General features: G+C 39.2%; 2 protein-coding genes across 18 annotated transcripts; one reads left to right on the top strand and one right to left on the bottom strand.

Moving 5' to 3' along the window:
* Nucleotides 1-6064: 6064 nt before the first annotated feature.
* TMEM71 (transmembrane protein 71) lies at nt 6065-36036 on the bottom strand. Of its 7 annotated transcripts, none has more exons than XM_061438562.1 (11): nt 35621-35965; nt 34121-34202; nt 32630-32690; nt 29944-30156; nt 27877-28049; nt 19227-19412; nt 15022-15097; nt 10786-10847; nt 10601-10661; nt 8336-8397; nt 6065-7119 (listed from the first exon to the last, which is right to left on the bottom strand). In XM_061438562.1, exons 2-11 carry the CDS (start codon nt 34164-34166, stop codon nt 7091-7093), a joined length of 969 nt encoding a protein of 322 aa, XP_061294546.1. In that variant the 5' UTR covers nt 34167-34202; nt 35621-35965; the 3' UTR covers nt 6065-7090. The 7 variants fall into 7 exon arrangements, 6 of the variants coding, with proteins under 6 accessions (XP_061294546.1, XP_061294544.1, XP_061294550.1 ...); XM_061438560.1 differs by having other exon boundaries at nt 8340-8397; XM_061438566.1 differs by lacking the exon at nt 10786-10847 and having other exon boundaries at nt 35621-36036.
* Nucleotides 36037-51352: 15316 nt separating this feature from the next.
* Nucleotides 51353-131300, top strand: PHF20L1 (PHD finger protein 20 like 1). 11 transcript variants are annotated; one of them, XM_061438550.1, is made up of 21 exons: nt 51353-51440; nt 53586-53701; nt 68844-69015; nt 69167-69251; nt 73468-73556; nt 73800-73877; nt 78249-78462; nt 79040-79168; nt 84693-84775; nt 88279-88531; nt 90626-90814; nt 91095-91292; nt 97991-98047; nt 99261-99368; nt 110757-110921; nt 114531-114712; nt 115685-115784; nt 117084-117279; nt 119026-119392; nt 120633-120798; nt 123169-131300. In XM_061438550.1, exons 2-21 carry the CDS (start codon nt 53619-53621, stop codon nt 123309-123311), a joined length of 3057 nt encoding a protein of 1018 aa, XP_061294534.1. In that variant the 5' UTR covers nt 51353-51440; nt 53586-53618; the 3' UTR covers nt 123312-131300. The 11 variants fall into 11 exon arrangements, with proteins under 11 accessions (XP_061294534.1, XP_061294540.1, XP_061294537.1 ...); XM_061438553.1 differs by having other exon boundaries at nt 51354-51440; nt 53582-53701; nt 79043-79168; nt 120636-120798; XM_061438552.1 differs by having other exon boundaries at nt 51354-51440; nt 53582-53701; nt 79043-79168.
* The last annotated feature ends 1191 nt before the right edge of the window (nt 131301-132491 follow it).

Genomic DNA, 132491 nt, shown 5'->3' with positions numbered 1-132491 from the left:
GGGGGTGGGTTTCAGTGCATGAGCAGTGAGTTGGTCTTAGATAGCAGCAAGGACTTTCCATCCAGAGAACAGGAAGGAAGAGAGCAGGAACAGATGCTGGTAGGTGGATAGATATGGTTAGTTGTGTCTTCATAATTGTTTCTATTTTCTCAGCAAAATAGGAAGCAAGGACATCAGCTAAGAATGAGACTCAGAAAGATATCCTAAAGATTTGAGGGAAAGGACAAGGTATGAAATAGTCACCTATAGAGTAGGAGAGTCCGTACATAGGATGGGGTATGGTGCTTGCCAGGCAACACCAAGCACACTTTGAGGGTTGTGGTCATGAATTTAAAGAAAGGCCTGGTTGCATGGTCTTTCTCAAGTCATGTTCAGTGTGTGGGCAAAGATGCATAACAGATGTCGCCTTGGATATAACCAAAGATGCAGTTTTACCAGGAAAGCACAATGAACATAAATAACTGCAAATGAATGACTGTAATGACAACTCAAGGAATCTTGGCCTTACCAGGTGGTTCAGTGGTAAAGAATCTGCCTGCCAATGCAGAACACACAGGACACGTGGGTTTGATCCCTGGTTTGGAAAGATCGGCTGGAGGAGGAATCGAAAACCTACTCCAGTATTCTTGCCTGGGAAATCCCATGGACAGAGGAACCTGGTGGGCTACAGTCCATGGGATCACAAAGAGCCAGACATGACTGAGTATGTACACATGGAACCCCAGGTGGAGAAGAACAAAAATGACATGATAGAAGATGGGAGACAGACAGACTGTCAGGACTGATATAATTTGACTCTGATAGCAATGAAGGAGGTAGAAAGATAGTGAGCCGGAAAGATGACTAATGTGATTTATTTTACATTTGTGAATTTCATCTCAATTGAAATTTTTAAAGAAAAAAAGACTATACTAGGTTTTTTTTTCTACCAAGCAAGATAAATGTACTTGGACTAACTTCAGCTAAAAGGAAGTCTCTACTGGAAAAACACTGAGGTTTCTCAGAGACTCTAGGAAAGAACTGGGCAACCGGAGTGGGGAGACCCAGCCACAGGATGAGTGCAGCCTTCCTTCCGGGCTCTCTCACAGCCTGCTTCTAATCACCTCTGTCCCTGGGAGAAAAAGAATCTGATTGGCCAAGCTGTGTCCTGTACCTCCACCTCCTCCAGGGCTTGGGATTACAGCCCCAGTGAAACCCATGGGTTGGGGTAGGGGTGACTAAGAAAGGTGCTATAGGAACCAGACAGGGGGAAGAAGGGATACTGGACAGAACAAGACAGCTGGTGCCCACTATAGACACCTAGGACACGTGTTCTTTCAACAGCATCTGTCTTTCCAGTATTCACTGAGCACCTCCCTAGTCGCCCTGGCTGGGCACTGGGGAAAGAAGTGGTCCCTGCACTACTGGAGCTTATACTCATGAGGAACGACAGATGCTGGACTTACGCCAGTGAGACTGAGTGCTATGCAGGGGGTGTAGAGGACACCTGGGAGACTATGATACAGGCGGAGGTGGGAGCACCCCACCCTCTTCAGGTCCCCATGGCTACCTGGAGTCCCCTCTGTCTTATTGCCCATCAGGTTGATGATGTCACTGGCTCTGTGTCTGCCTCACCCATTAAACTGTGAGCCCTGAGCTGTGTGGAGCTCAGAGCTGCCACTGGGGTTAAGATTTGAAAACAGGGAGGGAGAAAGGGAGTGAGGGCACAGTGGCGTCCCAAATGCACTAGATTTTCATTTATTCCTGCTTCCCTTTTGATAAAGGCTCTTCAAAACTCACTTCCATTATGTGGCCATCTTGGCCCCCCATGTTGGGGGAGGGGAGAGATAACTTTCCTGCGGGGTGACAGCTGATGGCATGGCCCTTACACTAAAGCACAGCAGGGGGCTGGGCCTGTCACTGCTGGAGCTCCCTGCTTCCATCAGGGCAATGGCCGCACGACTGACCCCAGATGGTAGCTGCTTCCATGTCCAAAGTCCTCCTCTCTGGGGGGCCTGATTCCATGTCTCATCAACCTTGCCATCAAGACAGTTTTCTTGGCTGAACACCAAGATGTTGGCGGTGGCTGTCTTTGGGTTGAGGAATCCCGGGTTGCCTTTTCTCTTTTGCATATTTGAATTTTCTCTTTTTTTATTTAAATGAAATGAGGGTGAAGCGCTTACAAAATGAAGAAAATTTAGCCGGTTATTTTTAAAGTGAATCCCTTCTCATGCCAAGATATAAGCTCATTTTCTCTTCTGTCTCCTCTTTGTCATTAAAGTGATACCACCACCACCACCCACCCCTATACTGTACAACCATGAGACGTGAACGTATCTGTTTTACGGCTGGAGTTCAGAGAAGCTGAAGTACAGGCCCAACGTCACAAGGTCATAAATGACAGTAGCCAAGTCCAACCTATCTCTGTCTAACTGCAAAACCCAATTGTTGGGGCTTCCCTGGCGGTCCAGAGGCTAAGAGTCTTGCTTCCAAAGCAAGTGGGGCCAGGTTCGATCCCTGGTCAGGGTACTAGATCCTGAATGCTGCAACTAAGACCCAGCACAGTCAAATAAAGAAAAATAAATATTAAAAAAAAATTTAAGGCTTATTGGCTTTATAATCACTCCACCTTGTGTTAAATATTGGAAGAAGTATTTATTCAGCCAGATTGACATGTCCTTGGCCAAGCTTCAGCCCACATCTCACCCGATTCTTATACCATCTCATCTACTAACTGAAAAACTCACATGGTCCCAGAAATCAGAAAAACTGTTACCCACCCCCCCAACTACTAATGTTACTACTTCTGTTGCTAACAATGGCAGATCCCACTTTGGAAGAGCTTGGCATGTACCTAAGCTCTGTGTCAAATTTTAAGTGCCTTGCTGGCATGCAATCATTTACTTCTCATACAAATACTAGGAATTAAATAATACTTTATCCTGTTTTATGGATGAGGAAATTCAGCCTTAGAAAGATTAAACACCTTGTCCAAAGTGACATAACAGGTAAGCAGCCCGGTCAGAACTCAGCCCCAGGTCCAGCCTGACTCCAGAGCAGGAATATCATGCTATTAACTATTTTGCTGATTTTCAAAGGATGTGACTCAGCAGAGGAAGAAACAATGAAATGGGGAAGGTGGAAAGATCTAGAATGTGGTCCTTGATTTTTCCTTTCCCTGAAAAAAAAGTGGGGGGGAGAAAAAGGGAGTCCCTGGCATAGAGCTTCCGCCACCTCCCTCACAGCAGATCATTTACAGCCTGAATGTCAGTTTCACCCACACAGAAATATGCTAGTGCAATTCAGGTTAGGGTGGTGGGCGGGTCACTCTCTCTTCACCACACCAATTGCATTGAAAATCAAAATCCTGGGGTACCAGCCTTTATCTCTCATCCTGCCTTGCATTTTCTTTGTTTTTCTTTCTTTTAAGGCTACAAAAGGATGGTAGAAAATTTTGGTAGAGTGTTTGCCAGCTCTTAGCATCCACCTGCTAAATTGCACCCCCAACCCCCGAGGTACCCCGTCTGGTTCTCTAGCAGGTGTCGCTTACAGCTGTAGCAGATTTTACCCAGCATGGGACAGATGGAGGGGATACAACCATCACTGCGGGATAGATATTTTTTAATACATGATCAGACCTTCATCAAAGCTTGGTAGGGAAATGTGGCATTGAGGCAAAGAATGCCAACTTAGCAGGTGTCCGCTCTGCTGTATTGTATGAGCAATAGTGGGATTCCTTTTGGCGAGGAGGGGGAGATGGTTGGCATCCACTATAGCATATGCAGATCGTTTTGAGTTGCTCTGAAGTAACTACAGTAGATTTTACTTGGCAGGAGAGTTTATACAGGAGCCTTAAAGACCTGGGGTGCACAAGTCATGCATTCTCTGTGAAATTTACCTGCCTCTTCTTTAAAATGAAGATCTCACAGGGTCTGCTTGAGCTCACCAAAGATCCAAATGCTTCCCTGCATTTCCCAGCCACCCCCACTAGTGGGATCATATGACTGTCCCTCACTCCTGGCACGTGTCCCTCGTCAGCCCGAGGCAGGTAAGCAGAAAAGCTTGGAGGTCAGAGATAGCCAATGGCATGGTTACAAGCAGAAAGAGAGCTGCCTGGACCACATTAGGAATTACATGGATTTGCCTATTGTAACAATTGAAACCCAACTATGGACTATGGTAAGGATTACAGGTAACCTAGATAGCATGTTGAAAAGCAGAGACATTACTTTGCCAACAAGTCCGTCTAGTCAAGGCTATGGTTTTTCCAGTGGTCATGTATGGATGTGAGAGTTGGACTGTAAAGAAAGCTGAGCACCGAAGAATTGATGCTTTTGAACTGTGGTGTTGGAGAAGACTCCTGAGAGTCCCTTGGACTGCAAGGAGATCCAACCAGTCCATTCTGAAGGAGATCAGCCCTGGCATTTCTTTGGAAGGAATGATGATAAAGCTGAAACTCCAGTACTTTGGCCACCTCATGAGAAGAGTTGACTCACTGGAAAAGACTCTGATGCTGGGAGGGATTGGGGGCAGGAGGAGAAGGGGACGACAGAGGATGAGATGGCTGGATGGCATCACTGACTCGATGGACGTGAGTCTGAGTGAACTCCGGGAGGTGGTGATGGACAGGGAGGCCTGGCGTGCTGCGATTCATGGGGTCGCAAAGAGTCAGACACGACTGAGCAACTAAACTGAACTGAAGATAAGACATCTAGCACAAAGTAAAGGCTCCAATGTGAGCTGACTGCAGCTAAAGAAACCTCTACAAGCAGAGGTCCTAAAGCAAACCAGACAGCATTAGATGATTTCTCTGTCATCTCGTTCACACCAAATCTTTGCAGGACTAGATTTGAGATATAAGATCCAAACAGAAACAAACACACACACACACAAACACAAAGAGAGAGCAGATATACATATGGCTGATTAACTTTGTTATACTGCAGAAACTAACACAGCATTGTAAAGCAACTATACCCTCAATTTTTAAAAAAATAAATCAAGAGGTTGAATAATTCTGAAAAATTGTAAATAAAATACTATACAAACCATATCATGTGGGGGAAAAAAGGTAAAGGTCACGGGTGTCCCTGAAAGATAACTCTTTCCACTTAATCTTTTGACTCATGGAAAACATTTTCCTGGGTTGGAATTTCCAGAGAGAGTGATTCAGGCAATATTTGATCTTCAAGGTGCATGTCTCTCCCCTATAACCCTTCTCAGCAGCAATCAGCGGCAGGAAGAGTAAGGGTTGTGAAATCACGCAGACCCGAGTTTGCCCTACCCTTTGGGTGCTTGGGGAAAGTTACCAAACTTTACTAAGGTTATCGATCAAATGCTGGTTATAACACCTGCTGTATTAGTCAAGATTCTCCAGAGAAACAGAACCAGTATGGCATATTAATACATATGGTATGATATCTATAGATATATTTAGACATATCTATCTATCTAGAGAGCTTTTAAGGAATTATCTTATGCAGTTTTGGGGGCTGACAAGTCCAGAATTTATAAGCAAGCCAGCAAACTTGAAATTCAAGTAAAAGTTGATATTGTGGTCCTGAGTCTATAGGCTGGAAATGCAGGCAGCATTTGTTTGTTGCAATCTGTAGGCGGAATTCCTTTTTCCTCAGGAAACTCCAGTCTTTTCTCTTAAAGCCTTCAATTGATTGCACAAGGCCCACCTACATGATGAAGGGTAATTTACTTTGCTGTTGCTGCTGCTAAGTCGCTTCAGCCGTGTCCGACTCTGTGCGACCCCATAGACGGCAGCCCACCAGGCTCCCCGTCCCTGGGATTCTCCAGGCAAGAACACTGGATCTGGTTGCCATTTCCTTCTCCAATGCATGAAAGTGAAAAGTGAAAGTGAAGTTGCTTGGTCGTGTCCGACTCTTAGCGACCCCACAGACTGCAGCCTACCAGGCTCCTCTGTCCATGGGATTTTCCAGGCAAGAGTACTGGAGTGGGGTGCCATTGCCTTCTCCGAATTTACTTTACCTAAAATTAATTGATTGTAAATGTTAATTACATCCAAAAAACACCTTCAGAGCAATATATCAACCAGTATTTGATCAAAACAAGTCAGTGATGATTGCTTTTATTTATTAGTATAATACTTTTCCACAAAAGAATACACTAAGTACAATCAATAGAAAAAGTGATACTTTGACCTTACCATTTTAAACACAGGCAATTTTCTCCATACAAATTTCTAGTTAAAGGATACCATACAAAGTAAGTCTGAATTGCAGGCCACGTTTGCTTTGGGAATATATATGAAGCAAGAGGAATGGAGAGGGAACATCTCCTATAATGCATGTGTAACCATACCATTTTTTACATATTTTAAAGCACTATGGTGTTTTGCCTTTATTTTGCCCCTAAAGGATTTTGTTGTTGTTGTATCTTTGCTTGAATTTCAATTTGAGTGAAAAGTAGTCATGAGTCCCAAGATGATTGAAAACTTGGTAAAGAAATTGGTTCAAAAGAAGAACTGTCTAAAAAATGGCTCTCTCCTGCCCGTTTTCCATCAACCATTATCTACTGTCACCACCTTCAATTACAAGGTTTCCTTGGGGAGAACCAAGGATAAAAAAGAAAAAGCAAACTTTTTCTACGTTGTGTTTTATGTATAGACCACATTTATTTACTTTCGAGTCAGTGTTGATTATGTAAATTCCCTTTCTTTGTTCAACTGCAGCAGTTCATCAAAGGATAGGTATAGACAGGCAGGCCCAGGAACCTGCATTGTTATAAGCTCCTCATAGACTTCTCTAACAAAAACTAATGTTTGAGAACCATTGCCTTAAGGTATAAGGTATAATAGGAGACCATTCATCCAGGTGGTTTGTTCTCTGTCACATTTCCCAGTCCTTTCCCTTCCAACTGCTAGTGTTTGCAAAGGAAAGACAAATTAATGTTATTTTCATGAGCATACTATCATTGTGAGGGCAAAACAGATTTTTTGAAAAAACCGACATAACCAAATAAAAATCCTTTTTTTCCCTCAATTATCCAATTGTTCACTCTCTCCAATAAACAGTTGATTCCAAGGAGACCACAAATCAGACAATTTCTGGATATTCAGATTGAAGACATTCATCAGAGGCCCTCATGAATGGTTGTCAGATTTTGGCAAACCTGATCAGAGAAAGGAGAAAACAAATTCATCATTTATCCACATACACAAGAAATGCAGTATCTACTTGAATTACTGCATGAGTGAGTGTGTGTATGTGTAGGCACACACAGACACACACACACACACACACACACACACAAACACAGCTACCTTAAATAATCAGAACTAGGACAGGGGAGCCCCAGGTCTTTCCTTCCTACTCCCAGTTCTCAGTTCTCTCTCTTTCCTGGGACAGGCTACAGGGCTTTTTGTCCCTAAACCCAGCTTGGTACTTAGTTAACTTCTATTTTATATTGTCCTTCTTTTCTCCCCATCCCTTCTAGGATAGAAATCCCTACAGAGTAACAAGTGAGTTTTCCCTGTATTTCTACTCCCTAAAGTTGATTGGAGGCTTCCCAGGTAGCTCAGTGGTAGAGTCCCCCTGCCAATTCAGGGGATGTAGGTTCTATCCCTGGGTAGGGAAGATCCCCTGGAGTAGGAAATGGCAACCCACTCCAGTAGTCTTGCCTGGAGAATCCCATGGACAGACAAGCCTGGAGAGCTGCAATCCATGGGGTCGCAAAGAACTTAGCAACTAAACAATAACAAAATTGATTCACTCATTCACCAACTATATAAACATCCATTCCTGCATGGGAAAGTAGGAAAAGAGATGTTACCCATTTTGCTACTATGATGTCATAAATGCAAAATGGACCCTTCTGATGCTAACTTGTTTTTGGTGACATGGGTACCTCTGATGACCTTCATTGGAAAGGAGGCCTTTGAGCCAATGGTGAGCAGTACAGACAGTCCCCAAACTCAAAGACTTTAAACAAGAAGGCAGTTGAGTAAGAACTGCATAATGTTATGAAGAGAGATGTGACTTGAGAAGTATAAAATGTTAAAAAAAAACAACGGCATGCTATCTATCTAACTATGTGCAGTGCAGGACAGGTATGGAAGGGCTGCTCCAGGATGTTGGACCAAGTACAGCACTTGTCCTCACCTCCCTCAGATTCTTATCCTTGGTTCTTAGAGGAAACTTATGAGTCACTCTTGACTCTTGATGCTAATAATCATGTCTTTGGCTGATTGGTTTCTGGATATGTTTATATGTAAGGAAGAGAGTTGCAAAATCTTTAATGTACAGGCTCAGGGCTCTTGGCTCTAAAGGAAGTACTTTAAGAAATGATGCAGCAAATACATTCAATGAATATTTATGGAGTACAGTACCTACTCTTTTCAAGGCATCAGATACGGAAATGAAGTCAATAGTCCTTGTTTTCAGATCTTGACTGCAAGAGTGTGTGGATATGAGGTCGGAAGGGTGGGAAACAGGGTAAAAAAAAAAAAAAAAAAACAGAGAGGGAAGGAGAGAAAAACAAGTTGAAGTGTGTATACAAGTAATCAAAGAAGTGATCTTGTTCCATAAATGAAACTATGGATGAGAATGTTTAAAATGGAAGTATCATCCTGGTCTTGATATAATTTCTTTTAGGAGGAGCACAGAACAGTGGGCGATGTCCTTAAAGCAACAGATGACAACCCCTGCAGCTCAGACACTGGCTGATCCATCCATCCTTCCCTGCCCACCCTCCTCATCTCTCCTGGTCTGGCCAAACATCGCCCCAGGTAGTCCCACAGCCTCTGTGCTAACTCTACACTTGCACTTATTGACTTAAAAACACAACTTCACCTTGCCCTTCACAAGTCCTTCTAACTAGACTCAAATCTTGAGGCCTTGGCATCGTAACCCTGGCACTCAGCAACGGTGTCTGACCCTTGGCAGAGGCTCCGTAACATCTGCTGAGCACCTAGCTCAGCGCAGAACACATTGTGAGTTCTAAATGAAGATAATGTTAGGTTAAGCAATGCCACTTTAGAAATCAAGGGATAAAGGTTTTTACAGACCATCTTTCCAAAACTTTCTTAGTTAATGTGCAAAGAAGTATCTGAAGAGGTGATTAAAAATAAAGAGCCCCTCCCCCACAAATTTGGATTCAGAAGTCTGGAATTGGAATCCATACAACTGGTTTCAAATAAACTACCCAGCTGATTCTAGAGCAGATGTCCCCAGTGCTGTGCTTTGAGAAACTCTGCCCTCATTACAGAGCTTTCTAATAAGATGACACTTGTTCTGATTAATTGTACATATTCATCTTGAAACCCAAAGAAAATGGATTTATACAATGTACACCATCTGACATTTCTGTGAGCTGGGTTACAAAACAACTCTGCGGTTGAGTCTTTTGTTCAGACATTATAAGTTAGTCCAGTCCAGCCTGCACCAAAAGCTGAGCACCCATGCACATTGACAGTTAACCTCGTGTGAGTTGGGCCTGTGTGCAGCCCCATAGCTAGGAGGAGAAAACTGGGTATCTCAGGAAGGTTTTATTTTATTTTACTTCTTTTAAATTTTTGCCCATGCCATGTGGCATGTGGGATCTTAATTCCCCAACTGGACCGCCAGGTAAGTCCCTCTTAGGAAGATTTCAAACAAATGTCACTAATTTAATGAATTTGAGCCAATTCTGGGAGATAGTGGAGGACAGAGGAGCCCTGTGTGCTTCAGTCCATGGGATTGCAGAGAGTCAGACACAACTTAGTGACTGAACAGCAACAACATGAATTTTCAAGGGCTAAAGAATAAGGATTTCTCTGGTGACCTCAGGACCCAATTTTCTACCTATCAGGTTAGACAAAACTTAGCTCTACCAACGCCTGTCCCTAGAAACCTGGAATGCCAGGAAATGAAGGAAAACATTGCTCAGGGTGTCAGTAAATCAATATTGGCTGGAGTCCAAAACAAAATAAATCTTTGCTAAGCCCCGCTGTGATTTCAGAGTTAAATACAAGGATTTCATAAATAGGGCAACAGAGTGTCAAGAGCGAAGGCCAGTAAACTAATTTGAATTACAGACCTCAGCCTCCAAGCTCTGGGACTTTGCCTCTGAGAGCCATATTGAAGTGAAGGTAATTAAGACAATCCGTCTTGCAAGGGGAGGGCGCTTTGGAGACTGTTTGAGATTCTGTGAGCGTCTCACCCAGACCCCAGTAACCTTTTGAAATATGCTGAACCATGCAGTCAGTATACAGGGGGATCATTAAGTGGGTGAGAGATGGTGGAGAAATCAGTTTGTAACTGAGATCATTTCATGGGCAGTTTGCCAGCTCTTTAGGAAACTTTAAGATAAAGGCCTTTTAATATGAGGTATTTGTGAAGTACAGAGCTATATAATCTATAAAATCCCTTCAAAGACTATTTTAAAAAATTCAAAACTCATATTATTTCCTAAGTTTTGTTGCCTTAAAAATTAATTCTATCTATTTTGGTATAAGTATTTAGGAGACAAGTTGGTAATAGAAATTATTCTTCAGGACAGAGTCAGGACTTTTCCTGCATGTAGTCATTGCCATCCGTTGCTCAGCAGAAAGCTTTCTCAGATGTCAGATTATGGTTATCTTTGTACAAACAAGGATAACACAAGAAATACTTACCAAGTGCCCGTGGTGGCTTTGAAATAGTTGGCAAGGCTGAAAAAGGATGACTTGACAACATCTTGGAGGAGAAAGAGAAAATATTTTTATTATTATTTTTTCAATTTTGAGAAAATATTTTTAAATGCCTCAAACTGCAATAAAATACGGGAATCAGAGCAGTGATGTGGGAAATGGTTACTTACAAGCAATGATTATCACCAAGGAACACGAGAAGACACTGGCTATGATTCCTCCCAGAAACCACCTGAAACAGCAGGATTGCTCAGGCTTAACAAACTGATTATATATTTCCAACACATGAGATGTTCTTTTAGACTCGCTATAGACGAATGAATTTAGGATATACTATAGAACGACAGTAATTGAAACAGTGCAGCATTGGCAAAAGGATAGAAATATAGCTGAATGGACAAGAGTAGAAAAGCCCAGAAATAGATACAAGTTAAGTGATTTTTTTTTAATGTTTAAAAATTGTATTTATCTATTTTTGGCTGTGTTGGGTCTTCATGGCCCTGTGGGTTTTTCTGTAGCTGTGACGAGTGGGGTCTGCTCTTCATCGTGGTTTGTGGGTTTCTCGGTGCTGTAGGTTTCTTGCTGTGGAGCGTGGGCTCTAGTGTGCAGGGGGGCTTCGGGAGTTGTGGCACATGGGCTCAAGAGTTGCGGTTCCTCGGCTCTAGAACACAGACTCGGTAGCTGTGGCTCAGGGGCTTAGTTGCTCCGAGGCATGTGGGACCGTCTTGGACCAGGGATGAAACTTGTGTTTCCTGCATTGGCAGGTGGCTCCTTTACCACCAAACCACCAGAAAAGCCCAAGTTAAGTGATTTTTAACACAAGTGCAAAAGCAATGCAATGGAGAAAGGAGACTCTTTTCAACAAATGCTGCCGAGTTGTTTGGACATGCAGAAGCATGAAACTCCACATAGACATCACACCTTAACATAAAACTCCACTCAAAATGAGTCATAGACCGAAATGTAAGCCACAAAAGTGTGAAACTTCTAGAAAAAAAACAAAGGAGAAAATTTGTATGCTTAAGCTTTCATAACCTTGACAAATGAGGGTGTTACACTTTCAGGTTTTTGTCAATCTAATGGATGATGGTATCACGGAGTGGATTCTTTTTCTTTTTAAAGAATAATATCTTCATAGTTTTGTGCTCAAAATATGAATATTGAAAGATATTACAAATAAGTACAAAGGCAAAAGGAAAATATCATGAAAAAAATCCCACCACCCTGAAGCATTATTAAAATCTGACAAATATCCTTTCGGACATCTCTTTATAGGCATTTTAAAAACTTCAAAAATTGAGCTTTCTACATATAAACTGCCAAAATCTCCAAACTCCAACACTGCTGACCTGCTACCAAAACATATATGGGGAAACTTCAGGCACTCAAATTAAGGCTAAAATAATTCATCAAAGATTTTTAATTGCTGCCTGCCTATGCAAGAGAAATAGTTTAGAGTTTGAATTCAGGCAAATTAACTGCCTGCTTAAAAAAAAAAATCAGTACAGGTGTACCTTGAAGATATTGCAGTTTCAAAGACCACTGAAATAAAGTGAATATCATAATAAAGCAAATCATGTGTATATTTTGGTTTCCCAGTGCATATAAAAATTATGTTTACACTATAATGTAAACTGTTAAGTATTCAATAACATTGTATCTTTAAAAAATGTATATACCTTAATCTTTTTTTATGGAGAGACACTGCCTTTTATTTATTTTTTTTCTAGATGAGTTTGTGTTTATTTATTTATTTTACTTTATAATATTGTATTGGTTTTGCCATACATCAACATGAATCTGCCATGGGTGTACACGTGTTCCCAATCCTGAACCCCCTCTCCCTCTTCCCTCCCCATACCATCCCTCTGGGTCATCCCAGTGCACCAGTCCCAAGCTTCCTTATACCTTAATTTAAAAAGACTTTATTGCTGAAAAAAAAATGAGCTTTAACAAATGTACATTAAAGCATATAAAGGTTTTTTAGTGTTATTTTTAAAACAAAAACCCTGTAATCACTCAAATCAAGAAATAAAATATTTCTAACACCTCATAATTTTTCCTGTATTGATCCTTCCTACTTTACCCTCCCAAATTAACTACTATGCCTACATCTATAGGAACTGATTGGTTTTGCCTTTTCTTGAATTTTTTGTGTATACACTTGTGTCTGTCATCTTTCACTTACATCATATTTCTGAGGTTCATCCACGCTATTGCCCATAGGAAGAGTGCTTTTTTGAAAAAAAAAAACAAAATCACTTAAGTAAACTTTTTACTTTAGAATAACTAGATACGCAGAGAAGTTGCAAAAAAATAACATAGGGGGTCCTCAAATATCCCTTATCCATCTTCCCCTGTCATTAGCATCTTGCAATACATGGTACCTTTGTCATAATTAAAAGGAACCAACACTGGTACCTCCCTAATAACTCAACTCCACACTTCATTTGAACTTTACGGCTTTTCCCTAATTGATCCATTTTCCAGCATCTTACATAGGATATCACATGAGATTTAGTCATATGTCTCCTTAGTTTGGGCTGTGACAATTTCTCAGACTCTCCACAGTTTTGATGACTTTGACAGTTTTGAGGAGTACTGGTCAGATAATGTGGAGTGTCCCTCAAGGTGGGTTTTTCCTGTGATTGGGATTCCCTGGTGGCTCAATGGGAAAGCATCCACCTGCAATGCAGGAGACACAGGTTAGATATCTGGGTTGGGAAGATCCCCCGGAGAAGGGAATGGCAACTCACTCCAGAATTCTTGCCTGGAACATTACATGCATAGTGGAGCCTGGCAGGCTACAGTCCCTGGGGTCGAAAGAGTCAGACGTGACTTAGCTTCTAGACTACCATAACCACCATGTTCAGACTGGGGTTTAGAAGACCCTAGAGGTGAAATGCCATTCTTACCATATCAAGGTAGTGTTTGTCAGGCTTCTCAACTGTCAAGTTTCCTTTTCCTCCTCTATCCAAACACTATTCTTTGGAATCGAGTTTCCAAAGGCAGTCAAGTTCTCCTCTTAAGGGGGAAGTTTCTACATAAATTAACCTAAGAGGAACATTCCATTAATAGTCCTGTGAAATAAAGAAAAGTCTCCATGATCAGCTAAGTTTGGGAAAAGCTAAGTTAAGCAAAGCTGAACAGGTTTCTTCACGATGTTATTTCACTGAGCCTTTATCATGCTAATGTACACCGTGATTTCCCCCAACTTGGGATATATAATACAGAATTCTGCAACATTATTTTTAACTACAGGACTGCCCCCCACCCCTTTTTGTTCATTTGGTCCCATTATAATCTAAAAATACTTTCCAAACCTCATAATTATCTGGGAAGCTGTTTTAAAGTATGGATTCTCACTAGATCTAAATTGGTATCTCCAGGGATGGGATCCAGGACTTCGTATTTAAAAATATAACTCTCCCAAGTGATGTGAGGCACTTGACCATCAAGAGGAAGGACTTGAGGAGAAGCAGCACGCACTAACCGGAGCGCAAGGACCACAAGACCCCAGGGTGTATCATTCATTCCTGTTTCATTGGTTCAACAAGTATCGATGAGGCCCTAGCACAATCTCTCTGTTCTCAAGGGAACTTACAATCTTGTAGGGAGAGATAGAGCATTAACTTTTAAATCCGCGAACATAGACTAGGTCAGGTCATGATAAATGCTCTGGAGAAAAGCCAAGCAAGACGTGCGTGATAGAGAATGGTATTCTGTCTATATACGGTTGTCAGGGAAGGGCTCTCTGCCGATGTGACATTTGAACAGATAACCAGAAAGAAGTAAGGGCACAAGTTATTGTTTCTCCAGGGAAAAAAGACTGTAGTAGGCAGAATATATAGCAAGTGCAAAGGCCTTGAGGCCCAAGTGGGCTTAGCACAGAAGGGACTTGATGACTGCCCTGGAGACTTGGGTAAGAAAAGAATAGGAAGGACACGCTGGACAGAGGGTAGAACAGAAACATGCCTATAATCAGCCAAGAGCATTATGTCTTCTGAGATGCTGAGAAGACATTTTATGTGAGGTTATGAAAATATAATGGGAAAGATGGAGTCCCAGTGGGAACTCCAAGTGCCCTAGTGGGGATGTCATATGCCCTTGAACTCCACGTAGGGTGACTTAGATTATATCTGTAACAAGGGGTCACTGAGGATTTAAGCAAAGGATAATGCATGGTACAAATCCAATTTCTAGCAAGATCCACTGCCTTTGGTGTGTTTTGTGAGATAATGGGAGGAGGGAGGTAGTAGATAAAAAGCCAATGGACAGAAAAATGGACGAATCTTAACCGCAGAGCTACCTAAAATGCTTTGTGGAATAAGACAAGGAAATCATCAATCAATTACAGCTTCATTAATTATGAAACACCACTGCATGAACATAAAAAGCTAAATTACCTTGCACAGGCAGAAATGATTAAGCATGCAGCAAGCAGAATTGCTTGAAAGGAGACCTCTCGTAACAAACTGGTTTCTAACAGGAAAAATAAAAAATAAATGAATTAGAAATCATCGTTGATTAAGTAGTCTTGGAACAACAAAATCACACTAAAACTTTTTTTTGATACACCAAAAAAAAAAAAAAATGTTTTTAAATGTGTGTCAGTTCAAGTAATTTGTCCTAAGTAATATGATTAAGAGCTTCCCTGGTGGCTCAGCAGAAAAGAATCTGCGTACAATATGGGAGCTGTAGGAGATGTGGGTTTGAACCCTGGTTCAGGAAGATCCCCTGGAGAAGGTCATGGCAACCCACTCCAATATTCTTGCCTGGAAAATCCCATGGACAGAGGAGCCTGGCGGGCTGCAGTCCACAGGGTCACAAAGAGTTGGACACCATTGAAGTGACATGGCATGGCATGGCAATAAGATCAAATTATCAAATGCTGTCTAGGGCCTTTCATTAGAAATTTTCTGAAAATTATCAGTTTTTTCCTAACACTTAAAACATAAGCGATTGTACTACATAGACAGTTTGGAGCTTGCCTTTTACCTCAGTGTTGACAAAAGGCTTTGTAGACTTGATGCTAATGTCAGAAATCTAACTGGGATGATGATTATAATATTAAAGTCTAAATTTTGTAGAGTGCCTTATAACTCACAAAGAGGTTTCATACATCAGTTCATTTCATCACCATGACCAGACTGGGAGGCAGGAACCATGATCACAGTTCTGCAAATGAGAAGACCAAATTTCAAGTGATGAAATTCAACCAAGGTCACGGAGCTATGTGCTGCCAGAGCCAAGATTGAAAAACCACGTCCAGCCAGAACATCATGTTTTGTCCGAAACAGGGTGGGTAAAAGAATGGCAACTTGGCATACTGGGAGTCTCTAAAGGGCTAAACAAGAGAATAAATAGTCTGAACTATTTGTCCTTGCAAAACTCTTTGCTGTCTTAAAATACTTCAGCGCTACTGAGCCATGGTGGAAATGACTGCAAATCATCCAGCAGTTATAAAAAGGAAGAGTTAAACCAATTGTGACTCTGAGTCTTATTTTAACCGCCTAAAAGGAATCAGAGCTGCTTTAAGGATGACCACGTAAAGATCTAAAGGAAAATAGAACAGATCTCAGCTTCATTTTTGCCAAATGCTTCAAAAGCTCAATTTTGCAAGTTGTTTAAAACTTGTAAGGACTTTGAGCTCTGCATGTATTTATTTTTGCTATTTACGTTCTGAATTGAGATTGAGTCAGCTAACAAGAACCTGCTTAGTCCATAATATGGGTGAAACATTGAAGATGGGCAAATGCAAAATATAGCAGTTGTGAATGACATCACTGCACATATACAGTATTTCATATTAATATATACAGAGATTTAAATAAGTTATTGTGGGTTCAATCAAACACTTAACCATCTTTTAAAGTGTTTCTATTCTTAGCCTCCTCTGATTTCATGTGGAATTTGAAACATATTTTCTCCCAGAAATAAGTGTAGGTTGACAAACTGCAAAGATCCCTAGACTTGAATACTGAAGGAAGACTGGGTTTAAACTCAAGTTCTGTAAAGACATGTGTTGTGATTGTGGACAAGGTGGTCATTGCTTCATTCCATCAGTAGCCATTCACTTAGCATGAATTTTGGCTTGGCTCAAGTGTAAACTCCTTCAGGAAGTCTTGGATGTCTTCACCTCCCCCTTGGCCCTTAGCTGCTCTGTCTTTGAAATCCCATTATACCTCATGCATGTCTCCATCAACAAAGTTTCCACACTGAATTAAAATTATTGTTTTATTTCTCTATGTTTCCCCGTCAGACTATTGACAATAGCTGGCATCTATTTGCTGTTCTTCAGCAGCAGTGCCCATATTTTCCTTGAGAAGTCCCCTCTCCCTTCCTCCTAGTGTGTGGTTCCAGTGAACAGACTGATTTCCCTCCCAGCCTTTGATGCGCTCCAATCCACTTGGAGCTTCACATGCATGCATGTGTGCTATGTCACTCCAGTCATGTCCGACTCTTTGCAGCCCTATGGACCATAGATAGGCCTGCCAGGCTCCTCTGTCCACGGGATTCTCCAGGCAAGAATACTGGAGTGGGTTGCCATGCCCTCCTCCAGGGGATCTTCCCAACCCACGGATCTAATCCACATCTCTTACATCTCCTGCACTGGCAGGCAGGTTTTTTACCACTAGCATCACCTGGCAATCCCCTGGATCTTCATTAACTTAGTGACAAAGGGATAGGTTTTGTTGTGTAATTGGGACCCTTCCAGAACCAAGGTAGCCGGCCCTCTTGTCCTAAGTCTAGAGTTTGTTTCTGCTGACTTTGACTGGGGGAAGTTGCAGGCACAGAGCCAGCAGAACTACCATGGAGTAATAAAGAGCATTTCAAAAAATAAAGTGGACAGAGGAAAAGAGACTTGAAGAGACTGACAGAGACCTGGAATCTTTGCCTGGAATGTTTATTAATATGAACCAATACATTCAATGACTGATCAATCCATTTTGAGTTGGGTTCTCCTCCGCTGGAACTCAAAAAACCCTGACTGATAAAATGATGCCAGGCACACTTATACCTTTAGCATATGGATCAGTACCTCAAACAATCTGCACACTCAAAACCTACATGAAGGAGATAAAACAGCATCATCTCCATTAGATGGAGACCTCATCCACTCAGGGCTTTATAGCCAAGTGAAGCAAAGGAAGATGGCCCCAAGAGAGAGATACATGGTGCCGGGTGCTACAGCATCTTGGGGAAGCCAAGTGCTACCTCCACCCACCAGCATGGGGCAGAGAAGGCCCCACAGAGGCAGTCTCCTCTAACAGGACCTTAAAGGAAGAGTAGGGGTCTTCCAGGCATATAGCCCGTGGGAGACATTCCAGACACAACAAAGAACTTGTGCAAAGGCTGACTTGGCCTACCGGAACTTGAGTATTCTATTCTGTAAAATGGAGACAGCTCATTTAACTGGCCCACCACTGTCTTGGAGCCCCTGTTCTGTGCCAGGCACTACATGGGCAGTTGGGATTCTACAGATGCCTGAGGTATGGTCACCATCATCGTGAAAGAGCTGACGGCCTGATGGAGGAGATACAAAAGTAAACATTCAAGAACAGTACAAGAAATGGGCAAGAGAGAGGGGAGTCCTGAGAACTGGAGGAATACAAAAAGGGGTCACTGAAGACCTCTTCCCCAGAAAACAGGGTGGACTCCTTGGAGGAGGTGGGACATGAAACTGTCAGCTGGAAACTGTCTAAACAATAAACACTGCTGTCCCGGTCATCCTGACCCCTGGAAAGGGAATAAAAAAAATCCTCAAGACCTATCTAATAGCTGTACTGGGAACAAAATGAAGCAGGGCATGTTGGTCTTTGGGAGTAGAAGTGGTCAGTGAGATAAATATTCAGGATTTGAGGAAGTCGAAGAAAGAGAAGACATTATTTTTTCATTTCACCTTCCATCTTAGGTAATCGTAACATCACATTTTTGGAGCGCTTAGTACACATGGCACATGATGCTAAGTGCTTGATGAGGATTATTTCAATCATTTATCGATACAGGGTGGGAATTATGAGTATCTCCCTTTACAGATGAAAATGTGACGTTTTGGAGTGTTGGGTAAACTGAAGTGGGAACTGGGCTTTGAAACTTGGCAAGCTGGGGACAAGACAGCGCCTTGAGGCAACACTGTGCAAACCTGGTCCACCCGTATTAGCATAGAGATTAAGGGAGATGCTTGCTGAATTTATTTCAGATTTACTACTGACAGCAAGCATCAAGACTTTGGTATCTTTTGACTTTCCTTGCCAGGGGCATATCATGAAAGAATGTTCTTTCTCCTGTTTATTTTCTTCTTCTAGCATATATCAAACACACAGCTAGATATGAAGACGATGATCACGGACAGCTATGTATGAGCACGACTCAGCTTTAGTCACACTTAGCATTTTCCCAAATGTCTTCAGGGTTTTTAAAAAACAAAGAAAACACCACAAATCCAGTCCTTCTAGTACCTCTGAGATGACTCCTCCAGGTCAGTCACCTCCTCTGTGGATGCATCACCTGGCTGCAGGCTGATGCCAGCTCCTAAGGGGACATTAGTCACTTCCGGGCCCTGAAAGGAGGAATTATGTGGGTGCAGCAAAGGTTTAAAAAAACTCACTTGGATGATCCAACGCCTCTTCCTGGAAACGTTCAGAAGCCGTCCACTGGGACTGAGGAGACAAGTCGTAGGAGTTTTCTCTGGGTCTCTGAGAGGCAACAGGGCCAGAAAAGGAGGCTTTCACAGACTCTGCATTCAGCTTCTGTGACTCCCAGTCATCAGTCAGAGAACAGTCAAAATCACCTCCTGGAAGAGCAGAGGGGTTCAGTGTGTGTGTGTGTGATTTCCATGACTCTAATGATCACAGCAATAGTCTCAAGAAGCACAGAGAATTGGAACTGAATGAGCAGAAACATTTTTTTCTAACCTCTATTTCCATGGAGCATAAAGTGACGAAGGGGAAATGACAGCAGAGAGGAGAGCCGGAGGCAGCCCACGGGTGACTGAGCCCCCCAAGAAGGCGCCAAGCCTGAGACATTTGGGAAGGGGAGCCAGCATTGAGGGGAAGGCCAAAGCTTCACAGGCCTGGGGCAGGCGGATCTGTGGAGTCATTCAGTGCAGAATTATTGTATAACTGCATACGAGACACAGTTCGGGAGGCTGGGCGTCAGAAGTCAGAGTAGACAAGTGCTGTGTGCCATCCATGGCTGGGGAGGGACAGGCACACCGGATCACAGTTAGGAGGCAAAGAGGTCATCACTGCACGGAAACCTGGCAGAAGGTGTCCAGATGGAGCCTGGGAGGGAGTGTCTGAGTGCTTGAGCGGAAATCTGAAGGCCTAGGAGGAGGACTTGCAGAGAGACAGAAGGAAGAGCAAAGGCCAGGAAGAGACAGACAGAGGGCGAGGGGAGGGGGGAGGAGGAGAGGGAGGAGGGGGAGGAGGGGGAGGGGAAGAAAGAAGGGAAAGAAGAAAGAAAGACATCAGTCCCCGCACAGAATATGGTGGGCTCCCAGAAGAACAAGCCGTCCTTTGTGGCCAGACAGGAGCCCCTGAGCGTGGGCAGTCCTGGAAGATGGTTCTGGCTGGATTGCTAGTGCTGTGCTTAGTCGCTCAGTCATGTCCAATTCTTTGCAACCCCATGAACTGTAGCCTGCCAGGCTCTTCGGTCCATGGGATTCTCCAGGCAAGAATACTGGAGTGGGAAGCCTATCCCATCTCCAGAGGATCTTCCCAACTCAGGAATCAAACTGGAGTCTCCTGCATTGCAGGCAGATTCTTTATCAGCTGAGTTACTTGGGATTGCTCAATGGGGATCAAAATCATGAAGGGCCTCATGGGTCATGCTCACTCAGGAGCTCAGATTTATCCTGTGGGCAACTTGGAGGATGGGAGTACTGAGAGGTGCTTTGTGTGTTGAGGTGCTCACTCAGCGGTGTGAGTGGTGGAGAGAGTCCCAGCCCTGTTCTAGAAGCTGGGAGTGACTGAGGAGCTCCAAGAACTCTTGGGGTCTTCATATAGCAGTGCTTCTTAACCAGAAGTCATTTCTCTCCCCAGAGGACATCTGACAATGTCTGGAGTCATTTTGGATGGTCACAGCTTCAGCAGGGAAAAAGGGATAGGGTATCACTGGTATCTGAAGGAATAAAGCCCAGGGATGTTGTGATACCATATACACAGGACAGGCCTGGATACTGAAGCAATGAACTGATGCTTTTGGACATGGGAATTCCGCCAACCCTGCAGGCTCCTTCCTACCCTCCCGCCCACAACTTGCTGCCTCTTGATAAAGCAGTCTGCAGAAGCATCTTTGCTGGTTGTCACAGAAAAAGGAAATGGTAGGAAGTGAACCATGCCGAGCATCCAATAACACCCAGACTGCAGAGGAGGTCCTGGACCTTGTTTACTGCAGCACTAATCACAATGGCTAAGATACGGAAAGAACCCATGTTCATCAATAGGCAAATGAATAAAGAAAATCCTGCCATTTGCATCATCACGGATGAACTAGGAGGTTCATCTAAGTGAAATAAGCCAGTCGTAGAAAGACAAATACCACATGATTACACTTATACACGAGGTATCTAAAATAGTCAAAATCAGAGAAGCAGAGAATAAAAGGGTGGCTGCTGGGGGAGAGGGGGCAGGGGGCTAAGGGGAATTGTTCAACAGATATAAGGTTTCAGTGATGCTAGATGAATAAGTTCTAGAGCTCTGCCACACATGTGGCTATAGATATCAATGTGGTATTTTATGTACTTCAAAATGTGTTGAGAAGGTAGATTTTTTTCTCTTAGCGTGCACACACACACACACACACACACACACAAGACCAAAAAAAAAAACCACCCAAAACTCTACAAAACTTAGTCACTCAGTCATGTCTGACTCTTTGCAACCCCATGGACTGTACTTCTCTTACTCTGAATCTTGCAGTATTGGAGGGACGCTGGGCTCTGATATCTTGAGTAAAGATCATAGACAGCCAATATTGACCTTAAAAACCTCCTGTAAATGTCCAATTGGCACAATCGTATAGAATGTGTGTGGTGTGGCATGTTAGTCGCTCAGTCATGTCTGACTCTTTGTGACCCCGTGGACTATAGCCTTCTAGGCTCCTCAGTCCTTGGGATTCTCCAGGCAACAATACTGGAGTGGGTTGTCAATTCCTTCTCCAGGGGATCTTCCCCACCCAGAGATCAAATTCAGGTCTCCTGCTTTGCAAGCGGATTCTTTACCATCTGAGCCACCAGGGAAGTCTTTATATATATATATAAAGACTTTATATATATTTATATATATATATATATACACGTATCGACTATATCTCCATAAAGCTGTTTTTAAAAAAGAGAGGAAGCTATGTGGTCATATTCACATGGAAGTGAGAAGGAACTGGTACCTTTGTGGCTGATTATGTATTCAAGAGTGGCATTGAACTAAGATCTGGGGAGACGTGATGAGGATGTGACAACAGTAAAAATATTCCTGAGCTGTTGCCCAAAGCTACTCTGTTGAACTTACGCTTTGCTGCTGAGAGTTAGATGAGATAAAAATGTATCTCATGTAGAATTCTGGAAATATTGCACAGAAATTTCTAAAAGAAAATTCTAAAAGAAGAGATGGCATTAAAAAGAGAAAAAAAGATAAAAAAATTTTTACAGACAAAAGAGTCTTAACAAAAAATGATCAAGGAATTTTCATCTCTGAAGAGACATGGTTTTCCCCCAATTCACACTTCCCTTCACTGACATTTTTTCCCCCTCTAACCTTAATAATAAATGAAAGGGGCTTTCCTGGGGGGCTCAGTAGTGAAGAATCCACCTGTCAATGCAGGAGACGCAGGTTTGATCCCTGACCCGGGACGATCCCACGCTCTGCAGAGCAGCTAAGCCAGTGTGCCTCAACTATTGAGACTGTGCTCTGGAGCCCAGAAGCTGCAACTATGGAGCACACATGCCATAGCTGCTGAAGCCCTCATACTCTAGAGCCCGTGCTCCGAAACAAGACAAGTCACCACAGTGAGAAGCCCACGCACTGCCGCTAGGGTAGCCCCCAGCTTGCTGCAACTAGAGGAGAGCCCATGGGCAGCAACAAAGACACAGCACAGCCAAAATTAAATAGAAAACATGCTAAAAATAATAAATGAAAGAATCATCATGCAGTAAGTAAGTGAAAGTCGCTCAGCCACGTCTGATTCTGTGGGACCCTATGAATTGTAGCCCAGTAGGCTCCTCTGTCCATGGGATTCTCCAGGCAAGAATACTGGAGTGGGTTGCCATTTTTTCCCCAGAGGATCTTCCCAACCCAGGGATCAAACCTGAGTCTCCTGCACTGTAGGCAGATTCTTCACCATCTGAGTTATGAAGGAAGCCCTGCATAATCCAGAGAACATATCAATAAATAATTCTTTGGGATTATATTTGAAGATATTAATTTTATTCTGTTTCTCTTGGTTTATTTAAATTGTGTGGTTGGCTTCTGATTTTTTTTTTTTTTGGCTTCTGTTTTACAAGGATGAATCTAATTCTTCCAAGCAAGTTCCCTATCCTTACATACAAAATAGGCATTATCATTTGCTATAGAGGGAAACGCAAAGCCATGTACAGATGTTGCCATCAAAGACATTTATGGAGAAGGCACTAGATTAAGAGAAAACTGTAGACCTCAGACGGGGGTGCCTTGTCTGAGGTCATCGTATCTTTCTTTCTTGGGACTGGCAGAAACAGAGCTGGAAGCCCTGATGAGTCCTCCCTGTCTAGATCCTGGATCCTCTATCAGTATGACTCATGGACTCTGAGGATGCAGTCCAAATTGCAGCATTGGATCTGGGCAGCCACGAAACATCAGAGCTAGAAGATGAATTGCAGCTAATGAGGAAAGGTGTCTGGATGCAGCTGTGGAAGGGGTGAGCTGAGGATAAACAAAATAGGCAACAACACCAACACCACAAAAAAAGCCCATTTTAGCCTGAAAAATTAAGGAAAAGAAAATCAGAGGAAGTAAGTTTTGATTGCATCCATTTCCCAGAGAGAAAATGGCAGAACAATTTAATTTTGAATTCTTCTCTCGAGTCTTCTAACTCGGCGATGTTTCCAGAGAAAAAGGATTTGCTGATAAAAGTCAGGGGGCTTTGGGTAAATCCGGAAAACAAGAAGTCTGGGGAAGATTTGATTACAGTTGACAGCAGAGATGAGCGCTTTCAAAGCCCCATGTGTACCCGGGTTGACTAATTACTGATTGGGGGTGGGGGTACTTGATTTTGTTATATTTAGAAGACATTCTGAAACCATGAGAGTTTTAACAAGATACCTCATGCACGTGCAGCACTGCTGCGGTCCAATTGCTTTCAGATTGTTTGGACATATTTTGAAGAGGCAGCAATGGGAAAAACAACATGTGAATTTCCAAATATGTGAAACTCTGCCTTTAGAGTGGCGATTCCCAAACTTTAAACATCCACGGATAGTTCACCTGATTTTTGCCACCTCCCAGGGCCTTCTTACAGAGAAGGCGATGGCACCCCACTCCAGTACTCTTGCCTGGAAAATCCCATGGACGGAGGAGCCTGATAGGCTGTAGTCCATGGGGTCGCTAAGAGTCAGACACGACTGAGCGACTTCACTTTCACTTTTCACTTTCCTGCATTGGAGAAGGAATGGCAACCCACTCCAGTGTTCTTGCCTGGAGAATCCCAGGGATGGGGGAGCCTGGTGGGCTGCCATCTGTGGGGTCGCACAGAGTTGGACACGACTGAAGCGACTTAGCAACAGCAGCAGCAGCAGCAGCAGCAGCAGCAGAGCCTTCTTAACTCCTAGCCACTTCAAATTTTCTTAGACTGTTTCACCTTAGTCTTTTACTTTAAAGGAAACTTTATATCACTCATTTAAATGCCCTAAAGAAAAAGTAAATGTAAGAACAAGTACAATGAACATGAGACCTTATTTAATTTGCACTAAATACTTTTGTAGGGGGAAGCTCTGAGCCTGTTCTTTGTTAAAAGAGAGTAATGTAACTCCCAGTGGTTCGGGCTCTGTGCTCCCACTGCTGTGCAGCAGAGTTAATCAGCTATGTGTATACATATATTCCTTTTCTCTGAGCGATAAGAAAGCCTTCTTCAGTGATCAATGCAAAGAAATAGAGGAAAACAACAGAATGGGAAAGACTTGAGATCTCTTCAAGAAAATTAGAGATACCAAGGGAACATTTCATGCAAAGATGGGTTCAATAAAGGACAGAAATGGTATGGACCTAACAGAAGCAGAAGATATTAAGAAGAGGTGGCAAGAATACACAGAAGAACTATACAAAAAAGATCTTCACGACCCAGATAATCACAATGGTGTAATCACTCACCTAGAGCCAGACATCCTGGAATGTGAAGTCAAGTGGGCCTTAGAAAGCATCACTACGAACAAAGCTAGTGGAGGTGATGGAATTCCGGTTGAGCTATTTCAAATCCTGAAAGATGATGCTGTGAGAGTGCTGCACTCAATATGCCAGCAAATTTGGAAAACTCAGCAGTGGCTACAGGACTGCAAAGGTCAGTTTTCATTCCAATCCCAAAGAAAGGCAATGTCAAAGAATGCTCAAACTACCGCACAATTGCACTCATCTCACACGCTAGTAAAGTAATGCTCACAATTCTCCAAGCCAGGCTTCAGCAATACGTGAACCGTGAACGTCCAGATGTTCAAGCTGGTTTTAGAAAAGGCAGAGGAACCAGAGATCAAATTGCCAACATCCGCTGGATCATAGAAAAAGCAAGAGAGTTCCAGAAAAACATCTATTTCTGCTTTGTTGACTATGCCAAAACCTTTGACTCTGTGGATCACAATAAACTATGGAAAATTCTGAAAGAGATGGGAATACCAGACCACCTGACCTGCCTCTTGAGAAACCTATATGCAGGTCAGGAAGCAACAGTTAGAACTGGACATGGAACAACAGACTGGTTCCAAATAGGAAAAGGAGTACGTCAAGGCTGTATACTGTCATCCTGCTTATTTAACTTGTATGCAGAGTACATCATGAGAAACACTGGGCTGGAAGAAGCACAAGCTAGAATCAAGATTGCCAGGAGAAATATCAATAACCTCAGATATGCAGATGACACCACCATTATGGCAGAAAGTGAAGAGGAACTAAAAAGCCTCTTGATGAAAGTGAAAGAGAGTGAAAAAGTTGGCGTAAAGCTCAACGTTAAGAAAACTAAGATCATGGCATCTGGTCCCATCACTTCATGGGAAATAGTTGGGGAAACAGTGGAAACAGTGTCAGACTTTATTTTTGGGGGGCTCCAAAATCACTGCAGATGGTGACTGAAGCCATGAAATTAAAAGACGCTTACTCCTTGGAAGGAAAGTTATGTCCAACCTAGATAGCATCTTCAAAAGCAGAGACATTACTTTGCCAACAAAGGTCCGTCTAGTCAAGGCTATGGTTTTTCCTGTGGTCATGTATGAATGTGAGAGTTGGACTATGAAGAAAGCTTAGCGCCGAAGAATTGATGCTTTTGAACTGTGGTGTTGGAGAAGACTCCTGAGAGTCCCTTGGGCTGCAAGGAGGTCCAACCAGTCCATCGTAAAGGAGATCAGCCCTGGGTGTTCTTTGGAAGGAATGATGCTAAAGCTGAAACTCCATACTTTGGCCACCTCATGCAAAGAGTTGACTCATTGGAAAAGACCCTGATGCTGTGAGGGATTGGGGGCAGGAGGAGAAGGGGACGACAGAGGATGAGATGGCTGGATGGCATTACCGACTTCACGGACCTGAGTTTGAGTGAACTCTGGGAGTTGATGATGGACAGGGAGGCCTGGTGTGCTGCGATTCATGGAGTCGCAAAGAGTCGGACATGACCAAGTGACTGAACTGAGCTGAACTGAGCCTTCCTCTCACCTTCCCACTGCCCCCATCTAGATCATCACAGGGCAGCGAGCTGAGCCCCTTGTGTAACACAGCAGCTTCCTCCTAGCCATTCCCATTTTCTTCAGTCCATTGCCACTCTTTAATATGCTGTGTAAAATGGTTTTTGTCTGTATTCATTTTCTGAACTGGGTCTTCAGAAAATCATTTTAAGTTTATCTTACTTTTCTTTTTCCCTTTTCTGATTAGTGCTTTCTGGGTCCTATCCAAAAAAAAAATGTGCTTGGTAAAGGTTGTGATGATAGTCTCCTAAGTTTTCTTCAAGAAGATTTATAGACCCTGTTTTTGCAGTTAGGTCTAATATCCACCCCAAATTGGGTTTTGTATATGGTGTGAATTAGTATTAAAAATAGTTGTATGTGTATATAAGTACACATACAAGTACATTTATTATATTTCTTGATTAAATAAAAATATATAACCATAAAAAAGATGTGCTTTGAGTTCCTATCACTATATTTATATATGTATCTACACATACATATTTAGATATATTAATATCATATAATGTGTACTATATAATATGTATACCCATTCCAGTGTTCTTGCCTGGAGAATCCCAGGGACGGGGGAGCCTGATGGGCTGCCGTCTATGGGGTCACACAGAGTCGGACACGACTGAAGTGACTTAGCAGCAGCAGCAGCATATAATATGTATATATTATATATCTAATTATGCATATAGCATAAATTTCGATAGGAGTATGTATATGTGTTACACTATGTATACATATCGGAGAAGGCGATGGCACCCCACTCCAGTACTCTTGCCTGGAAAATCCCATGGGCGGAGGAGCCTGGTAGGCTGCAGTCCATGGGGTCGCTAAGAGTCGGACACGACTGAGCGACTTCACTTTCACTTCTCACTTTCGTGCATTGGAGAAGGAAATGGCAACCCACTCCAGTGTTCTTGCCTGGAGAATCCCAGGGACAGGGGAGCCTGGTGGGCTGCCGTCTGTGGGGTCATACAGAGTTGGACACGACTGAAGCGACTTAGCAGCAGCAGCAGCATGTATACATATCTTATTTTTAAAATGAGGAAATTGAGACTTAGCAAAGTTAAGTAACTAACACAGTGTGCCCAAACTAGGACTTGAATTCTGATTCCAGTAACCTTTGTCTATCCATGTCCTGTACAGAAAAGATCCATTGGAGACATGCAGATATGTTCCAGGTATTATTGGCTTAATAATTTGCATATTTAAATTAGGTTATTTTGCATGAGATGCAGATGAATACATTTGGATCACATGAGTAGTGTGGAGAGGACTTTAGGTGATTATTTAAAAGTTGCTACTGCCCATTTGGAAATGCTACCTCACCATGGAAAAAAGAGGTTCAACTCACCATTTTCTTCGCAGTGGTTTGTTTCCAGCCTCCTGACCCCCTCCAACCAGACATCCTCACTGGGGGAGGAGTCAACATCATCAAAGATACTTCCATGCAGCCAGGATTCAGAGGCACTGAGGTTGAAGAGAGAAGAAAAAGAACGACGGATTCTCCTTTTCTTTCTAAATATTCTGGAGAGAAATGAAAGTAGTAAGGTGAATAACAAGTAGCAGTCAACTCACGGGCAAAGCAGAGAATTCAGTGAAAGCAGACACATGGGACCCGTGTCTGTCGCCCAGGTCCATGAAGCGCATTTCTTTTTTTTCCTCCATTAATTCCAGAGAAGTTTCTTAGATTCCTGTATGTGCCAGGCGTTTGCATCAATGTCAAGGATATTGAGATAAAAGACAAAACCTTGGGTCGAAAGACAAAAGTAATGCAGATATAGCGAACACTTTCATTGACCTCATCCTGTGTTTGGTGTCTTTCTTAGTGATTTATGCCCAGTAACTCACATTATCCTTGGAACAGCCTCACAGGTAGGTACTACTGCTACCCCATATCTCAGATCAGGAAACTGAGGCACAAAGAAGTTAAATAACTTGTCTGAAGTCTTACAGCTAGTAGCTGACACAGCTGGGATGCACACCCAGGCAGTCTGGCTCCATCGTTTCTGCCCTTGGTGAGTGCTGTGTGCACGTGTGTTCTGGCAGTGTCAACTAGGGCTGCTTTGAGAGCACCAGGAGAGGTGTTGCTAATCTGGAGACAAGGAAGGCTTTCTGGGGTAAACAAACAAACAGTCTCATATTGAGTCATGCTAGGAACTGAGGCAGGAAAGGTAAAAAGAGGGCCAATAATAACCTTGACTATTATGTGAAGGAGTTAGAATTTAACATAAAGGGCTCTGAAGTATGGCAAGGAGAAGCAGATGGTGGTGACCTGATTGGGTTTGCATTTCCAAAGATTTTGGTTCTCCATGTGTCCCCACTCCCCACAATCCAACAATCCATCCTCTACCTTATAAGCAGTGTTATCTTGCTAAGGATGAATCTGACAGTTTGTCAAGGGCTCCTGTCAATCTACAGAATAAAGCCCAGATTCCTCAGGCTGGAACGTAACCCCCTCCATCCAGCCCTGCTTCTGGGTTTAGTCTCGTCTCGTGGAGAGCAGTCTTTCCACCGTAAACTGTGTTTCTTCCAAACGACTTGCCATTCCTCACACTGTATCAGGGTCTCTTAGGCCTCCATACCTGTACCCTCTCTCAGGTAGTCCTCTTTTCTACATCCCTCTTAATTAACATCCAATCAACCGTCTTCATCTCAAGGAAGCTCGTTTTAATCTATCCCGCCAAAGAAAATGGGCCTCTCTTCCTTCTCCCCTCCGCTACCCTCCATCCAGGCTTCTATCCCAGCACTTCTATTGCTTCATTACTTTTTAAAAAAAACTAGTTCATTCTTTTAATTGATTTTTTTATTTTTGGTTGTGTGGGGTCTTCATTGCTGTGCGGGCTTTTCTCTAGTTGCTGTGCAAGGGCTTCTCATGGTGGTGGGTTCTCTTGTTTCAGAGCATGGCCTCTAGGGCCCGTAGGCTCAGGAGTTGCAGCTCCCAGGCTCTAAAGCACAGGCTTAATAGTTGTGGCACCTGAACTTAGTTGCATGTGGAATCTCCCGGGATCAGATATCAAACCCATGTCTCCTGCATTGGCAGGCTGATGCTTTACCACTGAGCCACCAGGGAAGCCCATCTTCATTACTTTAAACACCAGCCCCCCCCAAAAAAAAAGGTGTTTTTTTTTTTTTATCACATGTTACAGCATGCAAGATCTTAGTTCCCTGGCCAGAGATCAAACCTGCACCCTCTGCCATGGAAGCGGGGAGTCTTAACCACTGGACCATCAGGGACATCCCAGTTCATAACTTTTGTTCGTTTTCATGAGTCAGCCACCCCTGCTTCTTATGAGCCCGTGTACTTCTATGATCTGGAGCAGAAATAGGCTGCTTATACACAATGTTCAATGAACCAGTGAATGAATAATTGACAGATGGGTTGGAATGCAGATCCTTTGACCTAACCTCCTCTACTTACCTGACTAAGTTCTCCTTGTAGAGAACCCTGGTCTGGGAGGGGCTCAGGGTTATGTTTCCATCTTCGTCGCAGAGAAAACTGTCTTCTGTCCAGATGTAGTAGCCGTTGGTGAGAAGTCTGGGACTTCGTCGACAGGTGAACGGGGAGTCCGTCAGGGGATCTCCGGAGTGGGCCTCAAAGGGACTGTCACCATTGAGGAAATCACAGACAGAGCTACAGGGGGACGATTAAGCCCTTTCAGCCTGTATCCGGTTCATCCAGCCACACACAAACCACACATGTAGTCACCATGAAGGAAAACCACCTCTTTGCCTTCCTGATGACCAACTACTTCTGCACTTCTGATGGTGTCTCTTTTAATCTTCTGAGCTTCATCTCTTCACCTGTGAGACCACTGAACTACAGCACGTTTAGTGCTTCTTCCTGTTTTAAACACTTTGATGAAAACTTAGGGTGAATTGGTTTCTTTGAGATATGATGCCCCCTCCACCCCGTCCTTGACATGGTCCATTTTCTTGGATGTAAGAAATTGCAAAACAGCCTACCTGGGATGCTGGAAGCTCCAAGCATCTTTCACTCCCCACCCTTTATTTGAAGAGCCCTCCAACTGCTACATCCTTACTCTTGTCACTGTAGTAGGGAAATTGCAACTACACAGACCAGACACTAATGAGTTATAGGAGAACATGCAGTCAAAGACATCTTTTGGGGGATTTCTCTGTGGTCCAGTGGTTAAGAATCTGCTTTGCAAAAGAGAAAAAAAAATCTGCCTTGTGAGGCAAGGGGTATGGGTTCCATCCCTGGTTGGGGAACTAAGATCCCACGTGCTACACAGAGCAACTAAGCATGCGTGCTGCAATAGAGAGTCTGACCACCACAAGGAAAGATCTGGCAGCTGCGACTAAGACCTGATGCAGCCAAATAAATACACAAATATTTTTTAAAGAGTTTTTTGTGTGTTTTTTTTTTTTTTTTGGCTTTTGCCAATTTCCCTCAGATCAGCTGCATACGTGATCACACAGTTACCTTCCCTGATCTGCTATCCAGGGAAGTCCTCTACTTGGTCAGGCTCATCTGTAACTGCCTTAGGTTTGAAAAACAATCACATGCCTATATGGTTGAAATGCAACCTTGTGCCTCACCCTTTACTGAAATTCTGAAAAAAATTTTAAGTTTAAAGCTTATTTATGTTATATGTAAGATAGATAACCAAAAATCTGTGTACTATAGTACACAGATAGTGTACTGTGTAATATACTGAGCAATATATATATTGTAATAACCTCTAAGGGAAAAAATCTGAAAAAGAATATATATATATATATATATATTCTGAATATTCACTCTGAATATACACATATCTATATATTCAAAATATATATAACTCAATCACTTTCTTGTACATCTGAAATTATCACAACATTGTAAATCAACTATATGTCAATAAAAAAATTTAAAAACTTAGAAAAATAACTGGTGCCATCAAAGAAAAAAGACTACTCACACTTACATGCACTAAAGTTAGCAAAACACTATTTTAAATGGATGTTATTTATGGAAAACTTACTATGAGCTTGGCCCCTACTTCACACTTTATCTGCTTTTCACAAACCTCCCTAAAAGTTAAAGATTGGTATCTTCATAGTACAGCAGGAAAAAAAAAAAAGAGAGAGAGAGAGATGGAGAATGGTAAATATATCAGGTATTTGACACATCTAGTAAGTGTCAGAGTTAAGATTTTGAATCTGGGTTTATCTGATTCTAAGGCACTCGCTCTTTCCATAAAAGCTGCTTGTTCCTCTGGCTGATTCATTTGATTGTAGCAGGAGGCCCGAAATTTATAAGAGGGGGCGGGTTCTAATATCACTGCATGATTCCTTTATACTACTGGCATGATTCACAAAATGTTAAAGGAAACATCAACTGATGCCTGTGTAAGGAATAAAAGACAGAGAGACCAGGGAAAAAAGAAAAGCAAAGGAAGGAAAAGATAGAGACTTGTTTGCAGAACTTGAACAAAATGGCAGATTCAGCATGTCTTCATGGAACATGAGATTTGGCTGGCTTGTGCTTTGGTATAGACTCTCATGGCTCTTATAAAATAAGGCAGTAAAAGTATATTTAAGAGAATATCAATTTAAGAGAAAAAGTAACAATACATCAGTATTTGGTATGCACCAAACAAGAGCAATTCACATTTGCCCACACACTCCTCTCCCTTCCAATCTCCATTGTTAGGTTAGGCAAGTTTTCAGTTCATATGTGCATGAGACTGGAAATATATTTCCATATCAAAATTGGATGAAAGCTAAAACCAGTATATATACATATTGGTTGCACCACACGGTTTGTGGAATCTTAGTTCCCTGACCAGGGATTGAACCCAAGGCCATGGCAGTGAGAGCACAGTGTCCTAACCACTAAACTGAGAGGGAATTTCCAGTATTTTAAAGTATTTATTTGTTTACTTATTTATTTGGCTGTGCCAAGTCTTAGTTGCCATATGCAGGATTTTTCAGCTGTGGCATATGGTATCTACTTCCCCTACCACGGATGTAACCCGGGCCCCCTGCATTGGGAGCACAGAGTCTTAGCTGCTGGATCACCAAGTCAAGAAAACAACAAAATAATGCATACAGAAAAAAAAATCTGACTGATGTTTCACGAGAGAGGTCCCCTAGAATACCTTGGGAGAATGCATGGGGGAGACAGCTCTACAGCATACTCTTTCTCCGACTGGGAAGAATCTGCATAAGCAAATGAGAGAGAAATACAAATTTATCACACTGCATCAACATGCATGATTGCACACAGTGGAGGGTGTGACTAGCTGATGTCCCAGCCTCGGCAGATTTCAACAGGTGCAACCCTCCAGTGACTCATGACTAACATAACTCGTTCTCAGGACTCTACGGGAGCAAGACCTAATCCAGGGGTTTCTATATTCTGTCTCATCTCTCCTTCAACACTCCTTGAGAGACTCCTTAGTTTGGACGAGGCAGTAATAAACCAGGCTTCCCTTGTGACTCAGCGGTAAAGAATCCACCTGCCAATGCAGGAAACTCAGGGTTCAGTCCCTGGGTTGAGAAGATCCCCTGGAGAAGGAAATGATAACCCACTCCAGTATTCTTGCCTGGAAAATCTCAGGGACAGAGGAGCCTGGGGGGCTACAGGCCATGAGGTTGCAGAGTCAGACATGACTTACCAACTGAACAACAACAAAAATAATAAACCATTAGCATCAAACTGACCCATGAAAAGGAGGAAGAAAACATCTTGTGGGAAGCTGTCGAAAACCCAAATCAATTACCCAATGTGCTGTTTCGTTTAGCTTACTCATTTGAGGAATTCAATCATCTGCCTAGATTCTCTCTCATTAGTGCATCTGAAGGCACTTCTATTACAAAATAACGAGCAGAAGACATTGTTGGAGGAAAAAAATTTCTGTTTTCTAGAAATGATTTTCCAGTGTATGACACCTGTGAATATTCTTAATTTTTTAAAAAGATTGTGCATTCATTCATTCCGGTTTAACCAAAGGGCTGGCAACAGATTTCAGTTGGGAAAAGTTGCAGTTGATTAATATTCTAAATGCTATTGCAGCATTTTATATTGTAGAGAAATGGTGTGAATACTTGTGATAGACAGCCTCAGTGAAACTTGGTTCCATTACTGATAATTAATATCTAAGACAAAGAAAGGAGCTTAGACTTTCAGACTGAGTTGGCTGATTTGAAGGAGAAAACTGTAGGTGTGTGAAGGAGGGTTAGAAGCAGGGTTTGGGGAAAAAACAAATGACAAGAGGAAGGAAGAAATTTGAAACCACTACCGTTTTAACAACGCCCATATTTTCTGTAAGTAGCTATCAAAATCATTCAGTATTTTTTTTATAGACAAACCGTTTTGCATCTTAATAGTAGCTGATAAACAATCTTTCACGTTTATGCACAGGCATCTAAAAAAGTGATTTTTTTTTTCCTACTAAAAGGAAAAATACCACATTTCTCTCAAGGAAAGAAATGAAGTCAAAATCATTGCCAAAGTGAACGCTGGCATTTAAGAAGCACAAGCTACTGACAGATGGTTAATGGTATGAGTATCAGCAAAATCAAAGCAGGGAAATTGCTAAAAGGAATCTAATCGTTCAAAAGATAATTGCGTAGAGCAGTTCTCTTACATTTACTTGCTACTGGTGTTGACATCAGTTGAGATATTTGGTACATCTTGGGACGGCTGCTTGTTCAAACTTCACAGATTTTCTGCACAAGACATTAAAAAAAAGGTGGATTATGTATTAAAAATAGAAAGATGATGCCAAAACAGATGGCATCTACTCATTGCACTAGTCAGATTTGTTTACTGAAAGAATACAGAGATAAATGGAAATGAAGGCAGAGTTGAAGGACCACTGAGTTTGTGTCTGCCTCGATGATTTTATATTTCATTTTCCATTGTCTCACTCAGTGCATCTAAATCATCTTTTTCTGTAAATAAAGATAACATTTTATTTGGGAAAGCAAAACTTACAAAGGTTGACTTGTATTCAAAATAAAATAACGAAAATTAATTATTTGGTCAAGAAATCCGAAAAAAAAAAAAAGATTGGTTTTAGAATTCTCTAAATAGATGTATTTGTATTTTTATCATCCACCACACTTCAACCTCATTATCAAGTTCAAACAATGCTAGAAGATTGGGGACCGTCTTTTGCCTAACACCTCAAACCACTGACAGGTAGCTACAGAGAGGGCTGGTGGTCTTTATCATTACTATCAGCCTGGACATTTCCAAGTAGCATAAGAAGCATTGCACTAAAAATAGTATATTGCTGGGCAGATTTCAAAACTCACCTTTTATGAACATATAATTTACTTTCTCAGTTACAAATTAAACACATATACAAGTGTGTATATTATGTAAACTTTCATCACTTACCACTCATCGCATGGATCTGCTTTCCACTGATCATTCAATTTTGTATACATTATTATCCTAGCAGCAGAGTAAGGTAAGACAAAATTCTTCTCTGATTCATCATCTCTATTCACATTTTTTTCAAATGTGGTAACTACTAATGGATTGTTTCTGTAGCTGTCACACAATTAAAACAAACCCGAATAATTCTATATATTCAAATTGATTCTTTCAATAAACTAGACACAAAACCTGCCAGATAATATAGATCCTGCCTTATAGGGACCTTAAGAGAAATCAGGAGAACTTTCTGCCATCCCCTGAAAGATCTCTAAATCAAAGCATACGCATAGATTTCAATGGTTTGGAATATAAAATAATACTGTTTGCTCTACAATACTGTACAATGTCACTAGTCCTTTCCATTTTTGTTCAGCCCAAGTTACCCTATGTTAATTTCCCCCAATCATCAAGTTCAATTTTAAGCCAACAAGTTGCACAGCAGAAAGTAAGGTCTTACTGCTACATCTTATTAATGGAAATACAACAGGCTACGGTTAGCTAACAGTTAATCAAATCTTAGTAACATTGAAAAAGACTTCCGGTGCAGCTCTAAGACTTTTCAAGAAAACAGACCCTATCTATCAGTTCTACGAAAGCAGCTCCTCTGTCCTATAAAGCAATTTGCCCATGCGTCCGTCCGTCTTCCTTCCAAAGAAAGTTCCCAACCTCTTCTTCTAATTGATAAATGAAAAATAGTTACTGAAATATGATGCTTCCTGTGGTTGAGAGTCAGCAGAGAGATCCAGGACTTAGCAGGTCTTCAGCTGAAAATAATGCCAGCATATCAACAGGTGCAGAAGTCTCTTAAGAAAGAGAAACCCCGTCTTTCCCTCCTCCTAATAGATAGCTGCACACATCTCCCTGTGCAGGCTTTTGCAGGGAACTTTTGTCTTCAGTAGCCACTTGTTCTTTTGGCTGTTTCCGAGAATAGAAGGGCATGTAGTTCTCTGGAAAGCAGCCTACAACTGCTCTTGTTTTCTTTTAAAAACAGCCTGCGTAACCAGAGGCTGAGAGGCACAATGAGGTCACACTTCCTGTGCGACTCACATCAGTGGCGCTCACGCTGAGGAACATGGTGAAGATTAAAGCGGTCTCCTAGACCGGCAGTGGGGGATGAATCAGACCAGCTGGACGCATCACAGGCACACCAGGGATGCTCTTCTGCACCAACTCATCACCCCAGCTGCAAGAAAAAAAGAAAAACTTTCAGAGAAGCAGCACCTCTCACTTATCATCTTCTGGCCATTTTCAGTATGAGTCGTGTGTGGTTGGGAAAACTCCCTGGAGCAGGGCATGGCAACCCACTCCAAGATTCTTGCCTGGAGAATCTCAAGGACAGAGGAGCCTGGTGGGCTACAGCCCATAGGGTTGCAAAGGGTTGGACACAACTGAAGCAACTTAGTATGCATGCATTTAGTGCATTGTAATGCTTTGCCCAAATCGTTATTGGTGACCAGGCATTGATGCTATTCAATTCAGAAGACTATCAAACTCCAGAGCTTGATCTTCTGAAAGTGTCTGCAGTGCCAATATGTTTATCCAACAAAGGTTGGACTTTTCAAGAAACTGTGAGTGGCATTTTAAATTTTATATTTAAATGTTTCTAGAGCTGAAAACTCTTCAGCTATTATAAAACTTCTTATGCTATTGTAAATGAAAGTGTTAGTCACTCAGTCGTGTCTAACTCTCTGCAACTCCATGGACTGTACCCCCCCCACCCCCGCCTCCCAGGCTCCTCTGTCCATGGAATTCTCCAGGCAAGAATACTGGAGTGGGTTGCCATTCCCTTCTCCAGGGGATCTTCCTGGCCCAGGGATGGAACCCAGGTCTCCTGTCCTGCAGGCACATTCTCTACCATTGGAACTACCAGGGAAACACCAGATGCTATTGTAGGGTCTCTACAAAGCCTGCAGTTGTCGGTGATAAAAGAAATAGAACTTCCATCAATACTGAGTTGCATAGGGTAATGGAGAGTCACCCAGACAGACATATAAACTCTGTCTGCCACACTAGCTGTGCCCCCAGTTTATGACTTAACCTCTGAGTTGTAACTTTCTCATTACGTTTATAAATGTAATAATATGCATGTTACTGGATGGCCTGGAACATTAAATGAGGTTTAAAAAAATGAGACTTAAGTGAGTCCTCAGCTCGTATGTCCAAGATGGATTCCTTGTTTGTTTTCTGTAAATCAGCTTCCCTTCTGAGGCACCAGTCACCAGGCTGCAGAAAAGTTAATCTCATTCTTTCTTGGGGGTTTCCTTTCCCCCTGAGGTTATGCCAAAGGCAGAGTCTTCTGTAGAACACCCCCAGGCAGGAAAAGCTATTAGGAGGCAAGTCCATCTAGTCCGTGGTCAGCAGCTTTCAAAGCTGTCCCCTAAGAATCCTTTGCAAAATCCCCTCCCCTTCAGTGGGGGCCGAGACGAATAATTTGCCTCTTCTAAATAGAACAAGACAAAACTGATGGGTTGCCACTACTGTGCTTGGGTTACAAAAGTTGGAGGCATCTGTCTTACCACTTTGTCTTACACACTTGGATGGAGCAAGCTGTCATGTTGGAGAAGGATCTGAAAGTTGTCTCAAAAGCTGTCCTGAATCCATGAGCCAAGAATGCAGCCAACAACCAGGTCAGTGAGCTTTATAAAAGTGGAATGGTGGTTGCCTGAGACTGGGAGGAGGAGAAAACAGGGGAGTGTTGGTCAAAAGATGCAAAGTTTATGCAAAGATAAATAAGTCCTAGAGATCTACTGAACAGCATAATATCTACAATTAACAATACTACATTGCATACTTAAAAACTTGCTAAGAAGGCAGATCTTATGTTAAGTGACCTATCACAGATAGTAGATAAATAGAGCAGGAGGAAATTTTTGAAGGTGATGGATATATATTTATTGGCATTGATTTTAGTGGTGGTTTCGTGGGTGTATATTTATCTCTAAACTTAGATTGTGTACATTAAATATGTTCAGCTTTTTCTATGTCAATCATGCCTCAGTATGGTTGTAAAGTAATTTTTTTAAAGTAGTTTTAAAAAAAGCTTCTGGAAAATATAAGTTTTCAAAATAGAAATCATTATAAATTCTTTAAGCAATAATGGGCTTTGAAACTACTCAAAAAACACCTGTTCTCATCATTTATGAAAATAATATTCCTTGGAAACCTTTTGGTCACATAACATTTCATAAAACTTGGTCCTAAGTCTGTGTCTCAGAAACTTTAATGTACTGTGAATCACTTGGGGATTTTGTAGAAGTGAGTAGGTCTAAAGTAGCAATAGAGATTCTGTATTTGTAAGCAGTTCCTGGGCTTCCCTGGTGGTTCAGACAGTGAAGAACCTGCTTGCAATGTGGGAGACCTGGGTTTGATCCCTGGGTTGGGAAGATGCCCTGGAGAAGGGCATGGCAGCCCACTCCAGTATTCTTGCCTAGAGAATCACCACTGACAAAAGAGCTTCACAGGCTACTGTTCATGGGGTTGCGAAGAGTCAGACATGACTGAGTGACCAAGCACACACACACACACAACCAGCTCCTGGGAAAACACTGTAGTTCATACACTGTTTTTTGGTGAGCAGGATGCTAGTGAGTACACTTTGGGAAATGCTAAGAGTACTTGGTGCATGTCATGAATTAAATTTAAAATACTATAAGCAATAAATAAACATGCCTGCATGCTTGCTTAACTCCTTCAAGTACTCATGATTTCCCTTCCTACCTAAGCCTCACCCGCCTCTGGATTTCTGTGTCTCATTGAATGGCATCACCTTCCATTCAACTGCTCAGGTCAGGGGACTAGGAGCAGTCAACAGTATTCCCTCTGTAGCCCTTGAATGAGACTCTCTCCATCTCCACTGTCAGTTCTGGCGCTCCAGAGGCCACCTTCTCTCATCTGGACTTCAGTACCAACTTTCTGTCATCTGCCTCTTCCGAACACATCCCCCAAATCCGGGTCCCCAACCTTTGGGATGCAATGCCTGATGATCTGAGGCTGGAGCTGATGTTATAACAATAGAAATGAAGTGCACAATAAATAGAATGTGCTGGAATCATCTGGAAAACACCCCCCACCCCACTGTTACATGTGGAAAAATTTTCTTCCACAAAACCAGTCCCTGGTGCCAAAAAGGTTGGGGACTGCTGCTCTAAGCCACAGCCAGAATGATCTCTGCAATGTAAATATCTGATTACGTTGTTCCTCTGATTAAATACTTCAGTGGTTTGTCATTACTCCTCTCTCAGATCAAGTTCAAAGTCCCTTCCAGTATCTACAAGGCCCTGGGAGATCCAGTACTGCCTATTTTCCAGCCTCTCTTTCCCTCACCACACCCCATCTTTCTAGAATTCAATCATGGTGGCTTTTTGTTTTTTCAGGTTCTCCAGCTTAGTTCCCGAGAAGGCAATGGCACCCCACTCCGGTACTCTTGCCTGGAAAATCCCATGGATGGAGGAGCCTGGTAGGCTGCAGTCCATGGGGTAGCTAAGAGTCCGACACGACTGCACAACTTCACTTTCACTTTTCACTTTCATGCATTGGAGAAGGAAATGGCAACCCACTCCAGTGTTCTTGCCTGGAGAATCCCAGGGACGGGGGAGCCTGGTGGGCTGCCATCTCTCGGGTCGAACAGAGTTGGACGCAACTGAAACGACTTAGCAGCAGCAGCAGCTTAGTTCCACCTCAAACTCTTTGAACACGCTATTTCCTTTGCCCCTGGCCATCTCCTTCCCCAGCCACTGTCTCTCCTACTCATCTTTTAGATGCAAATAGTTCTTTCTTCAGAGCAGAGCTATAGCTTTCCAGGTGGCACAGTGGTAGAGAATCCACCTACCAATGCAGGAGACACAAGAGATGCGGTTTGATCCCTGGGCTGGGAATATCACCTGGAGTAGGAAATGGCAACCCACTCCAGTACTCTTGCCTGGAGAATCCCTGTTCAGAAGAGCATGGTGGGTTATAGTCCATGGGGTCTCAAAGAGTTGGACACAGTGGAGCAACAGAGCATACATAGTAAAAGTCAAAGCCCAAATCTTAGTGGCTTGTAGTAATTATCACATATTGTCCCACATAGTGCCTTTATGTGTCAATATGGTTAAACTGACCGTATGTCTCAGAGTTCTTTCTCTGTATGTCCCTAGCTAGGATGGGCCAGAATTGCAATTAGTACAAGAGTTGGAAGGTGGGTATTCAGCAGGATCCATGGTATTCCTTGGAAGGTCCATGTGGCTCAGGCCTCATTGTTGCTCATGCAAAATTTCACAGACCTACCTACTGGCTCACTGCATGCACTGGACCCATAGCTCTGATCCCTGACGGATGGTTTCCTTCAGCTTCCCAAATCCTGGTCCAGGAGTGAGAGTGGCTCTATAGCAGGGCAATCATGGCAATAAAGTTAGAGGCTTAGAGACGGGAAGAGGCCAACGTGGGTTTCAGTGATAGATGGAGTCATGTTCCAGCTGGTTCTCCAGGGATTCCAGTGGTCCCCACTCACCCTACTTCCTGGCAACTGTTTGATCCTGACCAATCTTCTTATAACTTCTGGTTCAGCATCCCTGCAACAAAAAAAATAAACTGAAACTTTTTTACTAGTGTCTGAAATTGTTCCCTTCTCCGTCAAAAACCTAACGCAAAGAAACTGTATAAACAGAGCATGTATACCTAACATAATCTCAGATTGTCTGGACCACACTCTTGGTTCACAACCTGGCCCCCATACACAGAAAGCAAGGACACACCAAAGAAGGAGACAGAGAACTCCAGACTGGTAGTTGGCAGGCTGAAAAACCATGGAACCTACTTCAAAGACTTGTCCTGAGCACCACAAGATGAGTAGATCTCTGTACCCACCCGACCGAATCTCCAAAGTTTACATAGATGTTTTAACCTGATTTAGTCATGTATTCAGTCCAAGTTGTCCCAATAACAACTTACTCTCTCAAAGCTGCATCACTGAAAGTGACTCGCTTGGCAGAAACAGTGGGCAGAACAAATATTCCAAAGACAGAGGGTGGGGGTTTGGGGGTAGGAAGGGTGAGTAACCTTCCACTGGCTGGATCCAGCCCACAGGTCACCCTTTGGTCACATTCTGTCCATGACCTCCTCCAATAACCACACATTTCCTTGTAGCATCTTTATAAGCAAACGGTAAGGAGCCCAATTTTTCTTCCTATTGTGTGGATGATCGATCACACATGTTTACACTGTTTATTTCAGTAACTCACATCTTTCTACCAGCCAACTGTTGTGATTAGTGGTAAACAAGGGCAACAGATTTTTTTTTTCAATGTATTTAAGTACCTTGCATTTTCACAGACTTTGTATTGTCACCAAAAGAAAATTCTCTTCTAAAAGCAAGTCTCTTAAATAGTAATAATAATCATATCTGCAAAAATAACATAAAATTGTCTAAGAGTCAATGCTTATTCAAAAAAATCATACTTTCCATCATTCCTGATGATTCTGCCTCTTAGCTTGAATCTGACCAACATGTCTTGCCCTATATTGGCTGCAAGTTGGCTGTAGTTCTGCCCCTCAGGCCTTTATTCCAGGAACCAGGCTGGTGGATCAGCCCCTGGGGCTGGGGTGGGGAGGACATGTCTTGAGTTGGCACTTGAAATTTCCACTTGTATTTTATTGGTCAAAGCAGATCATGCAGTCAGCCTCAGTGTCAGTGGGGCAAGTGCACGTCTCCAGGGAAAGCACTGCAAGTCACAAGGCAATGAATGGGGATTGGAGTAGATGTATGTAGGGAAGAAAGGGAATAGCTTGAAATGATTATGTAATTTATAGCCCTCCATCTCGGTCACAAATATTTACCTCCTCTCTAACTTTCAAAAATGCTAAGAGGATGTATCTCCACAGAGAACACCCCCAAATCCCATTCAATCATGACCACAGATTTCAAGTCTAGAATCTTCTAATATTTCTATATTGGTTCCTTTTTATATGGAGATTTCTGAACCATCTTGCCCCCTATGCCCAACATTCAATACTTGAAGAAGGACAGGATATTTTCCCCCCTAAACCTTCCCCTTTAGAAAGGGGATTAATGGCAGACACACAGCAATGGCTGTTCCATAGAAATTCTATAACTGAATAGTCAAGACACTGCAAGAGCCCTACACCCAGCAAATGGAAGATGCTCCTGATAAGACCCTAATTCTACTCCTGAGGTGTGGCAACCCAGGCAATTATTTGTGGCTCTTGGTTTCACCCTCTGGAAAGTAAGTCATTCCTTTTCCTTACTCTCCTTGACCACCTCTGAAGATGAGGGGACATACCTTCTTTGGGAACAGAGCAACTTTCTCAGTCCACTTTCTGTTCCTAGGAGTAGGAAAGTGGGAGAAGTCCTCTGAAATCTTGAATTGTTATAATGTCTTTGATACCAAGCCAGTACCTCTTTGGCTGTGCATTCTGTCAAAAACATAGTCAACCATTTTAAAAAATGTATTTATTTTTGGCTGTGCTGGGTCTTCATTGCAGCTTGGGCTTTTCTCTAGTTGCAACAAGTGGGGGCTGCTTTCTAGTTGCTGTGAGTGGGCTTCTCGTTGGGTGCCTGCTCTTGTCGCAGAGCACAGGGCTCGAGGGCACTCAGGCTTCAGTAGTTGTGCTCCTGGGCTCTCGAGTGCAGGCTCAGTAGTCGTGGTGCGTGGCTGAGTTTCCCCACAACATGTGGACTCTTCCCGGACCAGGGATCGAATTCACATACCCTGCATTGGCAGGCAAATTCTTAACCACTGAACCATCAGGGAAGTCCTACATCAGATTTTCTTAAAACTGATGTTCTCAAACTGCCTTTGTTACTAATGCGTCTTTTTAAAATTTACATAATACTTCTTGCAGTTCTAATTGTCATGGGAGTACTTTTTAAAGGGAGAGTTGGAGAGAGACAAGAAGCAGACTGAGAAACTGGGGGATGGGGAGTTTGTCGAGGAGGAAGATAGAGAGAGACTGATTCGTTAGTGAAAGGCCTGTAATAAAGTCTTAATAAAAGCTTGCATTCTTGGCAGCGAGAACAGTGCCTTACTCATCTCCATGATCTCCAGCAGCAAATAGAGGACTTGAAGCAAAGTGAGTCTTCAGAAAATGTGTGTTTTCATAGAATCACAGAGAGGGAACTAGAGAACCCCCAGAGATGACAGTGATCAGATATAAGGGTCCGCATGAAAGGTGAGAAAGGAACATTTGGAAACATCTGGCATTTGTGTATCAATTTTCATTTGGAAAACATATAAGGCTGCTTCCTTCTAATTTAATCCTCATTACAACTGCCTGAAGTAGACTTAAGATTCTCATGCACCTGTGAGGAAAGGAAAATCAGAGAAGTGTCTAGACCCCAGCCACTCTGGTAACAGCGTCAGGTCTAACATACAATTTGTGGTATTCTTAATCTCTGCTTTTCATACGCTTTCTTATTTTAAGTTGCCATTAAAAGACAACAGCAAGAAATACATTCATGGATTGATTTCCTTCAAATATATAGTCTCCTATGATCTTCATGGTACTCATAGTTCTCAAAAATAGATACATAAAAAGGAAAGCACATAAAGGAAATCAAAGGATGTTTACCTTTTTCTTGGGGACACTGACTCTGTTGAATGTTTTGCACACTGCAAAAGAGGAAGTAATCTAATACCTGACCACAAGGTTGGATTGCCTCAGTGCTTTTTCTCTAAGACAAAACTATGGACTGTGGCAACACATGTCCTAACAAGTTCTCTGCCCTGGTCCAGCCCTCTCCCATCCCCCACAGGTAGAACTCTCTTTCATCTGAGTGTCTGGACAATTACCTTGGAGATATTGATATTGTTTTCTGGTCCTGACCAACAGGACAGATACTTAGTCAAATTGCAAGTGACCAGTTAGAGCACATATTTTGACCCTGAATATGCCTTCACGCTGTATCAAGATGACCTGTTAGTGTGTTGGTCTACTGGACTACACTGTTAACGCCTTTGATCAAGGATTAAGCTTATTCATCCTCATGCTTCTTGGGCCTAGCGCTGAACTTGGCACATTGCCAATGGTCAACAACAGCTGTGGAAGAACTGGAAGTAGCATGCTGTTTTTGATTTGTCAGAGTTTGAATCAAAACTAGAAAGAGTATGCATCAACAGACGAGTGGATAAAGATGATGTGGTATATGGGGAACGGAATATAATGGAATACCCACTCAGCCATAAAGAAAGGATGAAAATTTTGCCATCTGCAGCAACACGGATGGACTTGGCATGATGCTAAGTGAAACAAGTTAGACAGAAAGACAAATACTGTATGAGATCACTTATATGTGGAATCCAAAAAATACAAGAGACTAGTGAACAATAACAACAAAGCAGACTACTCACAGATGTAGAGAACAAGTTAGTGGCTGTAAACTGTTGTTTGGAGTTAGAATCAGTATAAGTCAGTGGCGATGAATATCAGTTGTTTTTGTCGTCCGTTTCCCTTCTTCTTTCCAGTAACAGCACCTCTATTTTCTTTTAAGGACCTGCTTATCCCCATCTCTCAGTCCTTGGGGTTGGGGCTGGGCTCCATTCCCACTGGCTTGGTTGGGGACTGGACCCAGGTTCATGACAAAGCAGTGTAAGTCATTTCCAAGGCCACTACATTTGGCTCAGAATTGGGCACTTGATTCAATTTAGACCAATGAGAGAATGATGTCCAGGACACATTTGTATGTTCTTTAAGATGTTTCAGTGACAAGTCGGAAGCTGTTGGGGACCTGGAGGATGCGGATCCCAAGAATCAAGCTAATCCATAGGAAGCAGAGTGCAAGGTATTATCATTTGATCCCTAATTCAAACCACCCCAGAAGGCAAAATATCCCGTCTCCCTTTTTAATTCCACAAACAGAAATTCCATTTATGCTTAGGTCTGTTTGTATTGAATTTCTGTCTCATGCAACCACAAGACCCTTAACATACTGCAGGTATGAAACTTCCATGTACATAAGAATCATTTAGGAAGGCTTTTAAAATGCAGATTTTCAGTCTCTATTGCCAAGATACAGGTTAGGGCCCATGAACCTGCATTTTAACAAACAGCCTGAGTGGATCTAATGCCAGTGACTGATGGACCAATACTAGAGAAACACAGAGTGCATGAAAGTGAAACAGTAAACAGCAATAATCAGAATCAGAGGAACTTCAAAGTATTAGCACGTGCATGCACGGCAAGTCACTTCAGTCACGTCAGACTCTGCGACTCCATCGACTGTAGCCCGCCAGGCTCCTCTGTCCATGGGATTCTCCAGGCAGGAATAGTGGGGTGAGTTGCCATGCTCTCCTCCAGGGGATCTTCCCGACCCAGGGACTGAACCCACAGCTCTTATGTCTCCGGCATTGGCTGGCAGGTTCTTTACCACTAGCGCCACCTGGGAAGCCCATTGACATCGTACCTGGAAGTAAGGAGCTCATCCTCATTTAGTTATCAAAAATGGGAAAATTCATCAGGGAATCAGGAGTTGATTTCATATTCAATTCTTTTCCATTTAGGAAATCTCTGATTTCTCTCCTTCTTTTCCCCCTGCTTTACGTAGCACGATCATATGTCTCAGTTTGTCCAGGACTGCCCAGATATCCACCTGTTGTTCTGGTATAATTATTAATCACACTTCTTCCCATTCTTAAAATTGCCCCTGGTTTGGATGATAAATTTTATGGTCACTCCATTGCTTCAGGGCAATCTACACAAGTTCTTTGTCATTCAGGCCGCTTACTGTGTTTTTCCAAGTTTTTTTCTGAGCCAAACTTTTATTTTTTTCTATTTTATGACCTTTACTAGCAGAGACTGAAATCATTAATTACTGCCAAGTCTAAAATCCTCAAAAATCTCAGGAACCCAGGTAGCTTTGGAATAGCATATAAACTTCGAGTAATATAAATAAAGTTGTCTAGAATGTCTCATCGTTCTCAGGGCTGACTCACTCTAGGAAAGCAGCTTATGAACCCAGAATCCCAATGGGAAATGCATTAGGAATGTGAGTAGAACTCCGTGTGTGAATATACAGGAGAGATATCGGTCTGGCAGGTTCATACTGGGTCTAGGGGCCAAACTGCCAGAGATTAATTCAGAAACAACTATCACTTCTGGTCAATTGATTAAAGGATACAGTGCTAGAGAGACAAGAGAACCAAATTCTTTGGCAGGTGAAGAATGTGACATTAATGCCATTTTCAAAGATTTGTAAGTGGAATAGATAATGTGCAAAGGATGTTTCCTTCAGTAGGTTAAGTTTCTACCAGTCTATTTTTTAAAAATTTAAATTGCTTCAATTTTCTTCACTGATGCTAATTATACATATTAAAGCAATACACACAAAATAGCTTTCTTGTGTTTTATATGTAATTAAGGAATACCTGGTGTTTAGTAATGACTTCTTCTCTTAAGTTAGGTATAGACAGTTCTTGACTATTCCAGGAGATGTTATGGTTCCATATGCATATTTTTAATGTTGGAGGAATTTAGTTCAGTGATTTCTATCTAAAGACCCTTGTTTCAAGATAATTTGCCCACTGCTTGTTTGGTTCCACTCAAACACAGCTGTAAATTCTTTCTATCTAAATTTGGAGATGAAGTGACTGATGGCTAACATTTACCATCTGGATGAGGGGTGTGTTGGGTGGGAGAGAACAGAGAGGACAGGGCGATGCATAGCTTCACTGTATAGCTGGGGAGTCAGCTCTAGACTTTTCTATATCTCGCATCCCTTTCGGTTCTGACCTTTGACTTTCTAGAGTCAAAAGCAGCAATGATAGCCTATATGAGCTTTCTATCAATCTTATAGGACTTAATGTCCCCTTTTTAGAGCTAATACTATGTTAAGACCCACTGTACTTCTCTGAAATTAAATCCATAAATAAAAATAATCAAACTCCACATAGAAAAACTCCACATTGATTTTTTGCAAAAAAAATCAGTACAATGTCATATGATAAATTAAAAATACATTATTTATGAAAATAACTCAATAAAAATAATATACATCTCAGTACACAGGTGTTCAGCCTCGACTCACAGAGCCACAATAAAGTGGTCAAGTGCCAGCGTAGAAATTTAGGTTTATCCTGAATGTAACAGCTGTAAAATGCAGAGTGACAGGTGTGTTCTATCAGTGCTTCAGCTACTATGAGTGGCCCTGCCACTGGCGACACGATTTTAAAGGTGCAGTAAACTCTTGGTAATATACAAAGAGGAGAGCCTTCTGTCATGTTACACAGTGGTTTCAGTCCTTGAAAATGGAGTGTATATTAAAACCTTGCAAAAATATTGCGTGCTTACAAGACTGAGTTCTATGCTGTGAAAATGGTGAACAGTTTCTTTTTTTTAATTAAAAAAAATTTTTTTACCTGTATGAATGTTTGGAGGAGCATTCAAAAGTCATGTATGACCAATGGAAATTCTTCAAGGTATGGGAGTAACTTATGCATTCCTGGAGGTTGGTTGCTCTCCCCACTAAGGTGGGGTCCCTCTCCACTCAGTTTCCACAGTGCCTTACCCCAGTCATGTGACAACTAAAATTACACACACTCACATTCCGCACCCCCGAAAGCCCCCTGCCAATCCAGCCCTGTCCATTTCTACGGAGCCCTTTAAAGGAAGGTATTGACTCCATTGAGAAGACTCACCCATGCAATCCACTCAAGCCAGGAATCATTTATGTTAGACCTAGTTTCCATTTATTTTCTTTCAAATTACATTATTGGAGGGATCTCTTGCTAAATTCCAATTAAAAAGGAAGAATCATCTGTTCAGGGTAGATTGGTAGATTGTCAGCCAACTGTGGAGATTGGATAGAATCTCTGCTATCCTTCATGTATGTATTCTATTTAAATTACAACCTCAACTTTTCAGTGATGTAAAACAACAACTATACATATTTTTTCTCACCTACTGGTTTGTGGGTCAATAGGGATTTTGCCAGGGTTCAGTTAGTTAGCTCTGGACTGAAATCAGAAATGTGATTACTGGTATTTCCAGTGCTGCTGGAAATTTTTTTTTTTTCTCATTTTGAGCATCACTAGCAGTTTCTGATACAGAGTTCTCAGTGAGAGAGGCTAATTGGTATAGCTGAGAACAGAACTTTAGCTGCAAGGGAAACTGAGAACATGAGTTTCTTATATTTTCATCTTATTTAGTGCAAGGTTGAAAGTTTTTGCCCTGCGACTCATAAGGTGGGTGTATATGTCAGTTTTATTAGGTAACAAACAACTTTCAAAATTTCAATAGCTTAAACCAACAATTATTTTTTCCTTATACTATATGTCAGTTGTGGATTAGCGCCATCATAATCTTATTAGAATATGAGTTGTTAGAACAGTAACCATCTCAGAAATTGCATTTCACTGTGCCAGACACAGATAGCTTGGTGAACTGGCTTTTTAAATTACCAACTGGCTGTGACAAAACTTCCAATTTCATTTTATGAGCCAGAGCAAATCGAATGGTCACACATAATTCTAAGGAAGGTGCAAAATATAAACCTGCTATGTGTACAGAAGATTCTGGAAATATATGGTGTACTGTTCTAATGACAACCACAATGGGAAATTTCCCAAATATGGAAAGGGATTTCATATACTGGTCAACAGAAAAACCAAGAAGACAAATGTCCACAGAGATTGTCTTATATCTTTTCTGTATATTACTATCTTTCAGTGTAATTCAGTAGCTATAAGTAACATAGTAAGAGCTGATTGAATGTCTGTTGAATAAAGGATATGGATGTAATTATTTAAGTTACTGAATCTCACTATACTGGAAGCTTAAAGAGTGATACTTTGCTATTTTAACTCCACTATGTAAAGTGTTATCAGAGTATTGTGTTGTTTGTATGCAATGTTGCATTTAGAAAGCTTGAGAATCAAAGTGGCAACCTGGAAAGAGAAAAAAGATGTTTATCTCAAAATTCTTTCAATGTGTTCACTTGTTGGTTTCCCTTACAATAGGGACGCTTTGTTCTATGACTAGTACAGAGTTTGGGTTATGGTAGGTGTTCAAGTGGAGAAGGCAATGTCAACCCACTCTAGTACTCTTGCCTGGAAAATCCCATGGACAGAGGAGCCTGGTAGGCTGCAGTCCATGAGGGTCACAAAGAGTCGGACATGACTGAGCAACTTCACTTTCACTTTTCACTTTCATGCATTGGAGAAGGCAATGGCAACCCACTCCAGTGTTTTTGCCTGGAGAGTCCCAGGGACGGCGGAGCCTGATGGGTGCTGTCTATGGGGTCGCAGAGTCAGACACGACTGAGGTGACTTAGTAGCAGCAGCAGCAGGTGTTCAAGAAAAGTAGTTCTGCTATCATTCTTCGTTTATTCTTAGGCTGTCATGCCCTCTCCAAGGGATCTTCCAGACCAGGGATTGAACCTGGGTTTCCCGCATTGCAGGCAGATTCTTTAGCGTCTGAGCCATCAAGGATGGCTTATTCTTAGAAAAGTCACTTCGGTTTAGTCATAGGTTCTTCAGCTGCACCCGTCCCTTACAGGCAGTTCAGTTCAGTCGCTCAGTCATGTCCAACTCTTTGCAACCCCATGAATCGCAGCACACCTGGCTTCCCTGTCCATCACCAACTCCCAGAGTTCACTATCCAGCCATCTCATCCTCTGTTGTCCCCTTCTCCTCCTGCCCCCAATCCCTCCCAGCATCAGGATCTTTTCCAATGAGTCAACTCTTCGCATGAGGTGGCCAAAGTATTGGAGTTTCAGCCTCAGCATCAGTCCTTCCAATGAACACCCAGGGCTGATCTCCTTCAGAATGGACTGGTTGGATCTCCTTGCAGTCCAAGGGACTCTCAAGAGTCTTCTCCAACACCACAGTTCAAAAGCATCAATTCTTCGTCGCTCAGCCTTCTTCACAGTCCAACTCTCACATCCATACATGACCACAGGAAAAACCATAGCCTTGACTAGACGAACCTTTGTTGGCAAAGTAATGTCTTTGCTTTTCAATATGCTATTTAGGTTGGTCATAATTTTCCTTCCAAGGAGTAAGCGTCTTTTAATTTCATGGCTGCAATCACCATCTGCAGTGATTTTGGAGCCCCCCAAAATAAAGTCTGACACTGTTTCCACTGTTTGCCCATCTATTTGCCATGAAGTGATGGGACTGGATGCCATGATCTTCGTTTTCTGAATGTTGAGCTTTAAGCCAACTTTTTCACTCTCCTCTTTCACTTTCATCAAGAGGCTTTTGAGTTCCTCTTCACTTTCTGCCATAAGGGTGGTGTCATCTGCATATCTGAGGTTATTGATATTTCTCCCGGCAATCTTGATTCCAGCTTGTGCTTCTTCCAGCCCAGCGTTTCTCATGATGTACTCTGCATAGAAGTTAAATAAGCAGGGTGACAATATACAGCCTTGACGGACTCCTTTTCCTATTTGGAACCAGTCTCTTGTTCCACGTCCAGTTCTACTATTGCAACCCCACACAAAATGTCTTAGTAATATTTGCCTTTTGTGTTGTAAGGATCTCCTATGCTGCTGCTACTGCTACTGCTGCTGCTAAGTCGCTTCAGTCGTGTCCGACTCTGTGCGACCCCATAGACGGCAGCCCACCAGGCTTCCCGGTCCCCGGGATTCTCCAGGCAAGAACACAGGAGTGGGTTGCCATTTCCTTCTCCAATGAATGAAAGTGAAAAGTGAAAGGGAAGTTGCTCAGTCGTGTCTGACCCTTAGCGACCCCATGGACTGCAGCCTACCAGGCTCCTCCGTCCATGGTTTTCTAGGCAAGAGTACTAGAGTGGGGTGCCATTGCCTTCTCCAAGGATCTCCTATAAAGGAATACAATTGTGCGATTGTAGTTGTCATGTGATGCACTCACAGTACACTGCCTGCTATAAAGGAGGTATTCAATAGACGTTTCACTTTTACAACAGTAACCACTTGCTCTCCTTTATGTGGAATGGGGGTGCAGTGTGCATACATCAATACAAAAGTTTGCCCAGGATGCAGCGATTAAGGAAATTTTGAGAGTCCGGTTAACAACAAATGAACAGCATTAAAATTCAGTGGGCTTAGGCCTTATCTCCCAAAGGTTAAACACTTCACAACTGCCAATGAGGTGCCTGGGCCCGCGTTCCTCAGTTGCTAACCAGGGTCCCTGCAGCCAGCGGTCAGCCAACTGCCGCAAAGCCCCGCCTCCCAGGGCGGCCCTCCAATCGGCCGCGCGGCCCGCGCCCAACCCTCTTGCGTCACGTGATGCGCCCAGGCCCGCTTCCGGCGCGTCGCGGGTGGCTGACGTCGCTGGGCCCGGCGTCGCGTCAGGGCTGGCCGGCGGCGGCGACGGCTGAGGAGGCGATGGCAGCGGACACCGAGCGGGCTTGAGCGTTCGGACCTGCTCCCTACCCGGCGCGACCTCGGGACCGACCCAGCGCTGCGGCCTCGGCTCGCTCTGATCCTGCTCCCTCCGCGACCGCTGCCTGGGCGGAGGCCGGTGGCGGAGGCCCGGGCTGGCCGTCCTGTTCGCGCCCCGGCTCGGCCCCGGACAGCCCGACAACTGTGCAAAAAAGAGGAGGCCGAGTCGGTAAGAGACAGCGGCGGCAGCAGAGCCTGGAGCCCGCCGAGCCCCCCGCCTGGCCGACCGGGACACCCCCGCGCTGGTGTCTTGTCTCTGGCCCGCGTCCCTCACCGTAACTCGCCGCCCCTATTGTCTGGGCGCCGCCGCTCCGTCTCCCCCTCCCTTCCTTCCCCCGCAGCCTCTCGCCGGGGGCCGGACGGCTGTCAAACCCGGAGGCGTCTCCTACACCCTGCGAGCCGGGTCTGAGCCTTTCCTGTCGGTCTCTGGTCACCTCCCTCCCGCCCCGCATCACCAACCACCCCCGCTCCTTCCAACCACCACCGTTTCTTTGGCCCCGCGGCCATTCCCTGACCCCGGCTTCACTCTCCAGTGTTGTGTGTCTTCTCGCTAAATTTTCTCTTACTGCCATTTGTCAGGTCCACACGTTTCACAGTCCTTATATATTTTTGCTTTCTTGTTCGTTTCCTTTCCAATTTTCTTTTACCCTCTTGGTTCTTTCTGCCCCCCTTTCTCTTTTGCTTCAAGTTTTACCCCTCATTAGAACTGTTTACTTGGTCTTTACTTTTCCTTAATTCACATCCCTCCCCATCTGCCCCTCTGCACTCAAGAAAAGGAAATCTTGCTTTTTCTGAAACCTCATCCAGAAGCACCTCTGAGAGGATTGTATGTCCTAACTTTGTCACTTCTTGAGGGTTCTAAGTTTGATCCTAGAAAATGTTAGTGTAACTGGTCGGTTACCCTTCCTAAGTTTTCCTTGTGAAGAACAGCAGGAAAAGTGGATTCGATTTCTTCGCAAAACGTTTAAGTAAACCGCCTTGGATGTTGCGGCACTGACCAGACCGTTATTAAAAATATTCATACTATTGTTTCTCTTATACCGAATGCCCTCTGGCTGAGCTTGCTGTTAACTTTAATGCACTAATCTTCGCTGCTGCCATGGCCGGCGGGAGGATATCACCCCCGCCTCCTTCTCCCCACTGCTCGCCACTCCATGAGTATTTATGTTTGATTTTTACATATTTTTTTATGGCATGTACTTTCCCTTACCTAGCAGATTCTTTCTAAGAGAAAAGGGCAGTTGGTTTTTATGCTTGCTGTTATGTCTTGTCCCTTTTCAGTTGTGACAAAACCATTGAAAAAGCATGGTACCGTTGTGTGTTTTCTTCTTTAAACTGGGAGGGAGCATAGTCATATTTGTAATTCTTAATTTCAAAAAGGTTTTAAGGATTTCTCCTTTCCCACATTAGCAGTAGGTTTCTATTCCTGATTAAATATATTTTGATTAAGCTGTCTCAAAATGCATCCATCTTCCTCAGGTGCTAGTTTGTGAAAAAGAGACTACCAAGTGTGCTGAACATCCACTGGCTAAAATGATAGTGAATATTCTATATGTCCATGGTCTAGAGAGGAATAGGTATTCCTTTGTAGTTTTTTGTTTGAACTACAGCCACTTTTATTGCCAATGTGGGTACTGTCTATATAGAAATACAGTAGAAGTTCTCAGAGTTAAAACTCTGTGTCATTGTTGCTTATTGAATATGAAGAAAATGAGGTTTCCTCTGCAACTTTATGTTAGTTAAAATTATTGAATTATGTGCTACCAGGTGGGAGATCATAAGTGGTGAAAAATCCTAATCACTAGAGGAATTACTAAAATTTTTACTATAAGTGTGTGTACTGTTTCTTTCATCTTTATGTTCTTTAGTGTCTTATCAAGTGCTTTATATTATAAGGCACTCAATAAATATTAGTTGAAAAACTTGGTTAATTTATTCTCTTAAGAATTTCAGTAGTCATGTGCCAGATCACTCAGTTGTCTTGATTTTTCAAAGATGCAAAACATTTTCAACTGTTATCTTGAAGAATTTTCTTGGATATTTTCAAGTTAAAATTTAAAGCACTTCAACCATTAGTGTTAATCCTCATTTGTTCATTCTTTTAAAGTAGTTACCTTTTTAATGTCCTTTTTCTTAATTTATTAGTAAGATTGCCTGCAAGTTGCACAGTACTTTTATTGGCAGTCATCATTCAAATTTCTTAAAAATTTGGTGGTTATTTTAACTTCTCACTTAATGTTTAAAAAAATTGTTTAATCACTTGTGCCTTTTATGTATCAGAACCTAACATTTTTTTTTTTCTCTCTTGAGGTAGTGAAAAGAGAATCCTGAAGAATAGGATCTCAAGATGAGTAAAAAGCCCCCAAATCGTCCTGGAATCACTTTTGAGATCGGTGCTCGTTTGGAGGCACTGGACTACTTACAAAAATGGTATGGAAAATACAGGAGAGCCCCTGAAGTAAAGCCCAGTGTCTGTAGTCTACATGGGTTGGTTAATTGCTCTTTTCCTGACAGTGGCAGAAACATTACCTTGTTCACATTTTGAATAAGCATATTCATTGTTTTTTAGTTTTCCTACTCTTCAACAGATTTTGCAGTTATCAGCACTCTTGTGTACTTAATATGAGCTCTATGGGTGGTGGGAGAGAGAGTGGGTTAATCTAAATAACTAGGTTCCCAAGTTTTGTATAAAACTTGATATACATCTGTTTTGGGGGGCCCTGTTTCATAGCTGTTTTTTCAAACTATAGAATTTGTTGATGGTTAGCATAGTTGTCATTGACTATTCCACCTGAAACCAAAACCCAGTATCTCTCTTTCCTCCTCAGAATGTGGTGACCTAAAGGCGAGTTTTCACTGTTTCCAGTTTTAAATGAGTAATCCTTTCAGGCCTTCTCTTATTTCTTCTCCTCTGTCTGCCATTTCTACCTCTGCCTGTGATAAGTGGTGAATTCAGATAGTCCCAGCAAACCCCTGCATACGGTGTAGGAGAAATTGGTTACCTGGCATAAAGTCACTGCCCAGAAAGGAGAGAAAGAAAAATAGCATACACCCGGATGGCTGCACCACAGTAGGAATAAGAATTCTCTCTTTCTGCTCGGGAATGCCTTCCTCATTCTCATTAGCTGGTCTCTAGCTCTGCTGTCTGGGTGGATGTCTCTTGGTGCCATTCTCAGCCCCCTACACAGAGATGGGCATTGGAGAGCTTCCTCTCCTGGTAGTGGTTCAGGCTCAGCTCCACTTGAAGCCCATTTATTCTAATGAAGGGTCTAGCAGTTCAGCAACTCGCCAGACTTTTGGACATTTTTTACAATTCTCTTAAAAATGTAGTGGGCATGTTGTAGATTTGTCTTTGATTGATTTGTATTAAGTCAACTTCCTGAGTTGGCAGTGGCAGGCAGAGAAATCTTGTTTAGTCATGATGTTTGACTTTAGACCAGCCTGGGGTTTTTGTCTGTTAGCATCCGGCATTGGAACTCTGCACACGTCTGTGAACCCCCAGCTTAATGGGTCTTTTTGGGTTGGTTTGAGGTGGGAAGGCAGTTATTTGGCCTCATGCCACCAAGCTGCATCTCAGTGAGTGTTTCTTTTTAGGGGGCTTACTTACTCTCATAAGGTGGAAAATATACACAGTGTTTTTAGGAGGGGCTTGGAAAATACCTGGGAACCAGGCAGTTTAGCATCCCCTCCTAGTCGTGATGGTAAACATTGTCGGTAGGTGTTGCCGGTTGTTCTGGGGTTGAGGGGCTCTCTGTGCCCCAAATGGAGAGCCTCTGCATTAGACTGTACAAGGAAAGATGCTATTTTAGTCCATAATTAACTCTCTTTGGTTTTGATTTTGACCAAAGGAAACTTTTTACTTTGAAGGCACTCACAGTTGAATCTCTCTGTGATAGAAGAGGATGAGAGATGCTACTTCTTTGATGTTAATCTTTACTTTTTTTTCTTTTGTTAAAGTTACTAACTTTTTGAATTTCTAGTTTAATTCATGAGATTCTTTTCTTAGGCTTCCAAACTGACAAAGTTGCAATTGAATTAGCTTCCAGTTTTGAAAAAGTAGATAGTTTATTAGTCCTTCAGTGGCCGTCAGAGATATTGACATACTTAATTTTGGTATTTGTAAGAAATTCACTTATGGTGAAATGCTTCCTAATTCATTAGCTGTTAAATCAATGATTCAATAGTTAAAAAGATTATAAAAAAGGACTACTTTAAAAATTAAGTCTGAGTTTGCTTTTAGAGTATGTGGAATTTCAGAGAACAAAGTTATAGCTTAGGGTTTTCACTGTCTTATGCTTCTCATCAAAAAATTTCAAGTGCTTAGATAGAATGATATCATGCAGATGTACTCATTCATAACATTTAGATTTAATTTAAATGACCCCAGTAATAATGTTCTCTCTAAAGTGAGTAAAACATTAACCAAAATAATCACATATGATAATCACTGACACTTGTCAGTTTGATTTTTATGCATTCATTTATATGAAGATTTTAGCATTCTGCTATAGTGGTGCTATAATTAAAAACAAATTAATAGTATTATATATACATATTCTAGGTAATTGAAAGAAATAATTTTCTTGTTGTGACTTTATTAATGTCAGTAGTCTCAAGAACTGTTTAGGCTTCAGTGACCCTTTAATTTGTAGGACAACTAATTAACTGCTAAGATTTATTGAATTTTATGTGGGGCAGAAAGAAGTCATGTGAGACATGGTGCTCTTAACAGATTTTATTTCTAAATGGGATAAACTTTGTTCTTTATGTTTTGTTAAGGACCATTCTGTATTCCATATAAATTCTATACATTTTTGCTTTAATATCAAGTAAAACTATTGAAGGGTTATTTAAGTGTTGAAAAACTTTGATATTGTTATGAGGGCAAAGCAGTTAATCACTGAAAATACACTGAACTTTCGTCCTTCCCACTCTCCTTTCTTTCATATTCTCTTTGGGTTGCATCCATATTGAATGCATCCATAGTTAGTCTTCTACATTTATTCGTTAAACTGGAATAGTAGTGAAGACCTACTTGACATAGAAGTCTTTTGAATTGTAGGCATTAGACAGGGAGGGACATGCAGGAATGCAAATATTACTTACTCTCTTTGTACTCAAGACATTTATAATAAGCATTGTAGCTATTATTAAGAAATGACTTCTCACAGGTTGATACATTAGCTCTTAAAGAGAAACACAGAGGAAAAAATCGTGATAGTGAGGCACCTGAATACCAATTTGTCTTATATGTAGCAGGTTTTTCCTATATAAGAAAAGGTAAAGGAAAATATGTTTTTAGTATATGCCCTATAAATAAAAGGATAAACTCTAAATTTAGTGGGCAGAAATAAAGTTAAGTGCCTACATTTAGGCTTGGGGTAGAGTTGATTTAATAGGAAGACTATTTTTCTTTGGTAAAATACATTATTGTTCCTTGAGCAAATCATATCACATGCTCTTAGGAGTTCAGAAAGATATTTCATCCTTGGAAATACGTTTCACATTTTCAAGTAGCAAATTATTACTTTTTTTGCTTTCAGAGTAGTTTTCCAGCTACATCAGAAAATCCTGGTGGTTTGATTTTACCAGCACTAATGAATGCAGGGTCTGAGAAGCCAGAGAGAGGCCACTCGCCTTCTATCCCTGGTGTGCTTTTAGATACCTGGATCTGTTCTCTGAGGACTAAACCTAATTCTTACTGAAAAGTGTGGGTTGCTTTAATTTTTAAAAAATTTATAGTCTGACTCAAAACATTTTGTTTTTTTCCTCAACAATCTTTTAATTTAAAAGTCTTTAAAAATGCTAATGTTTACAGTTAAGACAATCAACCATTTTCTCTTATCTTTATATCCTAACCTAAACATATTGGCTGTATAATCTCTTGGATGCAGTAACATCATAAGGATGAAAATAGATACAGGTTGTTGATACAGGTTTTGTTTGGGAAAAGAAAAAGTTCAGAGTTGAAGTTATGACACACCATCAGTGAATTCTAAAGAGGAAAGAGTCAGGTTGTCACTTTCTGATCTTGTAAATACGGGTAAGTCCTTGAATTTGGTTGGTTTAGCAGTAAAATGAAAGCAGTGTTACTTACTTTTACTTACTTTAAGGATCAAATAAAATAATGTATTTAAACTTGCTTCAAATTATATGAAATAATAGATAATTATAAAGCACTGAGGTAAATGCAAGGAAAGAGGAAGAGTTGAAAAATCTTCGGGGATCTGAAGACTCAGGTGTGTAAGTTTTTAAATGTAGCCTTAGTGTTGACATGAGAATGATCTAAGATGTAGAAGGAATATCATGTCATTGCAACATGCATAAACCATCTTTTTTGAGGTGATAATAAAAATCTTTGTTTTTGCAGAGTTTCATAATTTACAAAGCACCCTTAAGATATTCAAGTATCTAATCGTTCTGAGTATTATTCAATAAGAAAAGTGATAAAATCATACCAGTTTTGACTACTGATTTAACTTTAAGATTGAAATTAAAATATTCTATAGCAAATGATTTAGTTATGAAAACACAACAAGTAAAGTAAGTGTGCTCTGGTGTTACTCTTAAAATTGAAATTATAAAGTTAGTTTAAAACATTCAGATGAGTTATGCTCTTCTGACCTTTTTTGGAATATTTCTATTTAATTCTCTTCTAGATCTAAAGGAAAGGAAAATGAAAGATTAAAAAAAAGTGGAGATGTCTCCAAGTGTCAGAGTTTGATAGAACAGTATAAATTTGAATTGGCAAATGCTGTTTCCACACATTTGGAGTTTTTTGAACTGTATGGAACATTTGCAAATGTGAGTTTTTAAAATGTTCATGAACAGAATTTTGTAGAGTGGGAAAATTGAATAAATTCAGATTGTAGCAAGTACACATACTTTATAATTTAAATTAAAATTTTGTATTATCTGAATTAAAAGAGTTGTCTTTTTCTAATCGGATTTGCTATTCAAAGGAAAACACTAGTAGAGGGAAGCTGTGTGGTCTGTATTTGAAACAGAAGAGGAATGTTCCTGAAAAGGAGTGTGTAGATCAAATTTTGCTGGGAGAAATTGAGGGCAAGACGAGAAGGGGGCGACAGAGGATTAGATGGTTGGATGGCATCACTGACTCAATGGACATGAGTTTGAGCAAACTCAGGGAGATAGTGATGGACAGAGAAGCCTAGCGTGCTGCAGTTCTTGGGGTCACCAAGAGTTGGACACAACTTAGCGACTGAACAATGACAAGATCAAATTTAAAAACTGAAAACATACTTAAATTACATTAGGTGAGTTTGGAATTTGTAGAAACCATGGATGAATACTTTTAAAATATTCTTTTGCTAATGTAAATAAAGTATGTCCTTTTGTACATGGAACTTCCCTAAATCTATTTGTGCTTAGAAGATATTGATTCTAGTTTTGGGTCACTAACTACCTTTGAAAACTAATTTCAGCTGTAGACTCAGAAGAATGTACAATCATATTTACACAACAAAATAATTGAATAATCTATTATGGGTGGTGGTAGTAAGCTTAACGGGGAACTCCAGACTAAGGACCCTGTTTGTAGAGAATTTCAAATTGAATTTTGTAAGACTTACAAATTCTGAGATTCCTTACAGTAAGAAAGTTAAAAGTTTTGAATCCTAAGATCTAAGTGAACCCTAGTTTAATAATCATCAAACAGGTCTACACCAGTGTACAATCATTTTAGTTCTTTAATTTTTAACATTTCCACTTAGAAAGCTCTGAACTTTTTTTTTAATAGTTTTTTGATGTGGAGTATTTTTTTTAAAGTCTTATATTGAGTTTGTTGCGATATTTCTTTTGTTTTATGTTTTGGATTTTTGGCTGTGAGGCGTGTGGGAGCTTAGCTCCTGGACCAGGACTGGAACCCGGGTCTCCTGCACTGGAAGGTGCAGTCCTAACCACTAGACTGTAAGGGCAGTCCCTCTGTGAGCTTTCAAAGATAAAGTTCTCCCTTTCTCTCCCCTGTTCCTCCCCACAAAAAAATGTTGAAAGCAATATTAGAAATAGGTGTAGAGTAGACATATTTATTTTAAAATACGCCTACTTTATTCTTGTGGTCTTTTCTCTGATATTCTTTCATTATGTTAGTTCATTTTTTTTTTTTAGCTTTTTCTTGCTCAATTTTTTAAAAATTTATTTATTTTAATTGGAGGCTAATTACTTTACAATATTGTATTGGTTTTACCATACATCAACATGAATCCGCCATGGGTGTACACGTGTTCCCAATCCTGAACCCCCCCTCCCACCTCCCTCCCCGTACCATCCCTCTGGGTCATCCCAGTGCACCAGCCCCAAGCATCCTGTATCCTGCATCGAACCTGGACTGGTGATTCGTTTCTTATATGATATTTTACATTTTTTTTGTTTATCCTAGTTTTCTTGAAAGGCAGGAGAAAAGGAGTATTGAAAAAGGTAGATATAACTAAAGTCAGAAAACGTGGCTTTAGGTGCTGTTCTGCCATGAACTATGGGACTTTGGAGAGTTCTTTGCTTTAATGTCCCTAAAATGAAGGTGTGACATATTCAGTGATCTTTCAGGTCCGCTGAACTGGAAACAGATTCTTTTATCTACTTTTTACCTGTTGAGCAGGGACAGGTATTTTAGTCTCACTTTTAGATGGGTAATAAATGACTTGAGGCAGGAGTAAAGTAGGTAAAGGCTGGAAGTCACATGCAGTGTGCTCAAAACTGCCAGACTCTAGAAGAAGAGAAAATTAATTGAAAAAGATGGAGAACAGTGAATGTAATTGGAAAAGATATTTAGAATTTTATAGTACTTGTGTTATAGTGGTGTTGGGAAGGTAGTTACTCTTTCTCCATCCTGCTGTTCTGCTCATTTAAATGCTTTCTTATTAACTTTAATTTTGAAATTACTTAGAATTAAAACTAAAGGCTTTAAGAAGCCAGTAGCTATTCAGTACAAGACTTTAACTTCCTGTATGGTACCTATTTACTAACGAATTGATTCTCTTACTAAGTTCACTGATGCTAGTAACTATATTTTAAAAGTGATTCAGGTGAAGTCCAAAAGAGTGGTTCTCAAACTTGAGCCTGCGTCAGAGTCACCGGACGGGCCCCGGTGCTTTGGTATTTTTATATGACTGTGTATTGAAGAGCTACTAACCATTCCTCCTACTGCCTCATGCAGATCATTAATCAGCATATAAAAATTGTCTTTGTATTAAAGTAGAAGCTGGTACAGAAGGTACATTATTTCTGTCATTAAAATTAACTCAACTTGGAGAGAATTATTGCAATAAAATTGAGGAGAGAATGTGGATGTTTAGTATTCAGTGTATATTAAAAGTCTCTTCTCATTGCCAAAAACCCAACCCTCTTCAGTGAAAAATGAGTATGTTTCTAGTATATCATGGGTAGGTAAGGTACTAAAGAATAAGCTACTAATGTGAAGTAATTATATGCAAGCCCTACCCCTTTTACTTATAAAAAGGTGCCCAGGAAATTTCATTGAATTTTAGTGGGTTAGTCAAGAATGAACCTGAAAGTTTTGGAAAGTGAAAGTGAAGTTGCTCAGTCGTGTCCCACTCTTTGTGACCCTATGGACTGTAGCCTACCAGGCTCCTCCCTCCATGGGATTCTCCAGGCAAGAGTACTGGAGTGGGTTGCCATTGCCTTCTCCAGGGGATCTTCCTGACCCAGGGATCGAACCTGGGTCTCCCGCATTCCAGGCAGACGCTTTAATCTCTGAGCCACCAGGGAAAGTTTTGGGGATATCTTGAAATTTGGTTACCACTGTAAAACACTACTGCAAATGAATTGTGACTTACTTGTTGAAAACTAAGCATAGAATAATAAGAACGATATTTATCAAACTATTAAGAAATTTCATATGTTTTCATTTTTAAAGTCACCTAGTGTTTTTCTTAGTTCCCTAACAACTCATATCCCAACTTTCCTATCTTAACTTTTAAATGTAAGTTATGACATAATCAAGCATGTAAGTTAAGCTACTTTTCCCCCTTACATTCTTTTATCATCATAATGTAATGTTTCATACTTAAACATAGTTGAGAGATGCAGTTTGCCTTTTTTTTTTTGAGAATTTTTAATAATAAAACAGAAGAGTCTGTTTGCTTAGTCTTTTTATATGGGGTGAGAGGAATGTTTATTTTGTACAATATAATAAAAGCTATTTTCCATGCTTTCTGGCTAACAAAAACTTTTTGCATTTTATTTGTATCAGAAACAGAAGATTAAAATTAAATTTGCAAGAAAAAATAAACATATAACTTGATTTCATATTGTTTTTGTATCTCTTGAGAAAGAGCCCCCTGTATTTTAAGTACTGCAGTAAGGTTGACAGGAGCTGAAAATGATCAGTTGTAAGATGCAGAATATATGATAATCAAAAGCATATTCTTTAAGGATAGACAGACCTCCATTCAGGGATCTACCACTTACTGTTTCGACTTGAGGAAGTTACTTGACTTCCAGAGGTTCTATGACCTCCTTAAATAACTGGAAATAATAGTAGTACCTAACTCAAAGGGCTGTTTGAATATTTAGCAAGAGAGTGCACTTTAAGAACTTTTCATGGTCTCTGCCACATGGTAAATAAGTGCTAGCTTTAATGATAATAGCAGAATGAACATTAGTTATTCTAAGAAAATAGAATCTAATAGAGAAGTCACTGTAAATTCCTAAAATTTTAATCTTAGATGTATAAGCATATATGACTACGTGTAGTATATTAAATTAATTTTTAAGTGCTAAATATTAAGAAATAGAAACGGTCAACTGCAACCTGGTAAGGTTAGTGTTTGGAGTTTTGTAACAACAAAGTTTGATCATGTTGGTTTGAACAAATTATATGAAGCACATAAACTTGGAGTAGAATATTGGTGGCATTTTTAGTGGAGTGGGAAAGGAATTTTTGATAGTCTAATTGATTCTTACGGTAGGAGATGGTAATGAGCATAGAGATTGTGTTGTAAGCATTTTGATTTGGTCAGAACCGATGGCATGAGTGAATGCAGGCACAGAGGAGATTCAGATACTGAGGAGGTAGAGCAGCAGGAGTTTAAATCGAGTCATCTGAAATGAAACCTTGATTTGAAAAGTGGCTGCTACAAGTCACTAGGGGAAAATACACAGCTAACTCTGGTCTTACCGGTCTTTGCTGCAAAGATTATGAACAGGTAGGAAGCAGGGTGATCTGTTTTATGTCATGTGTGTGTCTTCGTGATGAATGGCTCTGAATAGACCTAAGGGATAATGTGAGATCCTTGGAATTCAGTGTTGGAACGGATGCAGTTTTGATGTATATAACCATCCTCTGAGTGTTCTTAAAATTTAGATTCTTTGGATTTATGCTTCATTTTGGAACATCAAGTTTGAATTAATCAAAAGGGTTTTGTTTTCAGCATGTTGTTAAGTGTGAAACAAACTAAGCGTGCAGTGCCTAGAAGCATGTCATCTAAAAATGCTGCTCTAGCAGGTGACGTATTGTAGTTGTGATCAGTTAATGCATGAGGAAACACCTGAAAATTACAAAGCATGATTGAATTTAAAGTGTTTCCAAGAAACTAAAAATTTTAAAAGGTTAGCAGGTTATAAGAATCTTAGGTTTGCGTTTGACTTCATTCTACATTAATTTTTATTATCTGGCAGATAAACCTCTTCTGACAATTATATGTAAGGAAGGTCTCTATTTCTATATCTTATAATATGTTTTAGTCATTTTTTATGATACATTGAGAGTTTCTTGCTAATGCAGTTCCTATCCACAAGACTGTTCTGAATTGTTAATTCTAACTCCTGGAGATCCTGCTAACATTTAAATTACATTGAAGTCATTTTTCAAGTGTATTTCATCCTTTAAAAATTGAAGAACTGCTTTATCCAAGAGAACATCTAATTTAGGTATTCTCTCTGTGTGCTACTGCAGTGTACCTTTACTAGCTATTACATCATGTTGTAATTGTATTACCTTATTTGATTCCCTTTTCTTCTCCTCTCCCTCCTAAATTTGTTGATTGTTTGTAGCTTTATTCCTACTTTAGTGTCTGACATTCAGTGAATTAGAGACTCAGTGCCGAGTTAAATGAAATGGATGAGGAACTGTCAATTTTTTAATTTGTGTAAATTAGAAATTTTACTGTTTTACCAATATAAACAAGGATTATTATTTAAAATACATAATTTGAATAATTTATTGGGTCAGTTGCCTTTTTGATTAACACAGTTCTTGTTCATATGATGGGTGAAATCTCGGAGTGAATTCTGATGGTCTTTGGGATATTTGGTAGTGCTCAGTGGGTGGTAACCTACTGATGAGTAGTTAACAGCCATGTCCTTTGGCTTATATGCTTTAATCTGTCAGGTTATAGTCCTGGCATAGCTGCATGCCCATCATCATTTCCTTGCTCCCAGGAATATGGAGCACCTATGGTCTGAGGGCTAACAGATGGTCTTGCTTTCCAGAGGACTTTTTTTTTTGAATCGTGAACCCCTTGGAAATCTGATCAAAGTGGGGAACCCTTCTCTCAAGAGAATACTTGTATACTTCTGGGCCAGATGGTTTTTTTACATACATTCTCAGGGAATCTTGGTCTCCTGATCTAGCTGTCAGTCAGTACTTGTCATGTAAAACAGTTAATAACATGAGCCAGTGTAGTAATTCATCTGTAATGGTAATTCCCATTGTAGGTTTCTTATTTCCTTTATGTTTTGACAATAGACTTGAGTTGATGTTATAGGGAACCAATACAGTTTATTCAGTGTGTACCTAGTCTCTTTGCTCAGTGTCTGGTTTTTAATGAATTACAGAGTTAGTTCAGAATCCATAAAGCTTGCTACTCTCTGACCCGTCTTGTGTAAGTGGGAGGCACCAGTGACAGTGTTAAAATGCTGGTATTATCGGATGAGGCAATAAAGTGGAAGGTGAAAGTAATTTTTGTTTTTAATAATGGTCTTGCTTTAGTCGGGCTTCCCTTGTGACTCAGCCAGTAAAGAATCCGCCTGCAATGCGGAGACCTGTGTTTGATCCCTGGGTTGGGAAGATCCGCTGGAAAAGAAAAAGGCTACCCACTCCAGTATTCTGGCCTGGAGAATTCCATGGACTGTATAGTCCATGGGGTCACAAAGAGTCGGACATGACTGAGCGACTTTTCACTTCACTTTACCCTGCTGTTACAGCCACGGTTGAACTGGACCATTAGAGAATTTGACCACACTGATTCAGAAAGAGTCCTAAGAAATCAGTTGCGAGATTGTGTGCTTAGTCAAGTCACTTCAGTTGTGTCTGAATCTCTGCGACCCCATGGACCATGGCCTGCCAGGCTTCTCTGCCCATGGGATTCTCCAGGCAGGAACACTGGAGTGGGTTGCCATTTCCTTCTCAGAAGTAGAATTGCACATATGAAAATTTTGTTAAATTCAGCAAGGATCATTCGCAGCGTTTCTGAATGCTGTTTGTTTCCATTAAACCTAATAAACAATTTAGGATGGATTATTTTTTCTTGCTAAGTTTGCCCAGAATAAACTCTGTTCTCTTAAGATTCAAGGGGAAAAGACATACAAGGGCGAGATAGGCCCAGAGCAATGGAGGCAGTCCCTTTATTTCTACACTGGTTAATACCATTTAAACAGTGCAAGTAGTTTAAAGTGGGATATGATAGGGAAGACAGATGTGGAAATTTTATGATATTTTGTTGTATCGTCATAAGGAATAGTAGAGCTCTGTAGAATTTTGGCATCAAAGAATCATAGCCCAAGTTGCCTTCTCTCCATCTGTTTCTCTTGAACCCTGAAGAGGTGCCAACTATGTTATTTGTTTTTGTTTTCTTCTTATCCCTAATTGTTTTAAGTGCCAACTATGTTATTTGTTTTTGTTTTCTTCTTATCCCTAATTGTTTTAACTCTGAAATTCCAGTCTCCCACTTTTCAGATTTTTTTTCCCAATCATTTGCAAACATTTGGGACTCAGCCTAGTCACTGTTCTTTACTTTACTCTTAACAGCTTTCCATGATTCATCCTTTGAAAAGCAAAAACAAAAACATTATCACTGCATCTTCCAAATTCAGTAAGAAAAATTTTACATTCCATTCATACTCAGTTATAATAAAACATACATTGTGCATCAAAATAATTGCTGTGGTTCAAGATGTAGAGGCATTTGTGAATACATTTGTTCAGAAATATTTTTTATTCACTGAGTATCAAGGCATTACTATGGGCCATCTTGAATAGGGAAACATTTCACTGTATAGAATAAAATAATAATAGGGCTATATGTTAAATTACCCTTTTGTGTATTTTAAATGGATAGCAAAGATCTTGATGTTAGGGTTTTTTTCTAAGGTTAACTGATAACCAAATTAAGTACAGACTTTACAGGATTCCCTGTTTAAATATAATGAATGAAGAGGCGTTTCACTGGTTCACTATTTCAGGGCCCTTTAGTTTGAACCTAGCTGATCAGTCCAGTCTGAGCTCCCACTCTTTTTTACTCACCTTACTACTTACCATATAGTCTAGCCAAAGGGAACTGTTTCCTGGAAGTGCCCCTCCAGTCTCTGGTCCTGAGGTCCTTGAAGACAGAAACCACATTCTGTTTGTCTGAATCCTCCTTGTCCAGCTGATGCTCAACCCTGAATCACATGATGGTTTTAAGTAAATGAACATTGACTGAATAAATGAGTAATGCTTTGTATACACTTTACCTTTGTACCATGCTGATTAAGTCTGAATCCCTAAAGTCCCCCACCAAGACCAACGTAGGTAACTTCTCCCAAGAATGGTCACCAGGACGCCAGTTTTCTCTGAAATATTAACTGTTGCATCTTATGTAGGATTTTTGTAAAGTCAACTATACTTCAATGAAAAAAGCAAATTATATTCAAATTAAAAAAAAATAAAGACAAAGAGAAATCAAAGTTGAAATTAGTATTGTACTACTGCTCATTATCTTCAGGGAAAACTAACTTGTGAGGAAATGTGTTAGTGAGCGATTTAACTCTGAAAAATTCATGGTTGTTCAGAACTAAAAGCTTGATGCAAAGGAGAAAAAAAATGTTTTATTAACTTAACAGTTTACCATGTGTGGTATAATTACTTTGATATAGGCCTTACCGCATTTCTCCTGTAGGCTCTTTGTACCAGTTAGCTCTTACTTTGACTACTCTTACATGTGTGTCCTTGGACAGTCTTCATCTGTTAAATGGTGACTGTGTTATCTGTACCTTGGATGGTTACCAGGCTCTGATGAGATAAGGTATATAAAAATCAGCTGATGCTCAATAGAGGAAGAACATAGGGCCTGACGGATTTATGACTCTCAGAAATAACATGCAGCTTCTCTGTCTCCTCATCTGACTCTAAGTGAAGCTCCTTGAAGATAAGGGTTAGTTATGTTTCCTTTTAACCTGCCATTTATTTGTATACATTTGATTGTATACATTTAGAATTTGAAGGAACCTATAGAATAAACCTCTTATTTTCTTGTTCAAAATCAAAAATATATAAACACATAAATTAGAAACTTAGTTTTTATAATTGATAGAACACCTTTTATAGTAGTTAAATGGCTAGTGAATGTTGAAAAATAAAGAAGAACCTTATCTCTAGGCTTCCCTTAATGCTATTGGCATTGTTTGTTTTGATTTGAAAACCAGAGCAGCAGAAACAAATCAGCAAAACTACAGAAGACAAGCATTTTTGATTCTAAATGGGGAATCGGCATGCCCACCTCAGGGAGTGTGTGTTGATCCCCTAGGTTTTCCTGTGTTTGTGCTTCTCTTTAACAGAATGTTTCCTTACTCACACCTATGCCCTCTAAAGAGTGAAACTGCTATCTCAGCTCTGAAGAAATGCACAGATTTTCTTTCTTTAACATCACTTGTTCACCCTGAGCATTCCCACAGTAGCCAGTGTGTGTCTCTCACTGTGAAAGTGCTGGGGGTACAAAGGTGACTGTGACTCAGTCCCCGAAACTCACAGGCCCTTGTAATTGCTAACATCCTGTTTCTGAGATGTCTCCTGTCTTGCCAAGTGTTAGTAAATACTTTGTGATGAAAGGGGTTACATGCTTTGGTCGTAGTGAATGCCTTATTCCTGTCTTGTTGACAGAACCAAGAAGTCTTCAATAAAGAAAGTGGTTTATTTAATCTAGTATTTTCCTACCTTATTTGACCATAGGACCCCTTTTTTTGTGTCATATGTTTAATGTCTCAAGGGCTGTAAATGCTCCACAGCCCACAGTTTAGGATCCTGCGCAGATGATTGTGACGAGATGGGTGCACTGAGAGTACCAGGGGGTGGAGAGTTGGGGGTCTTCACACAGGTCATTCCATGTTAAATCAGGTCTTGAATGATGAGTGTACAGAGGAATAGAAGGGCAGCTTAGGTCTAGGCAGAAGGAACAGAACAGACAAAAGCATAGGTGTTTGACAAGGCATGGTATGTTTAAGGAAATTCCAAATAGTTCAGTGTCATTAGACTGAAGGGAGGAAAGAAGCTATAGCAGAGAACGATTCGGGGCCCTTGAAATGTATAAAAAGCCTTGAATAGCGTGAATGTGTGAAGCAGGTAGTACTCAGTTTTTAATTTAAAAGTTAATGTGAGGGCTGTTTTGCTTTATATTTAAATTTATGTTAATATAAATTTATATTCTACAGGGGAAATAAAAAACTGATATAACTAGTAAAAGTATAAGATAAACCACAGGGCTAAATAATCTACTGTGTGCTGCTGTTGAAGATTACATATTGTATACATTAAGAATTATGAAGCTTTTTTTTGTTTAAAGTTTCAGGTTAATTAATTTTTATTTTGGAATTAATCCTGGGAGAATCAGCACATGTGAAGACAGAACAATGTGATACTGTTTCTATATTCTTAAATTGAAGTTTTAACTAAGATTTCCATACCATCATTAATACTTATTATAAAATATTGGATAGTGTGAAAAATAGAAAAGAGAAAGTAGACAAATGTATGTCATTTTTTGCTCGACCAATGTATTACTATTTAACATCTTATATATTTATAATAGAAATATATATTTATAATTCTAGTGATCACAGTACTGCTTTTTTACATTTTCCTACATTATAAATTCTTTGTAAGCATTACATTTAAAATCTGTATGATACTCCATTCAGTAGATATACCATAGTTTATATAGTTATGGACAGTTTTCAGGTTTTTTTTAACCATACGGTTTTTATTTTTTTGTTTATACAAGTTTTGTGTGTATAGTTCCAAAATTGGAATTTTTGAGTCAAAAGTAAGAATATGTTTAAAGCTTTTGACGCATGTTATCAAATTATTTCCCAAGATAGCATAATTTATATTATAAATAATATAATTTATATGTCCACTGGGATTGAACTGTTAATATTTCAGTAGGTCTTGAGAGCAATCATTAAAAAGAAAAGACAAAGACTAAAGCAAACTTTGTTGGTCAGTAGTTTAAAAATATGGGTCCATATTGTTTATGGGTATAATAGTAAGCAGTATTCAGTTCATACTTTATGTAAACAAATGTAAGAATTTTCTCCTGATATGGCTTTTTTTATTTTTGAGGTATCCATCACGAATTGAAAAAATTGACTATGAGGAGGGCAAGATGTTGGTCCATTTTGAGCGCTGGAGTCATCGTTATGATGAGTGGATTTACTGGGATAGCAATAGGTTGCGCCCCCTTGAGAGACCTGCATTAAGAAAAGAAGGGCTAAAAGATGAGGAAGATTTCTTTGTAAGTAGCAAGGCTTTCTGTTTGTTAGATATGTAATGATGTATTTTTTAAAGGAATTCTGTTAAATTTTACAAAAGCTTGTTTTTTTTTTTAATTAAGGAAATGCTTGTTTATTATACATGGTATTGATCTTAAAAGTTGTTTAAAATAGGATTTTAAAGCTGGAGAAGAGGTTCTGGCTCGTTGGACAGACTGTCGCTATTACCCTGCCAAGATTGAGGCGATTAACAAAGAAGGTACGTATTTGAAATGATCTGAGAATTAAAATGGGATTTATAGTAAAATTTAACTATATTTCTAATTTTAATTAATGCATGTAGTTGTTACATGTAGCTGTTACTTCTCTTTGATTTATACTTAGTCTTCTAATACTTTTTAGGATAAAAATTTAATTTGTTATGTATTTAATTCGTTATGTATTATATAGAATAAGATGGTATGTAATATGCTGCCTAAGTAGAGTATTTGGGTTAGTAGTTGGTTAAAATTTTTCAGCTTTTTCAGCTTTCAGTTGACAGGCTTATATTATACACATTTTATTTCTGCTTCTCTGTTTCCAGTTTGCTGGCTAAATAATTTTTTGAACATCTTTACCTGAGTGCTAAAGATACAGGAAAATTCAAATCAGTTCAGGTTGGAAGTAAAACACAGTACAATATTTTCTGAGGAAAGAGTATGGAACTTTATCAATATGAGGATTTCCTTTCTTGCATCTTTTTCCCTGCCCCCTTTTAATTAATTTTTGTAGATAATTAATTTTCCTATCAGCCTTTTGTGGTATCTAACATTAATACAGAGGAAAAGTTACTGAATTTACCAGATACACAGAAAATAACACAGAAATTAGGTGTGCTAGTGTGGCATAAAACAAGAGAATCTGTTGCACAGATAATTAATTTTGAAACTTGTAGACCGACTAATTTGGAAATGGATTATAATTAATATTTAAATTATTATTGGAAGTATACTTAAATATTTCACATTTCTGACTTCAAATCTCATTTAAATAATAATTGTGAAATACTTATAAGTATATTTTCCAAATCAGTAGTACGTTGTTCTCCTATTACAGTGATTTCTCAAACTCTACCACTCATTTATTCTTTTTACTAAAGAAACACATTGAGAGAATTCCCTGGCAGTCCAGTGGCGAGGACCTGGCACTTTCACTGCTGAGAGCCTGAGTCCAGTCCCTGGTGGGGAATTTTAAGATCCCATAAGCCATGCAGCAGGACCAAAAACAAAAAACCCACATTGATACGTTTTTTGTAAGACGAGCATCTAACTTAAGTAAGGGAATACTTACTTTACGTTGTATCTTGAAAGCCAAACAAATTAGCTAGAAAAGGAGGGTTGAAGAGGTTTTCTGGCAGAAGAAATGGCATATGCAAAAGAATAGAAGAGAGACATGCCGTTTTTAAGGAACTGCAAGTCTTTGATGTAACTGGAGTGAAGGATTCCTTTCAGGTTTGTAGAATAACAGAAGAGGTGGAGGAAAGAAACAAAATTGGTACATGAAGTGTCTTGTAGTCTTGCTAAAGAATTTAGCTAAGGATTTAAGCTGAAAATTTAACAAAAAACTTGAGAAAAATTACGAGGTAAGAGAAGATAGAAGAAGAAAAAAAGAAAACATTTAAAAAGAAATACAGTAAAAAATGTTAAGTGTGAAAAAGTAAGTTACAGTTGTCTGGCTAGAATTGATGATGTAACTTTACAAAAGCCTTAGTCTAATTTATTGTTTTAGTTAATTGAAATAACAGATATGGCTGTGAGCTTATTACTAGTCACCTGAGGGACATCTCAGTTGTTAAGTTTTCAGGTTACTTCTTTCCTAGTGGGGCCTTTAAATCACTGTTTACTTAAACTTCTGGAAAGCTGTATTTCAGAGCTCACATTCCCATGTCCTATATTGGCTCCTCAGGCGTCTAGTTCAGAGCCTAGCACAGAGTTAGGGAGTCAGTAACAATTTTTGGAAGGAGAAGAAGTAATGAATCCATTTTGTTAGATAATAGGATCTTCCCCAAACAGAAAAAAAAACCATGACTAATTCCTTGCTCCTTGGAAGAAAAGCTATGACAGACCTAGACAGTGTATTAAAAAGTGGAGACATCATTTTGATGACAAAAGGTCCATCTAGTCAAAGCTATAGTTTTCCAGTAGTCATGTATGGATGTAAGAGTTCAACTCTAAAGAAAGCTGAGCACTGAATAATAGATGCTTTCAAATTGTGGTGTTGGAGAAGACTCTTAAGAGTCCCTTGGACTGCAAGGAGATCAAACCAGTCAGTCCTAAAGGAAATCAGCCCTAAATGTTTATTAGAAGGATGGATGCTGAAGCTAAAGCTGTGGTTCTTTGGCCACGTGATGCGAAGAACTGACTCACTGGATAAGATCCTGTTGCTGGGAAGGATTGAGGGCAAAAAGAGAAGGGGGAGACAGAGGCTGAGATGGTTGGATTGCATCACCTCCTCAGTGGACATGAACTTGAGTAAGCACTGGGAGATCATGAAGGACTGCGAAGCCTGGCGTGCTGCAGTCCATGGGGTTGCAAAGAGTCAGACTTGACCTTGGCGACTGAATGACAACAACCCAAACAGAACAGAATTAAACAGTGCTCTCTGTTTTCATTATGAGAAATTTCTTTAAATGTGCAGAGCTTTGAGACCTTTCTTATAAGTGTGAAGCTTCTTTTACAAAGCACATGCATATGCACACGTACGACATACTCAGAAACAAGCCACCCTCCTTTTTTATCCTATCCCATTTGTCCATACGCATGTAATACAGAAATTTAAGCTTACATCAGTGGAAGAATGATGTTACTCATTGCAACCTCTGCCATTTCAAGAGCAGTTTGAGGAAGCCCTTAGTGAAATATTGGCAGATATAACTTGTTTTTAAACATTTTCTATGGGAGGTATTAATTTAGTGATTTTCCTGTGTGGCCCACAGGCTGAATGAGTCTCCCTTGGTCTCCTGCCACCATCCTTCCCCTCCCCCCTTAAAAAAGGAAGCCCTCAGAGCACTTTGTTCACTGCAAAAGCTAAACAAAACTAACAAATGTGGACATTTAGGTATACATAATATGTCTTGGAGGAGTTGAAGAGAAGGGGCAAATCACTTTAGACTGGAGTGATCAGGGAGGTTTTCATATGATGGGTGGGATTTGAAGAGCTGATCCTTGAAGAGTGGGTTGGAGTTGAGAAAGGAAAAGGCGTCACAGCGGGGAGACTGTCCTCAGAGGTGGTGGGTGAGTGCATGGTCAGTGTGGCGCAGAGTTTGCCCTCATCTGCAGTGCCACGTGAGGAAGGAGAAGGGAGGGGCACAAACGGTGGTAGTGTAAGGGGCACAAGTGGTTTTTCAGTCTCACAGTCTTCCTGAATTCTTCACATTTTTGCTCTTCAGCTGCTCCGTTTCTTTCGTAATTTGGGTTTAGTTCTTTATGTCCATGATTTGTATGTAATGGTAATAATAGAAAGATATGAAATCAATGGTATTATTCATATTACAAAGAAAAGAAAATCTTTGTACATTGATTTATTGGCTTTGATGCCAATTGTTTATACCTCTTTTGTAAAGATCAAATATCTGTTTACATCAAGTGTCACTCAGCCCACATTGGTTTGGTACAGGAAATGATAGAAGAACACTGGGATTTCCATAAATATAAAATCTGTGTAATTTATATGTTTTCTGATGGTACTGACAAGCATGAAAGCATGGAGTCTGTAACGAAAAGTGAGTGTCCTTTGAAATAGTCATGTAAATAGAATCATGACTCCCAACAGCAGGATGGTTTAGTGGGAAAGACACGGGAATCAGGGTTTCGGGGAATGGCTGTGCTGCTGGTAAACCGCCATTGGATGCAGCGTTCCGTTTCACTGGAGGTCAGTGTTTATTGGCACAGGAAGATTGTCATGCCAATGATACGTAAAATGGTGTGTAGCTTAAAAGCCCAGGAATCTGTAATTCTTGTTTGCCAGTTAACTAATATTGCAAAGAAATAATCCTTCCCTGAGAAAAGGAATAATCCTTTCCTGAAATTTTTCTCCCAGATTTTTCTGTTATTTAGAAAGAAACTTTCAAAGACAGCAAATGCTGATTCTTAGAAATATTATTCACTTTTGTAAATAATAATTTATTTTCTTCAGGTATATTATAACATAACTGATATGTTATTTAAACATATATTTGTTATACATTTTAAAATCCTCCAGTAAAAATCAGAGTTATATGCAGCTAACTTATCAAGATGGAATTTGTGCACTCCTTAAGGGAAATCAGAGTTATTTTTACAGTGAAACAGACTGTAAACTCTGTACACTTGATGTGTGTTTGCAGTTACTGCAGTCACAGGGTGTTTATTTGTGTCAGGGCATTACTTGTTTGATATCAGGTGTTGCTGTAAGACTGAATTATATTGTCTAATGATCCTGACTTGCTCCTATTTCAGGAACGTTCACAGTTCAATTTTATGATGGAGTAATTCGTTGTTTAAAACGAATGCACATTAAAGCTATGCCCGAGGATGCTAAGGGGCAGGTAAGAGTGTTCAGCATTCCTAGATTCCCAAAGGGATGTCTTCTTGAATGGTGACTGATAAAATATATATATACTTTCACATATATATATATTTTAAAGTGAACTAATTGTAGGATTATGTGCTGATAGCCCCAAATAGCAGCAAGAAAGAGAAGCTTAGAATGTAAAATCAGTTATACACTTGATTTTTGCTTCTTTGGTTTTAGACCTGCCCAAGTTACAGGTCACTAGTTTCTGTTCCAGGTGAAAGCCCAGCATCCACTAAGCTGGTGTTGTCCTAGCGACCCAGCTGGATCGTGTAACCAGTCTATGGGAAGTGAGGTGAGTGCCTTTTTTGTTAATTCTGTTTCATTTTTCCTGGTATATAGTTATCATTTAGAAAGTTAATTTTTAATATAAAATTTTATATTGAGTTTCTTATCTTCTTCTTTTCTTCTGTAAATCATAGTCATTAATTTTCTTTCAAAAGGCGCTTACCTGACACTCTGTAGGCTGTTTCAGGTAGGGCTTTCTGAGTTATATGATGTAAGCAGTGTATTACATGCTGTCACTGCTCAAAGCAAGAATGAACGGTAAGCATTTGAAAGAGAATCTGGGATGAAGTTAAAACCATAATTCTATTGATTGAATATGTTTCCTGAAATACTGGAAAGAAAAGGTGCCAGTAGAAATTTAAAATGTTTTCTTTTATGTTCTGCTGTTATTTGGGATTTTCAGCACCTGGACCTACAATTAATTTTAAGAAATTGAAAGTGATCTGTAAAAATGTCTAATATGGAAATATGCTACATATTTGTTGCATACCATGTGGTGAAAAATGTCATCTTAAACTGTGTTGAAATCACGTGGTCATTTCCAGTCAAGTGTATGCATTTAACAGACTACCTACTGCTGTATTTGGGATGTAGACTACCACAGTTGAAACATTATTTTTGTTTTCTGAGAAGTTGGAATGTTTTAAATTACCTGGTTTTCAAAAATGTGGTTTTGACATCAAGTATCAGAGTTTTTTTCTTCAATTAATATGGAAATGCAATTTAAAATGGAAACACTTTTGATCAGGAAATTGCTTTGTGTTTTTCTACTTGTATATATAAATAAAATGTTCTCAAGCATTCAGTGATGTGATTCCTTGGTTACTACACAGAAAGATTGATTGAGACATTGGCAACTTAGTTTAATATATACTGTTTAAAATTCTCAATTTTTCTTTATTTTTTTTGCTTTAAAACTGTTATTTTGTTCATTCAAATATTTATGTGATGGCACTAACTTTAAAACTCTATTCTTTCCGAAGTGACACTGAACCAGTTTGGTTTGTGGTAAAATAAGTTATAAAAACTAATTTTTTGGACATAGTGGATGTTTATTTTTAATGAGTATTCTAGTCATACCATGCTGTGCGGTAACATTAAAATCAGTATCAAAATACAGACTCCTAAAAGAAAATATTAGTATATTTCTTTTAATTTTGTTTTTTCATAGTTTTTAATTACAAGCACATTAAAGACATGTATGGGATTGTTTTTTATAAAATATCCTTATATTTTGAGTATCTTTTTCCTCACAAGTTTTTGATTTGTTTTCACCTAGGTCATATAATAAATCAGGTGTTGTTTGAACAGTAATAAGAGAATCCAACTTTGCATACTATCTTCTAAGTTTTGAGTCCTTTGAGAATTTCTTTGTAAAGATATACAGTAAAATTTTTTTTGCTTAACCAGCAAAGGATAAGGAATCAAATAAATGCACTATGGGAATGTTTTTCTCTAAACTTTGTGTAGTTTTTTCTCACCTATTCTTTTTCTTTTTGAGGGTGTGCTGATATAAAATTTACACCGTAACTCACTAGTGTTAAGAGACTGGCCAGGTGGCGCTAGTAGTAAAGAACCCCCCTGCAATGCAGGAGACTTAAGAGATGGGGGTTTGATACCTGGGTCAGGAAGATCCCCTGGAGAAGGAAAGGCAACCACTGTAGTATTCTTGCCTGGAGAATCCCATGGACTCAGGAGCCTGGTGGGCTACAGTCCATGGGGTCGCAAAGAGTCGAACACGACTGAGCGACTTGGCATGTTCATAAGGTCCTTTACTATTGTTAGAACTTTTTTTTAATACATTGCTGTATTGGATTCTCATAGCAAATCATTTGACATAGGTATAGCTGGTATTTCTATTTCGCCGTTGAGGAATTCAGAACTGAGAGAATTCAGCAACTCACCTGAAATTTCACTCAACCATAGTGTGCAGAGCAGCTCTGAACTCATACCTGATTTCAGGCAGTGTTCATTCTAGTACAGTGCTCTGTGTTCTCATCTTTAGTTCTCATTCATGGAAGGAGCACACCAGTTATTTTTGATATTGAATCTTTCCAGTTAAAAAATGGAAGCATGAAATAATTGAAGAATTCTTTACTCACACAACTACAGTGATCCCCATGATTAACATGTCCTATGATCAAGAACTGTTTTATCTGATTTCACTTTTGAAGAGTACAACATTAATCTCTTCTATTTTTCTTTTTATTGGAGAGAGAAAACATTTGGGCATGGAATTTTTGCCCTTAGCATCTTTTGGCATTTCTCTTAACAACTTAAAGATTTCCCCACAGTGCAAAACCTAGAATTAAATGCCCTGTTCTTAGTAAGACTGAATTTAGCACTTTGCTTTGCTTGTCTGTTGTATATAATCTTGTTTTTTCTTTCTGCTTTGTTGATGGAGCTCTATAAGTCATTTGCGTTGGTGGTGTTTTTTTCCTTCTACTTAAATGTTAGTCTCAAGGCTCAACTTAGCCATAATACTTAAGTCACCCAGATTGCTCCTTGACCTTAAACCTCTCTTTTCTACTTGTATACACTTTGCCTTTGTTTAATGGTTTTCCTTTTGCTTGGAGAGTCCATTTCTCTTTCTTTGACTTTTTCCCCAGCAGATTCCTCTTTCAGGGTTCAAATCATCTATCATTTCCCCAGAAGCCTGTGTTTTGTTTATTCTCTACTATCTGTCCTGTTACATTGTCTTATAGTTAATTTTATCTGCCTGTCAATTCCTTATGGGAAGGACTAAAGAGGTGGTTCTGAGTAAAACTTGGGCTGGATAGTACTGGTGTATCTGGTTTTCTTTGTTAGTTTGTTTTTACAAACTAGAGATATAAAATTTTGTTTCACAACCTTGTCATAATTTGCTTTCTAATAAGACATTTGGGGACATTGTTTAAAATATGGGGAAGTTACATATTGGGTGTCTTCCAGGCAGGAGCAAAAATGTGGTCACTCCAGGCCAGTGGGTTCCTGAGGTTTTCAGCTAGCATCTTCTATCAACTTAGCATGTTTCCTGGCACATCAATAGGGTATTCAATAGGAAATTGGTCAGTGGGAATGTGTTAGGTGCAATCGCATGGTGTTTTCAGTTCATTTCAGTCATGGGGGAGAGAGAGGCTTTTATTTTGTTTGTTTCCCTTTAATGGCTTGTTGTCTTTATCATATATTCTCAGTACTGAACAGCCATCAACTTGATTTGCTTAATGGCCTGTGTTTGTTAATACAACCCATGAATTAACATATAGTTGATGTTGTGAAATTGTTTTTAGTTGCTTGGACTAAGAATACGTGTTTTTAGTTCAAAGTAAAAGAGTAGAAATTATTTAGTCACAAACTAAAAAAAACCTCAACACAGGAACATAAATATTTGCATCTCAGAAGAATGACAGCTAATACAGATTCAGAAAGTTGTAAAGGGAGGGAAGTTAAACTAGAGTCTGACAGTGTATACTTTACCTTGGTCAAGTAGCTTTTTTTTTCCTTTACTGGTAATATGGCAAGCTCTTGTGATTAAATGTTATGCAAACTTTAAAAACTTTGAAAAATAATAAAATCATACTTTGACCTTTGTGAAATTGACCTTACTTTGAGTGATACATTCTTCCTAATGAAGAGTAGTCATTTGCTCTGTGGGAACACAGTCGTTTCTCATTATCTGCAGGGAATTGTTTCCAGGACCCTCATGGATACCAAAATCTGTAGATGCTCAAGTCTCTTGTATAAAATGGCATCATATTGCATATAACCTGCTCACATCCTCCCAAATCATCTCTGGGTTACTTATAGCGCCTACCACAATGTAAAAGCTATGTACATAGTGGCCGGAGCATGGCAAATTCAAGTTCTACACTTTGAAACTTTGGAAATTTTTTTCCCCTAAGTATTTTTGTTTTGCAGTTGGTTGAATCCCTGGATGCAGAACCCAAAGATAATGCTGACTGACCGTACATTTCTTTTAATATTTGCAGAATTGAAACATAAGCATTTTTTTCATATTATTTTTGTAATATGTTGCATCACAGAAAAGAAACAGACATTTAAACCCTAAAGTACTAAGGTAGAATGTCATGAGATATTTCCACATTTATCATAGGTTTTCTTATATTTTAAATTTTATTCCATCAAAAGATATTTGTTATTGAATATCAATATAAAATTAAGTATTTTCCCATTTTATGTGAGGTCATATAACTGATTAGATTATTAAATTTGATAATCTAACACATTGATGATCTACCTTGTAAATGTAGTTAATCTGATTTTCATATTTGTGTGCCTGTGAAAGTAGCTTTGAAAATATGATACATGTTTTTTATTCATTAGTGTAATTTTAATTAAGTTTTTAATGCTTCACATGTTTTGTGTTTTTCCTTTGGAGGATTGGATAGCTTTAGTCAAAGCAGCTGCTGCAGCTGCAGCCAAGAATAAAACAGGGAACAAACCTCGAACCAGCGCTAACAGCAATAAAGATAAAGAGAAAGATGAAAGAAAATGGTTTAAAGTACCTTCAAAAAAGGAAGAAACTTCAACTTCTATAACCACACCAGAAGTTGAGAAGAAGGAAGATCTGCCTACATCTAGTGAAACTTTTGGTACAAAATATGTTTTTATGTTCACTCCCCATGGCAGTGGTAAACTCACATAGTGAATTTTCAGATCTTTTGGCTACCTGTAGTTTGAACATACAGTTGAATTATTGGGCTTTTTTCCCTAGCATCATAATGACGGTTAACTTTTCTATCAGCTCTGAAGGTTAATGGTCTAATACGGGTACTTGACAATGGATACCCTCAGTATTCTGAAATAGAAATGAGTTGTGATTTTGAAATTTAACTTCTTGGTAGTGGGTATTGAGATTCTTTTTGTGTGGGATTTTTTGTTTTCTTTAACTTTTAAAATGCTTTTGCATGTATTTCAATATATAATACAGAAAAAGCAGTAAGTCATTCCCGAAGCACAACTGCCTTTAGTAGTTAGTTGTTTTTTGTTTTTTTTTTTCCCCTAATACATTTGTCTGGAGAAATTTGTGTCTTTTAAAGTTCTGTGTCTAAGCACTAGATTAAAAACACTTAAGTGCAAAGCTTATCTTAGTGTTTTGCTACTTAAAATAATTCATGTGTTTTAACTTTGGATTCTAGATAAACTCTCATATATGTATTCTATTAAAAGTAGGACTTCATGTAGAGAACGTTCCAAAGATGGTCTTTCCACAGCCAGAGAGCACATTAACAAACAAGAGGAAAAATAATCAAGGCAACTCATTTCAGGCAAAGAGAGCTCGGCTTAACAAGATTACTGGTAAACTACAATGATTCTTTTTGTGGGGGGGAATGGAGGGTTTGATTTTATAGTAGTTTGTTTTTAATAAAGGAAAATATATCTTTTGGTTTAATATAGCTAACTGATTAATAAGAAAAACAGTTGCTTTGTTTCTTTAAGGTCATCACCTTTGGACACCATGGGTTTTTTCTCTCGTGAAATGGAAACAGTATCACCTGTCTTCTGCCTACCTCACAGGGATGTTGTGAGGATGCACGGGGTCATATATTGTAAAATTCCATAGTTTTAAAATCACTTTGGTGGCAGGATTAGTTCTATAAAAATTGAATCATCTGCTTTTGTCAACTTGTGGAGACATACTGTCCAAGGTTCTAAATATTATACAAACATTCTTATTCTTGACTGGTCTCATTAGGGATCATCGGAAAGAAAAGTACTGACTTGAATTCAGCTCCTGAATCTGTTAATTCCCAATATAAAAATACTTCTGTAACTTTTTAAAATTTCTATCCTGACCTTCAGGTTGGTCTCTAGAATTTGGGCTTATTTCTCTCTGCCGTGTTGTAGTTTAGGAAGTAGAATACTAGAATGATGAAAAACACAGGAAATTCCAGCCTGGTTAGTGTTCACAGAAGAAGGGACCAGTCATATTTAAGTCCCACACTTCCAAGGCCTAATGATTCTAATCTTTAAAAGAGATTGTTAATATATTTAATTTTCTGCGTGTTCTATTATAAAGTGTTAGTGGCTCAGTCATATCTGATTCTTTGTGACCCCATGGACTGTGGCTCGCCAGGCTCGTCTGTCCATGAAATCCTCCAGGCAAGAATACTGGAGTGGGTAGCCGTTCCCTTCTCTAGGAGATCTTCCCAATCCAGGGGGTCAAACTGGGGTCCCCCACATTGTAGGCAGATTCTTTACTGCCAGAGGCACCAGGGAAGCACATATATTATGAAGGGGCTGCTAAAATATTTTAATTAATAATCAGTCACATGCTCTTAATTTTAAGGATAATGATTTTAGTCCCTTTGGCCTAATGAAGCTATGTAAATCTTCGTTGACATTCTTTTAAATAATTTGAAAAAGTTGGTTTCATCATCAGATCCAAGAATAAATGTAAATTAAACATTTTGACCATTATCTAAAGAGTGTAAGCCCACTCATCTAAGTAATTATAATTGGTTTCAACAGGTGAGAGTATTTAATCTTTCCATTTGTTAATATTACTTTTGTGCCTTTCTCTGATAAGGGATATATTTGGCCCCAGGACAGGAAATATTTCAAATCAATCTACCCATTCCCATTCCACCTTTTCCTTAGAAACTATTAATGTTGGAGAAAGCTAATGAATGTTATTCTAGTGATTATTATGCTGGCAGCTTGAGACCCCAGTTTTGTCTTAGAATAATGGGACCCAGAGCTGTGTCCTGTGGGATAGTACTTCTCACTGCTGTTGATACCCAGATTGAAACGCCTTATTGGGAGAGCCAAGATCAAGGAAGATGGAAGTGACATTGATGGCTCAGCTGTCAGCTTACCAGCATCGTGTTTTTCCCTAAAATCTGGATACTTTTAGTTTCAGTCAGTATACACTTAACATGTGTATTTACTAAGAAATTCAAGTTCACTGTTTAAAGAAGTAAAGTAAGAAAGCAGCTTAATTCACAGTGATGCAGTATCTCCGATGGCCTTGAAAAGATAGTAGTGGGGGAACTTTTCACTTCCTCTTGGGAATCTTAAATCAACAGGTAATAGTTCTGGCAGCAGTAGAAAGGCATAAGTTTTACAAGTGTGAAGCTGTTCTGATCTTTTCCCTTTATTTAGTCAAGTTATGTGTTAATTTAATAATTTTTCATCTCAGTCTACTTCTGATTTCATGTTACAACTGTATCATGCAAAAAGATAATAGATGTTTTAAGATTGTTTCTGATGATTGAGACGCAGGCTTGCCTCTGTACAGTAAATTTTGTTTGTAGACCATAAAAGAGAGATGAGAACTAATAGGAAGTAGCAGTTTTGTTATGGAATTATGGTATATTTTAAATTTATCAAGCTCACTTATATGTGTCTTTTTGTCCATCTACTGATGAGAGAAATAGCCGGGTAACATGGCAGCATCTCAGACTGCTCTATTTCCCTACCACACTTTTTAATTTATTTTTTAAGTAGTTCTTACAGCAAATAAGTGAACCAGCTGCTGGATAAATTTAGTTCATGTATTTATTCACTCTCTGTTTCTTAACCATATATACACCCTACAGAGATTCCAAATCTGATTTCTATATAGGGAATGGTATAGGATGGCTTCAAAATTTTTAAATAAGTAGACATGGAAATTATTGTTGCAGAGAGTATGTGTGTTTGTGTGTGTATGTGTATATATATTCTTCCAGAATCTTAGTTTTCATTATGTCATAAACTTATTGATAATTACATACTTTGTGCATGCTGATTTAGAAAAAACAATGTTACAAAGATGCTCAGGAGTTTATACTTTGGGACAGAATTGCAAGCGAACTGCAAGCAAATTTGAGTAGATTTTAAAATACATATTGGTAGAGAGTAAAAGAAGAAACATTAGCAGTTGGTGCGTGGCATGTGTGTAATAGTTCTAGGAGTTTCTAGACCTTAAGCCAGTTTAGATACATTTGTACAGCTTAAGAAATGTAAAATATAATTTTAAAATTCAGAGGTTTGAATTGGCCGGTAATGTTATTGATAATAATATTCAGGATGTTTGATTCTTAATCTCAACAATAATATTGTATTTTGGAATCCCTGACCGAAAAGCAGAGCGTGAATTTAACTGCTCTGTTCTTTCTTTCCTCCCCGTTACCATTCTAAGATGCTTTGTCTCTGTTCTGTTGGTTCCTATTGGCAGTGAGAGACCAACTGTGTACTTTAGAGCTGAAGTAGGATATTGAGAAAGTATCACTTTGTAGATGGGACTCATAAAAATCTGTATTCTACTTCTACCTGATAAATAATTTCTTGAAACTGCATAATGCATTCTGTTAAGATATTTACTCTATGCTAAGCTAAGTCGCTTCAGTCATGTCCGACTCTGTGGGACCCATAGACGGCAGCCCACCAGGCTTCCCGTCCCTGGGATTCTCCAGGCATAGATATCTTATTTGGATGATGACTTGTTAGTAATATATTGATAATTAATACATATTTGCAAATAACTAAAAATCAATTCTGTTTTTTATTTCCCTCCAATTCGTGTCATTTTGGAAGGTTATTGCATTTCTCCCCAGAATGTTAGTTGGTCATGATGACAGACTTTAGACTGCTTCTTAAGGCAGCAGTAGTCAGCGTCTTCCTCAAGGGCATTTAAAAGTTTCTTGTCCCTTGTGTATATTTGATAACTCTTGTATAAGATGGTTTGCATGTAAAGTATGAAAGCCTTTTTACTGATCATATTTGAAGCTTTTGAATTAATTGGCTACCAAGTATTACATCTTCTAACCTAATTTTAAGTAGTTTTTATTAAATGCCCCATTGCTTTTATAAGAACATTACAAAGCTTTATTTTCCTTTCACAAACCATTAAGTGAGAATTGCTTTTAATTATTTGGGTCTGTAATATCCAAATGTAAATTCAGTTAGTAAGACTAAATTATTTTGTTTCTTTTAAACTTCTAGTACTTAAGTTTTAATTTTAGTTTGTGATCTATTTTATCTATTATGTGATTTGAAAGTATTTCCACCACCTTTATGAAGGGAAAAAAAAAATATATAGTCAGTAGATTGAATAGCAAATATTTGTTCTCCTTGAATACCCATAGAAGTAGGGCCTCTACTCAATTCCCTACAAAAGAAGAAGCTAATTTTCCTAATTATTTTTTGTTTTACTTTCAGTAGTAGTTAATGTAAAAAATATTAGCTAGAGAAGAAATACCCAGTGAATGCAGTTTTGTTAAATAAATTCTGTGCTTACATCTTTTTTAGTCATCTAAAAATGTGTTCAGAAGTTACTTTAATACAGATAGAATTGAATTTATGATATATAAGCTATTTTTATGAAACTACTTATACATTGAGTCTTTTTCCCTTCATTTGAATATACACTTAAAACTGTATGGGACTTGAACAATATGGATTATGTCAAACTGCACCAATAGCAGTTTTAATACCAGTCATTGCTGTATCAAAATCATTATTTTATATTCAGCGTTTCCTATTTTGAATTACAATTCTGAGTGATAGATATTCGGCTTCATTATCTAACAATAGAAAGGTGCTTTTTGCCTGATTGAACACTTGATTCTACTATTACCTTGAGAATGCAATTTTAATATTTGAATTTCTACCTACATTACTTAACATCTTAGAGATTGTTACCTGAAAGAGTCAAGGGGCGTTGGCACAGGGATAACTCAAAGTTATGTGGCATTTTGGGGCCCTTTTTTCCTCCTGTTAAAAATGGTATGCTGCTGCTGCTGCTAAGTCACTTCAGTCGTGTCCGACTCTGTGTGACCCCATAGACGGCAGCCCACCAGGCTCCCCTGTCCCTGGGATAGATAGCTTTAATACTACAAGTAGTATAATTGCTGAAGTAAATTTATTGTTAAGTTGTTGATTGTTAAACGTACTTCCTTTGAAGCCAGAGTTTTGTGTGCCTGACTTTTGAAGTGATGCAGAAATGGTTTTGGGTGACCTTTTACGTGTGTGGTGGCCATAACAAATAAACGTGTACAAGGGTTATGTTAATAAATTTGCCTCCATTGAGGGCACCTATCTGGTGTTTACCAAAGACTCTTGACTGAGTAAATGCCTTTAATTTCTAAATTAAAGCCAGGTTTTAGTGTCTCTTAATGTTAACTATACTCTGGATAAATATTCTGTCTTCTAAAATTGAAAATTAAAGGTATACATGGGAAAAAACTGGAACTCCCAGTTTATTTCATCAATTGTATAATGAGGCTATCATATGAAGTCCAAATGTAGGCAGGATCTATACTCTTTTTCCATTAACATAAAAGGAATCCATCCATGTTCTCACCACTTTTGTAAGTGATCGGGTACAACTGGGTATAGAAACATACTTGTGAAGCTTAGGTTAAAGAATCCAAGTGAAATAAAAAATTGGGAGTATATAAAAAGCTAATAATATAACAACAACAATCATTTTATATTCTAGATGTTTGAAAGGATTTCTTAATCTTAATATTACTTCCATATCTTATTTCAGTTGTATGGACAAAGCCTAAGGTATTAATGATTTAAGCAGTCTTAGATTTTTGGATATTAATCCATAGAAATTTAAATTTGTACAGAATAAATGTGTATGTGTGTGATTTTTTTTTTAAAGGATATTTTAAGGTAACTTTTATTTTGAAGACTGTTATGTTAGCTACTCTCAAGTTCTGATTTAGCCCTTTGAGTCATTATTAAAGATGTTTGTCTATTTGACAACCGTCTGAGAGTATACTTCCTATAAAAAAAGTATAGGGGATTCAGCGGCTAAAATTTTGGAGAATTCATGTGAAAGCCAATATCTTTTCTAATAAGCAATTTCTGTACGATTTTCCTCAAGGTTTGTTGGCATCCAAAGCTGTTGGGGTGGATGGTGCTGAAAAAAAGGAAGACTACAATGAAACGGCTCCAATGCTGGAGCAGGTATGAAACGGTAGCATTTGATTGTTTTCAAGGTTCCCCGCTGGAGTTATCACGGAGCTATAGTATCCACATAATTGAAATCACCCTTTTGATCAGATATGGGGATAGGAAAATAATGGGTGATACATTTTTAACTCTGCCTTCTCCAGGGTATGCAGATAAACTACATACTTAGTGTTTATTTTCAGTAGGCTAGCATTAAAGCCTTTGTCTCCCAATGGTGAAAAGCCAGGAGACGGGCCTCCCAGGGTGCATACAGGCTTCCAGCTGGATCACCTTTGACTAGCTTACGAAAAGACCCTTACACAAATACTTTTCATTTGTGAGTTAAAACAGGGTTTTTTGACATCTTATAAAGCTTCTTTTGTAAGAAGTTTCTTTTATATTGTAACAATTGGTGTTGTTAGACTGACTATGTGTTTTATGAATTGATCAATGAGCCATACATTTTTGCTAGGATGTATATTTTAATAACTACAAAAATAATTTAAAAAGCTATTAAGGGTCTGTCTTTAAACCACCTAATAGAGGAATTTGAAAATGAAGGTTGCAGTTGCTAGATTTTGCCTTGGCTACCTTCAGATTCCCACAATACCTGTATATAATGGACTGTGCATGCTTTTCCATTCTCTAAGGGCTTACCTTTTGGGGCACTGTAAGACTATAAGAACACAGTAATAGCCATAACTGGATTTCCTTGGTTCTCCTGTTTTAAAATCTGAGCCTTAATGTAGTTTTACTATATCCTTTTTGTATTATTTTAATTTTCTTTATTAGTAGCCTAATAAAGAAGACTTTAAAATGAGTACCTTTTGGTCTTCTCCATATGCGTTTTAAAAAACAGTCCAAATTTAATTGATATTGTATTGAGTTTTTCAGGGTTATTTTAGGCCTGATTTGATAATAGTGCATTGTTTGGTGCCTCCATTAATGTTGTATTAAATCAGTGATCTTTTAAATTGATTAATATGTCAGTGAATCATGCCTTCTGATTTTCTGTGGTCATCAAACGGTTAAGTCTTTGCCGTTATTGTCAGCATATCAACCAAATTTTAAATGACTTTTTTTTACTGTGTATTATTATATTCAGCGTCCCAGATATAACAATATTTTGTATTTTCACCACTGTTTATGGTATTCTCAGAATGCAATAAGTCAGGGACTTGGGTAATAAAATGTTTCTGGAAAATTCATTACAATGTCAATCTTTCATTATGCACAATCCTACTGAGATGAATGTGATTGTGAAAATTATTATGTGTGGAAGTTAGTGTAGAGGGCAGTGCCCTTTTCAGAGACAAGTATAGAAAACAACATTTTGAAACTGAGCTTAAAAAGGAGAAAAATTGAGTAACTCGGCTGTTTTTATTCACATAATTAAGAAAATTTTGAGAGTCCTTGCCAGTTTTGTAACAAAGAGACCAGCGATTAATAATGAAAATTTTGTAAATTATTTTAGATTTTTAAGAACATAATACTGTTGCCCCCTTTTTTGTCATTCAGGATGATTTCAATGTGAACTGTTTTGTAACCAAACTCTTAATTCTTATACTGTTTGCCCTGCTTCAGAGTTAAAAAGCCGAGTTATAAAATTCTTAATTACATCTCAGTTGGTATGACTTGAAGAAGAGGTATTGTCACTAACCTATGTTGCCCTAATGAGTAAAATAATTTCACTCACGACATAGATTTATAACAGGCCTAAGGCCCAAACTTACTGTGCTAAGGAATTTATTTATTTACTTTAAGAAAGTTCAAACTCTGTGGTCTTGAACCCCAGTTCTCAGATTATTAATTATAGATTACTTAATTGTATTAGGGAATTGTTATGTTATATTTTACTTTTGGATAAAACCTGCATTAGATGCATAATTCAGTAAGTTTTAAAGAATGTTAATTTGTCCTTGTTTAGAAGTTAAGCACCTTATCAAGATATTAATTTAAGTATTAAAATCTTGTTTTATAACTTTGTAACTTGAGAGTAATGGATGCTGTAGTGATGTCTCACATATGTGAAGATGAACAATAAAATTGTTTATTTACAAGTAATGGCTCTAATTACTTTTCTGGCAACACTTTTTATAATAAGCTTAGGAATCCTTTCTATATATGGAGTTTTTTTTTTCAAGTGATGAATCTACACTTATACACATGTGTAATGAGTAAATTCAAGAATATAAATGATGACAGTTGAGTAAATGAGATGCTTGACACCCACCTTTTAATGTGGTATGTCTAACATGCCATCTGTAGCACAGTCAAAGGTGCCCTGCTTAATACCAGATATTCGCTGTTTTTCTACCAAAAATGAACGCCTTGGATTTTCAGGGAACAGAAAGCTATTTGGTTCCCAGACAGTGACCTTTCATATTCCAGAAAACTGCAGCCTGCAGACCTGTTAGTCATCCCTCACAAAAGATAGGGAAGTAAAAAAGGTTTCTTGGGGACCAGCATGTTGTTCATAGAGCTAGCAGTTTGATTCTTTATAGAGGCCTATCTTAGTATAGGGTTTTTTTGTTGTTTTTTTTTTTAAGTGTATCTCATACTTTGCTCTCAGATACATATGTCAAAAAGAGAGACAGTATAGGCATTCCAACACCGTAGAGGGCAAGTCCATCTGACGTGGCTGTTCTCTGTAGTCTTTGGACACATTCACGTATAATTTTACAAATGTAGGACATTTTACTGCCAAATGAATTAAGGTATTCTTTATGAAAGAACTGACAAAGTTCTAATTTTTTTTTAAAAGTATCAGTTGGCAGGAAGAAGGTAAAAACTCTCATCTAAGAATGCGACGTATTTTGTTTTTAAATCCAATGTTTTTAACTTACACTTGGTTTTACTCCTTGTTTTTTTTTTTTTTCTGTTGTTGCTTGTTTTGTATTGTTTTTTAGTCTTTTAACTCTCTATTGCTGGTGGCTTCGATTTCATGATGCATTATGCTTATGAAACTCTAGCTTTCAGCACTAAAATGAGTTAAAGATAATGTTTCGTTAATTTGGTCATTGTTTTCCTGTTGAGATCTTTCTTTAAAGGGAAATTGTCTACTTAAACCTCTGCATTGAACTCAAAGACAGTATTATTTTTTTTTAATCTGAAAATCAGAAGCTTACATGTATTCCTTTAATGCTCTAAAACAGAAATTTATTTACCTAATTATTATTGTCATTGGTAATTATGATTTCCAAAGAGGTATGTTTTAACTTAACACCAAACATATTTGTCCAGTAAGGTAACATTTTATATTCTGAGAATATTATAAATAATACATTAAAAACAAACCCCAGTTTAGACAGGTCGACAGCATCCCTTTAAAGACAGCCTATTCAACTTTTAGTTAATAATTTGTGGGGTTCTTTTTGGTTTTTCATTTGTAATAGAAATGTTATATGTTGCTTAACAATGTTTTTGGATACTAAAGTTGCTTAACAATCAAAAATAGAAAACAAGAACAAAAATGAAGAAACCAAAATAAAAATATCAATTTTTTATTATTTATTCAGGCGATTTCACCTAAACCTCAAAGTCAGAAAAAAAATGAAGCTGACATTAGCAGTTCTGCCAACACTCAGAAACCTGCACTGTTATCCTCAACTTTGTCTTCAGGGAAGGCTCGCAGCAAGAAATGCAAACATGAATCTGGAGATTCTTCTGGGTGTATAAAACCCCCTAAATCACCACTTTCCCCAGAATTAATACAAGTCGAGGATTTGACGCTTGTATCTCAGCTTTCTTCTTCAATGATAAATAAAACTAGTGAGCACAGATTTTTAAAAAATAGTTACTTATCCTATAAGATACATTAAAAACAGTTTGGTTGTAGTTATATTGTATTTTTATGAAGTTGCATTTTAAAAATTCAAACTTAAGTGGATATGACAGGGAAGGCTTGAAACTCTCTCAGGGGCAAAATCCATATACATTTCTGACTGATGTATTGTACAGAGGGACAGTGACTATACTACTGGTTAAGAAACGTCAGCATTTAGTAACCATAATTCCACTGTAGTTTGACTCTCCTCAACTAATGATCCAACACAGTTAGAGGCCTGATTCATTACAAAAAAAAAAAATTATGGGATACAGAAAGACCCATGGTGGATATGTGGATATTTTCCTGAACTCCTAAGACTACTCTTACGGATCAATTTAGTCATTGTTCCCACTTGTCTATACCCCACCCCCAATACATTTTATTCAGTTCTTCTAAGATTTAGAGCACAGACTTCAGATTAATTTTACTAATGAAAGAAGAAAACTGCTTCCTTGATCTTATTTTTAAAGATTTTACTGTTTCAATACCGCTAATCTTTGAAGCATTTATTTAGTCTTTTAAACATAACCTTTCAACATGGGTTTGGATATATTTAAGATAAGACTTGTGTTGACCCTATGTTTCTCATATTTTAGTATTCTAAGTTAGAGATAATGAAAAATAATTACCTAAATTCACTGGGTAAAAGATAATTTTGTTGTTTGTAACAGCAAATGAATTAGTAACCTGATTATTAAATGAATATGACAGTTTTCCCTATGAACTCCTCCATATCATATCTTCTACAGCAACTAAAAATGGTGGCATTGAGAAGACTTCTATCAGTCAAATATGTTAAATTTCTCTTCCATTCAATTGCTGTATTTTTTTGCTCAACTGTATTTTTCATTTTTCGATTAGGTTTTGGTACTTTTTTGTTTTGATTTGGTTCTGTTTAATAAATGAAAGGATGGGAACAGAAAAACTCAGTTGTTTCATTCTAAGCTTTACTTCTTTATGGCATTTATCATTAAATAATGTCATTAGTAGTCACTAAAATGTCAGATGACATTGATATGTATTTTATTTTGAATTGTTTTATATTTTAGTATTATAAACACAATGAATTTTATCCTTTTCTTTCAGTTATCACCATGTCTTTTTCATTTTGATTTTTGTAAAAGTACTTTTAAATACCCAAAGCATCAACTTTTTTAGACCTCGCTTATTTTCTCCTTCTAAATTAACATAAATATATTGGCTTATGTAGTCCTGCCTGTTCTAAATAATCAAAATGTTTATGTGCTGTGTAGAAAGAAAATGAAAGATCATAAAGAATTTCTAAGCTTTTGTGTAATATATAGCTAGAAGATGCTCAAGTGACTCAGTGAGTTAGTTTTTCCAAACAAAACAAAAAACACATGAGGGTAAGAACTGTCATATTTTTTAAAAATTCTCATTTTTTGCCCATAGTGAGTACTTAAAGTTATTTGTGTTCAGTTTATTTTTTTTTTTTAATGAATCAGGCCCAAACATATGTTTACAAAAATCCATTTGGGGGAATGAGGGTGGGATAAAATTATTTACATTAGTTTTACTTTAGCAAGTAAAGCACTAACTCTACAATGCATGTCAGAATTTTGTTACCTATGCCCCTGTCTTTTTTTTCCCTTAGAGATTCTAGATTTGTAATATAGCAAAAGGAATATATATATATATATATATATTTTTTTTTTTTTTTAAGAAATCTTTGGCTATACAGAGATAATTTTCCCAAAGGAAGAATGGCAACTAACAACGATCTGCAATTAGAGAATAAACTGTAGTCTTTTCCATGGGAAACTACCTGAAGTGAATGTTCCATGTTATTTTCTTTTGGTTCTAGTAGGCTTTAGATTTGAAAAGTTTTGATTAACCCTTGTGAATGAGGGCAGCTTTTGCCTTTGATTCCTTTTGGAACATGTGCTGTTCCTTGTGGATACCTTAACAACATCAGAGGGCAGAATTTGAATCATTTTTCCCGTTTTTTCTCCTTAAATATGATAAGATGATCCCGGCATGTATCTGCTTCGTGAACATTGAAGATCTTTTTCTAGGTCCTCCACAGCCTGTGAACCCCCCTAGACCTTTCAAGCATAGTGAGCGGAGAAGAAGATCGCAGCGTTTAGCCACCTTGCCCATGCCTGATGATTCTGTAGAAAAGGTTTCTCCTCCCTCTCCAGCCACTGATGGGAAAGTATTCTCCATCAGTTCTCAAAATCAGCAAGAGTCTTCAGGACCAGAGGGTAATGTATATTGATTTCCTATAGATCCAAACATAAAAGAAGACAAAGAAAACGCTTAAGAGAGAAAGATTATTAAAATATTAAGAGATTTCTGCTTTTTTCCTTCTTAAGATCTCTGGACTTTGTAGATAAGCACTTCATTTGATTCTACAAATGTTCGTTCAGTGCCTTCTTTGTTGATTGCCAGGCACTGTTTAACTTATGTAGCATTTTAATCCACACTGATATTAACTGAGACAGTGTACCTCTGTTAACATATTGCGTTCTTTATTCTGTGTAGTACCTGACGTTGCACATTTGTCATTGGGACCCTGTCTCCCTCTTGACTTAAGTCGTGGTTCGGAAGTCACAACACCGCTAGCCCCAGATCCCTCTTATCATAATGAATGCCTCAGAGCAGAAAAGGAAGATACACAGATGCTTACAAATCTTTCTTCCAAAGCAGTGACTGACGCAAGAGGAGCTCCAGCAGCCTCAGGTAAAAGAGATTCATTTTTACAAAGTTAGCTAGGCTTGCATTTATATGGTAAAACCAGTTTCATGTATAAATTACATTTTTTAATATGTTGTTCCTCTTCATAAATGTTTTATGTAACAGCTGTGGAAGATGGGGCTTAAAGTCATTTTGTGTGACCATTTTCTACCATTTTTCCTGGACATAATTGTTATTTTGTCACTTTACTTGCTTCTCCCTACTTTTTTCTTATATCCCGTTTCTACTAAGTAGGAATTACTAGAGTTAAATATAATCACAGAAGTTCTTGGTTTTGAAGCCAGAAAATACTTAACAGGATCAGTACTTTATAGGTTTAAGAAGTGTAATAGAATTAGAGAAACACTTGGCATAAGTTACTGAATGTTGTTAAGTCGCTACGTCGTGTCCAACTCTTTATGACCCTATGGACTGCAGCACTCCAGTCTTCCCTGTCCTTCACCATCTCCTGGAGTTTGCTGAAATTCCTGTCCATTGAGTCGGTGATACCATCCACCCGTCTCATCCTCTGTCGCCTCCTTCTCCTCCTGCCTTCAATCTCTCCCAGCATTGGGGTCTTTTCCAGTGTTTGTAATAGAACTTAATGTTTAAGAAACACTTAGCTTAAGTTAATGATATACCTTTAACTTAAATATAGATCCATATTTTGGAGCAGAATCTCCCAAATTTAACCATAATTGATTATAATGTTATTTTGGGAGTTTCATGTGTAAAACCAACCATACTCTATAAGACATTTTTTGATTATTTTATGATACTTGTTGTAATAATTTGAAACCTTTCTGAGGTGTCTTATCAAATTGGTGTTTTAATGTGACAGAATATTAATTTGTATTTCCATTATATGTTTACATCCTTTTATTTGGAATTTTATAGGATTTTAACCTCAAGCATAGAGTATGTGCAATTCAAAAATAAAGGCAAATACTAATACCTTTCCACTAAGTTACTAATTTAGAATTAGATGGATGAAGGAGATCTGAACTGAGTCAGTTCTGAAATGGGAAAAAAACATAAAACTGTTTTTGATTTGCAGCCAAAGAGCATTGGGGATAATTGATTTTAATAGCGTCTTCTCTGAAGTCATTTTATCAAATCTTTGGGTGAAGCATAGAGCTTGCTCTTTTCTGGTGGCCGTTGGTGGATATTAAAATAAAATGAAGTAACTTAAAGAAACATGCTTTTTACATTACTGCTGTTACCTTCTTATTCCTTCTTTGAAAGTAAAAATGTAACTAACAGTAAGTATACAGTGTTCTACAAGTCCATTAATAAAAAAAGATTAAAGTTATTTTATATGCAATAGTGTTTCCATATCTTGATTTTTTAAAAAACTGATGCCCAAATTTGGAGATATGTAGGCTTTGAAACATTTTTTGTCATTTCCCAAATCTTATCCATTGTCTTTGGACACTTTCTAAAAGCCCCTTCCATCTGTGGATAATTGATTTTTCTTTCCCCTGTTTTCACAAGAGTTCTGAATTACCCTTAACCTTTAAGATACTTTTCCTCAAGAAGTAAAGTTCTTAAGAGTGCCTTGACGATATGGAATTTGTTGCTGTACTGAATATATAAAAATATGTTCAAGTTAAAATATATATTCATTGGGGAGATTATTTATAGTTGTGCATTTGAAAATATTTGTATTTTGGTTTATATATGTATTTTTTTCTAATAGTAACAAGACTGAAAGATAGACCAGTGTAAATAGTATGTTATAACTAAGTTATGCTAGCTGGATGATGTATCCTAAAATGTCAAAGTAGTGATTGTGCATGGAAATCCGTGATTCCAGTGATTTTGTGTTTAATCAGAGTGCTAGCCTAGTGTTGTTATTGTTGTTTCCAGAATTTCTAGCATATTTGTGGAGATACAGTTAATTATCATTGAAGTGTGGTTCTTGTTTCTCGTAATGGTTAAGATGCACTGGGGTACAGGGAAGGCATGATTTTTTTTTCCCCATTTAAGTGTTAGAAATAACTATTTGAGAAAGTCCAAGTAGCAAGGTAGTGTTTTGGGAAAGTGAAAGGTAGAGAGGAGTTGGTTTTATAATGTGATGAATTTGTAAATTCATTGAAGAGTGACGACCATTTTAAGTATGGTGATGACTGGCAACTTTAATTGCTCAAATCAAGGAAATGTATGGTTTTAAATGTTAATTAACTGAAAATCTTGTTTATTAGGGTTGAACACAGTCACAACATATTTGAATGCATTTGAATGTGGGCTTGGGAGGGATTGTTTCTCTTAACCTCTTTTAATTTTTTATTTTTTGAGGGAAATAATAGAATTCAAGTTGTGTTCTGATCGGACACCTTTTAATTAAAACTTGGTGAACCTGTCTGACTTGCATGGAAATTCTCAGTGGTCTGCGTGCTTTTTTTCTCTTGACATTTTTGTTAGCTACTCTAGAAAATGGTTTGCAGTGTTTGTAGGCCTTCTCTCTGTACTCCGAGTTTTCTTCCATCTGAAGTCAAAGTACCAAGAGTTTTTGTTTTGTTTCATCTTTTTTTTTTTAATGTTTACTTGGCTCATTTCCATCTTAATTATAAAAGTAAGTTTTGTTACTGTTGAATTTTAAAACTTCTGTAGAAAACATTATTTCCCAGAGCTTGTATCAAAGACATTTTTGGGGGTGTTTTTTTCAAATTGAAATTCTTGAAGTATTTAGAATGACTGAGGGAGGATATTAGTCCTTAACTGTGGAATAGTTTAACAGAGTTTTAGTTTTTCTTGTGGGAGATTATGTTCTCACTGCTGAGTTTAGCAGTCAAGATAAAGAACTGATAATACTATGCAGATTATACAGTTATTATATACACCTATTCTCAATAGGTTAACACTTGCTTTTAGTTATTTTTCTAGTAGAGATAATGAACTTGCACTAATCCTCTACGTTCTTCTACTGGGAAGCATGCGTGCAATATGACTAAACAAGATTAAGAATACATTGCTGCCCACATTACAACAAAAACAGTCATTGGTGCCCTTGTAAAACTTGGTGCCGTTGTTTTTATTTTATTTTCAGAATGCTTTATCTAACAGAGTCCATCAGTTTTAGGTAAGGATAGAGTCTTAATTCTATTATTATTAGTTCTGTTGCTAACTGGGAATGTTGGCTGGTTTTCTTATTTATCTCCTGGATGTCTGTATGACAATTACTGAATTACTCTAACCTCTTGTATTCTTGCCTGGAGAATCCCATGGATGGAAGAGCCTGGTGGGCTACAGTCCACGGGGTCGCAAAGAGTCGGACACGACTGAGCGACTTCACTTCACTTCTTTAAGGAGTTTAAATCTGGAAGCTCAATGTATGAAAGGATGGGCCAACAATCAGACTGACTTGTGGCTGAGTCGCCTGTGCCCGGTGCTGTGCAGGCATCTTAAATGTTTGGTGGTTAGTCCATCATCTTACACCAACTTTACATTTATTTTTTGAAAGCCTTTTTGTTTTAGAGTGGCTTTCAATTTTTTTTTTTTCCAGAATTGTACAAAACCAAACCAAACCACAACCAGAGACTCCTTAATCTACTTCCACCCCCACACCAAATGTTCATGGTTTATTCAAAGCCTGGGGTTTCCATGGAGAGTCTCAGGGATAGCCTCTTTTTTTATTGCCAGAAAAATCAGATATTTAACACACTGAAGAAACCATCTGCATTATGGGGCTTTCCGTGACATGAAAGCAGATATGGCTCAGAGATCTGTCTCTCTTGCTTTAATATGAATAGCTCCATTTGTTTTTTTTTATTTTTTAATTTTTATTATTTTTTAAAATTTAAATTTATTTATTTTAATTAAAGGCTAATTACTTTACAATATTGTATTGGTTTTGCCATACATCAACATGAATCTGCCATGGGTATACACATGTTCCCAATCCTGAACCCCCCTCCCACCTCCCTCCCCATACCATCCCTCTGGGTCATCCCAGTGCACCAGCTCCATTTGTTTTTTATCGTGTTTTTTGTTTGGCCAGGGCTAGGGGGTGGGGTTGTAATATATATTGTCCATTACATAGTATTTTGTTTGAAAAAGGTCTGTTGATTAAATTTAGTTACAAATCACTATTCTTTTAACTAATAACCTAGTACTTTGGTTCCCAAATTCTGGTGCATGGTGAAATAAAGACAATGTAGAGAATGTCTCGTAAAATGACATTTGTTCTTTTGTGGAATTCTTAAATAGATCTATTTTTAAATCTATTTGTGCATGAATGTTTTTAAAAGTCCTGTCATTATTGCCTATAGGAATATTTACTTTAATATCCTTGTTTAAATGTTGACAAGCTTTTCTCAGTTCCCTAGTTTTACTTTTGAAATTTAATAGTTAAGAAATATAGAAACCAACATATTGTTGAAATGCAGTTTTCCTCCAATTAAAAAAAAAAGAAATATAAAGGTTTGGGACCCGCCAGAACATGTGAAAACAGTCTAGAGCGGATCCTCCTGAAAGCACTCTGATATTATAATTTCTGTATATGTTCTGCTATGCTGACCTGTGTTCCAGAGCTGAGGGTCAAGACCATGTTGTTTGTTTTCCAAGTGCCTGAGGGATCCCACACATTCCAGCCAGAAAAGGCGTCCCTGAAAGGCAGTTCTTTCATTTGAATCACCCCAGGTGCTTCCCAGGTGACTCAGTGGGTAAAGAACCTGCCTGCTACACAGGAGACGCAGGAGTCACAGGTTTGATTCCCGGGTCTGGAAGAACCCTTGGAGAAGGGTATGGCAATCCACTCCAGTATTCTTGCCTGGAGAAACCCATGGACAAAAAGGCACCTGGAGGTCTGTGTCCATAGGGCTGCAGAGAGTTGACATGATGAGTGACTGAGCACCCAGGCACAACATGCGGGTGGCGCTAGTGGCAGAGAACCCGCCTGCCAGTGCAGGAGACATAAGAGACGCAGGTTTGATCCCTGGGTCAGGAAGATCCCCTGGAGTAGGAAACGCCAGCCCACTCCAGTATTCCTCTCTGGAGAATTCCATGGACAGAGGAGCCTGCGTGCTACTGTCTATGGGGTCGCAAAGAGTCAGACGTGACTGAAGTGGCTTAGCTTGCACGCAGGGGATTCTGGACGTTTTCCACCTTTCACACTGGAGACTCAGTGCTCCCAGAGATTAGGGCCCTTCGGGGGCAAAAATCATGGTCAAGGGCTGCTTCTGGTGTATCTCTACCATCACTTAAGATTTAGAATGCAAATCTCTTATTGTTTCTGTCGTAAATGCCTTGTCATTGTCAAGAATGCCGCATTAAATTTTTGAAAATGTCATGGTATGCAGTCATTGTTAGTAAGCAGTGATTAGTGAAAGGAAATGAGGCATTTGTTCAACAGTCTTGATAATAAGGAAGTTTAATCTCATTTCTCTTTGATGTTCTTTTCATTTTTTGGTCATAAGAAATCTTTTTATCAGGGAGATTACCAATATTTTTATTGAATTTGAATAAATTATTAACCTCATTAACATTTAGTTCAAGCTGAGTGGTATTTTTATATTTTTGTTGTGTTTTATTTAATTGATGTAAATTATTTGCAGTAAGGTGAATCAAATGCTAACATTTTTGATACTTTATTGGAGTGATTTAAAAGTCAAAGAACTCATAAATGGTGATATTAGAGCATAATTTAATAGACTGAAATTGTATTTAAGTGTGCTAGAGTCTTTTTCTTAGATTAACCCTAGACACAGATAAGATATTAGCATTGGGAATAGCTGAATATGAGTTGAGAAGCTTGGTTTAGTGTGTCTAAACAGCAACACAGTTATTGAGGTGTACTATTGGTTTAAGAATGTATTTTGGACTATTGGATAATAATACCTAAGTGCCATTAAGTTGAATATTTTTTATGTGTTAATAAGCCTTTATATCTTACATTTGGATAAAGACCAAAAATGATTTATAGAATAATTCTGTTTTGGCTTTTCTCATTACCTCATAACACATTCAATGGAGTTCAGAGGTATTCCATTTGTTCTAGGCAACAGAGGTTAAATATTAGTTTAAAAAATTTATGCAGATTGTTGAAAACCAGTATAATTTAATATGAAATTTGATATTTCATTTGGATGACAGGAATAGCATTTTGTCATAATTGTCACAGGAGCAGAAATGTTACATGGACCTACTGCTGGAGTGCATTCCAACATCTCCTGGGTTGCCAAAGGCTGTGGTGCCAGAGTTGAACTGATGGCCTAGTGCATTCACCCTAACATTTTTTTATGTTTAGACCCACATTTATGCTATTTTTAGAAATGGTGCACTCTCAAATTACTCCACCATAAAGGAGAAAAGTTAAAAAAACCACTCATTATTTATCAGACACTAATCATTTTATATATTTTGACTCACGTAGTGCTGATAACAGCAGTAGGTAGATACTCTTGTTCCTATTTGGCAGATAAGGAAACTGAAGCACAGAGAGATTAAATGATTTCCTCGAGACTGTGCAGCTAATAGATGGTGGAACTAGGAATCTAATCTGAATAGTGTGAAGGACCAAACATCATCCTTATTTCTTTGAAGTAAGAAATGCCACTTCTTTGTTACTAGTTGAGGCAATAATGTAGACCTTTATGGGAAAAGAGTCTTGGGTAGAGTTTTGTGAGCAATTGTAATTTAAAACATTGTCTCATACTCTTAACCTTTTCTGACTAAACTTAAATATTTTTCCCCTAAACCTGCAGGAATATCGAAAATGGAAAAAAAAGTGAAATTGGAAGAAAAAAGCTCAACTGCATTTGGTATGAACAGAAAGTAATCTTTAAGCAAAAGACTGTAGATGGCTTGGCAGTGGGAGGACGTAGTCTATCCCTTACTTTTTACCTGTTAGTGCTCCTGTAGGTGTAAGTGATCCTCTGTTTTAGTGTTTATTAGTTTATTCACCTCCAAATATGTTGTTTCCTAATACATGTCTTGTAGTAGTATGTGTATTTTTTGTCAAGGAACCTTAAGGCTTTCTCTGAGAACTTGATGTTTTTGAACATCTTTGAAATTATGACTGTTTAAAAATATGGTGCCATTTAATATTGTTGATCCTTAGAGAATGGATGGTAAAATAAAATAGCCTTTTTTCCCCAGCCTTTTTTCTTTTTTTTTTTACTTTCTTTATAAAAAGATACTAAATTTTCTGCTGTCTTTTCTGTCTTCTGTGCTGTCATGACTATAAGTTTTGGAATAATGGATAACAGTCTTAAATATTCTACAAATTAGCTCCCTGGAGCTTGAGTTACTCAAAGTTGGTTCAGTGTGGTTGATAAGCTGTGGGCTAAACCTTTCTGAGTTGGACAATAGTTGAATATGTGTGATGAGTTAGTTTTAAATAAAGTATTCTAGGATACTGTTTTAACATCTGTACATTTTCTTTAAAGTGCATATGATTGGGAAAAAAGAAATATTTTAAAATTTTTAAGAAAAAAATTAGTTTAATGAGTTAAATTTTTACTTCTTTGTGCTTTTTATCTTCATTCTTATATACGTGGAAACTATTGAAAGACTGAAGGAATTATTTGTGGATTTGACTTAGTTTTTTTTAATATTTTTCCCAAAGAAAAAAGTTCAAGTCTTTTTAATCTTCTAATACATTTTCTTGTTAAATTTTGTATGGAAATGCTGAGTCTCCTCGGTCAAGTTTTTCTTAAATTGTGGAGTATATTTCTTGCCACATCAGGAAACTGAGTTACATTACTCATTTAAGAATTTTAACTACTGTCTGTGTTAACTTTAAGGTGTCAGGAGTTGGGATTTCTCAACACTGCTAATGAAGATTCCCTCTTATAGCCCAGTAAGCTAATCAGGAGTTCCAGACTCATGACAGGAACAGTTTAATTGAATCCATCCACTCTGGGCAGGTGACTGGAATAGCTGATTAAACCATAAATGCTGCTTTTAGGTTAACCCAAGGGAACAACTCGGGATCAGTCGTGATTACTAACTGACTCACTTTTTGTCATTTAGGTAAGAGAAAAGAAAAGGATAAAGAAAGAAAAGAGAAGAGGGACAAAGATCACTACAAACCAAAGCAGAAGAAGAAGAAGAAAAAGAAAAAGAAATCTAAGCAGCATGGTAAGTACAGTCCTTCCTCAGTATCTGGGGTATTAGTTCCCGGCAGTTACCAAAATCCACAGATGCTCCAGTTTCTTGTATCAAATGGCATGGTATAGTCAGCCTTTGATACTTGTGGGCTCTGCATAGATCTGTGGAAATAAAAACTGATCTGCAGTTGGCTAAATCCACAGTTGCAAAACCTGTGGATACAGAAGGCTGCCTGTATGCTAAAATGGTGATTCCCATTTTTTAATATCTAAGGTTCTTTTAGCTATCCTCTTTTACAAAGTGGAGGTAGGATAGTATTCCCATGTTCTTGAGAGCTGAGCAGTTCGTCTAGTAACCTTCCTTTATCTTGCCTGTTTAGCTACAGTCAGTAAGTTAAGTGGTCTGTAAATTAGTCCTTGCAATGACTAGAGTCTTTCATTGCCAGCGTTATGGTGGACTAGGTACCCTGAACAAGGACCCCTCTGTGTACTGTGAAGGAATTTCTGTCAATCTCGAATTTAAAGTCCTTTGAATTAGCTTTCCAGAAGTGAGAGAAAATAATTTTAGAAAAGCTTGGAGAAAAAACAAATGATTTTTCTAACGATAGCTTGTCACTAAATAGTCATTAAAGCAAAAATCATTCTTAGAGATAGGAAGTTACCATAATAAATAGTCATTAAAGCAAAAATCATTCTTAGAGATAGGAGGTTACCATATAGTGATAAAGGTTGAGTTCACTTTACATCTTTCTAAGTTTTATCACTGAATAACATCATCATATCTTTCTTAGTGATTAATAAATTCACAAAACCCAGAAGTGTCTGTAAGGATAAGAAAGATGGTAGCTGCATAGTTGATCCAACAGACCTGTCCAGGACACTGAACTCAGCAGCTGCAGAGTAGACAGCTTTTTCAAATAGACTCAGACATTTATTAAAATGGACCATGGGATGCAACTTTAAGCAAACCTCAACATATTTTAAGGGTTTTCCTGGTGGCTCGGACAGTGAAGAGTCTCCCTGTAATGCAGCAGACCCAGGTTTGATCCCTGGGTTGGGAAGATCCCCTGGAGAAGGGAATGGCTGCCAACTCCAGTATTATTGCCTGTAGAGTTATCTTAAAATCACTATTGAGAAGACAAAAAGCCCCATATGTTTAGAAATCAAGCAGAATATTTTTAAATAATTCATGGATGAAAGACAATGCCAAAGGGAAAATAAGATGTTAAGAACCTGGCAGGTGATGAAAATATTATACATGTAACTTGAAAATGTAGTTAAGATTGCACTTGTGAGAAGAATATTGCCATACATGCTTACAAAAGAAAAGAAGGCTCAAAGTCAACTAAGCCTCCAGCTTAAGAGGTTAGAAAAGATTAAGCCCAGAAAAAGTAGAAGTGAACATGAATGATAAACATATGAACAGAAATTAAGGAACTAAAAAAAAAAGTAGCAAAAAATGAAAAATGCCAAAATTAAATGATGACACCTAATTTTAGACTTCTGGCCCCTAGAACTGAGAGAATAAACTTCTGTTGTTTCTGTCCACCAGTTTTGTGGTAATTTGTTGGGGGCAGCTCTGGGAAACTCATACAACTCCAAATTCAGTTTGTTACTATTGTTGTTTAGGCGCTCGGTTGTATCCAACTCTCTTGGGACCCCATGCATGGACTGTAGCCCACCAAGCTCCTCTGTCCATAGGATTTCCCAGGCAAGAATATTGGAGTGGGTTGCCATTTCTTCCTTTAGGAGGTCTTCCCGATCCAGGGATTGAACCCAGGTCTTCTGCATTGGCAAGTGGGTTCTTTACCGCTGAACCACCTGGGAAGCCCCAAAATTTATTTTAATTGGTTTAAATAGCTTTGCTCTCAAAATCAGAAGAGAACAGTATGGGAAAGGGCAGTCACAGGCTGTTCTTATTTGTGGACAAAGAGGCAAAACACAGGGAATTAAATCTAGCAGGATGTTTAAAAATAGGACCATATAGGATTGGAATGCAAAGTTGGTTTGACATTAGAAAATGAATTAATGAAATTCACCACAGTAACATAGTTTCAATAAATGTAGAAAAACCATTTGATGAATTCCTGTGTACTTATATTAAAAAAAAAAAAAACTTTGAATAGCAGAGTGTAAAACTTTACTTAAAAACATAAAGAAAGCCTAAATAATGGGGAAATGATTCATATTCATGGGGTAGTAGATTACTGTTGAAAAGGTGCCGCTTGAAATAAATCTATAGATTCATTGCTGATTCTGAACTTAACATGGAAGAGTAAAGAGCCAAGAATGAGATAGTCACTCTTGAAGAAGAATAAGGAGAGTTACTATTCAGTTATCAAAGCCGGGAGGTATTTTGAAGGAATAGAATACGTTAAGAACAGAATAATCCAAAGCAGATCATACATATTTCAAAACTTAGTTTATTCAAAGCTGACATCTTAGTTTGGTAGGTAAGTAATTGGTATTAGAATAATTTATAATGCATATAGTGACAATAAAACTGGGCTCCAACCTTATACCATGTACAACAATCAGACTGATATTGATGAGACTTCTACGTGAAAGACAAAACTATAGAACTTCGAACGTATAGAAAGTCATCTTTGTGCTTTTTGGGCAGAGATTTGAAAATGAAAAATGCTAACCCAAAAGAAAAGGTTGAAAATGTGACTAGACTTAAATGAACTTTGGTTCATCAAAAGCATTATGGAGAGAGTGAAAAAACAACACAAACCATAAGAAAATAATGATAACATAAATACCTGACAGAGTATTAGTATTCAGAATGTATTTCAAGCCCTTACAGATAGAAAGAAAACCCAGTAGGAAAATGGACGAAGGAGTTTAATAGGTATTTCACAGAAGTGGAAACCTGAAAGTGATTATACAAGACAATGCACACTCTTAGGTGAAGCTGCCTAATGTAACTTTTAGAACCTAGTGAAATCTATTTCCCCTCTGCCGTATTGGCAGAGAGTATGAGGTGAATGGTACCAGAAGTGCTGAGGAGGTGCAGATAGCGGCACAGCCACCATGGGGAAGCCTTGATGTTTTTCTGATGAGAGTAGAGTTGACCCCAGATTCCGAACTAAACTCACATGGTCTGTCAGAAGACATGTGCAGGAATGTTCATGGCAGCACTGGCGTTGGCCTGTGTCCACCTGTCCTTCAGTGGAATCTGTGTCACTGTGTAAAATAAATGGATTATACCCATTGGAATCTCATGAACAAAGCTAAAAATCAAGTCACAGAGGAAAACATGTACAGTTTTACAATTTCATTTATGTAAACATCGAAAAGTTGTAAAACTAAGCAGTATATTTTTTAGAGATTCCAATGTATGTAGCAAAAGCATAAAGGAAAGCAAGAGAATGATGAATAGAAATTCAGAATTAGTGTTGCCTCTGAGGTAGAGAAAGGACTTTTTAGTTCACATTGAAAGGTGGCACAAAGGAACCTTCCAAAAGTGACAGTGATACTCTCTCAGAGTACATGGTGGGTATCTAAGTATTTTGTAGTATTTACCTGCTTTATGTCATACCCATTTCTCCCCCATATGCATCAAATACTTAAAAAACAGTTTCAGAAACTATGACGCCAATGAGGTACTTTCAGAATTTGAAATCATTGTTGGTAAATTCTTCAGATTTTAACTCTCTCTATAGGTCAAAAATAGCATCTGATCTTCCCACAGAATATAAAGTTTCTGTATTCTTTAACTCTAAAGAAGGCAATGACACCGCACTCCAGTACTCTTGCCTGGAAAATCCCATGGATGGAGGAGCCTGGAAGGCTGCAGTCCATGGGGTCGCTAAGGGTCAGACACGACTGAGCAACTTCACTTTCACTTTTTCACTTTCATGCACTGGAGAAGAAAATGGCAACCCACTCCAGTGTTCTTGCCTGGAGAATCCCAGGGACAGGGGAGCCTGGTGGGCTGCTGTCTATGGGGTCGCACAGAGTCGGACACGACTGAAGTGACTTAGCAAAGTAAATTTGAAGACGTGGGATCAAAATGGCATTGAAAAACTTGGACCCACTTCCCAGACAATCTGCCTTGCTCCTCAGCTTTTCTGTCTGACCCCACCCCTTCATAGACAGCTCTGTGGAAGCCATACCGGAGAGAACCATAAGTTAGGTAAACAGAAACCAGGAACCACAGATTCCTGTTTAGTGACTTCTCTCCCATGATGATACATCAGAATGCAGAAATGACAAGTGTCACACTGCAGGACAGATGCCAGATGAACTAGCTGAGGGTATTTGGCTGCCTTGGGTATTCCAGTGGAGACACCGAAGCATCTGGGCAGGAAGGGCATGCTTTTTTTAAGTCACCTTAACGTTGCATCCTATAAGTTAAATAAATAAGCAGGGTGACAATATACAGCCTTGACGGACTCCTTTTCCTATTTGGAAGCAGTCTGTTGTTCCATGTCCAGTTCTAACTGTTGCTTCCTGACCTGCATATAGGTTTCTCAAGAGGCAGGTCAGGTGGTCTGGTATTCCCATCTCTTTGAGAATTTTCCAGTTTATTGTGATCCACACAGTCAAAGGCTTTGGCATAGTCAATAAAGCAGAAATAGATGTTTTTCTGGAACTCTCTTGCTTTTTCAATGATCCAGCAGATGTTGGCAATTTGATCTCTGGTTCCTCTTCTAAAACCAGTTTGAACATCTGGAAATTCACGGTTCATGTATTGCTGAAGCCTGGCTTGGAGAGTTTTGAGCATTACTTTACTAGCGTGTGAGATGAGTGCAATTGTGCAGTAGTTGAGCATTCTTTGGCATTGCCTTTCTTTGGGATTGGAATGAAAACTAACCTTTTCCAGTCCTGTGGCCACTGCTGAGTTCTCCAAATTTGCTGACATATTGAGTGCAGCACTTTCACAGCATCATCTTTCAGGATTTGAAATAGCTCAACTGGAATTCCATCACCTCCACCAGCTTTGTTTGTAGTGATGCTTTCTAAGGCCCACTTGACTTCACATTCCAGGATGTCTGGCTCTAGGTGAGTGATCACACCATCGTGATTATCTGGGTCATGAAGATCTTTTTTGTATAGTTCTTCTGTGTATTCTTGCCATCTCTTCTTAATATCTTCTGCTTCTGTTAGGTCCATACCATTTCTGTCCTTTATCGAGCCCATCTTTGCATGAAATGTTCCCTTGGTATCTCTAATTTTCTTGAAGAGATCTCTAGTCTTTCCCATTCTGTTGTTTTCCTCTATTTCTTTGCATTGATCACTGAGGAAGGCTTTCTTATCTCTTCTTGCTATTCTTTGGAACTCTGCATTCAGATGCTTATATCTTTCCTTTTCTCCTTTGCTTTTCGCTTCTCTTCTTTTCACAGCTATTTGTAAGGCCTCCTCATACAGCCATTTTGCTTTTTTGCATTTCTTTTCCATGGGGATGGTCTTGATCCCTGTCTCCTGTACAATGTCACAAACCTCCATCCATAGTTCTTTAGGCACTCTATCTATTAGATCTAGTCCCTTAAATCTATTTCTAACTTCCACTGTATCCCTGGGCTGGGAGAAGCACAAGCTGGAATCAAGACTGCCGAGAGAAATACCAATAACCTCAGATATGCAGATGACACCACCCTTATGGCACAGAGTGAAGAGAAACTAAAAAGCCTCTTGATGAAAGTGAAAAAGGAGAGTGAAAAAGTTGGCTTAAAGCTCAACATTCAGAAAACGAAGATCATGGCATCTGGTCCCATCACTTCATGGGAAATAGATGGGCAAACAGTGGAAACAGTGTCAGACTTTATTTTTGGGGGCTCCAAAATCACTGCAGATGGTAACTGCAGCCATGAAATTAAAAGACGCTTATTCCTTGGAAGAAAAGTTATGACCAACCTAGATAGCATATTGAAAAGCAGAGACAGTACTTTGCCAACATAGGTCCGTCTAGTCAAGGCTATGGTTTTTCCAGTGGTCATGTATAGATGTGAGAGTTGGACTGTGAAGAAAGCTGAGTGCCGAAGACTTGATGCTTTTGAACTGTGGGTGTTGGAGAAGACTCTTGAGAGTCCCTTGGACTGCAAGGAGATCCAACCAGTCCATTCTGAAGGAGATCAGTCCTGGGATTTCTTTGGAAGGAATGATGCTAAAGCTGAAACTCCAGTACTTTGGCCACCTCATGCAAAGAGTTGACTCATTGGAAAAAACTCTGATGCTGGGAGGGATTGGGGGCAGGAGGAGAGGGGGATGACAGAGGATGAGATGGCTGGATGGCATCACTGACTCGATGGACATGACTCTCAGTGAACTCCAGGAGTTGGTGTTGGACAGGAAGGCCTGGCGTGCTGCGATTCATGGGGTTGCAAAGAGTCGGACACGACTGAGCGACTGAACTGAACGTCGCATCAGCAAACAGGACTGTTCCAATATGCTGTAGCAGATGCAGAATCTCCTGTTCTGAAGCACCTGTGACAGTGGGGAACAGACAAGGAGCGGCTGATGAAGAACAAAGTAAGAAGCAGGCCATACTTGGTAGCAGAGTGAGGGACAGTGACCGCAAGTGAGATTGCAGGAGGAAAAAAGAGAATTGACTTAAAGAAAGGAGAATGATTAGGATGAGTAAGTGAAAGTCACTTAGTCATGTTTGACTTTTCCACTCCATGGACTGCAGCCTTCCAGGCTCCCCTGTCCATATAATTCTCCAGGCAAGAATATTGGAGTGGTTTGCCATTTCCTTCTCCAGGGATGACTAAGTCTTGGACAAGTTCAGAGTAAATTTGCACCTCAGACTTGTAGCCTACCATGACCTATGGCGCCACTATTTATAAAGAGCTGTGGAGTTTCCCTGATGGTTCAGTGGTATAGAATTCACCTACTATGCAGGAGACACGGGAGACATGGGTTTGATCCTGGGTTGGGAAGATCCCCTAGAGGAAGAAATGGCAACCCACTACAGTATTCTTGCCTGGCGAATCCCCATGGACAGAGGAGCCTAGTGACCTACAGCCCATAAAGAGGCAGACATGACTGATCAACTAAGCACATATTAAAGAAATAAACCTTTTAAAAAAAAGTTGCATGTTTTTAAATTAAAAAGAACCTTATATCTTTGCATTGTAAAATCAGATCTATAAATGAAAATCTTAACTTTGAAAACAGAGTCCTGGTATAGACTAGCGATGCATAGGAGCATTGCTCTTTGTACACAGCAGGTGTTAGATCGGGTAATCACTAGCATCTTTGCAATTAATTATTACATTTGAGGAAAATTTATTCTGGGCTGTTTAATTCATCTTGGAAATGACACTTTCCCCCAGGTGATTAAATTAGAAGAGTGTTCTTTAAACTTAAATAGGGGGTTTTAAATAACTTTGAAATTTTAAGGACATCTTAAATTTTAAAGAATTCACATTATTACTGCATGCGTTCCTAATAGAAGATGTATTTTAGTCTGCAATTACTACCAACAAGGAGTTTAAAAAATTCTTTTCCTTTTACCACTCAGTGCAATTTTGCATATCCTGTGATGCTTATTATGTACCAAATACTAGGTGTTTTACATATACTAGTTCATTTAATCCCCACATTAACCTTTCATGGTGGGGCCTGTTATCCCCATTTTATAAACAGTTAACTAAAACAGAAGGATAAAGAGAGCTGTCCAAGCTCACATGGCTAGTAAGTGGAGAAAAGCAGATTTAAACCGAGGCAGTCTAGCTTCTGAGTCTTAATTTTCATGCTGTGTTGTTAATTTTGACCTCCTTGCCTTAAATATTGTTTTCTAGGCTGTGCATCCTTCCTTTGTTGTGTCTGTTAACATACTAAGTCCTTAGTAGTTATCTGTTAGTTTAAATGAAGCTATGGAAAATAGTAGTTAAACGATCCTTTATAATTATTCCATACAACTGTGGGTTGACAGATGTTTTGATTACCAGATTTAGTTTACATAATATAAAGTTAACTTTGTGTTCAGTCCGTGTGTGTGAGAAAATGCTGTGTTGGGATTTTAAGAGTGACATCTTTGCCAGTGTTTAACTTTGTTATTTTAAGCAAATTGCTTCATCTCCTTGTCTTTTATGTATCTGTAAATATGGGGAAATGAAGACATACAGAGGTTTAAGAGAACTAGAATGAGAAATGCAAAGAGAATCCAAAGTATTGTATAGTAAAAACAAAGATTCCTTTCTAAGTGTTTGTAAGCAAGCATGTATGTTAGGAGTGGTAAGGAGTATGCATAAATGTCTACCGTGATGTGTTGTGTGTGTGGTAAAACTGATACAAAATAAATTCTACTTGGTGAAGCTTTATGAAGAAGATGACATTTGCTCTAACCCTGAAACACAGCAGTAGACTTCTATTCGTAATAGCCATAGGGCATGAGTTTGGGGAATACAGGTTCGGTGTAGAAGGCTAGGGCTTCCCAAGTGGCACCTAGTGGTAAAGAACCCACCTGCTGGAGACTTAAGGAGACATAAGAAACATGGGTCCGATCTCTGGGTTGGAAAGATCACCTTGGAGGAGGGCATGGCAGCCTGCTCTGGAATTCTTGCTTGGAGAATCCTGTGGACAGAGGAGCTCAGTAAGTTACAGTGCACAGAGTCACAAAGAGTCAGACATAACTGAAGTGACTTAACATGAATGCGTGTAGAGTGCTAGGAAATTGTGTTCAATGCTAATATACTGTACAGAGATTAAATGTCCTCCATGTTTTGTTTTTAATAACAAATTGAGATTTCTAACATTTTTGTACTGAACCAATACTTCCACTTTCTCTGAGAGGGCATTGTAACATGTAGTCAGTAAAAGGGCAGCTTTTAAGAGCCGAGTGTGCAAGTTCACATCCCGATTGCGACACTTAGAGCTTAAGTTATTTAAATTCTATACACTTCAGTTTCCTTGTGTATAAAATGGTGATGATAGTTTTTGCTACGTAGATTCATTGTTAGGATGTCATAAGGATATTGTTATGAAGTACTCAGTACCTGGCTAGCATTTAGTAGATCCCCTTCGCATTTCCACACCTGTGCTCAAGTAATGCGATGCTGACAATTTTGCAGTTCCAGGGAGGCTCTGAGGGATGACTCAGGTCTGGCAGTGTGAGCATCGTCTGGGAGCATCCCACTGCTGAATGACGTGGGTGTGAGGCCCGGGAAAAGTGGTTTTAACAAGCTTCCCAGTGTGTTTCAGATGCAAAATCCACTAATAATGCTTTTTTGGTTAAGAGTAAGGCTTCTGTAGTCAGACTGTCTGGGTTCGAATGTTGGCTTTGCCATTGATAGCTGTGTCTTCTTGGGCAGCTTAACCTTTTCTGCCTGTTTTTTCATTTGTATAACGGCACTGACAGTAGTAGTTTTTTGTTGGAGAGCTGTGAGGATTAAGAGTAGTTGGTACCTGTAGTACACTTAGGGTCCTGTTTGGCACCTAGAGAGCCCTTGATGAACATGGCCCATGCCATGGTGTTTAGGATGACCACTGCTGCTGCCACACACCACTACCTAACAGTGAGTCAGAAACAACACACATTGATGATCTTAAGGTTCTGCAGGTCATAAGTCCAAAATGGGTCTTACTGGGCTAAAATCAAGGTGTCAGGACTGCACTCCTCTCTGGAGGCTCTAGGGAGAATCCGTTTTCTTGCCTTTCCCAGATTCCAGAGGCCACCGCATGTCCTGGCTCATGTCCCACCCCATCTTCAAAGCCAACGGTGGCGGCTCAGGTCTTGTCTTAGTTTACATCCCTCTGGCACTGACTCTTTTGCCTCCCTCTTTCTTTTAGGGACCCTTGTGATTATGCTGGGCCAACCCAGATAGTTCAGGATAGTCTCTTATTTAAAAGTCATCTGATGACCAGCTTGATTCCATCAGCAGCCTTATTCCCCTTAATTCCCCATATGATTCAGCATATCCACTGGTTCTAGGGATTGGGCCTTGGACATTTTAGGGGACCATTGTTCTTTCTCCCATAACCACCAGCTGCAAATGGCTGAGACTCAGTGTGCACCAGCATTGGACTGTTCTTGTAAACATTGCTTTCCATTCTCTATGATTCTTCAGCCTTTTCTACCTCTCATTTATTCCCTCATCTGCATTAGTTTACATCCTTTGCCTCACACTCAGTTGAGGAAATGGAAGCCATCAGATGAACACTGGCTCATCTCTTCTCCACCACATCTTTGTACTTACCTGAATATGTCCTCTCTTTTACCTCTGCCAAATGGAAGAACTGCCTGTCCTTTTATTCTTGAGTCCTGGCATGTCTCCCGTGTCCACCCCCCCCCCACCCCCATCACCACCCCTACCACATGTTTAGATTTGTATGGACAATGTGTAGGATCTTCCTTCTTTCAAAAGCCGTCTGCTGAACTCACATTTCGTTTCTGATTTCTCCATCTCCTATTTATGCTTCCACCTCATCTCAGAACCCCAGTTTCAGCACCAAGTTGTTCAAGCAGAAACCTGGATATTGCCCATGATGGCGGCTCACAGCCCTCCGTCTCCAGTCTGCAGATCACTGCGTCTGCTTTCAAATGTCACCTCAGCCGCCATCCTCCCAGCCCAGCCTGCCAGCATTTCTTGTCTGGTCTGTACCACTGCCTCTGAACTGTGTCCCCACTTCTGTTTGTGCTCCCCAGACTCCCCCCTCCATTCCACAGCTATAAAACACAGGTGTCACATCCTGCTCCTCCTTACAAACTTTGACTTTTGTTCCTTTAAAACCAAAAAAAAAAAAAAAATCTTACCTTCATTGTGATCTGGCTCCTGTCACTCTGGCCTCATTTCTTACCTCCCTCCCTCCCTCACCATGCTCTGGCCACGGGCTTGTCCCGTCGTTCAGGTGTGCCCAGGGTTCTGCTTGGTGGCCGCCCCATGTGCCTAGACTCACACCCTCTCCTGTCTTTGCCCCCTGACCGCACCCAACTCAGCCAGTCCTTCTGCACGACTCAGTCTAAGCTGAGGAAGACAGAACTTTGACTAATTTCTTTCTGGACCATTTAATGTAGTTCAGAGGTTTTCTGCTGAAGAATTGATTGATTGAATTATCACTATGATAATTGACATGCTAAACATCATGAGAATCTCTTTACTAAAAAGAAAAGCAAACAGTTAATTTCCATCTTCCACATCTTAGCTTCAGACATAGCTGTGATTATGATGAAGAGAAAATGTAGCTATAATCCTTGTTCACTTCTGGACTACTTAATAAGAGTTTGTGGATACCAGTTAAAACCTGGTGCTCCCTGCTGGGTAGACACTGCCTGGGGTGTATCTTCCAATGTTCTTGCCAAAGCCAGTTCATCAGATGCATGATGATCTAGCTGCTCGTGGATGAGAAGAGAAAGTGGTGGCATGCTTGTTTATTTGTCATAAAACATGACCTTCTCATTATTTTTGTAGTGACTCTTCTTGATTACTTGATACTTTATTAATATTTCTCTATGTATCTTATGTTGCAGACTATTCAGACTATGAAGACAGTTCCCTAGAATTTTTGGAAAGGTGCTCTTCTCCACTAACTCGATCTTCTGGGAGTTCTCTGGCTCTGCGAAGCATGTTTACGGAGAAAAATACAACATATCAGTACCCAAGGGCAATCTTGTCAGTTGATCTTAGTGGTGAAAGTATGTGTAACCATGTAATGCTTAAAACAAAGTCTTAACGATTCTTAAATGTGGAACTGAGACCAGCGCATACTTGATCAGGTCCTGTCTGAGCAGGGCCCACAATTTAAAAAGTTACTCCATAAACCAATATGAAAACTTCAACGTTAGAAATTTAGCTACTTTTAAAATTTATATGAAGTAAAATGAGCATTTCTACTTAATTGTAGGACAGGCGGTAAGGAAATAATTAGTGTCCACCATGTACTGGTCTTCTGTGGCTGTTTTTACATGTATTTTCATATTCTTCACTACCAGCTTATAAGATAGATATTGTTACCCACACTGTGTAAACAAGCAGAGGCTTATAGGTTAAGTAACTTATAGGGCTAATTAGCATTAGAATTAAAATTCAAACCAAGGTCTATCTTAACTCCTAAGAAAATGCTTTTTCTGCCAGATATTTATCCTAGTTTAAAAAGACACTTTGAATTCCGGATCACAGATATTTCTGTAACCAAAAGTCTGGAAATGTGGTCCAGGCAGTGATCTGAACACATTCAGGTGTTAGGCATGTTGACAGAAAGCCAGTTGGGCGATGACACGAGCCCTGGAGTTGGAATGGTTCAGGTTTTCCTGCAAGTCGAGTCCCGATGGTGGAGGGGTTGAGGACTCTCTCCTGCCAGTGTTCTAAGCAATGGGAAGAGAGACTCTTAACTATAGACATTGATAGCAGTGGCTTGAGACCAGAGCTCCAGCACAGTCAGGGAATGGAAGGTAAAGGACGGGCTCCATCCTGTGTGAAATCCCAGGACTGTTTAGGGGGTGCTCTGTCTTATTGAGTGCCCTGCATGGCGGATGCCAGGTCATGTTTTCTCTTTGGCACTGTTACCGCCTGCTCTCTTCCAGGCCCAACTCCCCTCTAGCTCACGATAGAGAAAAGTATATTCTTCCCTTGACCCTAAAATAAGCACATAGCACTTGTGAGATATTTTAAATCTCAAATCTAAGAAAAACAGGGGAGGGAGGACTAGGGAAAAGGTCCATGCCCTTTTCCCTTTTGGGCCAGTGGTTCTTAACCTCAGGTGTACATTATATTCATTGAGGTGAGGCTAAAATACCAGGTATTTTAGGTGCTGCAGCAGGGTACAGGTCTGGGGGTTTGGGGAGGGCAGATCCTGGCAAGATAGCCCTGGTAGCCGGTGTTGAAAATCAGGTAACCCCCATCCTGTGAGTCATCAAGGTCTGACGGTTGCCTGTTTATGCAGAGTGATGGAGAGTGGGGGATGGGCAAGTGGTGTGGCCGGAACTAGAACAGGTGAGCGTGGCTGAAAAGAGTGTCCTGAGCGTGTGCCCTCCAGTCAGTTGGCTTCCCTTGCCCTTCACATGTTCAAGTGCTGAGCCCTGAGAAGGAAAGTGGGGAGGTTCTCAAATGTGAGGGTACATCAGAACCAGCTAGAGAACTTCTTATACCCGATCTCTGGGCCTTACCCAGAGAATTTTCTGGGTTCTGACAAGTTCCCAGGCAGTGCTGACCTGGACAGCGCACTTGGGGAATATTGTCTGGAAACAGGAGTGATAGTTCTGGGGGCAGCAGTGTGCTGGGGCCGCTTGGTTGGAGCTGTCAACAGGTGGTGGTCCAGTGCGAGAGGGAACCTGTACCTGCTTTTCTTATTTAACTTTCAACCCTGTGACCCATTTACTTAGCCTCCAGAATTCAGCCAAATATTGCTTTGATGTGAGTTAGTCAGACTGGATTTTCTGGCCAATATATCAAATTTGCCTTCTAACACCATAAAGCCTGGCTGTTTTGGTTATACAAGCCCATGTAAGATACACCCTAATTCCTTTTAAGGGTAATAGTTTTTAAATTAAATTCATTACTGTTATGATTGCCATCTGTTTAATACCATGTATGTGTGCAGCAGTGTTTGAAACTGTTTATCTGTGTTCTAGTCTGTCATTTTGAAACATGAACTTGTGTTCAGGAAAGCCCAAGAGAAAAATACAGATTTTGGATTTAAGTTAGGAAGAGTATGAATAAATGAAATTTCTTACTCAGATTGTTAATATTGAAATATTTTATAATAGCTAATTGATTTACTTCTTGCTGCTTGAGTATTTTCTTGTATTTCTTTACCATTATCCTCATTTCTACTGACTTCACTCTCCAAGATGTCCCAAGATTCTAAGGAGAAAAAAACATGTGTTTTTCTATAAAACATTAACTTTTTATAAATCAGAAACAAAACATTCAAAAACATTGAGTCAGGGAGAAAATAGCCAAGATTGGAAGCTGATAAGGAAACTCTAAAGCGTGTGAAATATTTAGAATACAAATAGCATGAATTACGTGGTTTGAGTTCAGGCAGCTTACATCTGATCTGATTAAGTCTGAAAAGGAAATTTTCTGTATATCACGACTGCGTCCTCCCCACTTCCAGAAACATTCTGGAGTGGCTGTCGTATATATCAGGCTTCACTCTGAGCACTGGCTGCAGAGCAGTCAGCAGTGCAAAAGCCCTTGTTCTCCTGCACGCTTGACATTCTAGAAAGGGGAGGTGAATAAACAGCAGTGGAGGAATGTCTGAGCACATGACTGCAAGTTAGGGAGGTGAGGTAGAGAGGAAGGAACCCTCTCTGCTCTGAGGGTGGCCCCCATTTAGCAGCTTCCGGGCAGTGGGACGACTCAGGTTCCCCAGCATTTCTCCACTCACACTCCAGCACACCTCTAGTGTCCTGCCGTCATTTCTTTCCCTTTGTCATCACTCAAGTATTTCCTTATATTTGCCTCAGTTGTTTTTCCTGAGTAGCCTGAGCTAAATGGTAGTCTTTGATTTGACCCTGTTACAAGAACAAACCTAAAACCTAGCACTTAAATAGAGTCTTTGTAGTGGTCATCCATATAATCTAACTTCTGGGATGTACTTTTTTTTTTTTTTTTTGAGGATTTTTATCAAAAAGAAATTTAGAATGTTATTAAATTCCTCAGGGAACTCATAATCCCGGTTTAAGAAATCCCGGTGAGGTCCATGAGTGCACAGGCTCTAGAATCAGGCAGTCCTGGCATGCAGTTGGCTTTACCACACGCTGGCTACACTGCCAGGCAGGTTGTGTCTTACATATAAAGTGCTTCATGTGGTCTTGTCTCTGAAGTGCAGTGGTGGTTACTGTTCCTGAGATTGTTAAAGAGTCGTATTGCTGTTAGCTCCTAGGCACGCTCCTTCACTTCCCTGAAGTACTGTGTATCTGTATGGTGCAAATAATAAAACCTCTTTCTGTGACCCATTGTTGTGAGGATCAGAAGGGATAATGTTTGTGAAAGCATTTGAAGACTGCCTATTTTAGTTATTAATATCCACTTTGGCCATCACTTCTATAAGCACCTGGACTAGAGGATACTTTCAGAGTCACTTACAATGGTATTAACATAAGATGTAAAACAATCACAGTCACCCAAGCTTCAAAAATCATATGTTTCTTTGGCAACAAATACTCTGTTCCCATTCATCCGTCCTCCCTGTCTAAATACTTAATAGCTTATACACACTTCCCATAGCGCCCTTCTTTCTAGAAAATGACATAAAAATGGAAAAAGCAGTGCTGAGCGCACTTTTATGTATGTTCTAGACTTATCGGACATGGAATTCCTGGACGATTCTTCCACGGAGAGTTTGCTCCTCAGTGGGGATGAGTACAATCAGGACTTTGATTCAACGAATTTCGAAGAGTCTCAGGATGAAGACGATGCCCTTAATGAAATTGTGCGATGCATCTGTGAGCTGGACGAGGAGAATGGCTTTATGATTCAGGTGACCTGTGTTCCCTTCACACGGAATCAGTCGGTCCAGGTGCTCGGCATGTGCGTGGGGGCATCTGTGTTTTTCCTCCCCGTCCTTTGGAAGATGGAGGTTTCTAGCTTGTCATCACGTTTAAAGTACCAGTTTTAACGACTGGCAGGTCTCATCTTCAGATGAAGTGTAGTTTTCTTACCCGAAGACCTGTCTCCAGGGTGTTTATTTTGAGGTTTACGAGCTAAAATTCTTTCCAAGAGCCATTAAAATGGCTAAGCTTCCACACTAAAGGGGAAACCATAGAACTGTTCTGCTGGTCTGGATCCTGTTGTCTAGTGATTTATGTTGTCTAGTCACCCTTCAAGGGAGATACTGAAACAGAGTTTCCGGAATATCAAAGATTAAAGGAAAGCTTTGTTTCAAGGATTACCCTTACATATCACCTCTCCCTGTAGAAAAGGGATCTTTGAGACAAAAGGAAAGCATAACCCATGTTTTGTGATGACGTTTGGAAGATCTGAAGGTGTTAGTTCTAGAAGTGAAGAAAGAGTAACTTCCCTCTTACTCTTCTTTCCCCGATTTCCAATGGTTTTCTCAAATAAGGGAACTACAAGTTTGTAGGTTCACCACACAAGTAGTACTTCATGAGGTTGTTGCCTCACACACTGCTTCAAAGTTGCTTTTTTCTTTTTTTAATTTCTCTAATAAGCAATTTTTAAGTTTTAAGAATGTGGGAAATAGGAGACATAGTTTTTGACTGACTTGTGATTAAACCCGTTTACTAAAGCACATGTTAATGGGTGCAACAAGAGGAAGTTCCTGAAATAGTCTACTTTAAGTAAAGTAAAGCTCATGGTAAGTCATGACTCACTTTTCTGACATGGATTAAGAAGTGAGCGGGCCGAAGCTGCAGGAGGACTCAGCCAGCTAGCTGAAGAGAAGGGGCTTGCCTCGGTTCCCGGCAAGTAAAGCGCGGTTGTCTTCCGGCAGTGTGAAGAGTGCCTGTGCTGGCAGCACAGCGTGTGCATGGGGCTGCTGGAGGAGAGCATCCCGGAGCAGTACCTCTGCTACATCTGCCGGGACCCCCCGGGTAAGCCTCCATCCCTCCTGCGCTTACAGGTCCCACTGTACGTCCACCGCCTGACATCCCACCTTCCGTGTCAGCTAGACACTGCTTCCTTGTTAAAACTTAAAAGTGTTTTTTGCTGTTAAGTTTTATTTTCCACATCAATTACTTAAAACAGCATAAATTCATCAGCATAATTTAACACCTTACAGGAAGGACCGGGTTGTGGCTTTTTCCTGCAGAAGAACTATCTCTTTAATGTACTCCTGTGTGTTGATTTCTAAATAGGCTAATACATGGTTATTTGAATGCATTCATAGCCTGAACTCAGGCTCCTCCTGACGGGATTTTGAATGCGCTTCTGGGTGTGCTGCATGACGTTGCAGTATTAGAGCAGGTGGGATGCCCAGGGACCATGGCCGGCCCCTTTGTTTCACTGATGAGGCAAGTAGGACCCTGGGTATCACGTGCCTTGTGCTCAAGACAGTTAGACTGGCGGCGCCGGGAGGAACTCCTGCACCTGCCTCCCCTGCACCTGGGCCTTCCTCGCCACAGGGGCTCTGAGCAGCAGTGTCCTGCATGTGGTGTGTGCTTCCAGCTCCCCGGCGGAACCCATGGAGGCATCTCAGATAAAGGCTGCTGCCTTTTCTTGTGTCTATCAGATGAATAACACGAAGAAGCAGGAGAGTTATTTAAACCTTCATGAATGTAGGCATTTGTTCATTCATTCATCTAGCAGCACTTACGGGATTCCTCCTGTTTGCCAGTCTCTGTGGTTAGAGGTAAGATGAGGTAAGAGGTAACTGTGCCATCCACTCGCTCACTGTATAGTAGGGGACACAGACATAGAAGCAGCTAGTTGTAACTGGATATAGTCACTGTTGATAGTGAAGATATAGGATTATATCAGATTCTATAGATACAGAGCTCTTAGACATGAAGGAGGGGTCCCTATTTACTTAACTAGAATTTTGTTTCATCCAGTTCAACTAGTTTCTGTCTACCCCTTTCAACCTTTTTTAGAGAACAGAAGACAGATACATAAAAAATAGAAAGCAACACTCAAGGTTCCTCTGCAGGTGTGACCTGCCACTGACCACATCCTTAATGGAGTTTGTCTTCTTTAGTGGACAGGAAATCTGACTGTGGGAAGAACACTAAACAGCGCCAACTGCTCGAAACACTAGCCTTGCTCGTCTTTGGAATTTGTTCTTAGTCCTAGAGCTTGCCTCGTTTACTGAGTGATATTGGTCTGGTAGCAGTTGAAGGGAAGTCTCCAGTGAATGGACTCCTTCGTCACTGTAATCTCAATTTCATCTACAGGTCAGAGATGGAGTGCAAAGTATCGCTACGATAAGGATTGGTTGAATAATGGGAGAATGTGTGGGTTATCATTTTTAAAAGAAAATTACTCTCACCTCAATGCCAAAAAGATAGTTTCCACACACCACCTGCTTGCTGACGTCTGTGGTGTTACAGAAGTCCTGCACGGGTTACAGCTGAAGATCGGAATACTCAAGTAAGTGAAGGGCGGCCAAGGGAGGGGTTCAGTTAGGTGTAAGTTTTAATTCAAGCTAAGTCAGTTGTTTTTTGTTTCTAACTAATTTTTACTGGAGTGTAGTTGCTTTACTGGCCAACTGGAACTGATCATGTCCTTGGTAGACTCCATGCATCCTGGTATCAGGCACTTTGGTGTACCTTGTTTATGTCTGTCTTCCCTTACTAAGCCTTGAGTTCCTGGAAGGTTGGGATTGTGTCTTACTCATCATTTTATTCCTAGAGCTTAGTGGAGGGATGAGTTCTCAGTAACAAATGAAATTCGCTTCTGTTGGATGTCATAAACCTGAAGATGAATTTCTTCATAAAAAAGTCACACAAATGCTAAAACTCAAGAGAGAAACTAATTTATAAAGTTAGGCTTTAAAAAAAAAATGTGGTTGTCCTTGATATCAATATGAATTTCTGAACATTTGTAATTTCAGTAAAGATTTCAACTGGACAAATTTTGCCTCATGCCTATAGGTTCTGTTTATGTTAATGTTTCTACTAATAGTAGTTATTATCACTAGCTAGAAGGCAATGGCACTCCACTCCAGTACTCTTGCCTGGAAAATCCCATGGATGGAGGAGCCTGGTAGGCAGCAGTCCATGGGGTCGCTAGGAGTCGCACACAACTGAGCGACTTCACTTTCACTTTTCACTTTCATGCACTGGAGAAGGAAATGGCAACCCACTCCAGTGTTCTTGCCTGGAGAATCCCAGGGACGGGGGAGCCTGGTGGGCTGCCGTCTACGGGGTTGCACAGAGTCGGACATGACTGGAGCGACTTGGCAGCAGCAGCAGCAGTATTTATTGAAAGTCTACTAGGTCCCTGAAATTGTTGGTTTCTTATGATATTTCATTTAATCCTTACAATAATGACCTTACTTTGATAGCTGGGTGATCAAAGACAGGTTCTGGAAGTCGTCCAAGCTCCTCCTGTGAGGCAGAGCAAGACTCTACCCATTGGACTATTGAGTTACAAGTCTAGCTGTCCTTCTACTGCACCTTCTACTGTTGAAGAATTATAGTATTTTCTGGATATTAAATAATGAGGGGTCTAAAAGATAAAATTTATAGCTTCAGAAACAAGATTTGGGTTTATGTCTCCAGATTGTCCTTCTTTTCCTCGCTATAGAATTTGAGGAAAGGATTCCTCTTTTACTTACTGCAGAATTTTAATTATTACAGAATCAATTGTGCAGTATCATGCTTGAGGGTTCAGTGAGGATGGTGGTAAAGACACATTATCTTGGACTGTTAGCACGTAATTAGTACAAGCTCTTTGGAGGCCACTTTGGCAGTACTTGTCAGAATTAAAATGTGCAGACATTTTCTAGCAATTCCATATCTAGAAATTGATCTAACTGATATCCCCACTTGTGTGCCAACGTTGTTGTTGTTTAGTTGCTAAGTTGCGTTCAACTCTTGTGACTCCATGGACTGCAGCATGCCAGGCTTCTCTGTCCTTCACTCTCCCGAAGTTTGCTCAGACTCATGTCCATTGACTCAGTGATACCATCCATCCATCTCATCCTCTGTTGCCCCCTTCTCCTCTTGCCCTCAGTCTTTCCCAATATCAGGGTCTTTTCCAGTGAGTTGGCTCTTCGAGTCAGGTGCAAAGGTCCACATAAAAAAAAAAAAAACCTAAAACAACAGCAACAACAAAAAACTTATTACTACACTTTTTTTTCCCTCTGAGCTGTTTCTCCCACTTTGTTTTAAGGAATAAACATCATCCCGACCTTCGTCTCTGGGCTTGTTCCGGGAAGAAGAAAGATCAAGATCAAGTGGTTGCTGGGGTGGAGAAAAAAATAACGGTGCAAAACATAGTTAATGTGGAAGAAAAGAAGTATCATGTACAGAACCACAAAGAACCACCTCGTTTACCCCTAAAAATGGAAGGAACTTATATAACAAGTGAGCACAGCTACCAAAAGCCACAAAGTTTTGGTCCAGATTGCAAATCTCTCGCAGAGCCTGGGAGCTCAGATGATGATGATGTTAGTAGTTTTGAAGAAGAACAAGAATTTCACACGAGAGATAAAAACCGTTTACGATATCCAGTAAAAGAAGATGGAAGGCCCGGAAAGGTATAAGTAGTTCATTTGTCTTTGCTTAGAAATACGATAGAACAAAAGAAAATTTCTTGAAATAAGGCGTACTGAATTCCCAGGTTTTACTTATATTTCCAAATTCATAAGTACCTTGTTAGGGTAAAGACATTCTTTGCTGTCTCTCCAAGAACACACTGACCTTTTGAACACTTAATTATCCCCTAATTCAGAAATACAGTAATTCATTAAACTTTTGCCTTAACGAAAGTTCTAATTTTATAAGTACACTTAGATGTCTCTAAAAACCATGAACCGCATTTTTTCCCAGAGAACATCTATGTGTTAAAAACATGAGAGTGCATATGGGTGTGTGTATATTAATACAACTTGTGTTCTTTTGTACATGTTTCAGATAAGTGTCAGTCCGGTTGTCTTTTTAAACTTTAGCATATTTGTATATCAATCCTATTATGCCATAAGCTGAATTCCTGTAGCTCTGTATACATTGAATATTTATAAATTTATTTCCTATTCACGACTTAGAGATGTCATGCCTTCATTTTTTATTGATTTTCAATTAGCAATACTGCTTTAAAATCAGTTCTTTATTTTTCTGGCCTCTTTTATCAAGTAAGTTCTATAAGTAAATACTTAACTAAATTTGAATAGCTTGTATTACATGAAATTTTGTGGTAAATTAATTGTCTAATATTCATCTTATGAAGTGAGTTATCGCTGGTGAATCTGAGCTCAGATTTTGTGTGTGTGTTAAGCAGTCTGCACTTGTTAAATTTTTAAAGGATTTTTATCTTCCCCTCATCTCATTGACTTAGCTGCAGTAATAAATTCTAGTGTGCAGCTAAGGACACTATACTGGCTTCTGCCACCTTCCGTAATTTTTTTTCATATTGCTTTTTGCCTTCACTCCACTTAAACACAGTTTAGATTAATTGAGGAAGGAGTCAGTCTAAATTATCTGGGCTTCCTAGTTACATATATAACTAGCTCCTTCATTTCTTTAGCAGGTTTGATTGAAGGCCTTCTACCCTGTGTAGCACTGGGCTAGGCATTGGGAAGAGACACAGCAGGCATGTCTGCTTTTTTAGGGCCATCAGGTGTAATTTAATTACGTGCTTGTACTTCCTTTAAGAATATTCTGGGGGTCAGATTGGATTTTAACCTATCCTCTTGGGTAATGAGGTTTTTAATGTATCTTTCCCTGTGTGACATGACATTACATTTCATCCAATTCTTTGTTTCCGTTGGTTCTTTGGAGAAGAATCCAGCTGAAAGGAATACAGTATTTGTTTATAATGATAAAAAGAGCACTGAAGACCCGGGAGACTCGCATCTTCAGTGGCAGCTCAATCTCCTTACGCACATAGAGAACGTGCAGAAAGAAGTCACCAGCAGGATGGACCTCATAGAAAAGGAAGTTGACGGTAATTTATGAAGGATTTGTAACACAGTTGCTGTAGTCTGTAAAGTGTTTTTATTGTGCTTATGAATAACATGACGTTCCTTAAAGTCTTTTAAATTATGGAACAAAAACTGCAGACAGTGACCACACTGATGGAGCTTTATTGCTTCCTTTACATTGTATTTAGCATATCTGGCATTTAGGGTATTTTAGTCTCGAGTCCGGAGAAGGCAATGGCACCCCACTCCAGTACTCTTGCCTGGAAAATCCCATGGGCGGAGGAGCCTGGTAGGCTGCAGTCCATGGGGTCGCTAAGAGTCGGACACAACTGAGCGACTTCACTTTAACTTTTCACTTTCATACATTGGAGAAGGAAATGGCAACCCACTCCAGTGTTCTTGCCTGGAGAATCCCAGGGACGGGGGAGCCTGGTAGGCTGCCGTCTATGGGGTCACACAGAGTCGGACGCGACTGAAGCGACTTAGCAGCAGCAGCAGCAGTCTCGAGACAGTATGACTGGATGGCTATTTTAGGGATTTTTCTTTTTTAAGATAGGTACTTAGGAAATACTCTCCATCTGCCAGGCTCAGTGTATACCACATGTAGGATATTTATTAGTTTCATTGAACTGTGTTTTCTTTGAAAGTCAGCATAAGGACTTGAAGCATATTTGAAATATTGGGGAAAACATTTTGTTTTCACTGTGGTCAGTGTTTGTTAAGTGAAATTAACAACAAAAAAGAACTCCTGCTAGGTTAAGTGGGTAAACTTTTAGTTCACATATACAATTTCAGATGTTTTTCTTCTGTATTTTTAATTTTATTACACAGGAACCCTAAGGAGTAGACAGGGAAAATATTATCCCCATTTTATAGTTGAGAAAATAAGAGTCATTGAGATTCACTTCAGTTCAGTTCAGTCGCTCAGTTGTGTCCAACTCTTTGCGACCCCATGAATCACAGCACGCCAGGCCTCCCTGTCCATCACCAACTCCCAGAGTTCACTCAGACTCACATCCATCGAGTCAGTGATGCCATCCAGCCATCTCATCCTCTGTCGTCCCCTTCTCCTCTTGCCCCCAATCCCTCCCAGCATCAGCTTTTCCAATGAGTCAACTCTTCGCATGAGGTGGCCAAAGTACTGCAGTTTCAGCTTTAGCATCATTCCTTCCAAAGAAATCCCAGGGCTGATCTTCAGAATGGACTGGTTGGATCTCCTTGCAGTCCAAGGGACTCAAGAGTCTTCTCCAGCACCACAGTTCAAAAGCATCAATTCTTCGGCACTCACCTTTCTTCACAGTCCAACTCTTGAGATTACCCGATTTCAAACCTAGTGCTTTTCCTGTGGTTTTTGACTCCATCTTTAAACTCATAGATTGTTTTTCCCACCCCCACTTTTTATTTGCAAAAGCATGCACTACTTTCACCCCCTACTAAGTTAGGGTTCCTACTCCTTTGTTTTTCCCTGTAAAAAGAAGAAATGGAAACCCACTTCAGAAGCATCCTCCATTTGGTTATCAGCTAGCTGTAGAGTTAGTTTTCAGAGAAGGCAATGGCACCCCACTCCAGCACTCTTGCCTGGAAAATCCTATGGACGGAGGGCCTGGTAGGCTGCAGTCCATGGGGTCGCTAAGAGTCGGATACGACTGAGCGACTTCACTTTCACTTTTCACTTTCATGCATTGGAGAAGGAAATGGTAACCCACTCCAGTGTTCTTGCCTGGAGAATCCCAGGGATGGGGGAGCCTGGTGGGCTGCCGTCTCTGGGGTCGCACAGAGTCAGACACAACTGAAGCGACTTAGCAGCAGTAGCAGCAGCAGAGTTAGTTTAGTTTTAAGTAGATTTTTAAAGAAGAAAAAAAATGCAGCTTGATGCCATTTTCTATTATTAATAAAAAGGATAAAATGTAACTAATTGCATTCTGCCTAGATTTCTAGTATGTTTGCATTTTTTTAAAGTAGTGGTTCAAGAGGACACTAAGAAGTTGCCACCTTCTTTGTTAAAAAGAACTTATGGACTAAAAAAGGTTAGGGTAGCTGAGTTTCATTTAAAATGGAAATGATTTAAGCCTAAATTAATAATAATCTTGAGCAGGAACAGGGGACGTTGTTTTCTGTTCTAGAAGCGAGTAAAAGGAGACACTCAAAATGAAGTTACTTTATATCTATAAAGGGGAAAATTACCTAAAATAATGACAGATAAAACAACAGATAAAGGTTACCAAGATGGGCTGAGGGATAGAGGATGCTTAACGGCTCAGAGGTGGCTTGCAGCTTTCTAGAGAAAGGGAAGTGAACTCTTTCTGCATCACTTTTCAACCTTCTCATTATACCATTTTCTGACTGTGTTTTCAGTTGCCGTGTAAATGTGTGTGTTCTCTTCTCTCTTGTAGTTCTGGAAAGCTGGCTTGATTTCACAGGGGAGTTGGAGCCACCCGATCCTCTTGCAAGGCTGCCCCAGCTTAAACGCCACATCAAACAGCTCCTAATTGACATGGGAAAAGTACAGCAGATAGCCACTCTCTGCTCTGTATGACGGCAGTGAACACATGATGCAAAGAATGGGGCTCTGTTCAGTCGACTCGCTTTTATTATCCACATGGCTGCTAAGTGGATAGTTTAAAAGCTTAGTGATGTTTGGTCATTTACTGATTTGTGCCATCAATAGGATGGCACCTTGGAAAGGAAAGTGAAGAACAACTTTATCAGGGAAGCTAATGTTAAAAAGCATTCATGAGCTAGATACAAATGATAATGTGCCATATGCCCAGGGTCAGTGGAGGTAGATTAGAATCTATGCTGAGGGAATCAGATTGGCAGGATTTTTGAGTAGTTGCTAACATGAAACACGAGATACCTGTAGGAAGAAATATGGTGCATTCATATAGTTCTTAGTGAAAGATCTAAGTTTATAAACCAGCATTTGGCCAAAACGAAAATTGTAGAGGAGATTTAAATTGTGGAGAGTTCTGTAAGGTTGTTGTAAGAACTGTCTTCTCTGCAGTTGATCCAGCTGCACTGAAGTCCAGAGTATTTAAACTTTTATGGGATCATGAACTGTTTCTTAGGTGATGAATGTCCTTAACCAGAAAACTGACAGTAGAAGTCTCACTTCTGAGGAAAACAGTTGTGGCATCCTTACTTCATTATGAATATATTTTAAAAACAGTGAAATAATTGGAATCCATTGCTGGCATTAGAAGCTCATTGTAAAAACAGAATGGCTCGCAGAATTGTCAGTGTGCCAAATAACGATACTGCTGGAAAGAGAGATTTAAATACTGTGGGAGTTCTCTCACCCAAGTCTTACATAATGCCATCAGTCCATCAGAGACGCGTCTATCCCCTATACTATATATAGAATATATATAGTCAGAGTTAAGCATTCAGGTTTCAACGTACAGTTTGATCCTGAATGTGCTTGATATTTGCCTTCAGAAAAAAAAAATGTAAATAACCTCAGCTGGGATGAGGAGTGACAAAAATAACGAAATAGTTTGTGGCTGTGGATTTTTTTTTTTAAACTGCTGGTAGTGGAATACTGGAAAAGCTTCATTTCTGAAGATGAATTTTATTTTTAAAAAATACATGAGGCACTCAAAACTTGTAGCTTTGATCACAAATGGACAGATTTCTGAAACCAAAGGCAACTGAGTTGCTGCGTTAGCTCTTGCTGGGCCTCGGCCTGGCCTCCGTCTGCCAGTGCTCTTGCGCGCCGTGTGCCGCCCCCGCGCTCGCGCAGGTGTGCGTTCCGTGTGTGTGCTTGTTTGAAACAAACACTCAGCGTACACGTGTACATAATCGACATATTTATATCTACACATATCTAGTTTTATTACTATAGTCTATAAGAGTTGGTGGTTAACATGAAATGTTACCTTTTAACAGACTGTTTTTAAAATATTAAAAATGTTATGTATAGGTTTTGAAACTTTTTTAAAAAGGGGGGAGAAAAGACTGTTAAGAGGAGGCTATTTGATGACATGTTAACACTTGAATATTTTATGCCTCATCCTGTTTATCAGTTCTAGCAATCTGTATAAATGCATTTTAGAACTGATAGACAGTCAACTTGAATTTATCTTTGATAAGAATACATGCCACTGTACATTCAGATATTATTTAAAACTGCAAACACACTGTTCTATATGTAAGGTACTGTATGTAAAACTCTTTATTAAAACAATTCCACATATCATAAAATTTCAGCTTGCCTTTTTGCAGCCTTATATTTTGATGTAAAGATGATTAAAAGAATGTGCAAAGCAGTAATTAGAAATTTTTATTGCCTTTTGAGATTCTCCAACTTGACACATGTGCCAAAGATCACAGACATAAAATACAGCCCTATGGATTTACTTATGATGCATTAACGTTGTCAGAAATCTTACTGAGAAATGAAAAGCTTTAGTAGAGGAGATACAAGGTAGTTATTAAATTTGAATATTAAAGTAAAAAAAGATAGTGCCTGTATTTCATGTGTGGAGTAAACTTTCTAATGTCTCTTTTTCAAGATTGATACTTTATCTTTTCATTTGTGTTTTAAAATAATGACCCTAATCTTTTCCCTATTATGGTTAAATTCTAGACATTTATCTGTTTTTCAAAATGGAACAAATAACATTCTTAACAGGCTGTAAACACCAGTGTTGCCCAGATTCTTGTCACATGCTCGAGGGACCTTTTGTGCCCAGTAACACTCATATTCTCAGCCCCTGATGACCACAGTTAAATTAATGTGCATTTTTTCTTGGGACATCTTAAAATTAGATCACTTTGATAGCCAGCTAGCTAAAAGTTTCATTAATAATTAGAATATTGAATTCTTGTTCTGCTTCAATGCATATGAATTGGGAGTCTGAAGTTTTTGATTTATGTTTTAAAGTAAATCTGTATTGAATTACTTGTACGCACATCTCCATTTATTAGTAATACAGAGTGTATCAACAGTTGGTTGAAGCATTTTAGCAACTATAGGCTGCTGACTCCTTCCGTATTTAGGTGAGTAAATTTGTTTTTGAGAAGTCAGTCCAGTATGAGAGGTTTCAGAGTTGGTTTTCTTTCCACTTAGTCTTACTTTAAAAAAATATGAGAGTATATATCTAAATATAAGCAGTAAACTAGGGAGAGTGTTTCTTGAAAAGGTGACTTTTCATTGCCACCCAGACAGAGTAGACAGACGTTGTAGGGAGAGATCCTTCTTAGTATGCTACTGATAAGTACAGTTTGTACTTCTTTATACTCATTGTGTGGTTCTGCTGACTTTCAAACTTAGAGTAGTGTACACTTTCCTTAAAGGAAATTGATTATTCTCATTATTTAAGGTGAAATCCTTTTTCCCACATTCACCTTGTTTCCACTGACTTACATCCTCTCAGATGTTCATATTCTATATTTTCAAGATGAAGGACCCCATTTCCCCTCCAGCCAACAGGATCTCCTGCCAGCTTCATTCTCTCTGCTGTCGCATCTTCTAAGAGCCCTGGGTGGAAACTCACAGCCCCCTCCCCAACTCCACCCCAGTTCATTCCTTCACTGGTTGTGCTGGTTCCTCAAAGTGGATGGTGTCATCTTCCTTCTGAGTCCCACGTAGTAGGACACCATTTTTTATAAAATCACATCATGACGGTAATCCTGTGGGCTTCTGAAGTTTTAATTTTCATTCTGATTCATCAAAATGATCACTGTCAGGCTAGGGGATTAACACTGAGTGACAGCTCTGTGCCAGATATTATACGTGTTACCTGTAGCATCTGATTTGGTTCTTTTGTGGAGAGGTGGAACAGGATCATTTTCAAGCTGAGGAGGAGGACAGGAAGCTGAGGGTTAAAAACATTGAGAGACTTGGCAGGTTCAAGATGCAAGCCCAGTTTTGTTCCAGCTTGTGTTCTCCTCGCAGGTGTGTTTCACATATTCTTGTCATTTCTTTTCTGAAATCCTTAGTGACTCCCTATTTCAAACCAAGTTAGATCTGTGTAATCTGGATCTTTTGTACTTTGCCTAATCAGTTCTCAAATTCATTTAAGTATATAGCCTCATGATTTCCATAGATGGGTTCCATCTCTTGCCTTCATATTATTTTCTTCTTCTGGAAAATTCTCCTTTGTGTCTCTTCAAATGCATACAGTACTTCAGGCTTTGATTTCTCTTCCTAAGAGAAGCAGTCCATCACTGGAGATGTCTTAATAGCGTCATTGTACCAAGCTATGGAGGGACCATGTCAGTGGACAATATATTTCCTATGGTGGAACAGAAAGGAGCTCTGTAATTCTCAGATTTTCTGCTCTGGCAATTTACTAGCAATAACCTCTCTGAGCTTTGGTTTTCTTATGTGTTAAAAGGAATAATACCTAGCTTATAACCTGGTTTTTGAGGGTTTGATGAAGCAAATACAGTAAATTGTAAAGTTGAAAGTTAAATATAGTAGACACATTGAATGTCATCTGTTTGCCAGCCATTAAGTTACATGGTTGGACATGAAATTAATGTTAATAGAATCACAGTCTATATAGCCTAATGGAAACATTAAAAAAATATTTTTTCAACAAGATACGTGATGTCAGAGAGTACAAGGAACCATGGAGGTGAAAGAAAAGATAAATAGACTTGTAGGTGGAGAAGTTTGGGGGAAATAGAATCTATATGTTAATTAAAATAGGGTGTGTGCGCTCAGTCACTTAGTCATGTCTTGACTCTTCACAGCCCCATGAACTGTAAGGCTCCTTTGTCCATGGAGTTCTCCAGGCAAAGATACTGAAGGGGTTTGCCATTTTCTACTCCAAGGGATCTTCCCGACTTAGGGATCAAACCCACATCTCTTGCTGCTTCTGCATTGGCAGGTGGATTCTTTACCACTAGCGCCACCTGGGAAACCTTCAATTAAAACAGTCGTTTTGAATGTTTTTTGACTGTGAACTCTCCATAGGAATTTCAAAACGTTCTCATCCGTTTCTGGTACCTGTTGTCTTTGGGTAACCCTGAAAGTACATCCAGAGACAAAACTGGAGTGTACTTAGTCAGCTAAGGAATTGTACTTAGATCATCTAAGGAAGTTTGAAGTGAGGAAGAGAGAAAATGAGGGAAGAGGGAGGAAAAAGCCCAAGTAAATAAGCACAGCTGGGGGCACTGCTGTGGGCAGCGGGGCTTTGAGTCTGCCATTTGAAATTGCTCATCATAAATTTAAACAGTTGCAGAGTGTGATTTCTAATTTTTAAATATTGGGCAATTAAAATCAACCTCTTATCAGTGTTGGAATAGAATCAATACTGTTTTGTTAGTTACCAACATCTGTTTTAAAAGTACACAGGCAAGCTCTTTTGTAACATTTGGAAAATTTTCAGTTTTTATATTTTTTGCCTTTTTATTTTACTTCCAAATAGAATGTTGTCTTCTTTTATACTTACAAGTCTTTATCATACTTTTGTCCATAAACACAAAAGAATTGCAATTTAAAATTGTATTTATAGGCTTCTTAATAGAGTATCAAAATACTTGGCGAACTAATCACTAATCACTGAATATAAAATAGAGAAGTCTATAATTATAGTTGAAGATTTCAGCCCTCCTTTAACACTAATTGATGGAACAAGTAGCCAGAATATCAGGACAGAAGACTGGAACAAAAATGAATACCCAACCTAATTGATGTTGAGAGGACATTCCACCCAACAACATGAGAATATGAATTTCCTTTTTAATACACATGGAACACTCAAAGAGATGGACTACATACTAGGCTATAAAATAGGTCTCAACTCATTTAAAATTGAAATGTATAACATGTTCTCCAACAATAATGAAATTATACTGGAAACTGGTATTAAATATCTTAAAAAACTCCAAAGTATTTGGAAATTATCAACATACTTGTAAACAATCCATGACTCAAAAAAGTTATGTTAAATTAGAAAATGGGTGAATGAAAAGGAAACCACATAATGTTAAATTTTGGGGGATGCGGCTTGATATTAGAAGGAAATTTACCATTTTAAATGATTATAATAAAAAGCAAGGTACAGATTTTAACGACTTACTGTGGTGATCATTTTGCAATATATGCAAATTTTGAATCATTGTACTCTTGAAACTAATGTCAATTATACCTCAGTTTTTTAAAAAACTAGAAATTTTAAATAAGATATAAAATCATTGGTTTAAGATTTTAAAAATAAAGCAGTTTAAAACCAAAATAAATGGGAAGAAATGTGTGAAATCTATGAAGTATCAAATGGACACACAAAAGGGAAGTATCAATATAAACAAGCTGATTCTTTGCATGGAAAATAAAACTGGTTAACTCCTACATAGACTGATCGAAAATTAGAATGGAAGAGGGAACATTACAATGTATCAAACATACAATTTTTAAAAGGGATATAGTGAAAAAAAAATAACAGCTTACGTGAAACAAAAAATTCCTCAAAGATAGAAGTTAGCAAATCAACTTAAATAAATTGAATTTGTAATTGAAAATGTTCCTTCAAAATTCCAGGCCTAAATGTAAATTATATCAAACATTTAAGGAAGAAGCCTTGATTTTACATAAGCACTGACAAGAAAGAAACACATTTTTCAAGACCAACTTTTTAACCTCATGCCAGAACCAGAAAAAGACACTACAAAGAAAGGAAATTACAGAGTAACACATATGTAGAATATAGACACAGTCCTCAACAAAATAATTACATGAATACAGTGATATACAGGAAGTGTAATATATCAAGATCCAGTTGGGTATTCCACAGGAATACAAAGGTGGTTTACAGTCAATGAATTATGTTAATTCACTAAACTAAGGGTTTTCATAATTTCAGTGTCCATTCATGATTAAAAACTGCTAGAATAAGAATTTGCGTAACAATATAGAGCATCTATCAGGAGACAAACCTCATAATGGTAAAAGAATACTTTCTCTAAAATAAGGAACAAACCCAGAATATCCAGCATCACCATTATTATCCAACCTTAATGTGTGGGCCCTACTAGTGCAATAGGGCACTGGGCAATAAAGGAGGAAAAATAGAAGGCATAGCACTTAGGAAGAAAAAACATCTGCAGGTGACATGTATTTGCAGAAGCCTAAGGAACCTACCAAAAATGCCACTAGAATTAAGATTTGTTGACATTAGCAAGGTGCTGTTGGAGATTAGAATTTTTTTAAATGCCATTCTTGATAATGTTAAAAAAAACGTCACAGTGAATCTGAAAACATATGCAGAACCTGTGCACAGAAAACTACAAAACAATGCCTAGAATAACGATGGGATAAATAGAAATACTAAGAACATGGATAGAAGACACAATGCTATTAAAATGTCAGTTCTCCCAAAACACTAATAGAATGTAATCTCAAGTGAAATCCCAGCAGACTTTTTGAAGCAGAAATTAGCAAACTGATCAGATTTTATATGGAAATGTGAAGGAACGAGAATATCCTGAGTACTTTTGAAAAAGAAGAACTCAAGTTGAAGGGCATACGGTTTCTGATTTGGAGGTTGTTAAGCTGTGGTAGCCAGGACAGTGTAGACGTAGCATAAAGACAGAGATGTAGGTTGGTAGTATGGAATAGGGAATCTAGAAATAGACCTAAAAAATGTGGCCAGCCGAATGAAGGCGGGTACCTGTTGTTCCACATCCTTCCTTGTCAGTGTTTGGTGTTTGCCAGTGTTTTGCACGTTAGCTATTTTAATAGGTGTGCAGTGATACTTCATTTTAATTTGCATGTGGGTATCCAGTTGTTCCAGTGCCCTTTGTTGAAAATATTATTTTTCCCTTTGAATTACCTCAGTCTCTTTGTCAAAAATCAATTGACCATAATTATGTAGGTTTATTTCCACACTGTATTCTCTTCTTACTGATCTAGATGTCTGTGCTTAGTCAAATGTCATACTATCTTGATTACTGTAGCTTTAAGGTTTGGAATCAATTAGGTATAATTCCTTTAATTATGTTCTTTTTTCTTGCCTGTATTTTGCCAGTTCTAGTGTTGTTTTTTTTTTTTTTTTTTTTTGCATTCCTATGGAAGTTCTAGGATCAGGTTTGTTCAGTTCAGTCACTCAGTCGTGTCTGCCTCTTTGCGACCCCTTGGACTGCAGCACGCCAGGCCTCCCTGTCCATCACCAACTCCCAAAGCTTGCTCAAACTCATGTCCTCAAGTCAGTGATGCCATCCAACCATCTCATCCTCTATTATCCCCTTCTCAGATTTGTTACCTTCTTTTAAAAGCCTGCTGGACTTTTGACAGGAATTGCACTGAGTCTACAGATAAGTTACCATCTTAACACTATTGAGTCTTTTGATCCAAGAGCATGGTGTGTTTTTCCATTTGTTTAGCATTTTTGTTATTTTCTTTTTTTCCCTAGCAATATTTTGTAGTTTGCAGTGTTCAGATTTTGCACTTATTTTGTTAAATTTGTTTCTGAGTATCTTATTCTTTCTGATGATATTGTAAATGAAATTGTTTTCTCAATTTTGTTTTCAGATGTTTAATTACTAGAATATAAATAAAATTGATTTTTAAAAAATATCTTGTATCTTATGACATTGTTAAATTCACTTATTAATCCTAGAATTTTTTAATATTTCCAAATATTTTCTAAGGAGGAAACTAAGGAGACATTATAGGTAAATAAAATGTAAGATCCTGGATTGGATCCTGGAACAGGAAAAAAAAAAAAAAGAAAAGTTACTGGTGGAAAAGCTGGTGGAAACCTGTAAAAGTCTGTAGTTTTGTTAATAGTATTGTATTGATAGTTTCTTAGTTTTGGTAATTACGATATGGTTATGTAAGATGTTAATATTAGGTGAAATTGGTTAAAGAGTATTGGGAACTCTACTACTATTTTAACTTTGGAACAAGTTGACAGATTATTTCAAAATGAAAAGTAAAAAAAAAATGAAACAATGTAAACTGTGGACTTCAGTTAAAAATGATGTATAAGTATTGTGTCATTAATTGTGACAACCGTACCACACTAATGCAAGATGTCAGTACTAGCAGAAACTGGAGAAAGGATATAATGGAATTTTCTGTACTGTATGCTCAATTTTTCTGTAAATCTAAAACTAAGTATATATTTTAAAAAGTTATAAGAGAAAGGAATGCGAGGGGATAATTATACTATGCTGTCTTTTTAGTTTGAGAAAGAGAAGAATTCAGTAAAATTATGACAACCCTACAGACAATTTAAAGTTTAGTTCTTGAAACACTGTCTCTAGGAGTCAGTCTTGCCCAGGAAATCAAGGAGAAAATGCCTTCATTAGAAAAGCGTTCTTCTTTCTTACAGTCAGCGCGGGAGCATTGGAAGATTGAAAACAAACTTCAAAGATAGAAGAATAAGAGAGTGTTGCTTGGGAGAAAGGCTGAGATCTTACAAGGGAGACTGGCCAGATTTCAATTAGAAAACAGGGCTTGGAAGGCCAGTGTAGTTTGATAGAAGTGAGTGATGGTGTCGAATGGGCGATAAAATTGTCTTGAAAAGAGATGCTAGAACTAGAGGACTAGACCAGACTGCATGGTCAGATCTTGACTCTATTTTGTTGGAAATTCTCCAAAGACAGACAGGTCTAGGATCAGCGGACTATAAAGTCACAAATGGAAGGCTCATAGAGAGGGGGAACCATCTCTTTGTAGGGAAACAGAATTTTTTTGCCATCCCCCAAATGTCTCTCTGGCAATATGGATTATCTTGAGCTGAAAACAAGGCCCAAAAGACTC

Source organism: Bos javanicus, chromosome 14 (genome assembly GCF_032452875.1).
Source record: "Bos javanicus breed banteng chromosome 14, ARS-OSU_banteng_1.0, whole genome shotgun sequence".
Classification (NCBI taxonomy): Eukaryota; Metazoa; Chordata; class Mammalia; order Artiodactyla; family Bovidae; genus Bos; species Bos javanicus.
This window is presented reverse-complemented; position numbering and strand designations above follow the sequence as displayed.

Excerpts from the sequence above, each read along its gene's own strand:
- PHF20L1 (XM_061438550.1), top strand. The coding sequence starts at position 53,619 with ATGAGTAAAAAGCCCCCAAATCGTCCTGGAATCACTTTTGAGATCGGT. Across the intron at positions 88,532-90,625 it reads TTCAATGATAAATAAAACTA|GTCCTCCACAGCCTGTGAAC; the intron begins GTGAGCACAGAT and ends ATCTTTTTCTAG. Across the intron at positions 120,799-123,168 it reads CATAGAAAAGGAAGTTGACG|TTCTGGAAAGCTGGCTTGAT; the intron begins GTAATTTATGAA and ends TCTCTCTTGTAG.
- TMEM71 (XM_061438560.1), bottom strand. The coding sequence starts at position 34,166 with ATGTACCAAATATCTCAACTGATGTCAACACCAGTAGCAAGTAAAT. Across the intron at positions 32,691-34,120 it reads AACACCAGTAGCAAGTAAAT|ATTCTTCCCAGTCGGAGAAA; the intron begins GTAAGAGAACTG and ends TTGCTTATGCAG. Across the intron at positions 8,398-10,600 it reads AAAGCCACCACGGGCACTTG|TCAAGATCTGAAAACAAGGA; the intron begins GTAAGTATTTCT and ends ACACTCTTGCAG.